This window comes from Ceratotherium simum, chromosome X, assembly GCF_057802395.1.
Source record: "Ceratotherium simum simum isolate JZ-2026a chromosome X, ASM5780239v1, whole genome shotgun sequence".
NCBI lineage: Eukaryota > Metazoa > Chordata > Mammalia > Perissodactyla > Rhinocerotidae > Ceratotherium > Ceratotherium simum.
The window spans coordinates 15,351,034-15,495,212 of record NC_141940.1 but is presented as its reverse complement, the minus strand read 5'-3'; the positions used below and the strand labels follow the sequence as shown (position 1 = coordinate 15,495,212).

The following is a 144,179-nucleotide window of genomic DNA, read 5'->3' as shown; positions in this document are numbered from 1 at the left end:
CTGTGTGACCTTGGAGAAGTCCCTCCATTCTCTCATCTGTAAAGTGGCTCATAAGGTCATTGTGACTATTAAATAAGATCATGTGTATAATATATGCTTCTTACAGTGTTTTATGCATAGCAAGTCTTAAATAGTCATTACTATTCTTGATACATGATATTATTTATATTATATAAAATATACAAAATATTAGATTTCTAAAAAGAAGTCAGAATGAGTTTCAAAGGTGGCTTTGAACAGGCAGCCCCTTCCCCTGGCAGCCAGCTTTGAGTTTGCAGCTCAGGTTTTTATTAAAAGATAGAATTGGAAAGCTTCCCAGATTGTACAGCTGGCCCGGTCCCTAGCCAGCCTGGTGATGGTGTAGGGTGACGAGCAAGGTGACTCACTTGTCCCAGTAGAGGCCTCATCTCCTGTGAAACAGCAGGGATGGAGGTGGAGGTGCTGAACAACGTATAAATAAGGCCCCCCGGAGCCATGCCCGTGCCAAATACCCAAGCGTTGTCCAGGTGGCTGGCTACAGGCCTGGCCTCAGGAAGAAGGCGCAGAGGCGTCAGGAATGACTTAGCTCCGCGTGGTCCGGGCTTCCTTCTTTGCCAGGGGAAGGCATAGCCCACAGCCCTCTGGATGTTGTCTAGGAGGCAGACTGGGTGGGCAGCAGGAATGTGTTGGGCCTAGAGGAGGCCAAGGACATGAAGAACAGAGTCAGCCCAGTGTTAGAGCACTTCTTTGACTCTAACCCATGAAGACATCTAAACTCAGGGAAAATGGCCCAAGTGAACAGCCATAATGACAGCCTTGAAAGGGAAAGAAAGGATGGGAGAATAGCTTGGGGTACCGAGTATCAGGACTTTTGAGTTTTGACGGGAAAGCCACATCATTTACCTGAGGTCACTCAGATGGTGGAAATCTCCAAACTCACGTTGCCTCTATAATGGCAATGGATAATGGCAATACTAGTAACAGTGACAACAGTAATAATAGTTAGCAGTTGCTGAACATCATGGCTTGGTCCTGCACTAAGTGCCTACACAGACTACCTTGTTTTATCCTCCAAACATCCCAGTGAAGTGGGAACCATTACCATCTTTATTTTACAGATGAGGAAACTGAGGTTCAGAGAGATGAAGTAGCTTAGCCCAAGTCAGGCAATGGAACCTGCATTTGAGCCAAGGTCTCTCTGACACTCAAGTTCCTAACCCCAAATCGGAACACATGGCCTAGCATTCCACAAACATGGGGTTCACCAGACGTCTCCAGGAGGAAAATCCAGGGCCTTTGGTTACCCTCCCCCTTCACAGACTGGGCCCTGAGCTCTGAGAGGTCCAGGTTTTTTACAGTTCTATCATTTACTATCATGTAACTTACTAGCTGTGCAACTGTGAGCAAAGACTTAGCACAGTACCTGGCACACAGCAAGCACTCCATAATGTTAGCTGATATTATTATTGTTATTAGCTTTCTTGAGCTTATTTCACCTGGATAAAATCAGGATACTAGGGCCCATACTATCTACCTCACAGGCTTATTGTGAGATCAAATGAGATGATGGATAGAAAGGACTTTGTGAACTGAGACTGTCAGTGTGAGTGTACTATGCTCTCATTAATGCATTCATTTGTTCCTTTAACAAACCTGTCCTAAATGCTTATTGTGTGTTAGGGTAGACACAAAGCTGAAATAGACAGAGGCTACCTTTGTACCTTCACATTCTCCCTGAAGATCTTAGTAATCATTTCTTTGAGTCCCACAGAGCAGAGATTTTCACTGCCATTTCACAGGTGAGGTTAAGTAATTTGTCCTAAATCATCTAGTAATACAGAATTAAAAATAATAGGTATCTGTGTGATCTTGGGCAAGTTACTTAACCTGTCTGTGATAGGCTGAATGGCCTCCAAAATATCTAGATCCTTGACTGGGGAAGGTATATGTTACCATGTATGGAAAAGGGACTTTGCCGATGTGAATAAATTAAGGATCTTGAGATGGCGACATTATCCTGAATTATCTAGGTTGACCCTAAATGCAATCACTTGTGTCCTTGTAAGATACAAGGCAGAACGAGATTAGAAACAGACAAAGGAGGAGAAGACAACGTGATTATGCAGTGATCACAGATTAGAGTGATATGGCCACCAGCCAAGGAATTCTGGCAGCCACCAAAGCTGGAAGTGGCAAGGAATGGATTGTCCCCTAGAGCCTTTCAAGGGAGCGTGGCTCTACTGACACTTTGATTTCCACCCAATAATACTGATTTTTGACTTGTGGCCTCCAGAATTATGCTGTGAGAGAATCATTTTCTCTTGTTTTAAGCCAACAAGGTTGTGGCAATTTGTTACAGCAGCTATAAGAAATGGCTAATACGCTCTCCATGCCTCAGTTTCCTCACTTGGAAAATAGGGCTAATCATAAGATCAACTTCATAAAGTTGTTGTAAGGCTTAATTGGGTTAATACACGCAAAGGACTTCCAACAGTGCCTGTCATGTTGTAATCACCATATAGCTATTAGCTGTTGTTGTCATTTCTATTATTATTGTTGTCATTCTTATCATTGACAGAGTATTTACTATATGCCAGGTCCTATACTTAGGTCTTTACATACATTTCTTCTTGCAAGTGAAAGTGCTGGACCTGTAGCTCAAGTTTGCTGGATCTAAACCAATGCATTTGTTTTTTACACTTAATTATAGTTATTATTATCACATAAAGGTCCTGTAAGAAATGTTTAGCTCCAGCCTTCACAACACCTCTATTCTACCCCTTGTCCTGAAGCTGCTATCCCAGAATTCAAGGCTTCTTGGGCAGGAACTCGACCTTAGGAGGGCAGCTGCTCCTTGGTGAGCAAGTCCAGCCCACCCTCAGCTGTGAGCTCCCTGCTGGAAATGCTGGAGGATGGGATGGAATGAAGCACTATTCCCTCCTGGGATTGAAATATCATCTCTTCCTGTTAGTAGGACCAAGGGCATCATCGCCTTTCTCGTTTCTCCTCTGAGCATCTGGCACATATTAGCATTCCATAAATATTTGGTGAATTATTGAATCTCTCTGGGATGTTTGGAAGACAAAATTCCATTACCCAAACAGAGACTTTGAGGCCCACAGATGTTACACGAGTGCCTTCATCATGGCACTGGCAGGAAAGAGATGGTGTACCTAAAGGGGTAACTTGAGGAGAGTCCAAGGAAGGGACTGCTTACAAAGTTGTTGGTTGGCTGTGTAAAGGGAGCTGGCAAGGGATGGTGAAAGACCGTGGGCCTAGCCACAGCAGGGAGCTGTTACCAATCCTAGCCTGAAGGAGCAAGGGGAGGGAGTACATGGGAACCCACTGAAAGCCGTAGCTGTGGGAGGGGGACTATGCAGCAGGAGATGTGGCTTTTGGTGAAGGAATACAGGCTCTGCCAACCTGGGGCCCAGTGTCTTAGTCTACTCAGGCTGCTGTAATAGACTGTCATAAACTAGGTGGCTTATAAATAAAGAAATTTATTCCCAACAGTTCTAGAGGCTGGGAAGCCCAAGATCAAGGCACCAACAGACTCAGTGTCTGGTGAGACCCTGCTTCCTGGTTCATAGATGGCAGTCTTTGCTGTGTCCTCACATGAGGGAAAAGGCAAGGGAGCTCTCTGGGGTCTCTTTTTTCAGCACACTAATCCTATTCGTGAGGGCTCCACTCTAATGATCTAATCACCTTCCAAAGGCCCCACCTCCAAATACCATTACATTGGGGATTAGATTTCAATTTATGAGTTTTGTTGGGGAGGACATAAACATTCATTCTATAGCACCCTGACATTAAGGGAGCCAGGGGAATAAATACTCCATTCTTTCTCTCCTTCCACCCTTCAGTCTTGTCTTCTGCCGGTGCTTCTCATTCATCAAACTCAACTGGAAGCCAGGGGACTAGGGAGCCCAGATGATTCAGTGCACACGGGTCTGCCTCTTGGGGCACAGGGCAGGGTGGAGAAGGGTGGTGAGCAGATCTGGAGGGACAAATGGAGAACATGTAGCATGGCCGTTGTTCCAAGGTCATCCAGCAAGACCAGTGCTACGTTGAAAATAGGCCTTTCAGTGAGTCTGGGCTCCTTCCCTGCGACTCCATGCTTCTAAGCGGCTTCACCTGGCGATGCAGTTAGTGGCTGGCCACGTGCTTCTTAGCTCGTTTGTTCTGAGAACCTCTGACAGAGTTTTTGTTTTCCATTGTCAATGGGTTTAAAAAGCAAAATCCCTCCAGCATTGTTCAATTCTTTTAATTGATTTTTTGTGACATCTCATTTTTAATTATACTTTCCACAGGCCATAAATGAGTTAATACAAAGAATAAATGAATAAAATCTCTGTAGTATTCCTACAGGCTGTACTTCTGTGCTTATGCAAAATTAGAACTAAACTCTATAGATTTTTCTAAAAGTTTTGCTTGATGATAAATTAGAATTAAAAATTAGAAATTTTTTCCCTGGGAGGCTGAACTTAATTTGCCTGGAGATATGTTGGCAAAGGACGGAAGAATCCCGACCTGTCTGCGACAGGTATTACAGGCATCAGACCCTTTATTCGCAGGGCTGGACAGGTCTGGCCACTCTGCGTCTGGGCCTTCAAGGTGGCTGCTCACCAATGTATTCTTACCACACAGAGGTCAGAAGGATTGGCTTCTGGAAGCCCGGGCTCTGGAGTCAGCCAGATCAGAGTTGGCTCCCAGCTTTGCTGCTCCCTTGCTATGTGGCCTTGGCCGAGTCATTTAATCTCTCTGAGCCTCAGTTTCCCCTCTGACAAAGTGGGGATATGATGTGCGGACCTTTCAGGGTTGCTGTGAGGGTGAAAGGAGGTCATGCTGTGAAGCCTTTAGTGTGCTGCCTGGAGGATGGGCAGCACTCCATCAATGACGCACCCGCCCGTGAGAGTGCTGGGCTCAGGAACCTCTCCCTTCCCGCACCCCCACTGGCTCCCAGCTAGCTTGCGTTACATCCCATCTCCTGGCCCTGCATCCCAACTTCCACACCCACCTCTGGCTCCCTTGCATGCAACAGCCCTTTGAACACAGTCCTGGCATTTTGGCTCTTAGCTCTCGTGCATACTTTTCAGCTTCGGTCCTTGTTTTGGCCTCAGTGCCCCTTTCCCCATTGTCTTGGGTCAGGACTCCCTGCCACAGCCTTGGCCCCCCAGAACCTCAGCTCCCAGCCAGGCCAGGGTTTGTGTCCCCAGCAACCAAGGGGAATGGATGGTGGGGTTCAGATAGGGTCTTCAGCAATCATGCGGTCCAACCCTGCCCCTTACAGACATGAAGGAGGCTTGGTGAAAAGCACAGGTACTCACATCAGTCAGACCTGGGTTTGAATCCCAGTTCTGCCACTTACTAGCTGTAGGACCTTCTGAAAGTCATTTAACATCTTTATGCCTTTATTTCCTCATCTGTAAAATGGGCTGAAGATAGAACCTCCCTTATGGGGTTGTTGGGAGGACCAAATGAGGCACTGTTTGGAGAGTGCTTAGAGCAGTATTTGATTATGATTATTTCACCTCTGACCCCACTCAACAGTCCAGCAATGGACCCTGGAGGTATAAGCGACAAAGCTCTAGCACCGCACCGGACAATCCTGCTGCAAAGCCCCCTCCGTCTTTTGCACCCACTTCCTCCACCCCACTGGCAGCTCTACATCCAGTCTGTCCGTCCCCACTTCCTACAATGGCAACAGTTCCAGAGCTATAAGCCTCAGGATCAGTTCCCAGCTGACTTTAATTCAATTTTCCACTCATTCCTTCTCCATTCATCTTCCTCATACTCATGTGAGTGGGTCCAAAGCAGGGCTTGTGGTTTCTAATTTTTTTTTTTTTTTTGGACAAGAAGACAGAACTTTTTTTCTCCTCAGCAGGGTCAGCCTGGCAGTCCAAAAGTTTGCAAATGGGTCTCCAGCATAAGAGGCTGCCCTGGCAATCTGGATTTTCATAGAATTATTCTCGTCTCCCATTAAAAGAAGCCCAGAGAGCAGAAGTGAGGTGACTTGCCCAAGGTCACCCAGCCACTCAGTTGCCCTAAAACTCTCAGGTGCTTCTCATTCTAGGAATCATTCATAACATGTGACAGCACTGAGTAGTTAGGAGTGGGGGCTCTGGCAAAGTGGGGTTCATATCCTGGAGCCACTTCTCATCACTTGGTTGATCTCGGACAGAGTCCCTGACCCCAGTGAATCTGATTTCTCTTCTGTAAACTGGGAGGAAGCGTAGCCTCTACCTCATAGGATGATGAGGATTCCAATTAGCCCGGGCCTGGGTCAGGGTTAGTTGTGGTTATATATGCAGCCTGAGAGATCTCAAGGCTCCCTACCCTATGGGTAGAAATGAGGCCCCAGAGCCACATTTCACTGGCCAGTTACCCTCACGAAATGACCACGGGCCTCTAGCCGCCACATCACCCTGCCCCAGATGGCCTGGAAAGTCTCTCCAAGGCCACTCACTTTCTCCCTGCCGGCCTCCTCAGTGAGGCTTGCACATGAGAGGGCATCAGTCCAGGTGCCAGCGCCCAGCTCAAAATGGCCATGACCTTCCTTTAGTCCTCATTGTACCCTTTCTGTTCTTCTCGGAAAGGAGGAGAATGACCCTGCCACGCATACACTTCTACCAGGGGCCTCAGATCTAGTCTGTGCATCCAGATTGGGTGGCTTCCTGCGGCCCTGCTAGTTTCTATTCCCTGCGACAGCCCTACCTTACTGAGGGACCCCTCAGTGCCAGGCCCTGTGCTGCGTGTTTCACACACATTACATCACTTAATCCTCGCAACAGTCCCCTCACTCCACCCTTACCAGTCATACTGGCTTCCTTGCTGTTCCCACACCTGCCAGCACGTACCCACCCCAGAGCCTTTGCACTTGCTGTGCCCTCTGCCTGGAATGCTCTTTTCCCAGGTACCCACATGGCTTGCTCCCTCACCTGCCTCAGATCATCTTTTCAATAAGCCCTTCCCTGGATGCCCTATTTAAAATGGCAACCCCCTCCACCGCAATACTCTCGCCCCTCTCATAAATGCATAGCATTTATCACTCTGTAGCATGGTGCATATCTATGTACATATCTTTTTATTTATCTGTCTCCATGAGGGCCAAGATTTTTATCTGCTGTGTTCTCTGCTGTATCCCCAGAACATAGCACCATGCCTGGTACATAGTAGGCACTCACTAAATATTTTACAGAATAAATGAAGGATCCCATGAGGTAGCTGCTATTTATGATCCCCACTTCCCTGTGCCATAGCCAGAGGCACAGGGAATTAATGTTAACTTGCCTTACGCCGCATAGCTGGGATCCAAATACAAGGCAGTCTGATTTTAGAGCTCTAATATGAAACCACTACACTGCACTTCCTTTAGAGACAGAGGGCTTCTTGGCAAGCCAAAAGTAAACCCTCAAACTGGACCCGGCTGTGGAACCGGAAGCTTCCTGACCATTCAGCTGGCCCCAACCCCCAACTCTGGGAAGCAAAGGAGGAATCATAGGCAGGGTATAAAAGCCAGGGAGCAGAGTGGTTCGGCTTCTGAGCTGGGGACATGTGGGTGGGTGACCCCAATCCTACCTATCGAGCACCTCCCAAGTCTTTCAGACAGACATTTCCCAAAGATAAGAGAAGGCTCAAGTCTGAATCCTACTTTCTTTGTCTCTCACTCTCACTGAAAAGAGCTAGTGCTTCTTTGATACTGAGATCTGATTAACCTTGTCCCCTGCCGCCTGACATTCTGGCCACCTTTGAAAGACTCTGGAGCTTGCACACTGCCTCCAGTCTCTAGGTCTTTGGCTTCTGGCTCATAGTCTTTCTGCAATTGTCCTTTGCCAGAATCCTTGGGGACTTCTGCGTGTCTTGTAAAGATCCTGCAAACACCTGAGTCTCTTGACCTTCTCACTTTCAATGACCTTCCCCTTCCCCTCACTTCAACCATGCCACCATGCCAAAGGCCTCAGCATCTCTTAGAACTGCTCCGACCACCCCCATGATCTCAAACTCTGAGATTCCTCCCTGATCATTCATGATCCTCTCGTGTCCTCCCACCTCTGCCAGGGAAGCGGCTCTTGGTTCACATCCTTTCCACTCCCCACTTTCCCTGATTCCCCCATGATCCTCCTCTTCTTCCAAACAATGGATCAAACCTCTCCTATCTTAAGCCATTTGACCCATGACTCCACCCAACAGCCAGTGCCTAACCTCCACTCTCCTTTTGATATTTACAAGCCAGGAAGAGAGTTCTCACCAGAAACCAAATTGGCCACCACCTTGATCTTGGATTCCCAGACTCTAGAACTCAGAAATAAATTTCTGTTGTTTAAGCCATCCAATCTATTGTATTTTGTTATGGCAGCCTGAGCCGACTAATACAATAGCTTGCCTTGAAAAATGGAGATATGCTTCAATCAACAAAGATGGCAAGTGGAATCTAAAAATGGCAAATGCATAGGAACAGAGAGTAAAATGATGGTTACCAAGGAGTTGGGGGTAGGAGGACAGGGCAGATGTTGTTTAAGGGTACAAACTTGCAACAAATAGTAAATAAGCCCTAGAGATCTAATGTGCAGTACAGTGAATATATACAACAATATTGTATTATAATCACCAAACTTACTAAGAGACTAGGACTTAATTATTCCAACTACTAAAAAGAAATGATAATTATGTAACATGACAGAGGTGCTAATTATCACTACAGTGACAATCATATTACAATATATAAATTTATCAAATTAACATGTTGTACACCTTAAATTCACACAATGTTATATGTCAAATATATTTCAATTGAAAAAGCAAAAGAAAAAACAAAGATGGCAGAACAGGCTTTCTAAGGAATGCGTAGAAATAGTCAACCTGTATCTCCAGCTAAAACACTGGTGAGTCAGAACGTTAAAACTTGGTGTGGACAACATCTGAGTGCCTAGGCTAAATTTACTACAAATTTTAATATAATTTTATATTTATTTTCATATATATGTATATGTGTACACACACAGAAAGCCTCAGAGTCAAATATTTGCAGAACTCCTGAAGCAATTGCTCTGATCCCTTAGGTTCATGGCCACCATTTGCAAACCATTGCACTGGAAAATAATAAGTAGATAGAAAGCCACATGCTTAAAATACATAGAAAGACTCTGGCTCCCACATATGACAGGGAAAGGAATTGTAGGCTAGTCTAATTCATAAGTGGATGTTTTCTCAATAAAGTCAAACAAAAAGCTTTCTGAGGATGAACTGCAGTGCAATCTTTTGAAGGGAGTATGAGCAAGTGAACAGAAAATGGGAAGGGTATTTTTGTAAAGGAGTACACTAGAATGGCATTCTGGAATTTCTCTCTCAGAATGATGCAGGTTGGTAGCAGCATCCCCGAACATCACTTTTCAAGGTCCATCAGTTGCTGGGATAACAAAACACACCTATTAAACCACTGAAATTTTATGTCCTCATATCAATTGAGAAAATAAACCCTGCAATCTATCCATATATCATGAAAGGAGTTCTCTTTTGTCAGCTGCTTTCCTTAAGTCAGTGAGCAAGTCCCTTCCACTTCATGATTTCTTTCTATTTTTCTCCCCTTATCCACTCTTGCCTCCTGAGAGTCCATTCTCCACACATCAGCCAGAAGAATGTTTTAAGAAGATGACCTTTGGACGTTTCAAAAAAATAACATGCCTTGGGAGCCCTTGACATGAAAAGCATATGCCCCTTCCCACCTGCACCGGCTCCAGTTGAGGACTACTACTTTATTCCTATACATTTTTTTCTCTATTTTTCCTTGAAAATATTTTCCTGAACAACTATGGCTATGTGTCTAGACCATCAGTTTCCTTTGCTCCCACCCCCAGAATTTTCAACAGATGCTACATATTGGTCATCACTTTTATGTGTGGTTCAGAGCCAACTTTGAAGGGGAGTGACATGGGGAGTCATGAGAGTCATTGAGAGTCAAGACATTTGAAGTCAGTGCAACTCAACAACTGTTTACCGACCTTCCATGGGCAAAGCACCACACATGGCCCAGTGGAGACTACGGAGAAGAAGAACATGCATTCTTTGAGCTCTCGATTTAGTTCTAACCCCAAATCTGCCCCTAACTTGCTCAATGACCCCAAGCAAGTCCATTGTTGTGCTTGTACCTCAGTCTCTTCATCTGTCAAATGTTGGGCCTCAGACACGTGGCCCCTCAGGTCCTTTGCAGTTCTCCCACTGAATGAGACAATGATCCTATTCTATTCCACTCTGCTTCTTCACCTTGCACCATGCTATTTCCCTGGCCTACTTGATGGCAGGAAAAAAGTCACACTGACAGCCACATGTCCTGACCAACAGCTATAAGTTAGGAAAATATCCGTGCTCAACTCCTTCCACTCTCTTCCTTCCTCCTAGGTTTGCTTCACAACTCCCTGGATTCTCTTGTGTCCATTCCAATCAGGACCTCCTCCGAGGAGCGAGTCCATAGATATGTGTGTGTGGAGGCTTCAGGATGAACCTACCCTTACCTGAGCATTCTTCTCTTAGGAAGGGCTACCCCAAAACAGTCCAGAAGAAAGTCACTCTTTTATATACCTGCAAGTGCCAAATGACTTTAAAATAGAAAATTGTCTCTTTCAGTTTCTCAGTCTAGATCAATTCTGATATTCTCTTCTCCCTATGGGACATTAGAGAATAATAGAATTAAGTGCTAATCTGTTATAGAAAGAGGAGAAATATTCCTAATGGTTATTCTCATCTTTTAAACATTCACTGTCATTGGGTTCCTCATTAGTATTAGAATTAGGTATTGTTGAATATGATTAATAATAATTATAATAACCTTTCTAGGCATTTTATTTCTTTTTCAACTGGGAATTACCTTTATGATGTATTATATTGTACATAAACTTTGCCCTGGGAATTTTGATAACATGAGTCACTCCATCTCTCAAGTATACATGCATTCCCTGAAATAATGAAAAAGCTGTTATTAGAAATACATGGGTGAGTGACTGTGCTGAACACAACCTCCTTTTCTGGTTTTTCCTTGGAAAGTTGGGAGGGAGTTGGCTGTGTCCATACTGTTTTAGCACCACCTAAACCCCCATCTTAGTGCCCCCCGTGATAAGATATGAAGAGGAAGGAAAGTATTTCATTTTACAAACTTGTTCCTCATGACTTTATTTAACAGTCTGATAAAAAGGGAGGTGATGAGGTCATGTGGAATATTGCAGGACACTTTGCTAAAGACCTTTTGGGAGGTAAGAGAAATCCTATTCAGGTCAAATTCGTAGCAGCCTTCCTACTCTGGTCCAGAAGAGGAAGCCCAAAACTGTACATGACTGTGAGAGTTCTGTCTGCTGTCTTCAAGGGAGAGTAGAAATGGGCAAGTTTTATGCCAAATTAGATCAATATAGACATAGAAATATGGGTAATTCTGCTTCTTGAGGTACATTTTTGGGTGACTGAATAACTGGATCCTTGAAGTAAATTCTACAATTAATTATCTGAATTATTAAGACTGCCTCTTGGCATTCATGGAATTAGCCAGATAATTGCCAACTCTTGTATCACTTTGTACCACGGAATTCACTACCTGAGCTGAACTTTCGTGGGGGTTGACCCACTCATCAAGCATTGCAGGCTAAGCTAAAAGAACATGCAGCAACTCTATGTAATTGGATATACCAGTTACAAGAACTGTGAGCATTTGGGTCAGGCCCTTACATTTGACTGGTATAAGCCAGGATGCATAATTGATAGAAAGTGTCATTGCTTTATCTGTTATGATAACATCCAGCTATGCATTGTACTGTGCAGAAGGACTTTGGAAATAATGATGGTGATATAATTTTGTTTTGGCTTTAGCCAAAAAAAACCACCGAAAATTGATCTGACTAAATTTGATTTTACTAACATTTATTTTTATAGTGGAAATTTACTGGGTTTGGCTCATGGACTGTGTCCTCTTCTAGAGTTTCTTTTTTTCTCCTTTGTTGTTATACTAACTGAGCACATAACACCAAAACATAGTTTATAACATGCTTATTCAAAAATTCTTTTTGTTAATTGAGATGTTCATCCACACTGCTCCCTTTGCACCATCCTGTGGGACAACCAAGTAATATAGGGCTGGGAAATACTCATGCACATAAGAGAAGAAAAATAAGGAAAAAGGGAAAGAATAGGTAGGAATAAGTAAAGGCCTAAGGGTTATTTTATTACTCTTCACCACAACACATATACACACACACACACACACACACACACACACACACACTAAAATAATAGCTTTTATTATGTAAACAAAAGGGATCTTATTATCTACCTTATTTATTTTAAATAAGATAAACTCATGACTCAGGAACAAAACACGTTTTTTAACATTCAGATTGTCTGACAGAAGCAAATGGCATATATCTCACACCTCACCTTCAAAGGGAGGATGTATTGTTTTTATATTTATCACTTAGCGTATTTTTTCCAAAAGCTTTTAGATCTTTTCTTTTTATTCTTCCCCAAACAGTTCCCTGGACTCAGTATAACCAACTCACCTTGGATTTCCAGGTCAAAGGGAGTAGCGGATGGGGGTCTGCATGATGGATCTTCCCAGAGACCTGGGAGGTCTCCAGTACCAGGATAGGCCTCTCCGCTCTTCCCTGCACTGGCCACTATTTATTGAGCACCTACTTTGTGCATACTACTATGTGAGCATTTCACATACTTTATTGAATTTAATCCTCTCAGCAACCTTGAAAGGTAGGTAGTATTTCTGTTAGCACTTGCGACTGTAACATCACGTCTTAAGTGTTTAATTTGCAATGAAAACACAGCTATTGGGAAGCTGGTGATAAAAACGGTGATTGTAATTGCAGCTCTAGAGATATTAAACAATTTGGGTGCTTCAGATAGAAACATGAAAATAATCAATTGGAAAAGTTGCTTTAACTTTGTGATAGGCAGAATTCTAAGACGGCCCCTGTAATTCCCACACTATAGTGTCCATACACTTATATAAGCCCCTCCCCTTGAATGTGGGTGGAGCCCAAAAGGTAGTGGGATTTTGCAGATGCAAGTAAGGTCTCTAATCAGTTAACTCTGAGTTAATCAAAAGGAAGATTTTATTAGGTGGACTTCACCTAATCAGGTGAGCCCTTTACAAGAGGTCCCATGCCTTCCCTGAAAGAAGAGACCTGGAGAAGACAGACTCTCTCTCCTGCTGGCCTTGAAAAGGAAGTTGCCATGAGTTCTACTGAAGCAAGGAAGTGAACTCGGCCAACAACCATGTGAGCTTGGAAGAGGGCCTTGAGCCTCAGATGAGATCCTGGCCCCAGCCAATGCCTTGATTGCAGCCTTGTGAACCCCTGAGCAGAGGACCTAGCTAAGCTGTCCTCAGATTCCGGACCCATGAAAACTGTGAGGTTGAGTACGTGGGTGTTGTTTTAAGCTACTAAGTTTGTGGTAATTTGTTACACAGCAATAGAAAACAATATAAAGTTCATGAGCCTTACTCATCTCCTCTAAAAAAAATGGGAATGCTGACTAGTCACACCTCCAGAAGAGGTTGAGAAGACTCTGTAGTAAATGCTTTAGCTGTTTCAGCATTGTCTGGGTAGTGGCTAAAAACTTGGGCTCTCGAGTGAGATAGACTTGGGTTCTATGGCCAGCCCTGACACTTACTAGCTGGTTGACTTTGGATAAGTCATTAGCTCTCTCTGAATCTCTGTTGTGCTGCCATTGATGCCATTTTCCATGGCTGTGTTTCTGTTGCCATTTAACAATTGAAGACATGCAATTACAAAGAGTTTGACTTGCTTACCCAAGCAAATAGGGTCTAATTGGGGTTAATCCACATACTGAATTCTCCAGGCCCGGGTTTCAATCAGGATAGGTTTTGTAAAATGAATGCCTGGGCCACTCTTGTTTTAGAGAAAGTAGCAATAATGAGGATTGAGATTTCTGTAAATGCATTTTAAGGCCTCTTTAGTTTCTTGGTTTTTAGGCTTCTGGAATCTAGCCTAGTGTTTGCTGGCTGTTCTTGCTGCCTCTTCTGTTGTCTTCTGAATCATCATGTGAGAGAGGGGAAGTCACAGACCACAGCTCCTTCAAAGTCACAGACCTTCCTAGCATCAGAATCAGGACCAGAACTCAAGTTCTCTGGCTTTCCATGCCCTGCTCCTTCAACTACATCATCCTGCTTCTCCTGGAATTTCTCCTGATCTGCTGTGAGGCCCCTAGAAAATAATTTCCACACTTGGATTCTTTCTTTGTTGTTTTGCCCAAAGCCGGCATCCTTTAACTTGATTACATCTTGTCTGGCTGATAGAAAGCAATTTCAGCAAGTGCTTGGCGCGAATGGTTGCCTCCCCAATGCAGACTGCCAGTGCCCACTCACAAATTCCACAGTGCAATTCATCCCCATGATTTTTCATATCCTATTTGCCCCAAGATGCATATGTGGCTCATGTACATTTTCAGTTAAAAGTAAAGGTAGAAAAAAAAGACATAGTGAAATACTCACGTGGAATTTAGAAAAAAAGTGAAGATAGAGCTTAGTGGATACCTGGAAGGACAGTGTTGTTCCTCCTGAAAAAATCCTACTCATCTTTCAAGACCTAGCTGAGGTGACACCTCATCTAGGACTCCTTCTCTGTCCCACCTCAGGCAGAGTTTATCTCTTTCTTCCTCCCGCCACTCCCCCGCCGTTTCCCATTGCATTTTGACTAGAACTTTTCTTTGGTATTTATCAAGCGTTGGCTTGTATTCAAGTTATTCTCCCCAGCATGGAGCCAGTACATTCTCAGAGAACACAGACCAATTTTTACTTATCTCTGCATCAGCCACCCCTAGTGCAGTACCTGGCACAGTGGAGGCACTCCATCACTGTTTGCTAAGTTGAATCTACAATCAATTTTTTTTTAACTTTGAAATTTGCTGCAGCATATTTTTGATCAAGTTCCTTTGGTGATTAATGAAACTGTTTACACTTCGGAGTTAAATCTGGGGGGGAAATGTGATACATAAGCATCTTCCAATTATAGCCTTTCATCAGCATCTCACATGCAAAAAACTGGGTTGATGAACGCACTTTTGTTTTTAGTCTCCTCTATTTTCCACTCCATATGGGGCAGTACACAGTTGGTATATCTGTCAGGGTTCAGGGCAAGAAACAGAAACCACTCAAGGTATACTAATCAGAAATTATTTAATACAGGGAATTCATACTAAAAAGGTGTTTGAAGGGCTGACAGAGTGGGCTCTATGCTGGACATCCAAAAATGACTCCCAAAACATGACAGAACTGACTTGTCTGAAGAACTACTATCTCTAAGGCCACCAATGGAAGCACCAAATTCAACAACGCACTGCTGTTGCTGTGATCCAGAAAGCTGCCGCTGCCACTATGTCTAGCCCAATTGCTTCTTGGCCCACAGAGAGGTGGTGACTGGGCACTGGAACATGGACTCTGGCCAGTGCCTCTGATGCAACTGCTTCTCAACATCCAGGAAGCTAGAGAATGGACCTGCGATCACCAGTACAGAAAAATCTTACACTTCTGAGAACTTGCTTGCCAGCAGAAAACAACTAAAAGGACCGACAGGTGGTTTACATTTCACTTCTGCCTTCAAAAAACCAAGCAAGTGCATCCAATTGGTGGAATCTATTTTGCATCCAGAACCCCAGCTGCAAGAAAGACTGGGAAATGTAGTTTCTAGATTTCCAACCTCTGCAGGATAAGAAGATACATCAGGAGAGTTGAACGGAGACTGAGTGAGCTAAAACACAATATCTCCACAAGCTGATTCTGGACTAGTCTGCTGGCCTTGGATGGCTATGGCACTTAGGAGCTTCCTGCTCTGTGGTCATATAGACCCATTGTCCTAAAGATGTCATTTTACTAAATATGTCAATTGTTGTCTGCCCTGCCCACAGCAGAAGCTTCAAGAGACACTTCCTGTCCCATAGCCTTGTTGAAGGGTCAATGGATTGTGTGACCCGGTCTCCTTGCTGTACCCTAGGTCACTGGAGTGGGAGATTGGCGCAATGAATGTTTCATATGTAGGCTGGCCAGGGACCTAAGTGGCTCAGATGACCTGGTTTGGAAAATGGAGCTGAGCCAATAGACTTCTGCCCTTAAGAATTTAGTATGGGAAACTGAGAAACTGTGCCAGGGCAGCTGAGCTGGAAAGTCATCAAGGAGACTCAGGGCCAGGGTGGCCATTGTAGGCTATGTACAGTAGAAATGTGATGAAATCAGATTGGTAAAAAGGTGAATGGAGCATATAGGCAGGGTGAAACAGGCACGCCCAAGAGAAGAGACAGCAGCCCTTCAGCGATCCCCAGAGAAAGTATCTGTCTCTGTTCTTTGCACCTTTTGAGGCCAATTTCAATCCAAAGGTGCACTTCTTGCAATACTCTCTCCATTTGCTTTGGGGGTAACTTGAGTGGATTTACCACGTAGCAAAAGATCCCTGACTAAAACCAGCCTGTAAGGGAAAGTGGATGAGAGACTCACTTCTTTTCCTAGACCATGTGGCAAAGACGAAGTTCACCACTCTATTTCCTCTTCCTTCCTCTTCCCAACAGGAAGAGTACATATCCCAGCCTCTCTTGGAGGGGTACTGTTAAGTTCTTACCCATGAGAATGTGAGCTGAAGTGATGTGTCATTTCCAGTCCATGGTAGTTTAAAATGGTGAGGTCCCTCCTCTTGCTTTCTTCCTTATCTGTGCAGTTGGAAGCTAAAACCTCTGAGATGGCAGCATTGCACTGTAGAAGTAGCAGGGATCTCTGAGTTACTTGTTGGAGGAAAGCTGCTAAGGAGATCTGCTTAACCTTCATTAGACTGTAACGTGACCTTTGTTGTGTTAAAACACTGATTAAGGGTAGGGGCAGGCAGAATGTGTCTATTGCAGCGGCTGGTATTGATTACCCCAATTAAGACAGGCTGGCATCCTGGACCACCAGCCCACAGTACTGCTCACTGTGCAGCACAAGAGAGGCTCATGTCATGTCTGCATTGCTCTAGGGATGCTGTTGTTCACATATGCTTGAGACCTGTATGTTCTCTGTCAGCTGCCAGGAGCATCCTTAGTCTGATTTGGATATGGGAAGAATTAATACCAGCAATGGAGAAGATCTGGGTTTTCAGGGCATACCCTAGAAGCATTCCCTTACACCTTTCTGAAAAATAAGTGAGGCACGAAGAACATGTAAAGCCCTCTGTATGCTCAAGGAATGTTTCTCCCTTTCAGCAGATGGATGCTGAATGTTTACTCTCTGATTTTTCTAGTCAGTCAACTTTCATCTATTGAGTGCTTTTCATTGTGTGAAGCCCTACATGAGGCACAGTGAGGGGCGTGGTGGTGTATAAGGTATGCTCCCTGTTCTCTGGGGACCATATTAAGCTGGGATTAGTTAGGGAAAGCTTCTCAGAAGAGGTGGTATGTAGTTTTCTATTACTGCATAACAAATTCCCATAAACATAGTGACTTAAAATCATGCCCATTTGTTACCTCGCAGTTCTGTAGGGCATGGCTCAACCGGCTTATCTGCTCAGGGTATCATGAGGCTGCAATCAAGGTGTTGGCTGGGCTGAGTTCTCTTCTGGAAAGTCCAGGAAAAATCTGCTTCCAAGCTCATTCAGATTGTTGGCTGAATTCAGTTCACTGAGATTGCAGGACTGAAGTCTGCGTTTCCTTGCTGAATGTCAGCCAGGGATCACATTCAGCTCCTAGGGCTGCCCACGTTCTTTGTCATGTGGTCCGCCTCCACGTTCAAAGTAGTAATCATGTGTCAAATCCTTCCCAAGCTTCAAATCTCTAACTCTATCCTTTGTAACCAGCTGTAGAAAACTCTCTGCTTTTAAAGGACTCACCTGATTAGATCAGACCCATCCAGGAGAATCTCCCCTTGCCATTTAATGTAACATAAACATGGGAATGACATCTCATTATATTCACAGGTTCTACTCACACTTAAGGGGATTATGCAGGGCATGTACACCAGGAGGCAAAAATCTTGAGGGCCATTTTAGGATCTTGCCTACTACAGGTGGATGTCAAGCTAGTCCTTGAGAATGGCAAATTGTACGTGCTATAGAACCATGGTGGAAAGATCTGGAAGGTGTGGTCCTATTCCCAGTATCCTATACCTGCTTCCTTTATTGTTTTCTGATGATGGCTCTCTCTTCTTTGGATTCTTGAATACCAAAGATGACCAATTGGACCAATTAGTGTCTATATCAGGCCTTTGGGAATGGTTTTCTGTATGACACATTTGAAGAGTGCTTCTCTCCGTAAATGCCTAGAGGGCAGGCACTGCATTTGCTTTCATCATTCCCACTCAGAAACCAAGCCAGAACAACCAACTTTCCCTGACTCTCATATTTCAGACACATTTCTCTCCCAAACTTTACAGCCAGGCTTGAGAAAGAGTCATCTGTGTTCCCTGTCCCTGTCTCCTTCCTTGCTTACACATGACTCCTCTGTCTACTGAAATCAAGCTGCTGCCCCCACCATTCCATTTGGTTTGGTCCAACAAAGTAGACTGACCTGGATTCAAATACTGGCTCAGTTACTAACCTGATGTATGACCTTGGGCAAATTACATAACTCTCTCGGCCTCAGTTTCCTCTTCCATAAAAAGGGAATGATATCCACACTGCAGTGTCATGGTGAAGATTAGTGATAATGCATGTAAAGCATGACACATGGGCACTATTACTCTTTCATGACTCTAAGCTTCTTGATAGCAGAAACCATATTTAAAGGGGCACAGGACATTCTGCTGCAGCTTTTTGGACACTGGCATTTTGAAAAAATAGCAACAAAATGCCCCCATGTCCAAATGTGTCTATGAACACATCCTTATTGAGAATTTCACATTCTTATCTTCCATATTCTTTTGTATAGTGCTTGACGCATAATAGGAGCTCCATCAATGTTTGTTAATGGAATAAATGATGAATTAATCAGTTTTCTTCATCTAAATTGTACTCTCCTTGAGGGCAGATAATTTTTTCTTGTTACTAAGATTCCATTTGGTTTATTCTTTCAAAAGGAAATATTAGTTTTATCATGACATTTTTCAAGAGATAAGCAGTATTTGGTGCTGGATAATTCCTTTATTCATCCAAATTCTCAGAGTATGGTGAAACCTGAGGGAAGGTGGAACTCAAGCATCTCAGTAAGAACATTAGCTCTTTAATGTTTAAGAATCATCAGGGAAAAAGAGACTCCACAACCTTCCCCAGTAACTTGATTCAGAGTTAGATTAGATGGAAGGAAGACAGTAAGGATTATTAAAATCCCTCATGCTCTACTTAAGTCTATTTCCAAATGCTAATGGGGTCCCCAGGAAGTCAGGCAACTTCCTTCCTCTTTCTTTTGTGTGTGTGTGTGTGTGTGTGTGTGTGTGTGTGTGTGTATAATGGACAGAAGAAGTGAGAATAAGTTGTTTACCCTGCCTGAAGTAGGGAAGGAAAATGTACAACCCCAGAGAATCTAAATCAAAGATTTCCTATAGCAGAGTGGTTAAAAAATAGAGCTTAGGCTTTCAAAAATAGCGATTCTTTTTCAAATTCAAGCTCCACTCTCTGATTTTGGGTAACAGGTTGTTTAACCCCTTTGAGCTTCAGTCTCCTCATCTGGAAAATGGGGATGATAATAGTACCTCCTCCAAGGATGGTCATTAAGATTAAATGAGAGAATTCACATAAAGCCCTTAGCACATGTTTAGTAGTAATAAATGCTGGCTGTTTATACCATAAGTAGAATTCTCTTTGAACAAGAGTATTTTAATGCCTAACTTGGTATCATGGTCATCATGAAGCTATTCCCACAGCTTGACAAACAATCTACATGACACTGCTTTACTGATGAGAATAAGCACCCTTTATTCCAAAGACCCTCTTTATTTAACAGTTATTGGGATATAACTATCATTCTGTGAAACCAAAGGTAGGTCTATGTTAGGACTGCGTTTGGACAAAGGCTCCACATTAAATATCATGTTAGTCATAACAAAATGTGATGCTTTTCCCAATGGGTTAGTGATATTTTGGTTGGGTAGACTGGGAAAAGAATTAGAAGAGTTGTTTTTGTTTTGTTTTGGGAATAAGTACATCCTTAGAGGACTGAAAGATGCTTGGTCCTGATGGAGTTTCTATTTTGGGGCCTAATCCTAGCAATAAAGTATCACCTTCCTTTGGGGGAAAGGCAAAATCCAGGGCTGACCACATGTTTAACTGTCTGAGTTATTCTAAATAACTTGAGCTTGGAACAGTGGTTTCTGATTCAGTAGGTCTGGGATGCAGCCTGAGAATTTGCATTTCTGATAACTTCCCAGGTGGTGCTGTTCAGGGAGACACTTGGAGAACCACTGCACTAGAATGAAGTGAGGAAATAATAGCGCTTCCAGCTGTGTAGTATTTTATACCTTTGCTAATCCTGTTTACATCCATTATCACACTGGAACCTCATTGATGTCAGGTTTACAGAAAAAGTATTGTGGATATCAATTGCTCGAGAAATAAGAGGTTAAGCAGGAACTCACAAACTTTGGATTCTGCAAATTATTATGATCCATATCTTATAAACTGATATTCTATCTGTGGGGGAAAAAAAACAGGCCGTGAAGGCAAGCTCTAAAATGGAGATGGGGGGTGTGGGTCACCTGGGCCTACACTTGCCCCCTGTATCCATGGAGACACTGCCAATCAGTCACAGCAGCCTCTTCCCATTGACCCTGGATTTGCTCTCAGAACCCACTGACCATGGTGCTCCAGGCAGCCACTACCAGCCAATCCGGGGTGACATATACTGCTATGTTCCATTCATTCTCCAAAGAAAAATGAAGATGAACTAAATAGAATGGAACTGACGGTGTGAATTACCAACTATAACTTAAACTGAAGAGGTAGTCACAAGATACAGTGATTCTAGTGACCTTCCAGGTGCTTCAGCAACCTATAAAGTCCTTTACAGGAAAACAAAGCTATTTTGGTAAACAAACTGCTCCAGCCCAGCAGGTTCCAAGAACTGGCCAATGTCAAGATATCATTCATTCATTCATTCATTCAATTATTATTTATTGAAGCCCACTCTAGTGCCAAGCGCTGTGCTACACACTTTAGGCTACAGAGATGGATTGGACACAGGTCCTGCATGGTCTAGGAGAGAAGATAAAAGATGTGCAAAACTAGTTATACCTTAGGGCAGAATGCAGTAAAGGGCTGCAAGAGGCACAGGTAAAGGGCGTGAGAGTTCAGAGAAGAGAGATGTCACTTTCAGAAGTGAACTTAGATCTGCCTGTGTCATACCCACTTCCATGCCTAAGTCACGAAGTGGCAGAGAACATTAGAAGTTCACTCTGTAAAACTTCTGCCCTTTGATGGTTGTTTTTGAAGCAGAGATGTAGCAATTGACAGGTGACCATTAGCTCAGTTCCTCTTTTAACATTTGCCAAGATTGAGACTAATGGCTCTTTGTCATGAGTTTCATGATTTAGCCGCAACCAGCTTGGTTTTTGGTAATGAGAAATCAGTCTTGACATTTCCACAATTCAAGTCTGAAACAGAATTTGCGTCGGCATGGGAGTTTTATGCAGGAATAGAGGAAAATGCAGCCTAGAAGTAAAAGAGGCTCTGGAAAAAAATTAACCATTCAGTATTTTTGAAGGCCACAGGTTAAAAATTTCTTGATGACAGTCTGGAAAATGGTTTCCTACAGTAATATTGTAGCACCAGGACACATAAAACAAATGGTGTAGGCTTCAGAAGTGTTGGCAACAGCTCAGTTATTGGTCAAGTCCAGCTTAAAACTCTCTGTCTCTCTCTCTGTATCTCTCTCTCTCATACACACACCACTATTGTTTGAATATACTCATATATTTCTACCTCTTTTTGTGTTTTATAATGGGGAGAGAGCCATAGAAACAGCATCTTTGGTTATATGTAACTATAAAAAGCAATTGGATTTTGAAAAACTGAACAGAAAAACCAACTAGAATTTTCTTATGAACTGTCTCACAACTATATTATTGATTTGTTGATTTGCACCTCATTCCTTAGTGATTGCTACATATATATATATATATATATATATATATATATCCTGAAATAAGCCTTTGTAGCTTTTCTTTGATTCTGAGATTTTGTTTTCTGTAAATTTTGTACATCTTTACATGTTAATAATCTCTTCCATGTATACAACAAAGTCTTTTTGTATCTGCTATCTCATTCTGTCCTCCTAACACCTTTGTGAGACAGGTAAAGCTACCAAGTTTCAGATAAGGAAATTGAGGCTCTGAAAAGTTAAGTGGCCTGTCCTAAGTCACACAGTCACCAGGTATTAGAGCCTGGACAATGATCTCTCTCCTCAGCCTCATGAAGCAGTGTTCTCCCCACTCTACCACCTGGGTGCATGTAGTATCCATATCTGTCCCATTGAGTAAGTGCGACTCCCCCACTGGCCATTCAGATCTATTCTGTGGGACCTATGCTTCATTCCTCCCCTGGATGAAAACCAGGGCTAGTCCTGTGACTTTTCTGGTCACTCTTGGATAACGAAAAGTTCTCTTACCACTTCAGGTCACAAAATTATCCTATTTTCAGTAAAGAGTCTAGTCCCACTTAAGAGTCAAAACTCCAACAACCTAAGTGTCTGTTGACGGATGAATGGATAAAGAAATTGTGGTATGTATATATACAATGAAATATTATTCAGCCATGAGAAAGAAGAAAATCCTGCCGTTAGCAATGACATGGATGGCCCTTAGGGCATTATGCTAGGTGAAATAAGTCAGACGGAGACAGACAAGTACTGTACGATCTCACTTATATGTGGAATCTGAAAAAAAAAAAAAAAAGAACCCATAGAAACAGAGAGTAGAATGGTGGTTGTCAGGGGTAGGGGTGGGGTGGGTGCAGCTGATGGTCAAAGGGTACTAACTCCCCGTTATAAGATGAAAAAGTTCTGAGGATCTAATGTACAGCATGGTGACTACAGTTAGCAATTTTGTATTGTATACTTGCTAAGAGAGTAAATCTTAGAATTTCTCACTAGAAAAAAAATGGTAACTAGGTGAGGTGAAAGATATGTTAACTAACCTTATTGTGGTAATCATTTCACAATACATATGTGTATCGAATCATCACATTGTACACCTTAAACTTATACAACATTATGTATCAATTATATCTCAACAAATCTGGAAAAATAAGATAAATTTAAACTTTTTTAAATTAAAAACCTGAAAAGTCAAAACCTCTATTTTCGTTTAAAGCTAAAGCTTCTCTATTTCCTCAAACTAGGGCCTTTAGTGGGAAAGGAGGGATGATGGTTACATTATTCTCAAGTTCCACACCTTGCACTTCTACTGCTGTCCCCCAGCAGGCTAACCATGGTTCCTGACTTTCGCAGGGGTCAAAGAGAAGAGAGGTAAGCGGTCAAGAAAGACCTTACTTAACTAGTGCTGCCATGATAATCCAACATCAGAGCTCTCTGTGCTTAGCAGGTGTTTAAAGCTGGCTCCTCCGTGGATTCCTCCTTTATACTCTCAGTGTTGGAGAGGGATTAATAATCAAAAGCCAATGTTTAAAACCTCCTTAGTCTTAGGGTCTCAGCTGCAACTGAGAGAAAAATAGTTGCATTGCAACATCCCATTATACGTAACCGATTTATTCCTTCCTAATGTTGCGGCTAGGGTCACAGGCTTTGGAGTCAAAGAAACCTGACTTTGAATCCGGGTTGTGCCACTCACTGGCTGTGTGATTTGAGGAAAGCTTCCTTACCCTCTCGAAGTCTCACTTTTTTAAATCTGTAAAATGGATATTGTAATACTTACTTCACAGATGTAGTAAGATTGAGATAATACATGTTAGGTGTCAATATATATTAAGTGGCATAATATAGCACTGAATAATTGGTGGTAGTAGTAGCTGTTTTTATTATATAGGCAAAGCTGACCCCAGTGAACATTTCAAGGCAGATCATGTTTGTCTTCATCATCTCCTACTTCCCCTCCTGCCTCCTGGTGCCCTAAAGCCTGCAGGGTTCTTCTCACTTTCTCACTGTGCTTGAAATCCTTCACTAGGTTATCCTGCCTAAACCTGCCAGCCCTGCAAAAGGGTTCCTTCCAGGTTGTAAGGATTAAATGAGATCATGCATTTAAAGTGATTATCCAGCATCTAGCACTAGTAAGTGCTCAAGAAGTGGGAGCCGCTATTATAATTGGTTTTAGTATTATTATTATGACCTTCCCATGTTCTTGCTTTAAAAAAATGTTCCTTTTACCTACAACCTCAGCTCCCTCATTCTCAACAAACTAACTCACTTTCTTCTCTAACAAGCTGCTTGAGACTCTTCAAAGTGACATAGTAGATTGGTTTAAGAACAGAGGTTCTGAAATCATACCAGCTTGACTTCGAGTCATAGTTCTATTCCTTACTAGCTATGTGACCTTGGATAAGTCAGTCAACCTCTTTGAACCTCAATTTTCTGACCTGTAAAATGGGGACAATAATGGTGTATACCTGGCAGGTTTATAGTGAGGATTAAATGAGATAATGTATGTACATAAGTCCTGGAGCACAGTAAGTACTCAGTAAATGTTATCTATGATTGCTTTTACTATTATTCATGCAACAATCACTTATTGACTATCCACCATGAGCTCTTCATTGTGCTAGAACTAAGGGCAGAGAGATGAAAGGCAAAGACCCAGTTCCTGCACTCAAGGAATTTACAATCTACAGCAGTGGTTCTCAAACCTGCACATTAGATTCACCTAAAGGGCTTTTGAAACTCTCAATGCTGCATTCATAACAATTGAGTCAGGAGTTCTGGGAGGGTGTGACCTGGGTATCAGGATATTTTCAAGTGGTTTGACTATGTAGCCAGAGTTGAGAACCACTGATCTAGAGCAGTCCTTTAGAAAGAGCCTTTGGAAAGGACCAGAGAGTAAATACTTTAGACTTTGTGGGCCATGTGCTCTCTGTTGCAACTACTGAACTCTGTGGCTAAAGTGCAAAAGTAGCTATAGATAGTACGTAAATGAATGGGCATGGCTGTGTTCCCATAAAACTTTATTTACAAAAACAGAAGACAGGCTATAGTTTGCTGTCTCCAGAATTAGCACATCAAAGTATATCAAACATTACCTTAAAGCATGGCAAGTGCCATGATAGGTCAAGAAGTGCATTCAGGAAGCAGTGGAGTTTGAGTTGAGTCTTGAAGAGTATGTACAAGCTAGTCAGGAGAGGCAGGGGTCGGGGAAGGTGGGAGAAAGACCTTCCAAGGAGGAAAAAAGCAAGCAATAGCTGTTAAGTAAGCATGGAGCGTTGGTGGACCTGAAAATAGTTGGTATGGTTTGAGTGTACAGTAGTTGTTAGGAGAGAGGTAGTACATTAACCTGGAAAATATGAACAAATATACAGGAGCCAGACCATGATGAACTTTACATGTTGGGTTAAGGAGTCTAAACTTTATCTTGAAGACCCTGGGGAGCAGTTGCATGATCAGAGTCACATTTTCTTTTTTTTTTTTTTTAAAGATTTTATTTATTTTATTTTTTCCCCCCAAAGCCCCAGTACATAGTTGTATGTCATAGCTGCACATCCTTCTAGTTGCTGTATGTGGGACTCGGCCTCAGGATGGACGGAGAAGTGGTGCCTCAATGCGCACCCGGGATCCGAACCCGGGCCACCAGCATTGCAGCGCGCGCACTTAACCACCAAGCCACAGGGCCGGCCCCAGAGTCACATTTTCAAATGAGCACTCTGGCAGGTGAGGATGAGGGAAGGGGGTGCAGCAGACTAGTAGCAGTTAGAGAACAGTTATAGTGATCATGTAAGAAGTAATGAGAGTGTGACCCAAAGTAGTGATGAGAAGTAGAGGAATCACATACACAAAGAAGTAGAATAGACAGTAGGAGGTACATTGATTGAATTGAGAGGGAGCAGTTAAGGAGAGGAGTGCATCAAGACTGGAGCCTAGGTTTCTGGCTTGTGAAGCTGAGAGCATTTGGTGCTATTCCCTGAGATAAGGGGCATTGGAAGAGAAGCACTGATGAAATGATGAAAGGAAGACCATGAGTGTTGTTTCAGACCTGTGGAGTTTGCAGTGTCAGTGGGACATTCATGTGGATATATCCAATAAAAAATCTTGAGCATAGGAGTGAGGCTGGGATGGGTAATACAGACGGGCAGTCAATAGCATATACATGTAGTTAAAGCAGTGGTTTTTGATAAGTTCACCCATGCAGTGTGGATAAAGGAAAGAAAAGATTAAAAAATCATGATCCCAGTAACATACATGAGAAGAGAAAGATGAAAAAATTATGAGGAGTGGCCAGAGTGTTCCAGGAAAACAGAGATAACAAAGTCACAGATATGGCTCTCATTTATAAAGTGCTTGCTGTGTGTCAGGAACTAGGGTAGGTAATATTACTACCTCCCTTTCAAACTTGAGGAAACTGAGGCTCAGAAAGACACAGAGGTGGGTCGACCCTATGTCTCTCTCACTCAAAAGGGCATGCTGTTAACTCTTATAATTTCCTGCCTTTCATAGGAAACCACGGTTGAAGAGAGTTTCCAGAAGGAGGGATTAGCCAATGTCAAATGCTTCAGAGATTAAGTAGAGTGAGGACAAAAATATGTGTCCTTTAGCTTTGTCAAGAGCCAGACTACAGTTGGTTAATGAGTGAATGGGAGGTGAGGAAGTAAGAAAATGCTTTCAAGGGTATATGACTCCATCAAGACCTTGTCTGGGAGGAAGAGGTGAGGGATAGTGGAGGGGGCCATGGAGTCATGAGACAAAGTGTTTTATTTTGTTTTGTTTGTTTGCTTTTAATATGGGAGAATATTTGAAATGCTAAACTGGAAGGAACCTGTGAAGAGAGAAAGCTTGAAGATGGAAGTAAGAGATGAGATAACTGATAGTTGGAGGTCTCAGGAAAGTCAAGACAAGTGATGACCAGAGCTTGAGACTGACTCCAGAGAGGACTAGGGTCACTACTTCCATTGGGATGGGAAAGAAAGAGGAAAGCCTGTAGATGGATTCAGGAGTGAATTGGAGAAAATGAGGGAAATCCTACCCAATGGTGTCTATTTTCTTTGAAATAGGAGGTCTACCCCTCCAGATGCACACTCCATACTTTTCTATCTTGCTCTGTAAGCAGGGACTGACCTATATGGCACTTCAGGTTGAGTTTGGCCAGTGGGAGGCACCAGCAGGAGATGGGAGAGTGTGAGGTGATTGAGGCTTGGGGATTTATTCTCCTAGTTCCTTCCTTACTGGGTTGCTTCAGGTCAACTATTTCTTTCTACCGAAGGCCATCATCCCTGTCAGACAGCCATCTCTACACAGTTGCCCTCTGCCAATTCTGATGGTGGCTTGCACTCCTAGCCCCTGAAAGCCTAGGGATTTAACACTCCCCACTGTTGCTAGCCCCAGGATCTGCACTATGTCATGTTGGTTTCCTGAAACTCTGCCCCCACCTTTGTAAATGGTCCCTTCATTAAACTCATTTTAATTATCCAGTTTGGATGTGACATCTGATTCCTTCCAGGACCCAGACTGATAGAGGAGGCAAAGTCATTTACTGTGAATGAGGAAGGTGATGTGAGGAGTAGTTTAAGAAGAGTGGAGAAGGTTTGAAATAACTTTCATGGAGAATGGAAGAGGGAGCTGGTAAGAGATATGCAGGATTGCTGGGCAGTGTTGAGACAAAGCCTCAGCTGATGCCGGAAGCTGCCCTTATATAGGATCAGCGAAAGCAGCTGGTTGGCTTGATCCGTGGTAAGGATTTTGCCAAAGGCCAAATGAGTTCAGAGTATTGGTGAAGAATAATTGAAAAGCAGGCTGACTTAGGAACAAGATTGGAGACAGAAGTCATAAAGCTAGCTGGTTGCTGGCAGACTGAGGAAAATGGATAATATAATGACTGCATTTCTCCCTACAAGTACACAATCAAATAGTCATTTGAAAACGGGTTGTTTAAAGTGTTCAAACCTCTTCACATCTCAGTCAACCTGGCAGGGCTGAGAGTAGGATGAGGCAAGCAAAGTGCCTAGGGCATAAAATTTAAGGAGGCACTGACTGTCAGGTACCAATCCTGCACTGGCATGACCCTGCGAGTGAGTGCCTCTTTAAATTTTGTACCCTTAGTGCCTCTCTTTCTCAACCTAGCCCCTAGCACACAGAGTCCTGATCCCAGAGACAACTATTAACATTTTGGCACATTTCCTTCCAGTCTGTCCTCCTAATTATGCATCTATTTTACTAAGTTGAGGTCATACTGCATATACAATTTTGTATCCAGCTTCATTTACTTGACATTATAATGAAATTGAATCTTCTTTAGAACTTATTTTATTATATCTCTGTTCACTGGTAATATGTATTCACTGCAGCAAAACTAGGCAATACAGATAAGCAAAAGGAAAAGAAAAATAATCATCTGTAATCTCGCCATCCAGAGACAATGACTGTCGTCACTTTGTTGCATACTAAGATTGATTCATGAGTCAACAAAGTATTTCTGCTGTAGAAATATACTGCCGGCTTGTGGAAGGCTGTACAGAGAATGTTTGCAGTTAATCAAGGTAAGAAAGTTGAGAGAAATGTTTTGGGAGGGAAGGGAAGGCGCCAGGGCCACAACCTTGAGTGGAAAACAAGCACACCCTGCCTACAGACCCCACATTTTACTCCCAGCATCAAAGAGCCTCTTCTCCCACCCAAAGTGAAAAGATTTAATCTATGGAGAGATTACATAGGAAAAAGTGAAAAAAAAAATCATGCTTGTTTGAATACTTTGTAATAATTACTTGTCAGGCTTCTTAACACTCTGTAAGCTTGTTTTTGGGGGCAGCTGTTGTCCTGTAGTCCTCCAAGTGAAAGATATGTCATATTCCCAGGTGAGAGGCAGGATGTCTGGTCGTGGCCATACTAAATGTGATTTTGATCATTCTTGGTGATATGTGATCACCAATTATAGAAGTATTTTAAATTCTAGTTTTCTGTTGGAAAAAATTGATAAATCTTGATGGCTCCTCATTACCTTGAGAAAAAAAAGAACCCTCCCCATTATGTGGCCCTAGGCTAGCTTTTTAACATTTTCTCTTTCTCCTAATTCCTTTAGGGCCATCACCACTGCCAGCATCACCACCACCACCTTCAGCTCTGCTACTCCTCTTCTCCTCCACCTGTAATTCTAGCAAATGGGATTACTCCCCCTGCCCAAAATTCATCCCTGCTCTCCAGCTCCCTTTCTTGTTCTTCTCAGATTGCCTCTAAAGTGTATTCTTTCCCCTAGTCTACCTGTTGAACTCTGCCTTCCCAAAGACCCAACTCAAATGACAATTCTAGTGTGAACTCTTCCCAGATCCAGTCACCCAGAAGTGATTTTGAATTGGATTGCTGATACTGTTCGGGTTCTTATTGAAATGAGGGACATAGTTTTGAATAGAGTCAATAAATACTTTCTTGTTAGGATATTTGATGTCAAGGTGCAGAGACAAATAGGAAACTCTAATCAATAAGATACAGCCTGTGGATATTCTGATAAAGGGTGATGTTGATAAATGCAACCTAACTAGGGTTTCACTTTGAAGGCTTGCTAGGTGCCGAGGAAGCAAAGATCATATTTCCCACAGGGGTTGGTGGTCTAGGACCAGTTAAATAAAAGATGAGAGTTGAGACTCAAATTTGAGAATGTAGGCTTTATCATTCGCTAGCTTTGTTCATTTCCGCAAGTCACTTCATGCTCTCCAAGTCTCAGATTCCTCACCTGTAAGACAGGACAATGATGGTTTTCCAAAGGGTTCCTGCAACACTCAGATGAAATAATGTATATAAAGGAGCTCCGTACACTCTGCTTGCATCACCACAGAAATGCCTGTTATTATTATCATAGGACAAGGTATAAGTGAAAGAGGACACTTTCTGTCATCACTTCATTCATTCTGTCAACAAATATTGCTCTGTTTGCCAAGCACTGGGGATGGAGAAGCTTCCTTCACCAAGTACAGTCTATGAATGCTAGGACCTAGCTGGGACTTGCCATTACAGGGGGCCTGGGCTCTTAGGGCATTCTTTGTAAGGTACAGTTAATACCTGGGAAACCTACTTAAGGGAATCTGCTTCCTTGAGGAGTCAAAGGGACCAAAAATATCAGGAGAGAGTGCAGCTGTCCCAACAGCCAAGACCAGAGCTTACTGAGATGAGTCTCCAGAGGGTCCAAAATATGACTTGTCTCCCTCCCACTGGATGAGGCTGGATCACGGACTTGCTTGTTTGATTGCCCATGTGACTTGCATGCTGATCACTCTCACATCTACAGTAGTGCATCTGTGCACCCAAGACTGATGTGCTTGTTCTTGAGGATGGGCTTGGATGTGAGAAAGATTACAACTCAGGGCTATTTTTCCCCAAGGTAGTTCTCTGCAAAAGGAAGTCCCCAATCCTTACCACTCTCAGTGAAAGTAAAGTAAACCTGGCTTTGATAAAAGCCAACACCTGGAATTTGCTCACAAATGGGGTGAGTGGGAAGTCTATTTCTGGTGGCACCTCTACTCCTACTGAGGTTTGGACCTCTGTTTCTAGGTGCAAGGGACCTCCTGGCTCCAGTACCATGGTTTCTCTCTCTCTCTCTCTTTATCAGTTTTGTTGACATTCAATAAACTGAACATATTTAAAATAGTACACTTTGATAACTATTGACATATTGAGATATATATATGGTATATATATATATATATACACACACACACAGGAAACCATCACCATAATCAGGATATGAACACATTATCACCCTAAAAGTTTCCTTCCCTTCCCTTTAATTCTTCCCTCTCCTTCCCTTCCTCAATCAGGCAACCACTTCTCTGTTTCTGTCACTAGAGATTAATTCGCATTCGATAAAATTTTATACAAATAGAATCGTATAGTACATACTCTTTGTTGCCTGGGTTCTTTCATTCAGCATAATTATTTTGAGTTTCATCCATGTTGTCACATGTATCAATAGTTCATTATTTTTGATTGCTTATTCTATAATTTGTTCATTTATATACCACAGTTTATCCATGCCCTCTTATTTATTTATTTATTTTTTTGTGAGGAAGATCAGCCCCGAGCTAACATCCATGCTAATCCTCCTCTTTTTGCTGAGGAAGACTGGCTCTGAGCTAACATCTATTGCCAATCCTCCTCCTTTTTTTCTCCAAAGCCCCAGTGGATAGTTGTATGTCATAGCTGTACATCCTTCTAGTTGCTGTATGTGGGATGCGGCCTCAGCATGGCCGGAGAAGCAGTGCGTTGGTGCGCGCCCGGGATCCGAACCCGGGCCGCCAGTAGCGGAGCGTGCACACTTAACTGCTAAGCCACGGGGCTGGCCCTATACCCTCTTGAGAGACATTGGGGCTGTTTCTGGTTTTGGCTGTTACAAATAAAGCTGCTATGAGCAATCATGTATCAGTCTTTGTATAAATGTATGCTTTCTTCTTAAAAATTTTTTTCCAGCTTGATTGAGATGTTATTGATATATAACATATGTCATTTTAAAGTGTACAAGGTGATGATTTGACACACATATATATTGTGAAATGATTACCACAGTAAGGTTAGTTAACACCTCCATCCCCTCATGTAATTACCATTTTTTGTGTGTAATTTACAATTTTTGTGTGGATTTGTGCTCTTAGCAACTTTCAAGTATATAAAACAGTATTGTTAATTATAGTCACCATGCTGTACTTTAGATCCCCAGAACTTATTCATCTTATAGCTGGAAGTTTGCACCCTTTGACCAACATCTCCCCATTTCCCCACCCCCAGCCCCTGACAACCACCTTTCTACTCTATTTCTTTGAGTTTGGCTTTTTTAGATTCCACATATGAGTGAGAACATACAGTATTTGCCTTTCTCTGTCTGACTTATTTCACTTAGCATAGTGCCCTCAAGGTCCATCCATGTTGTCACAAATGGCAGGATTTCCTTCTATTTATGGCTGAATAATATTCCATTGTGTATATATATATACATATACACCATATCTTCTTTATCCATTCATCCATTGATGGGCACGGTGTTTCCGTATCTTGGCTGTTGTGAATAATGCTGCAATGAACATGGGGGTGCAGATATCTCTTCTAGGTAGTGATTTCATTTCCTTCGGATATATCCCCAGAAGTGGGGTTGCTAGATCATGTAGTAGTTCTGTTTTTAATTTTTTTTGGTGAGGCAGTCTAGCCCTGGGCTAACATCTGTTGTCAATCCTCCTCTTTTTGCTGAGGAAGATTGGCCCTGAGCTAACACCTATGCCCATCTTCCTCTATTTTGTACATGGGACGCCACCACAGCATGGTTTAATAAGTGGTGCGTCGGTCTGCACCCGGGATTTGAACCTGCGAACCCCGGGCCGCCAATGCAGAGCGTGCGAAGGTAACCACTACGCCCCTGGGCCGTCCCCCTGTTTTTAATTTTTTGAGGACCCTCTATACTGTTTTCCATAGTGGCTGCATCAATTTACATTCCCACCAACAGTGCACAACGGTTCCCTTTTCTCTAAGTCCTTGCCAGCATTTGTTATCTCTTGTTGTTTTGATGTTAGCCATTCTAACAGGTGTGAGGTGATAACTCATTGTGGTTTTGATTTGCATCTCCCTGATGATTAGTGATGTTGAGCACCTTTCATGTACCTTTTGGCCATTTGTAGACAGAGGCTTTCTTTTATCTTGGGTAAATACCTAGGAATGAAATGGTTGGACCATATGGTAGGTGTGTGTTTAGATTTTTAAGACACTGCCAAGTAGTTTTACAAAATGATTGCATCATTTTTTCATTCTCGCCAGCAATATAAAAGGATTCCAGTTCCTCTTCATGCCGGCCAACACTTGAAATGGTCAGTCTTAAATTTTAGCTGTTCTAATAGGTGTGTAGTTGTATTTTAATGTGATTTTAATCTGCATTTCCCTAATGATCAATGATTTTGAGCACCTTTTCATGTACTTATTTGCCATCTGTATATCTTCTTTGGTGAAATGTCTGTTCAAATATTTTGTCCATTTTTAATGGATTTTTTTTATTATTGTGTTTTGAGAGTTAATTATGTATTCTGGATACAAGTCCTTTATCAAATAGATGCTTGGCAAAATTTACCCCCAGCTTGTGGCCTGCCTTTTTATTTTCCTATTAGTGTCTTTTGAAGAGTGGTAGTGTTTAGTTTTGATGCAGTGCAGTTTATCAATTATTTTCTTTGATCATGCTTTTGGTGTCATGTCTAAGAGATCTTCGCTTAACCGAAGATCACAAATATTTTTCTCCTTTCTTTTCATCTATAAGTTTTCATAGTTTTAGGTTTTACATTTAGGTCTATGATCCATTTTGAGTTAATTTTTGTATATGGTGCAAGATATGGATTGAAGTTTTATTTATTTATTTTTTTGTGTATGGATATCCAATTAGTCCAGCACCATTTGTTGAAAAGATTATCCTTTCTACATGAGTTTCATTTGTACCTTTGTCAAAAATCAGTTGTTCATATTTGTATGGATCTATTTCTGGGCTCTCTATTCTGTTGATTTGTCTATTTTGGTGCCGATACCACATTGACTTGATTACTGAAGTTTTATAATAAGTCTTGAAATCCCCCAATTTTGTTATTTTTCTTTTTATTATTATTATTATTATTTTTTGCTATTCTGGGTTTTTTGTACTTCCATATGAAATGTAGAATCTGATTGTCAATTTCAACAAAAGCCTACTGGGATTTTGACTGAAATTTTAATGAATCTATAAGTCTTTTTGGGAGAATTTACATCTTGACAATATTATGTCTTTCCACCAATGAACAAGATAAATATCTCCACTTATTTAGGTTTTCTTTAATTTCTTTCAGCAATGTTTTGTAGTTTTCAGTATGCAGGTCTTGCACTTCTTTTATAAAATGTGTTCCTAAGTATTTTATTCTTCTTGATGCTATTGAAAATCCAATTGTTTTTTAAATTCCATTTTTTGATTGTTCATTACAAGTGTATAGATGTGCAATTGACCTTTGTATATTGATCTTATATCCTGAAACCTTGCTGAACTTGTTTATTAGTTCTAATAGTTTCTAGTGGATTCTTTAAGATTTTCTATGTATAAGATCATGTCATGTATGAATAGAGATAGTTTTACTTCTTCCTTTCCAAACTGGATGCCTTTTTTTTTTTTTTTTTTACCTTCTTGCACTGGCTAGAACCTCCAGTACAATTTTCTGAGAGTAGATATCCTTGTATTTTTTCCTAAACTTTCAGGAAAGCATCCAAGCTTTCACTATTAAGTATACTGTTTGCTGTGGGGTTTTTGTAGATGGCCTTTATCAGGTGAGGAAATTGCCTTCCAGTCCTAGTTTGCTAGGACTTTGACCCATGCATTATTTAGGAGTATGGTATTTAATTTCCAAACATTTGGGAGTTTTCCAAATATCTTTCTGTTATTGGTTTCTAATTTAATTCCTTTGTCCTCAGAGAACATATTTTGTATGAACTAATGTCTTTTAAATTCATTGAGACTTGTTTCATTGCCCAAAATATGGTCTATTTTGGTAAATGTTTCATGTACACTTGAAAATATTATGTATTCTGCTGCCATTGAGTAATGTGTTCTATAAATGCCAATTAAATCCTGTTGGTTGATGAGGTTGTTGAATTCTTGTATATCACTGTTGATTTTCTGTCTAGTTGTTCTACCAATTGTTGAGAAAGAGGTATCAAAATCTCCAAATATTGTGGATTAATCTACTTCCTCCTGCAGTTCTACCTAGTTTTGCTTAGTGTATTTTGAAGCTCTGTTATTAGCTACATAAGTGTTTAAGATTTATATGTCATCTTTATGAGTTGACCCCTTTATTACTGAAAAATAAATAACATTTTCATCCCTGGTATTATTCTTTGCTTTGAAATATATTTTGTCTGAATTTAATATAGACATTCCAGTTTTCTTTTGACTAGTATCAACATGGTTTAGTTTTCCATCCTTTCATGTTTAACCTTTTGGTGTCTTTATTATCTAAAGTGTGTTCCCATAAGCAGGCTATAGTTGGGTCTTCTTTTATCTAATCTAAAAGTCACTGTGTTTTAATTGGGGTGTGTATTAGTTATCTATCATTGCATAACATGTTACCCCAAAACTTAGTGGCTGAAAGTGACAAATATTTATTGTTTCACAGTTTCTGTGGGCCAGGAATCTGGGTGCAGCTTAGCTGGATTTACTGATTCAGAGTCTTTCATAAGGCTGTAATCAAGATATTTGTTGGGCTGACTATCATCTCAAGGCTCCGTTGGAGGAGGATCTGCTTCCAACTCACTCATGTAGTTATTGGAAAGACCTGAAGTCTTCATAGGCTATTGGCTGGAGATATCAGTTCCTTGACACATAGGCTTCTTCATAGGACTGCTCAAAACATGGCAGCCGGCCTCCCTCTGAGTGAGCAAGAACGAGAGTGAGAGAGGGCCAGCAAGATCGAAGCCACAGTCTTTTTGTTATCTGATCTCAAAAGTGACATCCCATTCCTTTTGCCATATTCTATTCATTATAGGTGAGTTTTTAGTTCCATCCCACACTAAAGGGGAGGGAATTACATAAGGGTGTGAATACTAGGAGGCAGAGATCATTGGAAACCATCTTAGAGGCTGCCTACCACAGGGAGTTTAGACCATTTATATTTCATGGAATTATTGATATGGGTTTGTCTAAATCTATGATTTCGGTATTTGTTTTCTACTTAACTCATCTGTGGTCTTTGAGCTTTTCCTTCTTTTTCTGCCTCCTTTTGGATTAATTGAACATTTTTTATCAGTCCACTGTATCTCCATTGTTGGTTATAATCTTTGTTTTGTTATCTTAGTGCTTGTTTTAAGGTTTATGGTATACATTTTTAACTTATGACAGTCTACCTTCAAGTGATATTATATCACTTCATGTGTAGCATGAGAAACTTTTAATAGTAAACTTCCATTCCCTACCTCCTGTACTTGATGCCATATATTTTCTTTTACATATACTATAAATCCCACAATACAATGTAAAATTTTCATTGAAAATGCTCACTTATCTTTTCAAGAGATTTAAATAATAAGAAAAACATTTTATAGATTTACCCATGTAATTTCCATTTGTGGTGCTCTTCATTCATTTGTGTAGAGCCATACTTCCATCTGGTGTCATTTTACTACTGCCTGAAGGAGTATCTTTAACATTTTTTTTGTAGTACATATCTTTGGTGATGAGTTTTCCCAGCCTTTATATATCTTTAATAGCCTTTATTTTATCTTCATTTTTGAAAGATATTTTTACTGGATATAGAATTCTAGGTTCATATTCTTTTGTTTTTAATTTTAGTACTTTAAAAGTGTTCTTCCACTGTCTTTTCACTTTCACTCTTTCTGGCCAGAAATTTTCTGAAACTCTTATTTTTGTTGAATAATTTGATTATGATATTCCTTGATATAGTGTTTTTCATGTTTTGTGTACTTGGGGTTTGTTGAACATCTGAGATCTATGGGTTCATAGTTTTCATCAAATTTGGAAAATTCTCAGACCGTTCCCTCCATTGGGTACTCCAAACATGCATTAGGTTTCTTGATGTTGTCCCATAGTCCACTGATGCTCTTTTCATTGAGTTTTTTTTCTCTGTGTGTTTCCTTTGGATAGTTTCTACTGCTATGTCTTCAAGTTCACTAATCTTTTCTTTTGCAATGTCTAATCTGCCATTAATACCACTCAGTCTATTTTTCATCTCAGACATTGTAGTTTTATTTTCTAGAAATTCTATTTGGGTCTTTTTTGTACCTTCCATGTCTCTATTTTTTTCTGAGAGGTTGCATCATGAATGGGTGTGAGGGGTGACTTCATTACCACTGAGTGGTAGTGTCTCAGCTTCCCACTGGGCTTTCTCTAACACCACCACTCTGGGGGAGTTGAGCTACCTCATTACAGCCTGGTGTGGATGGAAGTCTAGGCTCCCCACTTGGCCTTTGCTCAGGTGGGAGTCTGCAGTTTTTTCTGGAGTATTTGGCTGGAGTGGAGTGGTTATTGTCTAAAAGTTTTCTGTCTTGCTAAGCTGCCCCTTTCCTGGTCCCTTGGCTAGAGAGAGCAGCCTTCTTGTGGGACCTTTTTTGTCTATGCCTATTGGTGTTTCTGGGTTGCTACCTTCTCCAACACCCAGTCCTAGATATATAAGGCAAAAAGAAAACCCAGGGACCATACTACTGTGTTGTTCCTTGGGTCCTGAGGTTTGAAATTGGTCTGACTTCTTCTGTCCACCTTTCAGAGTCTTCTTATTTTTTAACGTACAGTGTGCAAGGTTTTTGGCTATACTTGGCAGGAGAAATAGGGAAAAAAAAACATCAAAAAGGCTCAAGACCTCCAACTCTGGTCAACAAGGAATGAACCTATAGGTGTGGAGCTGCAAAGATTTTTATGCTCAAAAGAGTGACATGAAATTGGGATTTTAAAAAGGCTCTTCAACAGTAGGCTGCTTGATGACTTTGGAAGACAGAAGAGGCTGGAGGTAAAGGAGATGTTTTGGCAATAGTCCCAGCCATGAGGTGATAAGGGCATAAACAAAATTGGTGATAATATTAAGAACTGACATGAAGGCATGGATGTGAAAAATATTTGAATGAAGAATATTGTTTAGGAACAAGAAGTGGAAAAGTTAGCTTCAGGTGAAATTTTAGAGAACCTTGAATGCTTCCCTAAGGAGGTTTGACCTTGGGAAACTCACTAAGACCCTCCTTAGATTTTCTTACATCATACAATGAGGAATTATACGACTGATGCGCTTTATGGGCCTGTATTAGTTAGCTCATGTTGTCATAACAAAATGCCATCCATAGACTGGGTGGCTTAAACAACAGATATTAGTTTTTCCACAGTTCTTAAGTCTGATAGTCCAAGATCAGTGTGCCAGCAAGTTCAGTTTCTGGTAAGAGCTTTCTTCTTGGCTTGCAGGCAGCTAGCTGCCTTCTCACTGTATGCCCATATGGCCTTTCCTCTATGTGTGTGCATGGAAAGAGACCTCTGCCTTCTTCTTCTTATAAGGGCACCAGTCCTATTGGATTCGTGCCCCACTCTTATGAGCTCATTTAACCTTATTTAGTTCCCTAAAAGCCCTATCTCCAAATACAGTCACATTGGGAATTAGGGCTTCAACATACAAATTTTGCAGGGACACATTCAGTTCATAAAAGGGCAATTTCTAGAAATACTGCTAAAAAGATTGTGAAACAGTTTTATGGGCAAAGAATTATGTTTATGATAGATCATGATGATTATAATCACTATTAACATGGATCATTGTTATGCAGAAATCTCTTCTAGTTAGGGAGAGGCGTGATAAATAAAAATAATCTGTGTAGAAACTAAGGGAGTAGTTTAGCATAACTATCGTCTTTCAGCCCCTGAAACAGTAAACATAATAGAATCCATTGGTTGCCTTTCTTACTCATATTTTGTGTTTTTGACATACAAGAATTGTGCTTTATCAGTAATGTGTCATTGAAGCGGAGAAATCATCTGAATTACTTTTAAAATAAAAATTTTCACTGGTGTGGCTAATGCTGCAGGAATCAAATTCATTAGAAACAGACATTATCTGATGACTGTCCTCCTTAATGTATTAAATAGGTTTTACTTTACATTGCGACATCCTAGGCTTTTACTCGAGCTATTATTCTATAATATCAGCTTCATTGAGAATTAGTGCTTAATTGTGAGACAGTTGAGGCTGATACCACATATTGTGATTAACCAATGGATTCTTGGAGAAAGAAGACCAATGTGCATAATCTTCATACATACAGCGGTCATCTTTTCATTCATCTTAGCCACTTCATTTTTCCTCTAGCACTTTAAGAAGGCTGTTTCCCTGACTTTCTCCCAGAATCTCTCCTACTTGGCCTCACTAAGGTGCTCAAAATGCCCACTTTGGCTACTTCTTGGATTATACAGAGTCAACTGAAACCAGTTCCTCTTGAAGACCCTGAGCTAGTGACTTCAAAGTCATTCCCATTTGTTCTGCTCATTAAGTTGCTTCTTGTTAATTTCTGGTCCCAAGAGCACACTGAATCCAGTTCTCTCTCCCACCCCAGGCCTCAGTGCCAAGACAAGCCTAGGATAGACTGTCAAGTGCTGACTCCCTTGCTCACAGACCAGGGACTGGGAATGCAACTCCAGGCCCCACACCAGGTGGGTGCTTCCTGGATTATTTATTTATTTATTTTTTTAAAGATTTTATTTTTATTTATTTTTCCCCCAAAGCCCCAGTAGATAGTTGTCTGTCATAGCTGCACATCCTTCTAGGTGCTGTATGTGGGACGCAGCCTCAGCATGGCCGGCGGAGCGGTGCGTCGGTTCACACCCAGGATCCGAACCCGGGCCGCCGGCAGCCAGCGCACTCACTTAACCGTTAAGCCACAGGGCCGGCCCTGGATTATTTTTTATAGGTCCTCTTTGCGGCCTTGAGAAGAGGAAAGCCTGAAACAAAAGAAGAGTGGGAAGATAAGACAGCTACTGCTGCTGAGAGGATAGAGACAAGATTAGAATTGTAGTCAGCAGATAAATAAGGAATGACCATGCTGATTTGGTTAGGTACTGCTGTCATCACCTCCAGCAGCCTTCCTAAGACAATGGCAGACCCTATAAAGAGTGTTTGAGGGATAGGTGAGATCTAATGGCAAGGGCTTAAAGCTTGAGGGGTCTGGTCTTGTCTCTGCCTTTGATTTACTGAATGACCTTTGACTTTACCTTCCTGCTGCCTCCCCTTCCCCCCAGCATAAACCATTCCTTCATAATGTACTGAGGGCAGTATGCTCTGCTAGCTGGAACATGGGTTTCAGGGGTCTAAAATCCCATCATCTGCTGTGCATTTGGCCTACACTCAAAGGAAGTTACACTCAGAGGTCTCTGGGCCTCAGTGTTTCTCTCTGTATAATAGACATACACTACAAAAGGATCATTTGGGGCTAAGGGGTTTCTATTAATATAGTATATATATATATAAAAGTTTACATGTGTGTTGGTGCTCTTAAAGTTGAGTGAGACATTCTCCATCATAATTTTGATTGTTTATTGTTTTTGGTTTTGTTTTGTTTAAGTTGAATGAGGAAACTGGGAAATTTCCAGGCTTTGAATTTCCTGAGCGTGTCTTCATTATATGCAGGTCAGCTCATGTTACATGGTTAATGAACCAGGAAAATCAAAATACTGCTTCCACGTAAAGAAAGGAAGTGGAAAATAGGAGTGCACCTGAGGATATTCAGCCACAAGGAGAAAACTAGCATCTTTTTCAGCGCTTATTATATGCCTGGCACTCAACATACGTTATCTCATTTAGTCCCCTCACCAACTCTGGGAGGTAGGGGCTTGATATTTCCCCATTTTACCATGAGGAAACTGAAGCATGAGATAGTTAAATAATATGTTCCAAATCGTACAGCTAGTAAGGGTCCAAACCAGGACTAAGAGGTCTAGAAGACTCCAAAGCTATTAAACCATACAGCCTCCAGAAAACCTGATTTCTCTTTTTAACAACCTGTTACATTCTTCCGTGAACATCTTTGCTGCCTGAGAAAGCCATTTTGAATTTTGAGCCCTCTTCACACCTCTGATGTGACTGAGCTGAAGCTATCACAAGCTTAGAGCATCTGGGGAAGTCTTCCAGGTCTAGGCCAATGGGCAAGTTCGCAGAGACCCAGGCCATCTGAAATGGCATGGGTTAGCAGTTGTGAATGCCAGAGAGTGACTGGGTCTAATGGGGAGAGGGAAAGAGAGGCTGAGCCAGAGCAGCTGCCAGAGCAGGGCTCCAGACCCCAGGATAACCAGGCAGGGCAAGAGATTCCACAGGGTGAGTGGCAGCTAAGATGCAAGGATCCAAGAAGAGAAGTAGACAGGTGGGTGGAGTAAATACTACCCTCTACAGAGCTCTCTGATGCTGAAGTGGGGGTGTGCATGGGTGACAGAGAGTAAAACCAAGTTGGAGAAAAGGAGAAGGAGGCAGAGAGATACATAGGCAGAGAGAGACAGAGAGAATATATCCATGTAGCACTTTTACAGCCCAACCAGGGCAGCACAAATGTCACAGAGCACTTCAACCATCCCAGAAATGCCATGGTCCTCACTCTGAGTGCAGACACATATACTAGAGAGTTTCCAGATCACTCTAAACACTTAAGAAGATTCTTCTGACTTTCCTTCAGCCATCCCTAGCCAGAAAGCCCAAACAGCAGTGACAATGAGCTTCCAAATTACAGACGCTTAGATAAAACATGAAATTTTGTCTCACCACAAAAATGTCCTAGCTGAGCTCATCTTTACCCAACTATCTAATTTTGCCACCTTCCAAAATAGCTTCACAGAACACCTGGTGTGGAAGCATCTGCATGTGTGTGTGTTGGGGGGGAGTAGGGTAGGAGATGGGAAGAAGGCAGAGAGATGCACATTTTGTAGTTGAACCCCACCCCCTTTAGTGATTTCCCTGGATTGTCTGCACAAAGCCCTCACAGGCATCGTAGAGCAGAAGAGCATGCAGTTTACATGTTCGCATGTTTTTCTTCTCTGGATCTCAGCAAATCAGCAGGTATTCCTAGAGATGACATTAGCAGGAGGCAGGATGTTGCCAAAGAAGGAACCAGGCAGTGCCAAGCAGGAAAGGTAGCTAGTGTCAATATAAGGCAGTACTGCAGCTGGATCCCCTCCCTCGAAGAGCTGGCAAGGCAGAGCCTGCCCCTCTCCCAAGCTGCCGTCCACTTGGGCCTTTTCTGGACCCATTGGAAAACTTGAAAGAAGGACATCCTCTGCGTGCTCTTAAGTGACATACAGTTTTTCAAGTCATATTTCACATTTTATTCCTTTAAAACAAGACTCCAGCCATCAGTTGACAATGATATTAGAAGTGGATGATTGGGTTTCCCAAGTTTGGGAGCGAGGTCTTAAACTCTCTCCAAACCTGAGTCTTCAGGAAGTACAGCTTTTCCCCACCACCCATCGCGCTCTTAACCCTTCAGTAAGAGAATCTTAAACAGGTGTTGGTTTTTCTTGGTGGTCAAGTTCAGTGTTACTTTATAACCGATGTTTTGAGAAAACTTCCTCCACTCCCTAGGAGTCGGGAGGCTGGCCTCTGCCAACTCGTAAATGAATGCAAACCCTCCCAAAATTTCAAAATCCCAGAACTCAGCAAGGTTCTCTCCTTGTCAAAATGTATTCTCTTCTCTCTAAAAAAAGGCGTGAGGGCCTCAATGGACATTTTTGGATTCTGCTCCTCTGCCTACGATTACCTTTAATAATAATGGCGCTTGAATGGAAACATAATGTGTTAGCCTGGAACACTGGAGTGGGTGTTTAACTGGCCCTGCCATTCTCAAAATCTGAGATAAAAATAAGACTACTTAAGAAGGCTCTCTCCAGCTGGGCACTTTGGGAAGAAGTTAGTTGTGCCACTGATTCCCGAGCAGCATTATATGCCCCTCTGCCAATCCTTAAATTAGCCCATTCTGAGCCTGGGCAATCAGGCTGTTTGGCTTCCTGGACTGATTCAGTTCATGGAGGGCTATTCTTTTAAGCCAAGTCTATTTTCGTGGTGGTCTGGCAGCTCCGAAATGTTTTTCCTCCTGAAAAGGCCTGGCACTCTTTTGTTTTTCTTTGGCAGAAATGAGGCCCTAATGTAATGTTTGCAGGTAGCAAGGAGACTTTAGAACAGCATGTCTCAAAGTCTAGGTTCTCAAAGTGGGATTGGAGGAACCCTGGGGGTCCCTGAGACACTTCCCTCCTTTTGCCAACTACATCTCCATGTGCGACAGGTTTTTCTACATATACTGCATCTCAAACAACAGAGCTGCAGACTGAATGCAGAAGCAAATAAGAAAATCCAGCTGTCTTTCATTAAGCCAGACATTAAAGAAATTTGCAAACATGTAAATGAATGCCACTCGTCTCACTAAATTTTCTTTTATTTTGGAAAATATAGTTATTTTTCAGAGAAATATTTGTGATAGGCTTCTTATTCTTTGTGAATGAATAAATAGATATTTTTAAAGTTCTCAGTTTTAATTTCTAATATGATACATAGCAATAGGTATGACCCACAAATACCAAAACTCTTTGGAAGTTCTCAATAATTTTTAAGAGTGTAGAGGGATCCTGAGACAAAAATGTTTGAGAACCAAGGCTTTAGAGGGTTTAGAAGAACTGCTCAGAACAAGATCAAAGCACCTATGTGTTGAAGTTCTAACACTGAGGCGTGGCCCTTCAGCAAGGAAACGGGAGTCCCTCTGCTTCCTTGGCTCTTGCCTCTAGCCTTCTGGGCACTATACTTCTCTTGCTTCTGCTAGATATGCCTGGAGCACAGAAACGTTTGGAATAGGCATCAGAGAGACTACCAAAAAGGAATAAGCACCAACTGAAAGTAGTCACAGCATTTTTCAGCACAGCGGCTACAAGCTCAGATTTTGAAGTCAGACGGATTTTGGTCAAAATCTTATCTTTGCAATTTATTAGCTAAGTGACTTTGAACAAGTTACTTAATGTCTCTGAACCTAGTTATTTCTTTATCTGGAAAATCGAGATGCGTATTTCAAAGGGCTTTCATGAGAATTAAAGGAGATGATACATATGTAAAGTGCCAGCCACATAATAGATGCTCAACAAGTGGTAGCTCTTATCATTATCATTCAATACAGCAGCAACTGTATTGAATGATACATCAATTGAATACAATTCATTGATACATCGATGAATATATCGTTCAATACAGTATCAAGTAGGAGGGCACAGCAGTTTATGGAGACGTGTAAATACCCTTGTAACCATCCAGCCACTCATGGATCCCCAGTGCCTTTCCTCCAGGCTTTTCTTACTAACTACCATCCCCTACCTGCATGTGCACTTGTGTATTTGCACATGCATGTACACAGACTCTCAAATTCACTGGAGAAATATTTGCTGAGCACCTACTAGGGCCAGGGACTCTTGGGAGTGAGGATAAAGCAATAAACATGACAGACCTGGTCCCTCCTCTTGAGGAGCTCCCAGTCTAGCTGGAGAGCCAGAGATGTAAACCGGCAATTGCAACTGAGTACTAGGACAGAGGTAAGCCAGGTGACTGTGGGAAGCCAGAGAGGACGCTTCATTCTCAGATCTCAGCTCAACATCACTCCCTTATGGAAGTCTTCCTTCTCTGATCCCCTGGCTTCAGCTAGATATTATAAAGCCATGCATTCTTTCCCATTAGAGGACTCATCTCAGTGCATTATTACATGAATGGGATTGCTTGACTGAAATCTGTCTTTCCCCCAAGACTGTAAGCTCTATCAGGGCAGAAACAGTGTGTATTTTTGCTCACTGCTGCCTACTGCAGGGCCTTAGACATAATAGCTGCTCAGTAAATGTGAGTTGAGTGAGGCAGTGAGGGCACGAATGCTCCTACTTACCAGTTTATACTGTCAGCCAGCCTGCCTCCACTCTGCCCCCAGAGAAACCAGGCTCATAGCCACTGCTGCATTTCCTCTATCTTCCTCCCTGTCTGAAATCTGCTCCCCTCCCTCTGCCCAATAGCTTCACACTTGCAGGGCATGGTTCAGGAAACACCTGCATATTAAATGAATGAGCTAAATCATTGCCAACCTGCCAGGCCCAGGCTCTCCCTGACCAGCTCCTCTCTCTCTCCATTAAACTTACACGCTGCTGTGTATTATTAGAGATCATCTTTCCATAAACAGGTCTTGTTTCCTCTGAGAAGGGAAGGAGGCCTATTTCCTATATAGAGTGTAGTGGATAAGTATCTGACTTTGAACTTGGCCTGAGCTGGCCTCAAATCCTGGTTCTGCTACTTATTAGCTGTGCAACCTTGGGAGGTCACTTCCCCGCTGTGGCCCTCAGTCTCCTCATCTGCAATATGACGGGGTTGGACGACATGACCTCTTAGATCATTTCCCACTCTGAAGATTCTAGGAGCTCTATGAGATGCTAAAGAAATGGGTGCTACTTGGTTGCTGTGGAGTCTTGACACACTGCCCCATGAGAAGGGGAACGTGGAGAAAGACAGTGTCCAATGGACCACCAAAATCAAGGGAAAAACAAAGACTCTTTTAAAATCTGAGGAATGCAATTTCTCGATGGAATTACAGGTGACTTTTATGTTTTCTACATTTTCTGAGGTATTGGCTCTCCACTCAGTGGTTTCTAGCCACTCCTTCACACGCCTATTAATACCAGCTCCCAAACACAATAATATTGCCTATTTTAGATTCTGTATGCATTTTGGGTCTGCTTGTGGTCTAAGAAGGAGATATGTAAACAGCAATTCTCTGAGCTCCCACTGCAGGCCAGCCCCTGGGCTGGGCTTTGGAACAGTGGGAATTTGGGAAGGGTGGGCATGTGGGCACAGTGGGAGTGAGAGAGCAGTGGGTTTCCCTGGGGCAGAAATGACCGAATTGCTCCATTCAGGACAAAGGTTTTACATTTGTCCTGAAACAAGTGTCCAGAGGCTCATGCATGATTGCTGAATGAACATTTCTCCACACAGAACCAAGGCATTTGCCTTTTTTTCTTTATGGGAGTGGTTTTTCCCATTTCTGAATTTGGTCTGCCTTTCCTCTGATCTGCTTCCCTCTGTGATGGGCTTTCTTCTTTTCTCTTTTTTTTTTTCTTCCCCTCCTCCCTTTTTTAGCCCCAACGAATCAAAGAACAGCCAAAAGGAATGATTTTTCATTGGCTTTACAAATCTGGCCTAGCCTCAATAACGTTATTCCCCACCTCTGAGGAACTGGAAGCCTGAAGTGAACTTGAACTCATATTGTGCTACTCGCTTTCCAGGAAGTGTTATATGAATAAAAATAAACTGCTATTGTTGAGATGAACCAACTTCCACCATACCGTGGGTGCTCATTAAGTGTTAAATAATAATAATATATTTGGTGATGCAGTAAACTTGATTTATACTCATTATTATTATTTTTGCTTTCTTCCTAATCCGTGGAGTTGGATCCTGTGGGTGGGGCCACCCAATTGTTAGGGGAAATTAGCGAGGGAAATTAGTGACAGGCTGCACACATTTCTCTCTACCTAGCACACCATAATGACAATTTACCTGTCAGCCTTCCTGACACTAATCTTTGCCTGTGGCTCTTTCTGGTCTGACTTTCTAAATCCCCTTGTAGTTATTTAAATCTTTGAAGGCTGGTTCTTTAGGGAGATTGAGAAATGATGGTCATGGGCAATATATTATTTCTGGAGTGGAAAAAACAGCCTTTTCAGAGCTTTCTCTCACTTCCACCAGAGCTTGAACTATATTGTGCTTCTCCCAGGTATCAGCAAATATGTGGGTGGTTGCATGGAGGCTGCTTTATAGAGTGTGGGGAATTGCTTGGTTACGCCTATCAATCAGCAAGGGCTGTACTTGAATTTCTCTGATTAGCTACAGACATTTTGGGGGAATATTTGACTTGTGACCAAGTTTCCAAGACACGCACTTTCTCTTGCAGCTCATTTCTACATCTTAAAACATAGTAATTAGCACAGGACCCATATGATGGTTTTCATATGCTTAAATTGTGTAATTGGGGGACTAGAAGGAGAAGGCAAAAATCCCTATACCCTTACAAAAAGGCTTTTGAACAGACAAGTTGGATGACCCTGTGCTCTCTCTGGGCCACTGACTCCACAGTGCATCTGTTTCAAACTTCTTTCCCTCTGCCTTGTTCCTGCAGACTGTTACGTACAGCTATCCAGCGGTGCCAGAGACAGGCTTCTGCAGTCAATCCATTGGGCCTTTATTGAATCCAGATAAGACAGAACATGAGATTTTCCGCGACAAAGACTGCTCCTTGTGTTATCTCTTTCCTCTCTCCACACCACACCCCAGGCTGACTGCCCAGCTCATGAGGGAAGAAAAGCCTCAAGACTGGTAGACTGGATTTTCTGGATCCTAAATGAGGACACATCCGTCCAAGGGGCACAAGCGTGTGGGTGAGGACAAGGAGGTAGATGGTGTATAATGGGGATCAGCACGCAAGCTGTGAGCCCTTGGAGTCCCCATATGCTCAGAGAGTGATCTCCTAGCATGGCGATGCTCTGTTGTCTTGAGAGCTGATATGTACCTATCAAAGCAACACATATATAAACTTGTGGATTAGGAGGCAGAAAAGCCTGCCACATGAGCTTTGGGGTCAGCTAGACCCAGATTCACATCCTAGATCTGCTCCTTACTAAGTGGGTGACCCTGGACAGGTGACAACCTTGGTGCCTCTTAGCTGTAAAATGAGTCAGAACAGTCCCTACTTCAGAGAGTTCTTGTGGGGATTAAATGGAATGATGTGAACATGTAGAGCATGTAGAACAGTGCTGGCCATATAGTAGGGGCTAAGTAAACAGAAGCTATTATGCACATCATTTGATCTTATTGTCTGTTTTTTGTGTGTGTGTGTGAGGAAGATGGGCCCTGAGCTAACATCTGCCAATCCTCCTCTTTTTTTTTTTTTTTTTGCTGAAGAAGACTGGCCCTGGGCTAATATCCATGCCCATCTTCCTCCACTTTATACAAGACGCCGCCACAGCATGGCTTGCCAAGCAGTGCGTTCTGGGATCCGAACCGGCGAACTCCAGGCCACCGCAGCAGAGCGCATGCACTTCACCGCTTGCGCCACCGGGCCGGCCCCTTATTATCTTTTTTTAAAAAAAATCAAACAACTGTAACCACTCAAGCACTTGTAGTGGGAAAGGTGAAGAGAAGAGTGGAATAACCACAACCAAATCAAAAGCCGGCAGAGTCTCAGGAATCAAGGTCTCAGGTTGATGCACAAAGGAGTTACATTTTGAGACTGTGAAGGTACAGGCGTCTGTGTTTGGTCTCACTCCATTCTCTCTGGGTATTCCAGACCATTCTTATCCAGCCAAGACACTTGGGCTCTTCTGAATTTAATCTTGACGTGTTAGAGTAGAGAGGTGCTGGCCCACACTGACAATTACGTCACTTTTGTTGACACCATTCAGGGAAGTTAATTTTGGAACTGGTGGCCTCATGTACTGAAAATGCCTGCAAGTGAGGAGGATTTTCAGGGTATGATAATTATTAGTTTAGCCATAGGACAAACGTGATTAAATGACGATTCATTTTACAATTATTAAAGGAGATTATTTAACAATAGTTAATCTAATATTGTCACTAAATGAACACAGGACACGTTTTTGTTAATGCCATCTTAAGTCATCATATAAAACACAGGAAATGCAACAAAAGAAGGTACTTATAACAAAGCTCATGCCCATCCCAGGTAATTTTGGATTATTAGGCTATCAATGTCTTAAAGCCAAGAAAATTGACATCCTAATCTTAAATCTAAAATCAGGCTGTGATTCTGGGCTGAGAACTTTCACTTCTCTGTTCCCTATGCTTTCTGACACCCACTTGCATCTTTATCCTACCCTTATTTTAGCCTTGCCCTTTCATTTCCAGCCTCCAGATTTCTCAAAGCCAGTGTTTCCCATCTCTGAGCCTAGGACACCTCCAGCATAAAATGAGGTCACGTGGCTGGGAGGGTCCCTAGGGCCTCCTCAGTGCTAGCACTCAGACATGAAGCCTGCCGGGATTCACTCAAGGCTGTCTTTGGTTTGCTTGGCCTCCCTCCAGAGACAAAAGGGAAGAGGGGAAAGTTCCAGTATCCAAGCATCCTAGGATGATAGTTGGATGCTAAAGGTGTCCTTGAGGGAAAAATAAAACAAAATAAGAAGAAGTGTAAGTTCCACGGGCTTTGGGTCCTTCAGCTTCAGTGTTTGAGATGCCACTGCAGTTGTATTGGAGTGTGTTAGCTTTTCAAATGAGTCCCTAACCTTTTAGGGCTTTGTCATGAGAGCGTTTAATCCAAATTCGTATTTCAGTTGCATAACCAGAGTCCATTTCTCAGACATTCCTGGCCCAAGTCAGACACTCGCAGCACTATTTGAGAGTTTACGTTTGCTGGATGGCTGAATCGAAGGAGATCTTCATTAAAGTCAATGGAGAAGAAAATTAAGTCATTTAAATTGCTATTTCTGGAGTTGTGGAACTTGAAAGTGTCCAAACAAGAAATATTCCATTATATATGGTGGTGACTCGATTTGTGACCATTGAAGTGCTCAGCTAGCGTTCTTCCATCTTTCCCATAGAGTCTGCTGGTGGTAGAGCCGAGGAAGGGAAAGGTAGTACATAAAATAAACAGTGGCTCCGGGGCCTGATACTACTTCTTCTTAGTTAGTGCAAGGTGCAGAGATGTAAAGAGGTAAATGACAGATCGGGAGCTGAAATTCTCAAAGCATCTCTTGCCCAACAGGAAAGGAGACTTTTCTGGAGTTTCACTCTTCCTTTATTCCTCCTTATTAGAATAGCCTTTTGGACCCAGAAGGAATTCACTGGTGATAGTACGGTTCCTTTGGTGGAAACTATGGATTGTTTGGTAAGGAAATGGCACTGTTGCTTGGGATTGTTACGGCCCATGTACTGATAAGCAAGTTTAAGCAACTGCTTCCCATTCACTCAATACTGAGGTAATCACTGGACAACTATTTCATTATCTGTTGAGATCTGGAACTCCCAGCACGTCTGCATATCAATTCCAGTCTAGCCTATCTCCTTGGATAGCAGAGGCTATTAATCTGAGCTTAATGTGGTCCACAAACCCCTTGGAATTGCATGAAACATTTTGTGCGTAGGTGTACATCTGCTTCTCTCCTGGGAGAATACACAGCTTTCATTGGATTTCCAAAATGGTCTGTGGCCCCAAAGAGATTAACAGCAACTGCTATGTCTGAAGAAACCTGAACTAACCAGCCATGTTTCCTTTTTGTTTGGAAGTCATTGCATTAATCCAGAATGACTGCTACATACATCAGTTCTTCAGTTCTCACAGCCTCTTTGTTTCTGAGAGCTTCTCTCCTTCCATGTCCCCTGTCTGTATTCCTCTCCTAACAGAGGCCTTGATTAGTCTGCCTTGCTGCTTTGGATCACTGTTTAACGTTCTTCTCCTCATGCCTAGACCCCTCTGGTCCTCTCCTGCCATTCTAGGCTGCTGGGGTTGCAAACCCAAGGTCTGCTTCTGGCAGTTGGAGGTGACTCAGTTGGAGCTGCCGTGGATATGCAGAAGCAGTGAGCTTGACTTCCTGCCTCTGCCTGCATGCTTCTGCTGGCCAGTCTGCTCAAACTCCTGTCTGTCCTAAGTTCACTCTCTGCATAAGGGAAATGAATATGGCCTTTCTTCCTTTCCAGTTACTTGCCCTTGTATATTGCACCTGCTGCCAAGACCAACTGTCTGATGCCTGCTACAGCCACTCTGTTTCCCAATAGCTGCCTCGGGCATGGGAGAGTGGGTGGCTCTCCTAGGGAGGATAAGTGATGTGTAATGACAATTTTTAAAAATGACTACAAGTAATAGCTACCATTCATTGAGTGCTTACTATGTGACAGGCCCTGTGTTGAGTGCTTTATATACATTATCTAATGGAATCCCCACAACCACCCTGTGAGATGGGAACTGCTTTCACAACCAGGACAGCTGAAGTTCATAGTTAACAAGTACGAGAGCTGAAATTCGAACCCAGTTTCCAAAACCGGTGCTTATATTCTCCGCACGCCTCATGTTGTCCTTCCAGCGAAACCAAGGTCTGAGTGTGCTTCCAGAGGTAAAATGGCTGCTGCTCCTTGTTACAGGCTACTTATTACTGCTACTGGCTAAAATCAGTGTCTAATGCTCCTCTGCTAATGGATTTGCTGCCATCAGCCTCCACTTTCTGAGCTGATGCTGAAGTCTTATCAGTGGTTACTTTGTTCATTTCCATTTAAATTCCTTTTCCGGAGTCAATACTGATAGTCACAAAGCTTTCCTCAACTACTAGATCTCGAGTGAGCGACTCATCCAAACACAATTATTATGCCATCCTATTTGCCCATCATAATTAGCTATCCATTTTAAACCTCCAAAATGTCTGTTTCAGTGGTTAATAGCAATGGAAAAATAAATTAAGGCATATATGCCAGTGTGTATGTATGGTCATTACCGCGTTATTATGTGCATCAGCTCTATTGTCCACCTCAGAGCTGTAATCGCAGACGAGCTTCTCCTTCTCCCCAGCACACTCCAGCAGCCGCCTGCTCCTGCTGTTCAGCCGGTATGTGCTTAGTGAATGCAAATTAATATTAATATCAATCAGCCTAAGCCAAATCAGCCTCTCCTAAGTAGGGAAGTGAATCTGCATAAAAATCAAACGAGATAATATATGTGATAGTACTCTGAAAATTATAAAGCACTATACAAATCAAGGTATTTTTATAATAAAATCATAACATATTACAAAACCAAATATAAATTATTTTTTAAAATAGTCTGCTGTTTTAGATTAGCTGCACCATTAGCAAATGCTCAATAAATATTTGTTCAATTGTATTGTTGAATTGAGATAATCAAGAGTTGACTGTACATGAAAACAAAGAATTCCATGAAAGATTTATATAATTACTAATCTTGAATGTTATCTTATTAATATAATAAGATAGAGAGTATGTAATAAATGATGTTTAAAAGAAGACAGATGACTTCTAATACAAAAGAATGTAATTTATCTTTTCATTCAAGGACAGAAGACTCTTGAAATCTCTTCCTTTTAAAGACCAGGTGATTACAGCTTACCTTGTAAAAATCTTTTACAAGTTACTATACAACAAGATTGTCACTGGATTTAAGTTTAAAGCAAACAGTGCAATCCTAATTAAACAATTTTTACTACTACTCAAGATGAACAAGATGTCAGCTCATGTCAAAATACTTCAGTGGTGGAAGTCGGGTTTGTGATGAAGCTTTGTGATATCTCATCAATTTCTTTTCATCCTCCATCATTTACTAGTTTATTACTCATTTTGAAACATGCTTAAGGAGAATTCTGGTTTATCTCAAGACATATTGTATATAACAATGATAATTTTTATTTATTTAAATAAAACTTATTACTTTCAGAGCTAAAATAGTGTCCACGAGAAATGAAGTATAAGCACATTAGTGATTAAGGCACAAATTTTCTTTGTCTTCTGGTGTGTTTATCCACCTTTTAGAAGGAAAACAGAAGATACCTGGATAATGGACTGAAATTTGTCAGTGAGTTAACAGAACCTTGTGATTGGCATTTGGAAAAGTTGAATAGCTTGGTCTCTGGATGAGTCTTAAGAATTTGATTCCATACACGAATTCTGAAATTTTTGTAGATCTTATCACTTGGAAGCTGTAAATGAAAACTGCCAACATTTGGAACATTTAAGTTAGGCTTAAAGAACGGAGCTAGGCAGTCTAGTGGAAAATGGTAACAACAGAAATAGATGAAACTTGCAAAACCCTTCCTGTGGCTTTATTTGTTAAGCGGATAAACCAGTAACTTGCTAAACTTACGACAGAGGAAATCCCAAGGGCAATTTCGTGAGTTTCTGGAAATACATTTTCTAAGAGCACTTTTAAGAGGAATTTTGGGAAATAATAAAGATTGGTAAATTAATAGTATAGATTTTTTTAGATTAAGGATGCGTTTTCTATACATTTCTTTAATGTCAATGCACAACTGGTGTCAAACAGAAAAACTGACACTGGGCTAAGATAAGGATCCTATTCTTTCCCAGCACAGCTAGACAATCACATTAACATATGAGTATAATCAGAGGCTTTAAATAACTATATGTCTCCAGTATAGCATTGTTTTAAATTAGTGATTAAAAAAAAAGTTTTAAATCATAGTGCTACCTTGGTTTAGACCATTTTTATTTACTTTGGAATATTGAAAGAATTAATGTAACTCAGCCATGGATTTTAGATATAGATTATAATATAATATAATATAATATAATATAATATATATCATTTGAGTCCCATATTTATACATTAATATCAAATATAATGTTGGTTTCAAAGTCAGTTTCATATCAAGTCACAATGAAAAGAAATATGAAAAGTTTAAAAGCTTGTTACTTATCTTCTCTCCCAATTCCCCCAAGGTCTGATATTACCTGGTATAAAGAAGACATTTTATTTCTCTTTCCTATGAGAAAATACATTGCTTCAACCTTGGTAGGGCTACTAGAATTATGATTGCAACCAGATGATGCTGTTTCCTAAAGAACATGACACTTGGTTTACGTGTGACAGACTGTGGCCTGCCTGCCATATGAAAACCTGTAACCCAGGAGGAGCAAACAGGTCAACAGAGGCTGTCATAGAGCCCTTGTTTGGGTCTCATGGTCTCTCTATTGCTTGACAAGTGGGTGGAGACCACTTTTCTACATTAGGCTTCTACAAGCTTTTGATTATCCACACCTCTTTCTCCTTAAAACACTCTCTCCTCTTGCCTTTGAAGACATACTCCTGCTTCTCTGTCTCTTTTTTCTCCTCCTGTTTTGAACTTGTGGATGGTCCCTGAGCTTCCCTCCTTGAACATCTGCTCACCCCTCTACTGTCTGCTTCAAAGTTCTCACCCACTCTTTTGGTTCCAACTGTCACCTATTTAAAGGGGACTCCCTAGGGCCGGCCCCGTGGCTTAGCGGTTAAGTGCGCACGCTTCGCTGCTGGCGTCCCGGGTTTGGATCCCCGGCGCGCACCAACACACCGCTTCTCCCGCCATGCTGAGGCCACGTCCCACATACAGCAACTAGAAGGATGTGCAGCTATGACATACAACTATCTACTGGGGCTTTGGGGAAAAAATAAAAATAAAAAAATAAAGGGGACTCCCTTAAACTCTGTCTCCAGCCCTGACTTCTGCTGTGAACTTCACTTCCCCATCTTCAGATGCCTCGTACATGCTGCAACTCAAATGTCCAACCATTACCTCTACTTCACTTGCCTAAAACTAGACACATCTTTTCCCCTGCCTACTCTGTTCCCCAAATCTCGGCTCAACTTCCCCGTTTCTGTCAAGGTTAGCACTGTTCTCCTGTTTACCACTCATCGAGACTACTGATCTTGACAACAGCTTTGACTCAAACCCTTGAGAAGGAATCCTATTATTTATTAAGAACTTACTATGTGCCAGAAACTATATGTGATCTCACTGAATCTTCACAACAGTTCTAGGAGGTAGGTATTAGGATTATTTTACAGATGAGGACACTGAGGTTCAGAGAAGATAAGGTGCTCCAGGGATAAATCCAGGTCCAACTGAAGCCAAAGCCTGAGCGCTTAACCCCACTGCGGAGGTCAAATACTCAACTGCTTACAAGGCACCAGGCAAATAGTGTAAATAAGCAAAGTGGACCAGCCTCAAGAAAAAAGTAACAGTGCAATCTGTCCCTGTTGGGGAAACAACAGGAGTGATGGGTCCTGTAGTGTACAACTGAATTCCAGCCACGGAAAAAAACAATCTTGCTAGATCTTCCAAATTTTTAAGAGTAGACAGATATCTAGAATTTTATGGAAAATCTTCCAATTTTTAAATGTTGGAAACCTGTCAATTTTTTTCTCTGTTTTATTTCTACCATTTAATTATGAAAAATTTTAAACATATAAAGGAAAACTGAAAGACTTTTACATTGAACATTCATATATACCCATCACTTGATTCTACCAGTAACGTTTTACTATACTTGCTTTATCACATATCTATCCCCCAATCCATCTTTTCAATGCATTTCAAAGTCAGTTGCAGACATCAGGACACTTTCCTCTACATAACTCACACTGGGTATCATTTGAGTTCAGAATTTGTTCACAGTATTTTGTACTTGTTATTGAGGCAAATTTTACAAACACTAAAATGCACAAATATTAAGTTTACTGTTTGATGCATTTTGACAGATAAATATGCCTATATGAACCAAGTGCCTATCAAGATATAAAACGTTTCCATCACCTCAGAAAGTTCCTTTATGCCTCTTCCCAGTCAAATCCTACCTCTCCCCACCCAAGGTAACAATTAATCTTATTTTTTCCACCATAGATTAGTTTTCATGTTCTAGGACTTCATATACACAGAACCACACAGTACGTACTCTCTTGTACTCAGAATAATGCTGTTGAGAGCCATTCGTGTTGTTGGGCAACCTACCAACTTTTAAAAATCTTTGTGTAGAACAAAAAATAAAACCCACATTCGCAATCCATGGGATGTCAGGCTGCAACCTCTGCACTGTACTTGAATGTCTCTCCTCTCTTCTCGTACCCAAGTGCCATCAAACTCATCCTCCTTTGAAACATCTTATCTCTCTTCTTTTCCTTTCTCATTGCTAACAGTTTGCAAGCATTCTGTGGTAGTTTGAGTCCAGCAGGGCATTCGACAAAGTCTCATATGACATCCTGGAGAACAAGATGGTGATATAAGGGTTGGATGATGGTTTCGTTATCTATATCTACAACTGGATGGGTAACTGTGGCCAGAGTGTAGATCACTGGATTGAGGACAACTTGGAGGGAGCTCTCTGTTAGAGTGCCACAGAGCTCTCTTATTGATTTTGCGCTGTTCAACTTTTTCTTCAAGACTTAGATGAAAATAGTCATGTTTATCATGTTTGTAAATGACACAAAGATAGGGGAGAGAGTAACATAGTGGATGGCAGAACTAAGTTTTAAAATCTTGATATGCTATAAGGATAGGTGAAAACCAAGAAGATGAAATTTACCAAGGGTAAAGTGAAAGAACTACATTTAGGTTTTAAAAAGTCAATTGCCAAAGTACATCATGAGGAATATTTGTCCTGACAGCACTCCAAGTGAAAAATATCTCAAGTACAGTGTGAGTCACCAGTATTTTGATAAGAACGAAAACAAATAGACCAAAAAAAAAAACCCTAATAATGCAGTCACAGACTGCATTAATAGAGGTGTACAAGGAAATAGCTCTAATTCAATACAGTGGTTAAAAGCATGAGTCTTAGAGTAAGAAAATACTGTTTTTGCCAGGTTAATTTAAATATGCCTATTAGAGATCCAAACCGAGGAATGGGGTAGGTAGCTGGCTATAAGAAATGGGCAGGCTAGAGATATAAATTTGGGACTTGTCAGTAAAGAAATGGTACTTAGAGCCTTGAAACTAGATGAAATCAGAAAGATGGTAAGTATAGACACTGAAAAGAGAGAAGAGAAGATGTCTGTATCAGTTTGCTAGGGCTGCCATAACAAAATGCCACAGACTGGGTGCTTAAACAACAGAAATTTATTTTCTGACAGCTCTGGAGGTTAGAAGTACAAAATCAAGTGTCTGCAGAGTTGCTTTCTCCTGAGGTCTCTCCTTGGCTTGCAGCTGGCCACTTTCTCACTGTGTCCTCACATGGTCTTTCCTCTGCGTGTGTGCCCTTGGTGTCTCTGGGTGTCCAAATTTCTTTCTTCTAATAAGGACAGTAGTCATGTTGGATTAGGCCCACCCTAATGCCTCGTTTTAACTTAATCACCCCTGTCTCCAAGTGCAGTCACATTATGAGGTACTGGAGGTTAGGTCTTCAACATATGAATTTGGAGGGACACAATTCAGCCCATAATAAGGTCCAAGAATTGAACCTTGATCCTCCAATATTTAGAAGTTAGGCAAAGAAGAAAGAGGAGCCAGCAGAGAATATTGGGAAGCAGTAGCCAAATAAGAGAAAAACCAGGAGAACACAAATTTCTGGAGGTTTAGAGAAGAAAGGGGTTTCAGAAGGGAGGAATAATCAGCTGTGTCAAATATACGAGAGATGAAGAAAGATGAGAGCGGAGTATGACCGTTGGATTTGGCAAAGATATGGGTCATCATTGGCCTTGATAATAGCCATTTCAGTTGTGGTCAAATTGGGAGCCTGAGAAAAGAGGAAGGGGAGTGAAGAAGTAAAGGTAGCAACTAGAGACAACCAACTATTCTGAAAAGTTTTTCTGTGAATAGGGAGAAATTGATGAAAAGTGAGAAATAAGAAAATTGCAGGTGCAAAGCCCTCAAAAAGGTGAGATGGGTTGGACTCTAGTCTTTGGTTTTGGATAAAAGAAACGGCATATTACCTATTGCTACAAGAAGGAAGGCAGAGTGGGTGAGTCGGGTTGATAAAATTGGTGGTGAGAAGATGAGGTAGTTCTGCACTGATGGTTGATTTTGCCACATCTGTATCTCTTTTCCTACTGAAACACCTGCCTCATACTCTCTGTCCCTAAAAATCTTCTCTACCCATCCAGGCTCAGCCTCTTTGCTTTGGAAAGAGCACTACACGTGGAACCAGAAAACCTGGATTCAAGTCCCAGCTCTTCTCATTATAAGCTGTATGATTTCAGACAAGTCACTTACCTTCTCTGAGCTCATTTCTTCATCTGTACACTTAGAACAAAATCTCTCCTGATACAACACATCTTTGAAATGAACAGATGAAAATGAGATATCTTCTAGTATATCCTACCTTCTCTAAGATGCTTCCATGACCACTTTAGTCTTTTTGGAACCTCTTTGGGTCTTTACCACTCATCTGCTGTCTGGCACTGTTACCTAATTGTTCTCAAGTGTATTATTGTTGATTTGATCACTAGATTATACATGTCTGAAGAGCAGGAACTGAGTTTTCTATGTATTGTGTTGGGGAAATAGGTGGGAAGAGGAAGGGACTAATTCGTTGAGTATCTGCTACTTGCCAGGGTATTTAGGTATGTTATCTAATTTAGTTCTTACAACAATCTAGAGATATGGACATTATTTTAAAGATGAGGAAACTGAGTCCGGGAGAGATTAAGCAGCATCCCCAAAGCCACACAGCTAATAAGTGATGGGGCTATAATTTGAACTCCAAACTCCAACACTATGCTCTTTCTACTAGTCCAACCCACACACTCTGATGTCAGGCAATTTTGGCTGCATTTGGATTTCTTGCCGAGGCTTTAATTACCGAGAGGAAATGACATTTTGATTAGCACATGTTTTTGCAGTTATGATGCCAAACAAACAGCTTCTGCTTTTCTCTAGAAATTTATGATAGTGCTGGTTCTCATCCAGCTCTCTGGAAATTGGTAATCTTGCTACAAATAAAACTATTTTTATTTCATTTGTTTTTCTTGTGCCATCATCGTAAGGAAGTCAGAAATGATGATGAATCATAAAATGTTGACACTCGAAAGGACCTCAGAAAGTGTCTATCCCAACATCCTTCCTTTTATAGATGAGGAAATTGGGGCCCAGAGAGGGCAGTTCACCTGCTGAAGGGCACACAGTGGAAAGTGGCAGAGCCAAGACTGGTTCTGTTTCTCCCCAGTCTCACACTCTTTCCTCCAGTCTACTCACCCCATCTTATAAGCTGGCCCTTTATCCCTAAAGTAGTAGCCCCAAGGACCCAGGGATTTTCTTCATTCCTGTATGGAGTTTAAAGAGCAAAGCCTCAAAGCATGCCTTGCTGGGTTAATGTCTGCAGAGGCTGGGGGAGGAGTGCCAGGAAAGCCAGGGAAGTACATACTTCTGATATTTACTAGTTTTTTTAAAAAGGATTATTTCATTGCTTTTAAGCAATAAAATTCAAGGTATTAATGTGTGGACTCTTTGGAAGCAAGTTAACATTTAGTTGTTTTAAGGTCTCATCAATGACCATTTCTTCTCAAAAGAGACCTGAGAAATGGGCAGCTGCAGGTAGATTTTAAGGTTATTTTAAATCCAGCTCCCCTCCCTGGAATATTGGAACAACTCCTCTGATCAGTTGCCTCCCTTTCAAATTGATAAATGACATGCAGGAAATGTCTTTATGGAAGACTGAACCAACGGGACAGCTAGGTGAAGAATCAATGATGCCAAAGGGCTCAGTGGCTGTTTCCATCTGTCTCAGGAGATGAGCTTCTCCTGACCACTTTCTGCCCTTGAATGAAGACAGATTAACATTGGCTGGAAGAGGCTTCCTTCCTTAGTTAGGGGTTCCTACGGCCCTGCTGGCTGTACAGCTGGGGGGGGGTGGGAGGGGCGAGAACTTCTATATCATTGCGAACTTGGCAAAGTGCACACCACAGTTTTTCCAACACCATGTTGTGACATAGGGTTCATTGTCGCACACGTTGTAGTTGAAATCGCAGGATTTCATGTCTGGAGCCAAGGACAGAGTGTTATCCACAGATCTGCTTGGAGCTGCAAATACCCAGTGTGTGGAGGGAAAAAAACAACAGCAAATAATACTTGCAAACCTTCTTCTGTTTCATTCAAGGAGCCTCATAGAAGAGCAGATAGCTCCTTTATGTCCAGTTCTATGTTTCTTAAGTCCTTGTAAAAGGCAGGGTCCAGCCCTTCGAACCTTGTTAATGTAAGCCAAACCCACCCATCATCAGTCATTGAATCAGTAAACAATTATGAAACACATTCTATATGCTATGATCTGTGCTTGGTGCCAAGAGACTGCAAAGCAGGGGCAAGGGACAAACAGGATGATGAATGTGAGACAATGTGTGACCACTAGATATTCAATCTGAAACCCAGTTCATTGATTTTCGTTCGTGACCCGCAGCAACCTTGGATAAATCCAGCAACTAAGTGTTGCCTTCAGGCTTGTACGAAACACGTATTCAAATCCATTCCCAAGAACCTCACTCTGCCTTACTTAAATATCGACCAGCATCCAAGCATCAAGAACAGCTTGAAAACATATTTTTTTTTATTTTTTTATATTTTTCTTATTTTTAATAGATAATTTTTTTTTCTTGGTTTATTGAGAATTATTTTCAAAACTGCTCTTAGCTGTTCCCTAGTAATGGATGTACCACGTAACCAGTGCCTAAAGCAGCCAGTGAACTCGAGTCTATTGAATCATTTTCTGTGCGAAGATGGCTGTTCTGCGTCCCACTATCGACCCGCTTCCATTTGCCTGAGTATGCCCCTTATGGAGCAGCATACTGAGAAAGTGCTGTTTTAAGGGACAGAAGATTTTCTTTTTTCCTTTTAATGAATAAGCTTTGCAAGACAAAACCAAGGTGACTTCCTGCTCAGATTTTGCTTTTATGTCTTGTTGAAAAAAGAATATTGATTCAACTGTCTGGAACATGTTCCATCTCCCTGAAGACCTTAGAGGCTGGAAGCTATAGAAAGGGCACTGGATTAGGAGTCTGGAAGCCAGGATTATAGCCCTGACTCCGCCACTAGGTAGCTGTACAACCCGGAAAAAACAGCTGATCATCTCTGGGCCTCAGTTTCCCTTTCTCTAGAATTAAGGAGACAGGACAAGACAGAAGTTAAGAGGCAGTTCTTCCACTTAGCAGTCGTGTGGATTTGAGAAAGCCACTTAACCTCTCTGGGCCTCAGTTTCCTTACCTGAGAAATGGACATAGTAACAGCATCTACCTCATAGTGTTTCATGAGGATTAAATAAGTAAATATTTGTAAATGATTAGTACAGTGCCCAGCAGATAGTGATCAGGAAATGCAAACAATTCTTAGTCTTCTGGGTTAAATTAAATCGTGATAGCCTCTTCTGGCTCTAAGCTTCTGTGAACCCTCAAGATCAGTAAATTTTTTAGTATCATTTTAAATGAAAATTTTTCTTCATTTTCTGACTATTGTAACACTTATTAACGTAGCCATAGCATGCTAAACGATTGCTACAAGTTGATTAATAAGAAACCTCACCAACAGTCACTCCTTTTCATTATTTCGTAGAATTATTTCTGAAAAAGATTCTACTCCCTGAAACTCCAAGAATAAGAAAGCAAATATTTAATACTTCCTGTGTACAGAAGAAATACCAGAAGACAGAGACCACTGATGCTCACATCAGATTGTGCTTTAGCCCATAAGAAAGTAAAGGATAAAGGATTTACTGCGTTTGTCAGGAATCCAAAGACTTTTCTCTGCAATCTTTGTAAATGTAAGATTGTCGAAATTCACTTTGAACTGTGGCTATGTTTTATCAGTACTCAGTGAGCAGTATGTGGTTTGGGCGACGTTCATCTTCTTACATGTGTGGGAGAAGAGGTTGACTGAGGCAAGCCTATGGACCTTCCTAAAATTAAAAAAATCATCAAAATCCTTAGCACAAACCCAGTATTATCATTCTAAAATGCTGAGCCCATGGGTGTGTGTGTGTGTGAGAGAGATTATTGAATTCAGGCTAATGTTTACTATATAGACCTTTAATAGTCCACATGCGTAGAATATAAAATAGAACTTGGAGGGGGCCGGCCCCATGGCTTAGTGGTTAAGTGCGCGCGCTACACTACTGGCGGCCCGGGTTCAGATCCCGGGCGCGCACCGACGCACCGCTTCTCCGGCCATGCTGAGGCCGCGTCCCACATACAGCAACTAGAAGGGTGTGCAGCTATGACATACAACTATCTACTGGGGCTTTGGGGGAAAAATAAATAAATAAAACAAAATAGAACTTGGAGAGTTATTTTTGACCCAGGTAACTAATTAGAAGTGCTTTACGACAAGACAGGAGGAGTCTGTGTCTTACTCTGCATGGGGTTTTCATGTTTTTTCCTTGTCGACAAAGTTGGATCCAAAGTGGCCATGTGAGATTGTGGAAGAGCTTGACGTGAAAAGATGAGATCTGGGGCTGGTGCCAGATCTCATTTTGCCCACCTAGATGGGTATTATTTAATCTGTGTCTCCTGAAAGAGCAAGCTGTAGGATAATTGTCTTTTAATCTGTTGCTGAAGAGCCTCTTGCTCATGTTGATGTTTGCGAGGACAGGATGGGCAGATCCAGTTTAGATACAGCTGTTTTTTGGCTTTCCTCTGACCTTAGCAGCACTATCACATTATTTACCAGTGCACTCTGGCAAAACTGACTGAAGCAATCATTTTGTATGTCCATGTGTGGAGGTGCAAGGTGGGGTTGTCTCTTTAGACTGAATCTGCACGTAACAACATTGCTAAAAGCTTTGCCTCTTTATCCCATCTACATCGTCTATTATATATACTGAGCTACTTGTCACTAGCTCAGTTGTCACTAGTTCAGAAAGTAATTGTCAGCTTGCCTGGAAGACCCAATCTGTGCATTAAGATAATGCTGTCCTGATCTCTTAGCACCAGTTTGTTTATCTTTTCCTTTGTGAAACATTTTTGTTCACCAGACCATAAACCCATACTCACCATATTGAGCTTTATATTAAGGACAGATCACTCTCTAGATATGAAAGAAAAAGTAGAAACTCCCTTTAAGGGCAGTAGGAACTCCAGAAATGTGAGTGGTAGGAGGGATGGGGAAGATGGCCTCGTGTGACATTAGCTTCTCAAGCTAATAGTGTATATATGCAGTAAATAGTAACTCTACTGGACATGAGTCAGAACACTTCTGGAACATCATGTCCAAATGTAGATATCGCATTTTAGGAGCGACATTGGGAGACTATGCCTAGGAAGATGACCAGGCTGAGGAGAGGTCTAAAAATCATGACAGACAAGAAAGGGTTGAAGCAACTGTAGGTTTAGCTCAGAGAGAAGAAGACTAAACTAACCATGCTGACTCTTACAAGATTCGACAATGGAAGAGGTGGTACACTTGTATTGTGTTGCTTCAGAGGCAAACTCTAGGATAAATAGATGGAAATGACAAGAAAGCACATTTCAGATAAACACCACAAACAAAAACTTAAAAAAATGAAAACTATCCAAAAATAGAATCCATTTACTCAGAAACTACAGACTTCTTCCTGGAAATGTTCAAGCTGGCTGAGCCTCTGGTAGGGATGCTCTAGAAAGGATGCTTGCATGAGTGGGAGACAGGTCAGACAATCTCCAAAGTTATCCCTTTCATATTTGAAATTCTTTTTTTTCTATGATGTCAGTCAAAACATAGGAAAATAGGGGCTGGCCCCGTGCCATAGTGGTTAAGTTCGGCGCATTGCGCTGCGGCGGCCCAAGTTTACGGTTTCGCATCCCGGGCACGGACTTACACCACTCATCTGCCACACTGTGGCGGCATCCCATATATAAAGTAGAGGAAGATTGGCACGGATATTATCTCAGGGCTAATCTTCCTCAAGCAAAAAATGAGGAAGATTGGCAACAGATGTTTGCTCGGGGCTAATGTTCCTCAACGAAAAGAAAAAAAGGAAAATAAAATCATATACATTCATTCATCCAAGCATCCATTTATTGATTCATTTAACACACACCTATTGGCCGACTATTATGTTCCAGGTACTGTGTTAAGCACAAGAAATACAAGACACAGAAATGTAGGATACAGAAATGCAAACAGATAATTTCAGTATAGGACGATGCATGCAAAGACATGTATGTACAAATAACAGAGAGAGTCATGGAGATGTTATGGGGAAGTGGAATCTAGGAAGATCTGACGGAGGAGAAAGTTATGCCTGAGTAGAATTCTAAGAGAAGAATTGGAGTTTGCCGTGAAGATAAGGTGGTTAAGGTGGGAAGATCATTCTAAGTGAGGGGGAAAATATGTTCACAGACAGATATGGAGGTGTGACTCCGTCCAGCAAGTTTGTAAAATATAGGTAACTCATCATTGCTGGAACATAATGTCTATCAGGAGAAGGGGAGAGGAGATGAGATGAGGTAGAAAGTATGAAACTGAGCTAGGTCATGAGGGGCCACTCCAAGGAGCCTGAACCTTTATGGAAACCAGGAAGCTGGGCAACTGATGTGCTTTCCTTCTATACTTACCCTTGGTTTTGCCAATCCTTGCATCTAAGTTGGAAGCCATTCATAGCAAAACAAAATGAAAATAGAAGTCAGTTATTTTCTGCTGCCACAAAGCCAGCTTAATTTCCAGAATCTCATTCTCTGACTTCTCTGAATCTGTTATCATTTTGATCCGAATGTAACGAAAAAATCAAACATAAAAGTTTTTTCATTTACCACAAATTGAACAATATTATGTAAATTTTCTAAGCTATTTCAAATGTCTGTGGACAGGAAATGAAATAATATCTGTAGCTGTTCCTTCATAGAAGGCCTGTCTCCTAGTTGATACGATATGTTCTTTTTACAGTAAAAATAAATGGAATCATCTTAACAACAACAATATAAAACCTTGAGGATTTTAGCATTTATTTTGTTCTGATTTGTAAAGAAAAATCTCTTGTCTCTTTAGAGTCATACAATTCAAATGAGCTTTAATTTTTGTAAAACCCCCATAATTGGCCCTATTAATTATAAGGTCAATCAGATTTGGAGAGAACTCAGACTTATGGACTTAAAAAAAAGTAACCTGCAATGTTATTACTTTCAAGTATTGTACTTGAGAATCCTGTAAGTGCTTAAAAAAATCATACATTCTTATTTGAATGCAAATGATGCTGTGATGACAGTTCTTGAAAACAATTGGTCTGTGTTGGGTTTTTAATATTCATATTTATTAATTTTATTCCGAATGCACACATGGAGTATTCTGGATCTCATTAAGAGTATTCTCTTAAATGATAAAAGACAGCTTATCATTATTTGGTTAAAAAGCAAATAATGACCTCAGTTCTCTATACCCTGATTCTTATCCCTAGGGTGACACGATGAAAGCCAGGTCCAATCTCTTACACATGCAAGATCTGTATCACAGATGAGGAACAGAGAAAAACGGATTTGCTCTTCTTTAAATAGAGCAGAAAGAGGTGGATACCGCCTCCTTCCCTTTCGAAGGGAGGGAGTGAAACCTTTGCTCTTTGGAGACAAAATGAAAAGGATCCTGGGTTCTTATTCCAATCTTTTTGAATATAAATGCATCGTTCTAAGGACTAGATATGTCTCCAACTTTTATGACCTAGAAATGTCTCCAAGGTCTCTGGCCTCATTTTTCCTTGAAATGTAAACGTATACCTCCAGAGTTAGATAAATCTCCCTAGAGTTCTATCACTATCTATATATAGTTGTAAATTACCTTCCCAAGGCTCACCCTTAACCCATGATCCCAAGTTTTCAACAACATTTATTTATAAGGCCCCAAGCTCTGCAGATACACACAAATATTTCCTCTCTACCCCATAGTCAGCCTACACTATCAATGAGACTAACAATTCTTTGTGTTAAGGATGCATGCTTGTTTAGCAAATCTTTTCCCCCATGCTCAATAAAAGATAAACTTCAGCCCAGTATGTTCTCATCATAATAAGTTTTAGTATAATTCATTCAACAAATACTGACTGAGTACCTACTGTGTGCCAGGCCCTATTTTAATGAGGTATTTCACTATAAGCAGACTTCTTCCAGAGTTGAAATTTTACTGTTGCCTATATACCTTCTTCTTCAATTAGAATGACTCTTCTCCAGTTAGATCAATTCTTATTCTATTTGGTATTCCAAAAGCCCTAAATGATCATGGTACCAAAAAAAAATGCAGTCGGAAAAATTTTGAGCAAGGTTTGGAACATTGTTCTTTGGGGACTCTTAAATTCAATCATTTTTTCTTTGTACTTTGCCATCCTTCCTTATCACTTATAATCCTAACTGCTAATCTTCAAGACATTCACATATCTTCCTTCACTAAACTCAAGCACATTAATTTGCATGCTAGACTAACTCAAATGACTTCTCAGCTTTAAGCCAAAGAAAGTTTCTCTCCAAAATATTTCCAACCATCACACAGTTTTGTTTGCCAAATTTTAAATTCCTCTTTTATGACTAAGCCCATGGTAGCTTAAACGCATATGGGTTTTTCATAACCTGCTTCAGTTTTAATAAAACAAAATCAAAGAATTTATATTGACAGCATCATAGTTACTCAAAATCAAAGTAACCCTTCGTTAACATATTTCTGGATCATTTCTTAGGATTATGTTAGAAAATATAACAGTTTAATGAGCAAAAATTAAAAAATACACACCAAAAATATAGGTTAGTACAGTTAAAGGACTAAACTTTGAATTCTAAGCACAGAAAACTATGATGAATTATTTCCCCTAAAGCACTGAATCTAGTGCAAAAATAGGTTGGAACAATGAGAAGTCAGTTATAGCATAGCTTTTGTTACATTCCAGTTAATAAAACACATGAGGAATCTAATATGATATCTTAATGTTTTGGACATTAATTTAATCCATTTATACCTTTTCATTATAGTTCAGAGCACGTAAATAACCTATGCCAGAAACAAAACAATAATAGCATGTGTAATATGATTATTTTCTCCACTGAAGAGTGACTATGATTTTGAGCCCAGGCAGAGCCAGTTTATCCACACCTGGCTGAGTGTTGAAGACATGCCTCAACACACACTGAGCCCTTTGACAAGACTGGGAGACATATCGGTTCTAGGAATTTAAGGTAAACTCTGTCCAATTATTAGCTGACCACTAAGCTAACCAAGCAGTGACTTCAGTGACCACATACAACAAAGAATATAGACTTTACATAATTTATTCATAAATGTCTCTAAACAAACAAACAACAACAATGACACACAGCAACAAAAAACCCTGAGGAGGGGGGAATCTGATTTCTAGATTTGCCACATTATATTATGTAAAATGTCCAGTTTTTAATAAAAATTATGAGGCATACAAAAAAAAACCCCAAGAAAGTATGGCCCTTACAGAGGGAGCAAAAAGGCAATTAATAAAAATTGTCTGTGAAGGAGCCAAGACTTTGGACTTACTAGACAAAGACTAAATCATCTATTTTAAACATATTAACAGAACTAAATAAAAGCAGCTCTAAAGAACTAAAGAAAGCATGAGAATGATGTCTCACCAAATAGAAAATATCAGTAAAAAGATAGACATTATAAAAAGGAATGAAATAGAAATTCTGGATTTGAAAAGTACAATAACTGAAATGAAAAATCCACATTGAGGAGCCCAACAGCAGACTTGAGCAGGCAGAAGAAAGCCTCAGTGGACTTGAAGATAGGACAATTGAGATTTTCCAGTTTGAGGAACAGAAAGAAAAAAGCATAAAGAAAAATGAATAGAGCCTCAGAGACCTGTGGGACACCATCAAGCATATCACCATATGGGAATCCCAGAAGGAGAGGAAGAGAGAAGGGGAAGAAAGAATATTTGAAGAAATAATGGCTTAAAAACTGCCCAAATTTGAAGAAATATATTAATTTACATATCCAAGCAGCTCAATAAACTCAAAGTATTTCATATGTAGACACATGATAATCAAAATGTCAAAAGAAAGAGATGAAGAGAGAATCTTGGAAGCAGCAAGAGAGAAATGACTTATCATGTAAAAGAGATCCATAATAATTTTAAAAGCTGATTTTTCATCAGAAACCATGGAGGCCAGAAGGTGGTGGGATGACATAGTCAAAGTTATAAAAGTGCTAAGAGAATTCTACATCCAGAAAAGCTATCCTTTGAAAATAAAAGAGAAATTAAGACAATCATAGGTAAACAAAAATTGAGAAAATTCAATTGTAGCAAACCTGACCTACAAGAAATAATTACAGGAGATCTTCAGGCTGAAACGAAAGGACAGTAATTCAAATCCACATGAAAAAGTAAAGAGCAATGGTAAAGGTAATTACATAATTAAATATAAAATTTAGTACATATATATTTTTTGTTTGTAACTTTTCCTCCTACTTGATTTAAAAGACAACTGCATAAAGCAACAATTATACATCTGTGTTGATGATTACACAGTGTATAAATCTGCAATTTGTCTGATGATAACAGCATAAAGGTATGGGGAGAGAATGGAGTTAGATAGGAGCAAATATTTTGTATACTATTGAAATTAAGTTCGTGTCAATTAGAACAAGATTGCTATAAATTAAGATATTAATTGTAATTCCCAGGTAAACCACTAAAAAAATAACTCAAAAACATAGGAGAAAGAAAATGAAATAAAAGGTATCAAGATTAAAAGGAAGAAGTAAAACTCTCTCTATTTGCAAATGACATGATCTTGTATATAGAAAATTGTAAATGATCCACTAAAAAAGTATTAGTGTAATGAGTTCAGCACAGTTGCAGGATACAAGATCAATATACAAAAATTAATTTCTATATACTGGCAATGAACAATCTAAAAACAAAATTAAGAAAACAATTCTATTTACAATAGCATCAAAGTAATTTTTTTTTAATTAGGAATATATTTAACAAAAGAATTGTAAAAATTCTACCCTGAAAACTAGTAAAGATTGTTGAAAGAAATTAAACAATATCTAAATAATGAAAAGCTATCCCATGTTCATTGATTGGAAGACTTAATATTGTTAATATGGCAACATTCTCCAAATTGATGTACAGATTAAAAGTAATCCCTATCAGAATCCCAGTTGGTTTCTTTGTAGAAATTGGCAAACTGATCTTAAAATTCAGGTGGATATTCAAGGGACCCAGAATAGTCAAAGCAATCCTGAAAAAGAAGCACAAAGTTGGAAGAGTCACACTTCCCAATTTCTACACTTACTACAAAGCAACAATAATCATGACAGTGTGGCACAGGCATAAGGATAGACATATCGATAAATGGAATAGAATTGACAGTCCAGAAATAAGCCCATGTGTACATGATCAATTGATTTTTGACAAGGGTTCCAAGACCCTTTAATGAGGAAAGAATAGTTTTTTCAACAAATGATGCTGGTACAACTGAATAGCCACATGCAAAAAGGTGAAGTTGTACCTTTACTTTCACATCATATGCTAAAATTAACTGAAAATGGATCAAAGGCCTATGTATTCTTAACCTATATAAAACTCCTCAGAAGAAAACAGGGGTAAGTCTTTGTGACCTCGGATTTGGCAATGGAGTCTTGCAAATGACAACAAAAACACAAGCAATAAAAGAAAAAGAGATAAATTGGACTTCATCGAAATTAAAAACTTTTGGGCATCAAAGGACACTATTAAGTGAAAAGTCAACACACATTTGGTAGAAAATATTTGCAAATTATGTATTTATTAAAGGACTTGTATCCAGAATATAAAGAACTCTTATAACTCAATAAGAAGAAGACAAATTAACTAAAAAACAAGCAAAAGATCTGAATAGACATTTCTACAAAGAAGATATACAAGTGGCACATAAAAAGATGGTGGACATCATTAGCCATCAGGGAAATGCAAATCAAAACCACAATGAGAGAGAGAGGAAGTCAAGATGGCGGCATAGGCAGACTCTGAACTCACCTCCTCCCGTGGACACAGCCAATTTACAACTACTCGTGGAAAAATTACCCCTGAGACAGAACTGAAAACTGGATAAGAGGAACTCCTGCAACGACGGACAATCCTAACTGAGGTAGAAGAGGCAGAAACTCCCTTCTGGAGAGGAAAAATGCTGCCTTCACAAGCCGCAGTGCCTCACAGCCGCCGGGAAGCAGCCTACAGGTACGCAGCCCTCCCTGGAGGCATGGGGCCCCGAGCCGGGGGGCGCCCCCGCTGTGGGCATTTTGTGGACCCAGCACAATCGAGACGAGTGGCATAATATGTGACTTTGCCTGCTACTAAAACATTGGGGCATACCCCCAGAAAAGCTGGTTCACAAAGAAATTAAAACCGGCTCTTAAAGGGACCACACGCAAACTCACCCGTTTCAGAAAGCAACCTAAAATCACCAGAAAGAAAGGTGTACAGTGCTTTGGTGAAAAGAGACTCACCAAATAGGCCCTGAGTGCATCTCGGTGAGAGGTGAGACCTCTCCAGGGACTGGGACATTGGAGGCGGCCATTGTTGTGGCCTGGTGTGGGCGTGCTGACACAGATGCCATTGGAGTTCTCCCTGGGGCCTGCTAGCCCAGGTCTGCCCCACCCACTAGAGCACCGATTTAATCCAGCTCAGCCAGGGCAGGCAGCCCACCCTAGAGACTGGCCCCACCCAACAACAAGCCCTCAGGCAACTTGTGGGCCTGCATAGATTGGTGACTGGATTCTCTGCAGCCTGGCAACTGAGCTGACTTCAGTGGGGCAGGGCATGCACAAGGAGCGGGTGGAGAGTGTGGGGCAGTGGTGGAGTGTGTGGGGCTCCCGCCGTGGAGAGACTGGGTCCACTTTGGGAGGTCGGGGCGAGCAAACGGGTCAGGACTGTGTTGACTGTCTGTGTGGACCTGTGGCCGGCAGGGCTTATCAGCTGCAGAAGACTTGTGCTTCGCAAAGACCCACATAGGGGGTTTGCCACACCTTCCAAAGCCTGAAACAATTGGGTGCTCCCGTGCCTGAGGCCAGCCCCACCCAGCTGCAATCCTCAGAGAGCTGACAAGAGACCTAAAGGCTGGAGGCTTATAGCAATTGTAAGGCCCTGAGCCTAACAACCTGCCACGCTGGGGGCCTACTCACTTAAAAGAAATACTGCAACACAAACGTGCTATTAGAACTTGCAGCCAACTGTGCTGGGGCTCCCCACACCTGATAAAGAGATTGAAGGGCCCACAACAACTACAAGCAGCTGAGCATTACAACAGATGGCCAGGAGCATAACTCGGCCTCCCTGGGTGCCTACAGGGAGAGCAAACAGGCCACAACAGAAGGACACACGTAGCCCACATAGGGGTCACCCCTGGAACATTGAGAACTGAGGGAAGCACACTGGAAGCCTACTAAGGCATCACTTACATAAGGTCACCTATCCAAGAGCAGGAGACGTAGCTGACCTACCTAATACGTAGACACAAGCACAGGGAAAGAGGCAAAATGAGGAGGCAAAAGAATACATTCCAAGTAAGGGAACAGGACAAAACCCCAGAAAAGGAACTAAGCGAAACAGAAATGAGCAACCTACCTGACAGAGAGTTCAAACAAAGAGTGTTGAGGATGCTCACTGATCTGGGGAGAAGAATAGATGAACTCAGTGAGAAGGTCAACAAAGAAATGGAAGATATAAAAAAGAACCAATCAGAGATGAAGAATACAATACTGGAAATGAAAAATTCACTAGAGGGACTCAAAAGCAGAGTAGAGGATACAGAAGAATGGATCTGTGAGCTGGACGAAAGACTAGAAGAAATTACCCAAGCTGAACAGGTAAAAGAGAAAAGAATTAAAAAGAGTGAGGACAGTCTAAGGGACCTCTGGGACAACATCAAGCGCAATAACATCCGTGTTATAGGTGTCCCGGAAGGAGAAGAGTGAGACAAAGGGGCAGAGAATCTATTTCAAGAAATAATAGATGAAAACTTCCCTAACCTAAGGAAGCAAACAGACATCCAGGTACAGGAAGCACAGAGAGCCCAGAACAAGATAAACACAAAGAGGCCCACATCAAGACACATCATAATCAAAATGTGCAGTATTAAAGATAAAGAGAGAATCCTAAAAGCCGCAAGAGAAAGTCAAGTTACATACAAAGGAAACCCCATAAGGCTATCAGCTGACTTCTCAGCAGAAACTTTACAGGCTAGAAGAGAATGGCATGATATATTTAAAGTGCTAAAAGGAAAAAACTTACAGCCAAGAATACTCTATCCAGCAAGGTTATCATTCAAAATGGAAGGAGGGATCAAAAATTTCCCAGACAAGCAAAAATTAAAGGAGTTTGTCACCAAGAAACCAGTGCTACAAGAAATGTTAAAGGGACTGATTTAAGGGGAAAAGAGAAGACCACAAATAGGAAAAATTATCTATTTCCATGATAAGAACGTAATGGATACAAATGCACAAAAAAGAGGTTAGATATGATATCAAAAACATAAAAAGAGGGAGGAGGGGAGTTAAAGAGTAGAGCTTTCAGACAAAGTTCAAACTAAAGAGACCATCAATTCTGTATAGAAGAAGGAAGGAACAGAGAAGGACTACTAAAACACTGAGAAAAAAAAGTTAATAAATGGCAGTAAGTACATACTTATCAATAGCTACTTTAAACGTCAATGGAGGGCCGGCCCTGTGGCTTGGTGGTTAAGTGCGCGCGCTGCAATGCTGGCGGCCCGGGGTTCGGATCCCGGGTGCGCATCGAGGCGCCACTTCTCCGTCCATCCTGAGGCCGAGTCCCACATGCCGCAACTAGAAGGATGTGCAGCTATGACATACAACTATCTGCTGGGGCTTTGGGGGGAAAAAAATAAAATAAATAAAAATCTTTAAAAAAAAAAAAAAAAGTCAATGGACTAAATGCTCCAATTAAAAGGCATAGGGTGGCTCATTGGATAAAAAAACAAGACCCATATATATGCTGCATACAAGAGACACACTTCAGACCTAAAGACACTCACAAAGTGAAAGTGAAGGGATGGAAAAAGATACTCCATGCAAATGGCAATGAAAAGAAAGCTGGGGTAGCAGTACTCATATCAGACAAAATAGACTTTAAAACAAAAACTGTAAAAAGAGACAAAGAAGGGCATTACATAATGATCAAGGGAACAATCCAACAAGAGGATACAACACTTGTAAATATCTACGCACCCAATGTAGTTGCATCTAAATATATAAAGCAATTACTAACAGACATAAAAACAGAAATCGACAGTAACACAATAATATTAGGGGACTTTAACACTCCACTTACACCAACGGATAGATCATCCAAACAGAAGATCAATAAGGAAACATTGGCCTTAAATGATAGACTAGAACAGATGGACCTAGTAGATATATACAGAGCGTTCCATCCAAAAACCGAAGAATACACATTCTTTTCAAATGCACATGGAACATTCTCCAGGATTGATCACATATTAGGCCACACAACAAGTCTCCATAAATTTAAGAAGACTGAAATAATACCAAGCATCTTTTCTGACCACAACGGTATGAAACTAGAAATCAACTGTAGGAAGAAAATCAGAAAAGCCACAAATACGTGGAGATTAAACAAAATGCTACTGAACAACGACTGGGTCAACGAAGAAATCAAAGATGAAATCAAAAAATACCTGGAGACAAATGAAAATGAAAATACGACATGCCAGAATTTATGGGATACAGCAAAAGCGGTTCTAAGAGGGAAGTTTATAGCAATACAGGCCTATTTAAACAAACAAGAAAAATCTCAAATAAACAATCTAACAACGCACCTAAAGGAACTGGAAAAAGCAGAACAAACAAAGCCCAAAATCAGTAGAAGAAGGGAAATAATAAGAATCAGAGCAGAAATAAATGAAATAGAGACTAAAAAAACAATAGAAAAAATAATAAAACCAAGAGCTGGTTCTTTGAAAAGATGAACAAAATTGACAAACCTTTAGCTAGACTCACCAAGGAAAAAAGAGAGAAGGGACAAATAAGTAAAATCAGAAATGAAAGAGGAGAAATTACAACAGACACCTCAGAAATACAAAAGATTATAAGAGAATACTATGAAAAGCTATATGCCAACCAATTCAACAATCTGGAAGAAATGGATAAATTCTTAGAATCATACAACCTAACAAAACTGGATCATGAAGAAGTAGAGAATTTGAACAGGCCAATCACCAGTAAGGAGATCAAAAGAGTAATCAAAAACCTCCCCAAAAATAAAAGTCCAGGACCAGACGGCTTCCCTGGTGAATTCTACCAAACATTCAAAGAAGACTTAATACCTATCCTTCTCAAACTCTTCCAAAAAATTGAGGAGGCGGGGAAGCTCCCTAACTCATTCTATGACACCGACATTACCCTGATACCAAAACCAGACAAGGACAACACAAAAAAAGCAAATTACAGGCCAATATCACTGATGAACATTGATGCAAAAATCCTCAACAAAATACTAGAAAATCGCATACAACAATACATTAAAAAGATTATACACCATGATCAAGTGGGATTTATTCCAGGTATGCAGGGATGGTTTAACATTCGCAAATCAATCAACGTGATACACCACATTAATAAAATGAAGAATAAAAATCACATGATCATCTCAATAGATGCAGAGAAAGCATTTGACAAGATACAGCATCCATTTATGATAAAAACTCTGAATAAAATGGGTATAGAAGGAAAGTACCTCAACATAATAAAGACTATATATGAGAATCCCACAGCTAATATTCTCAATGGTGAAAAACTGAAAGCTATCCCTCTAAGAACAGGAACCAGACAAGGATGCCCACTGTCACCACTCCTATTTAACATAGTACTGGAAGTCCTAGCCAGAGCAATCAGGCAAGAGAAAGAAATAAAAGGGATCCAAATTGGAAAGGAAGAAGTGAAACTGTCACTATTTGCAGATGACATGATTTTATATATAGAAAACCCTAAAGAATCCACCAGAAAACTTTTAGAAGTAATAAATGAATATGGTAAAGTTGCAGGATACAAAATCAACATACAAAAATCAGTTGCATTTCTATACACTAACAACGAAGTAGCAGAAAGAGAAATTAAGAATACCTCCCATTTACAATTGCAACAAAAAGAATTAAATACCTAGGAATAAACTTAACCAAAGAGGTGAAAGATCTGTACACGGAAAACTATAAAACATTGCTGAAAGAAATTGAAGAAGACACAAAGAAATGGAAAGATATTCCGTGCTCTTGGACTGGAAGAATTAACATAGTTAAGATGTCCATACTTCCTAAAGCCATCCATAGATTCAATGCAATCCCTATCAAAGTTCCAACAACATTTTTCACAGAAATAAAACAAAGAATCCTAAAATGAACAACAAAAGACCCCAAATAGGTAAAGGAATCCTGAGAAAAAAGAACAAAGCTGGACGTATCACACTCCCTGATTTCAAAATATGCTACAAAGCTATAGTAACCAAAACAGCATGGTACTGGCACAAAAACAGACACACAGATCAATGGAATAGAATCGAAAGCCCAGAAATAAACCCACACATCTATGGACATCTAATCTTTGACAAAGGAGCCAAGAACATACAATGGAGAAAAGAAAGTCTCTTCAACAAATGGTGTTGGGAAAACTGGACAGCCACATGCAAAAAAATGAAAGTAGACCATTACCTTACACCATACGCAAAAATTAACTCCAAATGGATTAAAGACTTGAATGTAAGACCTGAAACTATGAAACTTCTTGAAGAAAACATAGGCAGTACGCTCTTCGACATTGGTCTTAGCAACATATTTTCAAGCACCATGTCTGACCAGGCAAGAGAAACAATAGAAAAAATAAACAAATGGGACTACATCAAACTAAAAAGCTTCTGCACAGCAAAGGAAACCATCAACAAAACGAAAAGACAACCCAACAATTGGGAGAAGATATTTGCAAACCATACATCTGATAAGGGCTTAATCGCCAAAATATATAAAGAACTCCTGCATCTCAACAACAAAATAACTACCAACCCAATTAAAAAATGGGCAAAAGACATGAACATACAAACATCTCCAAAGAAGATAGACAGATAGCCAACAGACACATGAAAAGATGTTCAAAATCATTAACTATCAGGGAAATGCAAATCAAAACTACAATGAGATATCACCTGACGCCCGTCAGAATGGCTATAATTAACAAGACAGGAAACAACATGTGTTGGAGAGGATGTGGAGAGAAGGGAACTCGCATACACTTCTGGTGGGAGTGTAAACTGGTGCTTCCACTATGGAAAACAGTATGGAGATTCCTCAATAAATCAAGGATAGAACTACCATATGATCCAGCTATTCCACTGTTGGGTATTTATCCAAAGAACTTGAAAACACAAGTGCATAAAGATACATGCACCCCTGTGTTCATTGCAGCATTATTCACAATAGCCAAGACTTGGAAGCAACCTAAGTGCCCATCAAGGGACGAATTGATAAAGAAGATGTGGTATATATACACAATGGAATACTACTCAGCCATAAGAAACCATGAAACCCAGCCATTTGTGACAACATGGATGGACATTGAGGGTATTATGCAAAGTGAAATAAGTCAGAGGGCGAAGGTCAAATACCGTATGATTTCCTTCATTAGTAGTAGATAATAACAACAATAAACAAACACATAGAGACAGAGATTGGATTGGTGGTTACCAGAGGGGAAGTGGGGAGGGAGGAGGGCGAAAGGGATAATTCGGCACGTGTGTGGTGATGGGTTGTAATTAGTATTTGGGTGGTGAACATGATGTAATCTATGCAGAAATAGAAGTATAATGATGTACACCTGATATTTATACAATGTTATAAACCAATGTTACTGCAATAAACAAAAAATTAAAAAAAATAAAAAAACAAAACCACAATGAGATATCACTTCATACTCACTAGGTTGGATATAATCAAAAGATGAGATAAATATCGGAGAAATCGGAACCCTCAGCCACTGCTGGTAGGAATGTAAAATGGAGCAACCACTTTGGAAAACAGTCTGCAGTTCCTCAAAAAGTTAAGCATAGAAAAATGAAAATACATGTCCACATAGAAACCTGTACACAAATATTCACAGCAGCATTATTTAGAATAGCTAAAAAGTAGAAATAACCCAAATATCCAGCAACAGATGAATGGATAAACAAATACATAGTATGTTCATACAATAGAATATTATTTGGCTGTAAAAATGAATGAATTACTGATACATGCTACAACTTGGATAAACGTTGAAAACCTTATGCTAAGTGAAATAAGCCAGATACAAAAGGCCACATATTGTATGATTCCATTTATGTGAAATGTCCAGAAAAGGTAAATCCATAGAGACAGAAAGTACATTAGTGGTTTCCAGGGCCTAGTGTATGGGGGTGGGGGAATTGGTACTGACTGCTAAAGAATACAGGATTTCTTACTGGGGCTATGAAAATATTCTGGAATTAGAGAGTGATGATTGCACAACCTGTGAATATACTAAAAATGACTGAATTGTATACCTTTTAAAAGGTGAGTTTTATGATATCTGAATTATATCTCAATAAAAAATAAGTTAAAGGGGGAATGAGGAGAATGAAGTTGTGTTGTGTTACCATTTGTTGGAGTCAAAAGTTTTACCAAAAAAATATAAACTCTAGTTACATCACAGTGTGACTTCTGTTACTAGAAGGAACAATATGTTGCAGGTAGGTGGCACAAGCAGTAAGGTGGTATGAAATAACGTTTATCAAAAATTGAGTTTAACTACCACCTAGATCACAGGTAAGATCATAGCTTTGTGTAGAGATGCAGTTGTAAGGTACAAGGTTCTGAGAGATCTGCCTAGGCAAGTAAAAGTCGATGATGAATAGAGTGACTAACTGTCCTAGTCCACCTGGGACTGAGGGGTTTTCTGGGACACAGTATTGTCAGTGCCAAACCTGGGAATATCTCTGGCAAACCAGGATGATAAGTCACCCCAGACAACAGAATGTACACAGTTGGGCCTAATGCCATGAATCTAGACTACTCACAGACTGGTGTTTGCCTGAATCTGTCCAAAAAGCTCCTAGAGATTTTCAAAGCGTCAGAGATAACAATTGGGCATTCTTGGGTTCCAGTAATCAAGAAGTCTCTTATATCACCCCCCACACAGGAAGAATGACAAGGAGGGAGGACATAAATGATTTCATAGGATGGACTATTACTGTAGGTGACATTCCGCCTCCTTGCTGTCATTTTTATGCCTTCTAAATTCAAAAATGGCTAATGATAAGAATGAAAGGGCAAGTGCTTGTACACAAAAATGTGCACACATCTCTTTTGAGGAAGAGCTTCATTCAAAATGAAAAAAAATGTAATGGCATAGTCACCATATGCCAAGCCTTGTTCTAAGCACTACAAATATAAATTTGCTATATCCTCTTATAACGCCGTGAAGTCCACACTATTACTCTCATCATTTTTATCATCCCCATTTTATGTATGAGGACACTAATACACAGGTTAAGTGGCTTACTCAAGGTTATATAGCTAATAAATATTAAAGTCAAGGACTTGAACCCTGGCAGTCCAGCACCAGAGTTCAAAGTCTTAGCCACTATGCTAAGCTGCATCCTCAAATGAGACAAAGAGGTGCAGACCCAAACGGACAAGGCAAGTGAGGAAGGGCTTGGGCCTGAAGAAAGCAATTCTAATAAATCAGGGACATTACCTTTTTTGTCCTTTATTGCTAATCAGCCCATAACTTGTAGTCACACTGCACCTGAGGCAGAGCTTAGAAAATTTTTGTGTGGATCATCTCCCCATATCTCTAATTCAAGATGTCCACACTTTGGGCCTCTATTAAAAAGGGAAAGATATAATTTCCAAAGAAATAAATTTGAACGCTTGAGTATAAATATTCGGTGTTTTTCAGAGCGATTGACATCTTAAATTCATGGTTTGACGGGAGTGCAGTAAGTCAAAGCACAGTTTCTGAAAATGGCATGGACAGGAGCGACAAAGGTGGCGCTTGGATAGTGGAGTGCAGTGGGCATCAAACAGGAAGCATACTAAAGGGAAACATTAGGGTGTTTCTAGCGGAAATTCTCTGAAACTCTATAGGAAATTAATACAAGTGACTGGCGTAATGTCACCTAATAAAACCAGGAGCAGGTGTCTGGTAGTTCTATAGTCAAAACAACTTAATAAGATCAGTCTATAGTGCAGAGAGAGCTGAGGGATTCCATGGCTTAGGATAAGTAGGATTCAGTTTTCATTAGACATGGGTAAATGGAAGACATTCTGTTACGACTGAAAGTCCCTCATTCAACAAGCATCTGCCTTGAGTGCCTACTATGTGCCAAGGTCTGTACCAAGTGTTAAAGATTCAGAAATGAAAGAGACAGACACAATCCCTGCCTTCATGGTCTCAAGTAAAATAGACATTTTTTTTAACATCACAAATAAATGTATAGTTACAAACTCTGATGTCATTGAAGGAAAAGAGCAGAATTTTATTGAAAAGACTAACTACGGAGGCTCATTTAGATAGCAGCCTCAGAGTTGGCTCCTCTGAGTCAGTGAAACTTAACTGAAACCTGAAGCATGAGTAGGAGTTGGACAAAGATTTGGAGGTGGGGTTGGAAGTGGAGTTCCAGGTAGAGAGGCTTGAGGTGGGAGAGAGCTTGGCAACATTCTATAAATTGAGAAGGCCAGTATGTCTGCAGAGAAATGAGCAATGGGCAGAGTGGTTCAAGGTGAGAATGGACAGGTGGGAACAGGCAAGATCATATAGATCCTTGTAAACCATGGACAGGGGTCTGGATTTTATTCTCAGTACAATGGGAAGTCACTATAGAGGGCTTTAATAAGGGGAGGGGTGGAGTGACACTAACCAATATATGGTTTAAACATCTGCAAACTGTATATAATTAAGTCCTACATTAAGAAGTACATATTGTTTCCTGGCAGAGTCAGTGTGAACTGCAGCCAGGAAAGGCATTTTATTAATGATGCTGGTGGGTGGGGTGTGGTCTTCAGCTGAGCCTGGAAGGGAATGTATAAGGCAAAGCCACTCTGAGCTGGAATGGTGCCAATATGACTAAATAGAGGAAGAAAATGCTACAGGAAATGACAAAAGCTTGGAGACTATCTGGACACTGGAGAAGGATATGGAGCAGTCATTGAAATCTCCAAGGTTTGGAGCCATTGGACCTGGAAAAAATGTCATGACCATTCAGATAAATGGGGTAAGCGGGATGAGGAAGTGGGTTGCTAAGGAAAATTATCAGTTACATTTGAGAAATATTGATTGTAAATGTAAGAGGAGCAAAAGTATAGATGTCATACTAATGATAGAAGAGATTAAGCTGGAAATTTATTTGGGAATACTGGAAAGAAGTGAAACCTGAGATTGAAGGAAGGCAGCTTTGAGGGAAAGGTAGCAGTATACCTCAGGGTGGAAGGATAAAGTGGAGCCCCGGAAAGAAAAGAACTCAGAACATCGTCACAGATAGAGTCAAACACAGCCAAGTGAAATTACTGTGAGTGAAGACCGAGGAAAGAACACTGAATCTACCTGCCTTACGGAAATATCTATAGAGTGATAAGGACAAGATATTAAGGAAAAAAATAATGTACTAGACAACATTGAATCAGATTCCCAAATTGTTAAGTCTGAGGAGTCACTAAGAACAGTGTGATGTCATGTTGTTTATTCTTATGTCAACGTCATATATCAGGGATGGAAATTAATTTTTGTTTTACTTTTGACAATTCCTGAGTAATTACTTCTAAAGGTCTGCTTCCTGCTCCATGAAGTGAGACCTACTTTAATTAGTTCGAACGTCTTTCTTGTAAACATCAAGTATGCTCTTCTGCCCAACATTTTGGAATTCAGCAAATAGTTTTGTCAGGAAAGAACCCAAACCTCATAGAAGATGGCAAGAAGTAACAAGATTCCAAAAGAGATTACTAAAGAAGTAGATTAGCTTGTCACAGATGCCGGAAGTAGACAATAAGAATCAAGGGATCAGAGCAAGACAGTTTAGTACTCACAACACAGCAAACATCAGGAGCATTAGCATGGTAGCACTGACTCCTCTAAATCCAAGTCCCATGGGGCAATGTGATGGGCTCAGATGTCAGCTATGTGTGCAATGGGTTATGCTACATCTGAGGAATCCAGGGTTAAAGGCTCTGCTCCCTGGTAGCAAGCAGTAACAAACCAGTCCCCCACCCCCGAGGAGTGAGTAGTCCTATAGTATTCACACTGTGCTCTCCTTGACCTATTTAATTGCCTACATGACCAGCTATAGAAACTGCTCAGAGTCAGAGTGCAGTTAGGCCTTGAAGAATGTCGCTAACAGCAAGAATGTGCAGGGACACTCAGAACCCATAGAAGGCTGAGTCTCCCAACAAATTGGAAATCACTTTGTTAAGTATTCATAAATCATATAGATTTTGGTTATCAAAAGTCTCTTTGGTCTTCACTCTTTCCAGAACTAAAACTTCTAATCTTAGAAGTCTGTCTTCCTATAGCTATTAGCACTCTCCATTCACCCAGCACCCAGAACTCCCAAGCATTTTAGTCATATTTGTTCCCTCCTGTGGAATTTTTCTATTTTTTTCCCCAATCCTCTCTTTCTTTCCTGTGGAATAATGACTGAATTTTTTCCCAGACTTCCACATCTAGATGCACCATGGTTTAGAGCATGATCCAGAAAACAGTTTCTCTAAAGGGCCTGATAGTAAATATTTTATGTTTTGTAGGTCATACGGTCTCTATCACAACTACTCTAATTTACCTTTGCAGCATGAAAGCAACATAGACTATAATACATAAATGAATGAATGTGACTGTGTTCTAGTAAGACTTTATTTACAAAAACAGACTGTAGGTCAGATTTAGCCCACAGGCCGTAGTTCTCTGACCCTGCCTTAGAACAATAATAGGATGTTTTGTATTTGTTACAAGAAAAGAATTACAGACTAATATGCCTGATAAATATAGAGGCAAACACTCTTTCAAATACTAGCAACTGAATCCAGCAACATGTATAAAAGATTGTACACCATGACCAAGTACGGTTTATCCCAAGAATGCAAGATTGGTTTAACATTGAAATCAATCAACATAATTCTCCATATTAACAGAATAAAGGAGAAAAACATATAATCATCTCAACAGATGTAGGCATTTGACAAAATTCAATGTCCATTCATGATAAAAATTCTCAGAAAACCATGAATAGAAGGACACTTCCTCAATCTAATAAAAGGCATTTATGTAAAATCTAAAGCAAATATTATATTTACTGGTAAAAAGACTGAATGCTTTTCCTTTAAGATCAGAAACAAGGCAAAGATCGGCTCCCACCACTTCTATTCAACACTGTATTAGACACACCAGTCATTGCAAAGCAAGAGAAGGAGATAGAAGGTATACAGATTGAAAAGAAAGAAGTAAAACTGGCTTTATTGGCACATGACATGATTGTGTACATTTTTAAAAATTTTAAAGTATCTCCAAAAATACTACTAGAACTAAATGAATTTAGAAAGATAACGATACAAACAGTATAAAAACAACTGTATTTCAATGTACTAGGAATGAAAAATTGGAAATTGAAATAAAAAATACAATTTACAATAGCACCCAAAAAGATGGCATGCTTAGGAATAAATTTAACAAAATATGAGCAAGACCTGTACACTGAAGATATTGTCAAAAGAACTTAAAGAAAACATATAAATTGAGAGACACCACGTTCATGGATTAGAAGGTGAAAAATTGATATGATATTAATTCTCCCAAAATGGATTTATAGATTCAATATAATCCTAATAAAAATTCCAGCATGGTTTTTTTGTAGAAATTGAAATATATAATATATATGGAAATGGAAATGATCTAGAAAGGCCAAAGCAATTTAAGAAATAAGCAAATAAACAAAATAGAACAAAGTTGAAAACAAGCTACCAAATTTCAAGACTTACTATAAGCCTACATTAATCAAAGATAGGCATATGGATCAACGGATTAGGATAGAGAGTCCAGAAATAAACCCGCACATATAAAGTCAATTGATTTTCAATGAGACTGCCTTAGAAATTCAATTGAAGAAAGGACAATCTTTTCTACAAGTTGTGCTGAAACTATTGGATATCCATACAGGGAAAGAATAAACACCAATCTTTGTCTCACACTATAGACAAAAATTAACTTAAAATAAATCATATCTACATATAAAAGCTAAAACTACAAAATTCCTAGATGAAAAGATAGGAAGAATTTTTACCTTAAATTAAGCAAAGATTTCTTATATAGGATACAAAATGTATGAACCCTAAAAGAAAAAATTGATAAAATAGACTTTATAAAAATTTAAAGTTTCTACTGTTTGAAAGACACAAATAAGAAAATGAAAAGGCAACCCATAGACTGGGAGAAAATATTAGCAATTCATATATCTGATATAGGACTTGTATCAAGAATATATAAAGAAGTCTTACAGCTCAATAATAAGACAAATAACCCCCTCCAAAATGGTCAAAAAGCATGAATAAAAAGTAAAAAAAGAAGATATAAGAATAGCCAACAAGTACATGAAAAAATGCTCAACATTATTCATCTCCATAGAAAGGCAAATTAAAACCTCATGAGATACCACTACAGAACCGTTAGAATGGCTAAAATTAAAAAGACTGACCATACCAAGTACTGGTGGAGCAAATGGAACTTTCATACATTGCTTGCAGAAATGTAAAATGGTACAACCACTTTGGAAAACTCCTTGGCAGTTTCTTATAAAATTAAACATTCACTAACCATATGACCCAGAAATCCTACTGCTAGGTATTTACCCAAGAGAAACGAAAACGTATGTCTACAAAAGAGTTCTACACAAATATTCATTGCATCCTTATTCATAATAGCCAATGGAGTACTGGTAAAACTGGCTCCCTGGGGGAAAAAAGTCCTGATTTATCAATTTCCTTGGCATAAATGCTCCCACCATGGTTGATTTCAAGCTGCCAACCTAGCCTCACTGAACATGGAGCTGAGAAGAGACATGCACCATCAGCTCCTGCAAGCCAGTATGAGTTATCTTTAGCACACCACTAATTATTAGCTCAAAATTGGAGACAACCCAAACGTTCATCAACAGGTGAGAGGATAAACAACTTGTGGTATATTCAATGTAATGGAATGCCATTCAACAATTAAAAGGAATAAACTACTGATGCATACTACAACATGAATGAATCTGAAATTATGCTGAATGAAAGAAGCCAGACACAAAAAAGTACCTACTATATGATTCCATTTATACGAAATTCTAGAAAAGGCCACCTAAAACTAGATGACAGAAAGATCAATGGTTCTCTGAATCTCAGAGTAGGGTGAGGGTGAAGGTGATTTTGATGGTGGCTACTCAGGTGAATATACTTATCAAAACTCATCTAACTATACCCTTTAAATTGGCACAGTTTATTGTATATAAATTATACCTCAATAAAGTTCATTTAAACAGCTTTTTTTTCTAGTTTTTGCCCTCTAACTAGTAAGCTCTTCCTCTAGTTTATGTCCATTAATTTGACTTTTCACTACTGGAAGAACTTAGTGTTATTTGCAAAAACAGATATTTAAATATGTACTCTTACTTCCAGAGCATTCATAAAAACATTAAACAATAGTTGGTCTAGCACCCTGGGAAAGCCCATTGTTAATATCTCTCTAACTGAAAAAGTATCCTTTAATCTTTACCCATTCTATACTGTCTCTAAATTGGTTTCCTATTTGTCTCTCCTCCCCTACCTCCCAATCTCCATACCCAGGGCTGGTCCTCATGTGGTGTATACAGAGTAGACATATGTTCTTCACGTAACAACCGAGAAGAGGGTATTACTTTCACACAGTAATAATATCACTAACCTAAAATAAAATCTCCATGATTTGAATACCCTAGCAGCAAACTAATTATTTAACCCCAGAAAGCTAGTAAAATAATTCATATAGCAAACACGTACATGGCACTTACTATGTGTCAGGCACTGTTCTACAAGTTTCATATTAAATTAATCCATTTGATCCTCACAACAACTCTCTGAAGTAGGTATACCATCATTATCCCCATTTTACTAATGAGGAGACGGAGGCACAGAGTGGTTAAGTATCTTGTCCAAGGTCACACAGTCACACAGCTAGTAAATGTGAGAGTTGGGCTTCAATCACCTTTGCTTACAAGGAACTTTGTTCTTCAAAGTATAGAACTTTCATAATAAATACAAAAGTAAGTCAGTTCTGTGGCAAAGACAAAATGGAAGGAAACATCGTTCTTTTCATTTGAGGCATAAAAACCAAGAATGTGAGCAGTATGTATAACACAACTCCAATTTTGTTACTGCATAGTACACACACAAATGGATAGATAGATAAAAATCCATTGAAATGTCTTGAAAGATGAAAAGCAAAATAATAAGAAAAATTATCTCTGGGTGGCGAAATTATATATGATCTTTTTTCCTTTTTCATGCTTTTGATTTTTTTCTGTATTTTCCAAATGTTATACAATAAATATGCATTACATTTATAATTGGAAAAAGTCAATGTCTTTTCAACAATGTGCGGATTTTAAATATTTCCTGGCATTCTAAGGTATTGAAGAATCTATGCAGTAAGTCAAAAGTTATCTTCCCACAAACTATACATCACAGTAAAGAGCAAGGGACATTCAAGTTATACCTGTTTTATACAATAATTTCATATACTATTTTATACTACTCGTAATGGTTTGGTCTTGTGAATTTTAACAAGGATGGCTTTTAAGCAAATCCTGCAAACAACATTATGACAATCAACTTGTTTTGCCATACACTTTGGAAGAGATGGATTAATTGAAAATTTATATGCACTAGCATGGGAGTAATTATATGTGCTAAGACAAATTTACTTATGATAATAGACATAATTGGAAAATTCTTTAATGTACAATTTTAATAAGGGCATTAAAGAAATTGGGAAATTTGAAGAACATCTAATCATTTCTGAATTATAATTGTAAATGAGTGCAGATGACCTAATCTGCTTACGTAAATGATAATTATTAATTTAGCAATTGTACAAATGAGCTCAAAACATGAACTACAATAATTACAATACAATCCAATAACTTCCTTGTCTGCCATCTGTACAAATTATTAAATTATAAGAAGAATGTTTTCTCTATGCTTTAAAAGCTAATGTAAATTTAAGAACCCAGGGAAATTATTAGTGTAATTAAAACTAACAGGTATACTCAAATATGGAAAACAAACAGCTGGATTTGTAAAGCTTGAAGAAAGAACATTTCATTCTACTTTAAATCCTAATATCACGCAGCTTTCATTGTAACTGTAATGAATAATGAATCACTGGAAAAATAATAGCGCTTCCTGTAGTAGGTTACCATCTATGGTACTGGTTTTTAAAAGCATTTTGCACTTAAGGCTTTCCCCCAGAACAATGTCTTCGCATTCCCATCTCACTACAAATAATTTTACATTTTGAAAATAACGCTATGGATTGTCAGTTAACCAAGAGCACTGAGTGGAAACCCAAAGTAATTTGCACAGAGTCTTTAAATGCCAAATACTATTCATTATATTGTGATTCACGTTGAGAGAATTTGTGCAGGAAAAAATTGGGGGGAAAATATCAGAAAATTGCAGCATTTAGGTCTATTTATCGTTGGGGGGAGGGGGGATGGGATAAAGCACCAAATCTCCGTCAATTAAGAAGTAGCAGAGCTCAGGACTGGAAACAGCGAGCCCGAAGCCGGCGCGCAACGCCCAGGCTCTGGGAGGGCCGAGCCAGCTCCTCTGCGAGAGGAGCCCCCAGCAGCTCACGGCCCACGCCTTTCTCCGCGCACTCAACGTCCCTGTGCCAGCACAGCCCGAGTTTCCTTCTGAAAATCGCCCCAGTTCCGCCACGGCGCGACCCGCCCGTCCTGGGTGGGCGCGCGCTGTGAAGGGCTCCGGAGTTCGGGTGACACGGACGCAAGAGAGTCCAAGACTTTTATTGCCTTCTCGGGAGTGTGTTCTTCCAACCCAGGCGGGGTGCGGAGTAGGGAGGGCTCGCTGACAGGCCGGCTGTAACCGCAACACTGGCCCCATCGCGTCTTGCCGCCAGATGAGGGCTGTAGGCCTGGCCTACAGAGAAGGGAAACGCAAGGTGCGGCCTTGGGGACCGGTCTGGCGGCGGCACGTCCGAGGGCAGCCGGCGGGGGGCGCTCCCCGGGGCGCCACCGCGGCTCCAGCGGCCCGCGCCCTCCCTGCCCGGGGCAGCCACCCACAGTCCTCCTTCCAGTTGCAGAAACCCGGCAATTCACAAATCTTCATGCGGGGCTTCGGAATTCGGGTTTTGGAGATTAACAGAGGCTTCTCCAATCCCAGATATGCCACCTGACCTCTCTGCATCTCAGTTTCTTTATTTGTAAAACGAGAACAATTACAGAGCCTACTTTGAGGTTGCTTTAGGATTTAGTGAAGTAATATGCGTATGTGTCTGGCACATAGATGCTCACTATTAGCATTATTATTATTATATATTATGTTATAAGTATATATAACAGGAGCTATAGCAGAGACAGACAACTGTTCCGTTGACAGCCTGGTGGAACCCGAATTAAACTAGAACCATATTTTTTAAATTATGAGATGTATCACGCCTTCAGAGAAAGTGCATAAAACATATGTGAAGTTCACAGCAGGCTCCTCAAACTTTAATATGCACAGGAATCACCTGGAGATCTGTTAAAATGGAAGTCTGAGTGCAGCCTGACATTCTGCATTTCTAACAAGCTTCCAGGTGATGCCAGTGCTTCTGGTAGCAAGGGTTGCAACAAACAATATAAATCAAATGCCCATGTAGTCACCATCCACATCAAGAAACAGAACATTGCCAGCATGCCAGAACCCCATCAATCCATTCCCCGTTACTTTCAGAGTTAACCATTCTCCTGATTGTTGTGGTAATCACTACCTTGCTTTTCTTTATATTTTTGAACCTATGTATGCATCCCTAAACAATGCGGTTTATGCTTGCCTATGTTTGAAATTTATGCAAACAAAATCATAATATGCATGCATCTTTGTAACTTGCCTCTCTCAATAATATGCTTGTGAGATTCATCCATGTGGATGAGTATAGCTGCCATTCATTCATTTTCACTATTGTATGGTATTCTATTGCATAATTATACCTGATTTTGGTTTTGTTTTTTTGGTGAGGAAGATTAGCCCTGAGCTAACATCTGTTGCCAATCCTCCTCTTTTTGCTGAGGAAGATTGGCCCTGGGCTAACATCTGTGCCCATCTTGCTCTACTTCATATGTGGGACGCCTGCCACAGCATGACTTGATAAGTGGTGTGTAAGTCTGTCCCCAGGATCCGAACCTGCAAACTGGACCGCTGAAGCAGAGGGCGCGAACTTAAACACTATGCCACCAGGCCAGCCCCAATTATACCTCATTTTTTTTTTTTTTGTGAGGGAGATCAGCCCTGAGCTAACATCCGTGCTAATCCTCCTCTTTTTGCTGAGGAAGACTGGCTCTGAGCTAACATCTATTGCCAATCCTCCTCCTTTTTTTCCCCCTTTTTCTCCCCAAAGCCCCAGTAGATAGTTGTATGTCATAGTTGCACATCCTTCTAGTTGCTGTATGTGGGACGCGGCCTCAGCATGGCTGGAGAAGCCATGTGTCGGTGCGCGCCAGGGATCCGAACCTGGGCCGCCAGTAGCAGAGCACCCGCACTTAAGCGCTAAGCCACCGGGCTGGCCCTATACCTCATTTTTAATTTGATTATATATATCATAAAATTTGCCATTTTAACCATTTTTAAGTATACAATTCAGTGGCATTGACTACATTCACAATGTTGTACAACCATTACCACTGTCAGTTTCCAAAACTTTCTTATATCCCCAAACAGAAGTTCTGTAACCATTAAGCGATAGTTCCCGTTCTCCCCTTCCTCCAGCCACTGCTGACCTCTAATCTACTTACTGTCTCTATGACTTTACCTGTTCTAGATATTTCATATAAGTGGAATCATACAATATTTGGCCTTATGTGTCTGGCTTATTTCAAACAGCATAATGTTTGCAAAGTTCATCCATGTTGTAGCATGTATCAGAACTTCATTCCTTTTTATGGCTGAATAATAGTCCACTGTGTGTATCTGCCACATTTTGTTTATCCATTCGTCTGTTCATGGATATTTGGGTTCTTCCTATCTTTCGGCTACTGTGAATAGTGCTGCAATGAATATTGGTGTACAAGTATCTGTTTGAGTCCCTGTTTTCAATTCTATTGGGTATATACATAGGAGTGGGATTGCTAAGTCATATGGTAAGTCCATGTTTAGCTTTTCTTTTTTTGTCAGGAAGAGCAACTCTGAGCTAACATCTGTGCTAATACTACTCTTTCTGCTGAGGAAGACCGGCTCTGAGCTAACATCTATTGCCAATCCTCCTCCTTTTTTTTTCCCCCAAAGCCCCAGTAGATAGTTGCATGTCATAGTTGCACATCCTTCTAGTTGCTGTATGTGGGACGCGGCCTCAGCATGGACGGACAAGCAGTGCGTCGGTGCATGCCCGGGATCCGAACCCGGGCCGCCAGTAGCGGAGCGTGCGCACTTAACCGCTAAGCCATGGGGCTGGCCCCCTATATTTAGCATTTTGAGCAACTGCCAAACTGTTTTCCACAGTGGCTGCACCATTTTACATTTCTACTACCATTGTAGAGGGTTCCCATTTCTCCACATCCTTGCCAACACTTATTTTCTGATTTGTTTGTAATAGCATCTTAATAGGTGTGACACATGGTATCTCATTTTTGTTTTTATTTGCGTTTCTCTAACGACTAATGATATTGAGCATATTTTCATTGCTTATTGGCCATTTGTATATCTTCTTTGGAAAAATGTCTATTCATGTCCTTTGCCCATTTGGGGTTAAGTTTTTGGTTAAGTTTTAGGAGTTCTTTATATATTCTTTTTTTCCCCAGTTTTATTGAGGTATAACTGACAAATTGAAATTGTATACATTTATGATGTGCAACTTGATGTTTGATATACATTGTGAAAAAATTAAAAATAGAACTACCATGTCATCTTTATATATTTTTGATACTGCACACTTATCAGATATATGATTTGAAAATATTTTCTCCCATTCTGTCGGTTGTCTTTTCACTTTCTTGCTAATGCCTTTTGATGCACAGAAGTTTTTAATTTTGATAAAGTCCAATTTAACTTTTTTTCTTTTGTTGCTCATGCTTTTGGTGTTATATCTAAGAATCCATTGCCAAATCCAAGGCCGTGAATATTTACCCCTATATTTTCTTCTAATAGTTTAGCTCTTACCTTTAGGTGGTTGATTCATTTTGAGTTAATTTTGTGTAGGTTGTAAGGTAGGGGGTCAAACTTCATTCTTTTGCTTGTGGAAATCCAGTTGTCCCAGAACCATATGCAGAAAAGGTTGCTCTTTCCCTGTTGAATGAATTTGGCACCCTTGTTGAAAGTCTATTGGTCACAAATGTATGGGCTTATTTCTGGACTCTCCATTCTACTTCACTTGTCTATATGTCTATCCTTATGCCAGTCCCATGCTTTTCAAAATTTCTTTAGGTTTGCAGTAAGTTTTGAAATCAGGAAGTGTGGAACCTCCAACTTTGTTCTTTTATGAGCTTGTCTTGCCTATTTGACTCCCTTGTCATTCCATATGAATTTGACGATTGGCTTTTCCATTTCTGGAAAAAAAATGCTGTTGGGATTTTTACAGGTCTTTCATTGAATCTGTAGACTACTTTGGGTAGTATTAACATCTTGACAATATTAAGTCTTCCTACCCATGGACATCAAATGTCTTTCCATTTATTTAGGTCTTCTTTAATTTCTTTCAGCAATGTCTTCTAGTTACCAGTGTACAAGTATTTCACCTCCTTTGCTAAATCTATTCATAGGTATTTCATTCAGTTACATGCTATTCTTTTTTTTTTTTTTTTTTTTTTTTTTTTAAGATTTTATTTATTTTATTTTTTCCCCCCAAAGCCCCAGTAGATAGTTGTATGTCATAGCTGCACATCCTTCTAGTTGCTGTATGTGGGACTCGGCCTCAGGATGGACGGAGAAGTGGTGCCTCGATGCGCACCCGGGATCCGAACCCGGGCCACCAGCATTGCAGCGCGCGCACTTAACCACCAAGCCACAGGGCCGGCCCAGTTACATGCTATTCTAAATGGAATTGCTTTCTTAATTTCCTGCTCAGATTGTTCATTGCTGGTGTATAAAAACACAAGTGATTTTTCTGTGTTGATCTTGCACCCTGCAATTTTGTTGAATCTGTTTATTAGCTTTAGTAGCTATCTTGTGAATTCTTCGGGGTTTTCAATATATATGGGATCAGGTCATATTCAAATAGAGATAGTTTTACTTCTTCCTTTCCAATTTGGATGCCTCTTATTATTTATTTTTCTTGTTTAATTGCTTTGGCTAGAACTTTCAGTAAAATGTTGAATAGCCATGGTGAAAATGGGCATCCTTGTAATGTTCCTGAGCTTAGGGAGAAAGCTTTCAGTCTTTGACCATTGAGTATGATGTTACCTGTGTGTTTTTTAATAAATGCCCTTAATCGTCTTGAGGAAGTTCCCTTCTACACATAGTTTTCTGAATGTTTTTGTCAAGAAACGGTGTGCAACTTTTGTCAAATGCCTTTTATGCATCAATTGAGATGATAATGTAGTTTTTTTCCTTCATTGTATTAGTGTGGTGTATTACATTCATTTATTTTCTTATGTTGAACCACTCTCGCATTCGTAGGATAAATCCCACTTAGTCAGGGTGTATAATTCTTTCAATATGCTGTTGGATTCATTTTGCTAGTATTGTGTTGAGGATTTTTGCATCTCTACTCATACGGGGTATTAGTCTGTAATTTTTCTTTCTGGAGATCTCTTTATCTGGCTTTGGTATCAGTGTAAAGCTGACTTCATAGAATGAGGTAGGAAGTGTTCCCTCCTCTTCTATTTTTTGGAAGATTTTGATAGAGATCGGTGTTAATTATTTTTTAAATGTTTGGTGGAATTCACCAGTGAACCCATCTTTTTTTTCTTTTTTCATTTTCTTTTTTGGAAGGTTTTTGATTACTGAGTCAATCTCTTGTTATAGGTCTGTTGAGATTTTCCATTTCTTCTAGTGTCAGTTTAGGTAATTTGTATGATCCTAGGAATGTATCCATTTCACCTAGGTTATCTAATTTGTTGGTGTACAATTGTTCATAGTATTCTCTTTTAACCTTTTTATTTCTGTAAGGTCAGCAGTAACGTCCCCACTTTCATTTCTGATTTTAGTTATTTGTGTATTCTTTTTTCTTTGTCTGAATGTTTTTCTAAAGTTTTGCCAATTGTATTGGTCTTGTGAAAATTAATAAAGAGAAACTTAATTTAAAATGGAGTCAGGAGGCCAGAAGGGGGAGCTGCCATGCAGTACCACTTGATGTCAATTACAGGAAAGATAGTCAATTACAGACCCCAACAGAAGTCCTCAACAGGAAAGAATCATTAATTATAGGAAGAAATGTACATTGCATCCCAAACAAAAATTGACTACCCCAGCAACTCAGCCAATGAGAAACCATCACCACTCTGAACTCTTGCTTTTCTCCAATGAACTTTCTTTCAAAACAACCCCTTCCCAACTTCCTCCTTTTTCTCTATAAAATAATGTTCCTCTCCCTTGTTTGTTGGATTTGCCTATGGTCTGCCATAGCATGCACATCCCAAATTGCAATTCTTTGGCTATTCCTGAATAAACTCATTTTGCTGGTAAAATAACTGGCTGTTTTATTTTTAAGGTTGACAGTCTTTTCATAGAACCAATTTTTGTTTTCGTTGATTCTCCCTATTGTTTTTCTATTCCCTATTCTATTTATCTCCATTCTAATCTTTATCATTCCTTTCCTACTGCCAGCTTTGGGTTTAGTTTACTCCTGTTTTTTTAGTTCCTCAACGACTAAAGTTTATTGATGTGAGATCTTTCTTTTTTTAATGTAGGGGTGTATTGCTGTAAATTTCCCTCTGAGCACTGCCTTCACTGCATCACACAAGTTTTGATATGTTGTGTTTTCATTTTCATTTGTCTCTATTTTCTAATTTCCTTTGTGATTTCTTCTTTGACCATTTGGGTTTTAAGAGTATATTGTTTAGGGGCTGGCCTGGTGGTGTAGTGGTTAAGTTCATGCACTCCGCTTTGGTGGCCCAGGGTTTGCCAGTTCGGATCCTGGGCGTGGACCTACACACCACTCATCAAGCCATGCTGAGGTGGCGTTCCACATAGGGGAACTAGAAGGACTTACACCTAGGATATACAACTATGTACTGGGGCTTTGGGGGGAAAAAAAGAGTACATTGTTTAATTTCCACATTTGTGAGTATTCTAGTTTTTATTCTCTTATTGATTTATAGCTTCATTCCACTGTAGTTGGAAAAAATACTTTGCATGATCTCAATCTTTTAAATTTGTTGAGACTTGTTTTGTGGTCTATCCTGGATAATATTCCATACGTACTTGAGAAGAATGTTTATTCTGCTGTTGTTGAGTGGATTGTCCTATATATGTTTGATAGGTCTCATTGCTATATATGTCCGATACATCTTATTGTTCAAGTCCTCTATCTCATTTCCTATACTACATTTTATTTATCCATTATAGCACTGCTGGGAAATTGCATTGGTTGTACTTTCTTGCTATTATAAACAAAGATCTAGAAAAATATCACCTGGTGCACAAGTTTCTCATAATCTATACCGAGGAGTGGAATTGCTACATGTAGGTTATGCACATGTTCAACTTCACTAGACAGTGTCTATTTCCCAAAATGGCTGTACCAATTTACACTCCCATCCCAATGTAGAAGAGTTCCCAGTACTCTGCAACCTGGCTACAGTTAGTATTGTCAGACTTTAGTTTTTGTCAATCTGATAGGTGTATTATGGCATCTTATTATGGATTAAATTTTCATCTCCCTGACTACAATGAATTAAATTTGCCACTTTGTCCTTTTTTTCTCTCTTTTAGTTTGTCTCATATTCCAATTCTTTCCCTCCACTCATGTCATGATCTTCCCCCTCCCATATGATTCAGAGAGTCAATACAGTGGTTAAAAGTGCACGTTTGGAACCAAAGTTGGGTTCTAGTCCTGCACTACAACTTTCTAACTGCGTTATGTCTGGCAAGTAAATTAACAGAACTTGGCCTAAACACTCAGTAGCTGCTCACTGTTATTATACAGCTTAACTTTAGAATTGGCTTTGTTCCCAACATTTTATTTGTTTAACAAACTTTTAAAAAACTTTTTACTCTTAAATAATTGTAGATTCACAGGAAGTTGCAAAAAATGTACAGGGAGGTCCTGTGTACTTTTCATCCAGTTTTCCACTGCAATCAAATATCTCTCTCATGCTCTTACAATCACACACACAGCACCCCTCCCACCATCCCTAGCCTCTGGCAACCACTAATCTGTTTCCCATCTTTATAATTTTGTTATTTCAAGAATGTTATGTGAACTGAATCATACAGTATGCACCCTTTTGAGATCGGCTTTTTTCACTCAGCATAAATCCCTGGAAATACATCCAGATTGTTGCTTGTATCAATTGTTTATTCCTTTTTATTGCTGAGTGGTATTCTATGCTATGGATGTACCACAATTTAACTATATACCCACTGAAGAATATCTTGGCTACCTCAACTTGAGGCTAATATGAATAAAACTCTATGAACTTTTGTGTAAAGGTTTTTTTGTGAACATAAGTTTTCATTAGGAATAAATGCCTGAGAGTACAATATCTGGGTAATATCGCAAGCTCATATTTAGTTTTGAAGGGAACAGCCAAACTATTAGCCAGAGTGGCTGTACCATTTTACATTCCCAACAATAAGTATGAGTGATCCAGTTTCTTCATATCCTCATCAGCATTTGGTGTTGCTGCTTTCTTAATTTTAGCCCTTCTGAGTGATGTTTAGTGATAGCGCATTGTGATTTTAATTTCCCTAATGGCTAATGATGTTGAACATCTTTCCATGTGCTTATTTGCCATCTGCATATCTTCTTTAGTGAGGTGTCCAGATCTTTAGCCCGTTTTTAAATTGGGATGTTTGTTTTCTTATTGTTGAGTTTTAAGAGTTCTTTGTATATTCTAGATACTAGTCCTTTGCTAGTATGAGGCTTGCAAATATTTTCTCCCACTCTGTAGCTTGTCTTTTTATCTTCTTAATAGAGTATTTCACATAGCAAAAGTTTTTGATTTTTATGAGGTCAAAAATATCAATTTTTCTTTTTGTGTACCATAATTTTGGTGTCAAGTCTAAAAACTCTTCACTTAGCCCTAGGTCCTAATGATTTTCTCCTGTTTTCTTAAAAGTTTTTTATTGTTTTACATTTAAGTCTATAATCCATTTCAAGTTGATTTTGAAATATAGTGTATTAGTCATTGTTCCTCTTTTTGCCAATGGGTATCCAATTGCTTCAGCACCATTCGTTGAAAAGGCTTTCCTAACTTCATTGAGTTGCTTTTGTATCTTTGTCGAAAATAAGTTGGGCATATTTGTGTGGGTCTATTGCTGGGTTACCTATTCTGTCCCATTAATCTATATGTCTGTCTCTCCACCAATGCCACTCAGTCTTGATTATTGTAGCTATATAGAAAACCTTAATATTGAGTAGAATATTTTTTACACTTTTTTTATTTTTCAAAATTGTTTTAGCTATTCTAGTTTCTTTGCCTTTCTTTATAAATTTTATTTTTTCCAGCTTTATAGAGATATAATTGACATATAAAACTGTGTAAGTTTAAGGTGTACAACTTGTTGATTTGATACACATATATTGCAAAATTATGACAACCATAGTGTTAGTTAACACCTCCATCATGTCACATAATTACCATTTCTTTTTTGTGGTAAGAACATTTGAGATCTACTCTCCTAGCAACTTTCAAGTACATAATACAGTATTATTAATTATACCCACCATGCTGTACATAAGATCTTCAGAACTTATTCATCTTATAGGTGGGAATTTGTACCCTTTGACCAACATTTTTCCATCCTCCACCCCAAGCCAGCCCCTGGCAACCACTATTCTCCTCTGTTTCTATGAGTTTGGCATTTTTAGATTCCATATGTAAGTGATATCATATAGTATTTGTCTCTCTCTGTCTGACTTATCTCACTTAGCATAATACCCTCAAGGTCCTTCCATGTTGTCTCAAGTGGCAGGTTTTCCTTCTTCCATTCCATAATATTCCATTGTGTATATATACTACCTCTTCTTTATCTATTCATCCATTGATGGACACTTAGGTTGTTTCCATATCTTGGCTATTCTGAATAATGCTGCAATAAACATAGGTGTGCAGATATCTCTTTGAGATAGTGTTTTTATTTCCTTGAGATATATACCCAGAAGTAGGATTGCTGGATCATATGGTAGTTCTATTTTTATTTTTTTTAGGAACTTGCATACCGTTTTCCACAGTGGCTGTACCAATTTATATTCCCACCAACAGTGCACAAGGGTTCCCTTTTTACCACATCCTCACCAACACATATCTCTTGTCTTTTTGATGATAGCCATTCCAACAGATGTGAGGTGATAGCTGATTGTAATTTTGAATTGCATTTCCCCGATGATTAGTGATGTCAAGCACCTTTTCATGTACTTGTTGGCCATTTGTATGTCTTCTTTGGAAAAATGTCTATTCAGTTCCTCTGCCCATTTTTAAATCAGATTATTTGCTTTTTTTGCTATTAAGTTGTATGAGTTCTTTATATATTTTGGATATTAACCCCTTATCAGATATACAATTTGCAAGTATTTTATCTCATTCCTTAGATTACCTTTTCATTTTGTTGATTGTTACTATAAATTTTAGAATTTTATTGTCTATTTCTACAAAAACTCTTACTGGGAGTTTTATAGGAATTGCATTCAACTTGTAGATCAATTTGGGGGAGAACTGACATCTTTACTCTTTTGAATCTTCCATTCCATGAAAATAATATGCGTCTCTGTTTATTTAGACCTTCTTTGATTTATTTCATCAGCACTGTGTCGTTTTCATCATATAAATCCTATATATGTTTTGTTAGATCTACACCTAAGTATTTTCCTTTTTTAGTGATTGTAAATTGTACTGCAATTTTTAATTTCCATGTCCACATGTTCATTGCTAGTATAGTCATGCACCACATAATGATGTTTTAGTCAACAATGGACCATATATACGACAGTGGTCCCATAAGTCTAGTACCATATAGCCTAGGTGCATAGTAGGCCATATCATCTAGGTTTGTGTAAGTACACTCTATGATGTTTGCACAATGACAAAATCACCTAACGACGCATTTCTCAGAACATATCCCCGTCGTTAAGCCACGCACGACTCTATATAGAAATCCAATTGATTTTTCTATGTTGATCTTGTATTCTGCAACCTTGCTAAACCCACCTATTAGTTCTAGGAGTTTTTTGTGTGTTCCTTGAGAATTTTCTACATAGACAATCATGTCATCTGCAAATAGGGACAGTTTTATTTGTTCCTTTCTTATTTGCATACTTTTTATTCACTTTGCTTGCCTTATTACAGTGGTTTGGTCTTTTAGTACTGTGTTGAATAAGAGTGGTGAGAGCAGACATCCTTGCCTAGTTCCCCATCTTAGAAGGAAAGCATTCAGTCTTTCACCATTAAATATGATGTTAGCTGTAGGTTTTTTATAGATGTTCTTTATCAAGTTGGGAGACTCCCCCTCCATTCCTACTTTTCTGAGAGTTTGAATGGGTGTTGAATTAGAAACATTTTTATGATGCTTACTACATGCCATGCACAGTTTACACTTAACTCTTAATTAACTCATTTAATCCTTACAACAATCTTAAGAGGTAGGTACTATCAATATCATCTTCTTTTCGAAGATGAGAAAACTGAGGCACAGGAAGGGCAAATTAATTACACAAGTTAAAATAGCTAGTAAGTAGCAAAGTCAGAAGTTAAACCATGCTGTCTAATTTCAAGAAGCCATGTACTCAATCAGCACCGTATGCTAACTTTGAGCAATTTACATTAGCTTTGGGGACTTCATTTCTTCATTTGTGAAATGGAAATGATGAATCCTAACTCATTGAGAAGATTAAGTGAAATAATGCATGTGCTTGGCACATGTTAAAAGTGCTCAATGAATATCAGCTATATTAGTTACTGTAGCCTTACTGTTAACTCTCGGGGCTGGAGAGGTCAGTAGAATCTGTGGCACATGGTTTTGGTCTACAGATGTTTGGAAATAGAGTGAGACTTTCCAGCAAAGCTGGAAAATGGATCAACTCATTCTAATGGAAATGGATCACTTCATTCTAATTTAAGACTGTAGAGCATAAATGCTTAGAGACAGAGGAAATTAGAGATCCGCCCCCCCACTCCCACAGGGAAGCTTTATATTTATACCCAGTATAGAATCTCCAGGACTGGAAAGCACCTTAAAGATCCTAGGACATCAAAGAAAAGATGTATAAAGTACTTAAGGAGAAGTGTAATATCATAGGCATTTATTAAGCTCTCTTTTTGTGCAGGGCAGGGTCTAGAAGAAAAAAATATTTAGATCTTCCCTTTCTTAATCTTCATACAAGTAGTTGTTATTTTGGTAGAAATTGGAAGAGGTGCTGAACAGGCTGCATTTGTCTGTTACCTTTTTTCCCCAATTTATTTTCAGATGTGGATCAATTATTGCCTTTTTTTAACTCAAGAAACAAAGTGACTGAGGAAAAAAAACTTTCAATGCTTTTAGCAAATCCCAGGTGTATGTTCAGTGTTCCTGGAGGGGATTAACAGGCCTGCTGAGTGAGCAGAGTATTTCAATCAAAATATACAACCGAGCACTCAGAGTACAGCAGGAAAAAAGGGAAAAGCATAATGTGAGTAGAAATCCTTTTATTCGGGTGGTGGCAACTCAGATAGCAGCTTATACACCTGGCTTCCTGTGATACTCTTTCCATCACAGCTGTGAACAGCTTTTTGGACCTTTTGGCTGCCGTCCTTTTTCAGCTGAGAAGCTTCTCTTCTGTTTTATGCTACCACCACCTGCTGTCCTATTCCTACCATACAGAAACTCTTCTCCCTTTTTCCAAACAGAACTAATCTGACTGCAAGCCCATGATAGGAACATCTTTACGTGAGTTTAAGCAATGAGACAACAACTTTTTAAGGCTTCATTTTAAAATCAAACTTTTAAAAATAGAAATGTCTTGTTTTAAATGCCTCTAAATAAAGTACCTTTCTTTCTAGGCATGTGATGATGAATCTGAACATATTATTTTCACCATGGCAAGAGGAAACAATTGTATAGACAAATCTTTCATTTGTTTTTATTTAACAAACACTTATACACCATTTACTATGTTCCAGGCACTATTTTAAGTGCTCTACCAGTATAAATCTTATAATCCTCCTAACAACCCTGTGGAGTAGGTTCTATTATTATTCTCATTTTAGAGATGAGAGAAGCAAGACACAAAAAGGTCAAATAACATGTTCAAGGTCACTGTACTGGATTATATTAGTATTTAAAATATTAGGTGCTCCTCCTTGTTACTATCAGCCTTGGCCAAGTTACTTGTGGTGCCTCTTCCCCTCTCCATTTACATCCAACTTGGCCATGGAACTTGCTTTGTCCTATGACATGCGAACAGAAGTAAAATGTTCTGAACAAAAACCTTCAAGTTAGCTCAGCGTTCACCGTGTTCTTTTCTCTCTCATCCATGAGACCAACAGTGTTTGAGAGAGTTGCCGTTCCTTCATACTGGATCCGAGAATGAAGACAGATGGAGCAGAACTGAAGCTGACCCAGATAGTACACATTACATGACTAAGAATTAAACCTTTGCGATTATAAGCCACCAAAATCCTTGGGTTATTTGTTCATGCATTTGTCATCTTTGGCAGTGTAACAAACAGCCAACAGATCTCAGTGGCATTTAGTAATAAGCATTTATTTTGTACTTTCAAGTTGGCAGGTCAATGGGGCAGCCTTGCTCCATGTATCTCTTTCTAGGGCCTAGGATGGAAGGCCATCAGGTATCGGTGGCATGTTCTTCTCATGCAGTGGTAGAATCACAAGAGAGCAAGTCCGACTGTCTAAGCATATTCTAAACTGTTCTACTGGCATCATGTCTTCTAAAATCCTGTTGGATAAAGCAAGTCACATGACCAAGCTCAAAGTCAAGATGTAGGAAAGTATAATCTTCCCACCATAATGCAATGGCAAGTGCATGGGTGTATAATACCATTATTGATGTAATGAAAAATTGGAACCAATTATTTAATCTACCATGGTTACTAATTCATAACCTAACTAAGGTGAATGATATTGTCAACAACTGAAATTCAAATCCGAGCAGTCTGGCTTTACACATTTGTATCTGAAAAAATTTTTGAGATATAATTCACATACCATAAAATTCACCCTTTCACAGTGTACAATTCAGTGGTTTTTAGTATATTCACAGAGTTCTGCAACTATCACCACTGTCTGATTCTAGAACATTTTAATCACCCCCAAAAGAAACACCAAACCTTTAGCAGTCACTCTCCATTGCCTCCTACTTCCAGCCCCTTGAAACCACTTATCTCCGTTCTGTCTCTATGGATTTGCCTTTTCTAGAGAGTTCATATAAATAAAATCATACAACATGTGGCCTTTTGTGTCTGGCTTCTTTCACTCAGCATAACATTTTCAAGGTACAACCATGTTGTAGAATGTATCAGTACTTTATTTCTTTTTATGGCTGAATAATATTCCACTATATGTATATACCACATTTTGTTTATCTGTTCATCAGTTAGGTGGACTTTTGGGTTGTTTCCATTTCTGTTTCAATTCTCTTGAGTATATAACTAGGAGTGAAATTGCTGGGTCGTATGGTAGGTTATCTAATGAGTTGGCATACAACTATTCATAGTATTCCCTTATAATCCTTTTTATTTTGTAAAGCAGTAGTAATATATCCTCTTTCATTCCTGATTTTAGGAATTTGTCTCTTCTCACTTTTCTTCTTTGTCAGTATAGCTAAAGATTTGTCAACTTTGTTTATTTTTTTCAAAGAACCAACTTTCAGTGTTGTTGCTTTTCTCTATTGTTTTTCTGTTCTTAAATTCATTTACCGTAATCTTTATTATTGCGTTCCTTTTGCTTGCTTTGAGTTTGGTTTGCTCATCTTTTATAATTTCTTAAGGTGGAAGTTTAGGTTATTGATTTGAGAGTTTTTAAAAATATATATGTGCTACAACTATAAATTTCCCTCTTAGCACTACTACTGCTCCATCCCGTAAATTTTCGTATATTGTGTTTCATTTTCATTCGTCTGAAAGTATTTTCTAATCTCTCTTGCAATTTTTTCTCTGACCTATTGGTTATTTAGAAGTGTGTTCTTTAATTTCTACATACTTGTTATTGATTTTTAATTTTATTCCATCGTGGTCACAGTACATTTTATGATTTAAATCTTTTTAAATTTATTGTTTTATGGCCTAACCTATGGTATATTCTACAGAATCTTTCATGTGCACTTGAAAAGGATATATGTTCTGTCATTGTCACATGGAGTGTTCTATAGATTTACGTCAGTTCTAGTTTGTGTATAATGTTGCTCAAGTCTTCTATTTCCTTGTTGATCTCCTGTCTAGTTGTTCTATCCATGATTGAATGTGGGTATTGAAGTCTCCAAACATTATTATTGAATTGTATTTTTTGTTTGTAACATTTTTTTCTCCTATCTGATTTAAAGACAACTGCATAAAGTAATAATTATAAGTATATATTGATAGACACACAATGGATAAACTTATAATTTGTATGACAGTAACATCACAAAGGAGGAGGGAGGGAAAGATGATATGTACCATCAAAGTTTTTATGCACTATTGAAATTGAGTGGGTATTAATCTGAACTAGATTGTTATAGTAAAATTTTAATTACAATTCCCAGGGCAATCACTAAGAAAATAACTCAAAAAATGCCATAAAGTAAATGACATAGGTATTAAAATAGTAGATGAGGGCCAGCCCTGATGGCCTAGTGGCTAAAGTTTGGTGCGCTCCACTTCGGTGGCCCAGGTTCGGTTCCTGGGCACGGAACCACACCACTCATCTGTCAGTGGCCATGCTGTGGTGGCAGCTCATGTAAAAAAAAAAAAGAGGAAGATTGGCAAAAGATGTTAGCTCAGGGCAAATCTTCCCCAGCAAAATAAAATAAAATAACATAGTAGATGAGAAAATATCTATTTAACATAAAAGAAAACACTAATGGAGGAATAAATGAACAAAATAAAAGTAAAACATATAGAAAACAAATAGAAAAATGGCAGATGTATATCCCACCTTATTATACTAAATGTAAATCAATTAAACTAAATTATAGTTTATAATTATACTAATTGTACTAAATGTAAATCAAACACTCCAATTAAAAGGCAGAGGTTTGCAGAATCAATACAAAATGCATGATACAACTATATGCTGTTTATAAAAGACATATTTTAGATTCAAAGACACAAGTAAGTTGAAAGTAAAATGATAGAAAAAGATATACCATGAAAACAGTAAGCAGAAGAGAGCTGGAGTGGCTATACTAACACAACACAAAATAGAATTCAAGAGAAAAATCACTTCTACAAACAAAAATGACATTTTATAATGATAAAAGTGTCAATCATTCAAGAAAATATAACACTGATAAACATATATGCACTTAACAAGAGAGATAGAAAATACATGGGCAATTTTATTTTTTTAATAGACTATCTTTTGGGCCGGCCTCATGGCTTGGAGGTTAAGAGCGCGCGCTCTGCTGCTGGCGGCCCAGGTTCGGATTTCGGGCATGCACCGACGCACTGCTTCTCCAGCCATGCTGAGGCTGCGTCCCACATACAGCAACTAGAAGGACGTGCAACTATGACATACAACTATCTACTGGGGCTTTGGGGGAAAAATAAATAAATAAATATAATTATAAAAAAAATAGACTATCTTTGAAGCAGTTTTAGGTTCACAGCAAAATTGAGCAGAAAATATAGAGATTTCCCATAGAGCCTCTCCCCCTCCCACCCTCCACATGCACAACCTCCCCACTATCAACATCCCCCACCAGGGTGGTACATTTCTCACAATCAGTGAACTTACACTGATACATAGTCATCCAAAGTCCATAGTTTGTTGGGGTACGCTCATACATTCTATGGGTTTTGACAAATGTATAATGACATGTATCCACAATTATAGTATCATACAGAATATTTTCACTGCCCTAAAAATCCTCTGTGCTTTACCCATTTATCCCTTGCTCTGTCCCACCTAACCCCTGGCAACCATTGATCTTTTAACTGTCTCCGTAGTTTTGCCTTTTCCAGGATGTCATATACTTGAAATCATACAGTATGCAGCATTTTCAGATTGGTTTCTTTCACTTAGTAATATGCATTTAAGGTTCTTCCATGTCTTTTCGTGGCTTGAAAGCTCATTTCTTTTTAGCACTAAATAATATTCCACTGTATGGATGTACCACAGTTTATTTAATTATTCACTTCCTGAAGGACATCTTGGTTGCTTCCAAGTTTTGGCAATGATGAATAAAGCTGCTTTAAACATGCATGTGCAAGTTTTTATGTAGACATAAGTTTTCAACTCCTTTAGGTAAATGCTGAGCAGTGTGATTGCTATATCATATTGTAAAAGAATGTTTAGTTTTGTAGGAAACAACCAAACTGCCTTCCAAAATCGTTGTACCAGTTTACATTCCCACCAGCACTGAATGAACGTTCATGTTGCTCCACATCCTTGTCAGCATTTAGTGTTGTCAGTGTTCTGAATTTTGGCCATTCTGGTAGTTATGTAATGGTATCTCATTGTTGTTTTAATTTGCAATTCCCTAATGACCTAATTCTCTAATGTTGAGCATCTTTCCAGATGCTTATTTGCCATCTGGGTATCTTCTTTGGTGAGGTGTCTATTCAGATATTTTACCTATATTTTTAATTGGATTGTTCATTTTCTTATTGTTGAGTTTTAAGAGTTATTTGTAGCTCTGTTCATTTTTCTTCATTCTTTTTTCTTTCTGTTCCTCAGACTGGATAATCTGAAATGACTTAAGTTCCCTGGTTCTTCTGCCTAATCAAATGTGCTGATAAGCTCCTCTAGTGAATTTTTCATTACACTTATTCTTGTTTTTTTTTTTTTTTTTTTTTTTAAAGATTTTATTTATTTATTTTTCCCCAAAGCCCCAGTAGATAGTTGTGTGTCATAGCTGCACATCCTTCTAGTTGCTGTATGTGGGACGCGGCCTCAGCATGGCCGGAGAAGCAGCGCGTCGGTGCGAGCCCGGGATCCGAACCCGGGTCGCCAGCAGTGGAGCACGCTCACTTAACCACCAAGCCACGGGGCCGGCCCTATTCTTGCTTTTGATCTCTAGAATTTCCATTCAGTTCATTTTTTGTGTGTGTGTGAGGAAGATCAGCCCTGAGTTAACATTCATGCTAATCCTCCTCTTTTTGCTGAGGAAGACCGGCTCTGAGCTAACATCTATTGCCAATCCTCCTCCTTTTTTTTCTCCTCAAAGCCCCAGTAGATAGTTGTATGTCATAGTTGCACATCCTTCTAGTTGCTGTATGTGGCACGCGGCCTCAGCATGGCCGGAGAAGTGGTGTGTCGGTGCGCACCCGGGATCTGCACCCGGGCCGCCAGTAGCAGAGCGCATGCACTTAACCGCTAAGCCATGGGGCCGGCCCGGTTCATTTTTTATAATTTGTCCCTTTATTGATATTTAGTGAGACATCTTTCTCATACTTTAATTTTTTAGCCAGTTTCCTTTAGTTCTTACATAGATTTAAAATAGCTGATTTTAAGTCATTGTCTAGTAAATCCTATATCCAAACTTCCTCAAAGACAGTTTCTATTAATTATGTTTTTTCCTATGTATGGACCATAATTTCTTGTTTTTTAGATGCCGCATAATTTTTTGTTGCGAACTGGGCATTTTAAACAATATAATGTGACAACTCTGGAAATCTGATTCTCTCCCCTCCCAGAGTTTCTTGTTGTTCCTATTTGTTGTTGTAACATGTTTGTTTAGTGACCTTTCTGAATAAATTCTCTAAAGTCTATGTTCTTTTTTGTGTGTGGTCTCTGAAGTCTCTGCATCACTCAGGAGGGGTCTTATTGAAATGCTCCCTCTATAACCCCAAGTCCTACCACTAAATTTAGCCCATACAATTCAGCCTGATTTGTATTTAAGGGGGAGATTAGTAATGCATAGTGGTTAAGAAGAAGGGCTTGAAAGCCAGGCTGCCTGGGTTTAAAGTCTTGCTCTGGCATTTACTAACTGGTATCTGCCTCATAGAGTTACTGTGTCTATTAATAATGATATAATAAAAGTTAGGTACTTGAAATAGTGCCTGGCACAATACAAATGACACAGTCAACAAACATTAGCTATTATTGTTAGAAGTACTTTTTGTGTGTGTGTGTGAGGAAGTTCAGCCCTGTGCTAACATCTGCCAATTCTCCTCTTTTTTTTGCTGAGGAAGACTGGCCCTGGGCTAACATCCATGCCCATCTTCCTCCACTTTATATGGGACACCGCCACATCATGGCTTGCCAAGCGGTGCGTCAGTGTGCGCCTGGGATCTGACCAGGTGAACCCCGGCTGCCGCAGCAGAGCGTGCGCACTTAACTGCTTGTGCCACCAGGCCGGCCCCCTGTTAGAAGTATTTTTTTTTTTTGGTGACGAAGATTGGCCCTAGCTAACATCTGTTGCCAATCTTCCTCTTTTTTATATGTGGTACGTTGCCACAGTGTGTCTTGACGAGCAGTGTATCGGTTCGTGCCCGGGGTTCAAGCCTGTGAACCTCAGGCCGCTGAAGCGGAGCACGCAAACTTAACTGCTATACCACAGGGCCGGCCCTTATTATTAGAAGTATTGACATTGTTATATTTCCTCAGCAGGTCCTTTGTGCTTGATGTACTCTCTGCCTGCACTTTTCTTTTCCTAGGATTTCTTGTGGCTGGCTTCTTCTTGTCATTTGAGTCTCTGCTCAAATTTTACCTCCTCAGAGAGGCTCTCCTGACCACTCAATCTAATGAAACCTTCCTCCATCATTCTCCATTGCATTACTCGGTTTTGTTTTCTTCAGAGCATGTGTCACTCTTTGAAATTATTCTATCTGTTACTTCTTTATTGTGTGCTTGTTCAGTGCACCCCCAAATACAATGCTCTAGGAGGACAGGGATCATGTCTGCTTTTGGTTACTTTTCAGTGGATCCTTAGGGCCTAGAAAAGTTCCTGATGCATAATGGGGACTCCGTATGGATTTGGTGAATGGATTTCCTTTGCTCAGCCTTTACATAAAAAATAATAAAAGTTATAAAAAAGCGAGTTGAAGACCTAAATAAATGGAGCAAAATACTGTATTCAAGGATAAGAAGATATAATATCATAAAGATAAGAATTCCTTCTCCTAAATAATCTATAATTTAAATGGATTCCAAACATGGGTTTTTCATAGAACTCAACAAGCTAATCTAAAATCCATATTTAAGAATAACACACCAAGAATATTCACGATAATTTTGAAAAAGAGTGTGAAGGAGAAAATTGGAGAAGGATAGAACTGCAAGGAGAAATAGAGAAAGCCACAATTATGGTTAGAGATTTCAATAACCTTCTCTCAATAATTGATGTAATAAGTAAACAGTAAATCAGCAAGGATACAGTAGTTTGGAAATACACTATTAACTACCTTGACCAAATTGACATTTATATTATACTCTACCCAACAACAGCAGAATACGCACTCTTTTCATGTGTACATGGAACATTTACCAAGATATACCACATTCTAGGCCATAAAACAGATGTCAATAAATTTAGAAGGAGTGAAATAATACAAAGTCTGTTCTCTGACTCAATGGAATTGAAATGGAAACTATGTTACAGAAAGTTAACTGGAAAACCCCCAAATAGTTGGAAACCAAAAAAAAAAAAAAGAAAACAAAACAAAAAATCACTTCTAGATAACCAATACATCAAAGAAAATAATCCAAAAAATTACATAGTATTTTACACTGAATAAAAATGAAAATACAACATATCAGAATTTATGGGTTGTCCCTTAAAGCAACACTTAGAGGGAAATGTATAGTACTGAACACCTATATTAGAAAAGGAAGAAAGGTCTGAAATCGATGACCTCAATTTGCACCTTAAGAAACTAGAAAAAGTGCAAAGAAAACCCAAAGCAAGCAGAAGAAAGGAAAAAAAAACATCAGAGCAGAAATCAATGAAATAGAGAATAGAAAAACAATAGAGAAAATCAATGAAACCAAAAGCTGATTCATTGATAAGATCAATAAAATTGATGTCTTTATATAGATTGATCAGGAAAAAAGAACAAAGATATAAATTATCAATGTTAAGAATGAAAGAGGGGACATCATTACAAGTGGTATCCTGGAAGCCAAGTAGGAAGTGTGTCAAGGTAGGAAGAAGTGATCACCTGTGCCAAATGCTACTGCTAGGTCAAGAAACAGGATTCAAAAGTACCATTGGTGGAATTCACTTGTGAGCTTGATATAAGCAGTGTTGGCAGAGTAGTGGGGACAAAAGCCTGAGTGAATCAAGGTGAAAACAGAATGAAAGGAGAATTTGAGTCCCTTTGAGAAATTTTACTGCAGAAAAGAGTAGGGAAGTGGGAGTAGTATCTAGAAGAGGAAGTAGGGTCAAGAAAGAGTATACTTTTTAAGATGGGAGAAATAACAACATGACTGTACGCTAATGGGAATGACCCACTAGAGAGAGAAAATTTGATGATGCAGGAGGGAGAGGCGAGATTTGTTACACCCATGTGTTTGAGTATGCAAGGAAAGAAGAATCTGTTGTGTATGAGGAGACATTGTCCTTAGCCAGTAGCACAAATGGTTCATCCATTATAACTGGAGACAAGACCAAGTACAGGGGTATAGAAGCTGCAGGTAGGTGTGTATATAGAGTACTTGGAACTTGTAGATGATCGCTTCTGATTACTTCTATTTCCTCAAGGAAATAGGAAACAAGGTCATTAGGTGAGAATGAGGATGCGAGAAGAGGTATTAGAGGTTTGAGGAGAAAAGGGAAGACGTCTAAAGTCCCTTGCAGTTCTGACACTCTGTGATCTTCAATCACAGGATAAAATATAGAGAAGCCTTCACTTTTTTCCCCCCTGGAGGGAAAAGCATGTTCTTTCTATGCAAGAACATTAGTAAAAAACTGCATGGGATTATTTGTGATATCAAAAAAAATTAGAAATAACCTAAATATTCATTAGCTGCTAGAAAGGCTAAATAAATTATGACCTATCCACATTATATAGTATGCAGCAGATTAATAGAATAAGTAGATCTACACATGTCGACATGGAAAGATCTCCAAGGCTTGTAAGGAGATGGAGTAGATGTCCTCTTTACCTCTCATTGTTATTCTCTCCATTCCTCCCTTAAAGAATCCCTCAGCTTTGAATCTTGTAATCACACTAAACCCTCAGCGCCCCTCTTGTTGCTGTTGTTCCTGGACCCCCATGTTTTGCTGACATAAAGGGAGCGTCATTCTATGGTTGAATGCAAACACCAGAGAGCAGGTATTAGATCACTGTGTTTTCTTGGCAACCAAAAAGGCCCCAGAGCAGTGAAAAGAGGCAGGCTGATGAAAGAAATAATATTCTGTGATAATTGTTGCTAATACACAAAAGTCATACCTCTCAACCCATATTTCTGAGTATTTTAAAGTGCAGTATCCTCATAAAACAGAGTTAAGGCAGGGACACAGGAGAGTAAGTGATGGGGACCATAAAGGAAGCATTCTTTTCACACAGGAAGTTCTCTACTATGAGATTTTTACAGATGTCTTAACGTCTTATTGGATCAATTTACCTAAAGTAATAAAACACTATTTAATGGAAAAAGCATTGGTCATGTGAAGCTAATGTTGTTTTTATTGTTTTCTTTAAAAATGTTTCTAATATTCCTAGGTCAGTTATAGTTTGTGCTTCTGTCCTTCTTACCATTTAAAAGCATAAAAATGGTAAATAACTTTAAGAATCAAGAACTGTTTGCAAGCACTTAAAAAATATGAATGAAAATGTGATGAGGTGAACAATGAAGAAAAAGGAGGAGGGAAATGGAGGAGAAGGAGGAAGCAGAGAAAGAGACAGACAAAGAGGATGAAGAGGCAATGATAGGAATCTCTCCTTTAGAGAAAGAAGTCAACAGCAGAATCAGGGCTGGTAATATTACAACGTGGACTTCTGGAGTAATTTGCTTGCTTTCTTTTATAAGTTTATACTTTCTGTTTACACTGTGAAGGCTTTTTGAAGAATATGATTCTACTTCTAGCTTGTAAATTCCTTGAGAGCACAGGCCGTGTCTTATAGATCTTTGTATCTCACAGAGCATCTAGACAATTACTAGCCACAGTGGAGGTGCTCAATGAATATCTGGGGAAGCAAAGACTGCAGAGCTGAGGGATATTAAGTATTTTTAAAAGGAGCAAAAAATGTAGTTTAGTAAAATTCTTAAAAATGCATTTTTTCAAATATTATTTTAGGTTAATTTTGAATCCATACATTTCAAAGTAAATTTAATCTATATTTTTCCAAATCATTTATATTTTATTTATTTATATACTAACTTTTAAATTATTTTAATATGCACTGAAATTTTTATGGCTCATTAAAATTTTTACTTTTATGTTTCCCTAACTTTTCCTTTTGAAAATTTTAAAACTACAAAAAATTTTAAAGAATATAACCTTCAACCAAATTTATCAGTTGTTAATACTTTGCTAAATTTATTTTCTAGAACTATTAAATGGCAAAAAGTTTCTTTTGGAGCCACTTCAATAATACAAAGAATGCTGAAACATTTTTGTAGAAAGCAGAAAGGGTATTTCCCTAACTCTGATGATGAAGTCGAACCTCAAACATTTAAGACTTTGATGAAGGAGATGGCCAGACATTTTAGTTCACAACTTTAAATCAACCTGCGACAACCATAATTAAAACAGTTCTTCTTTAACATTCACGTAAAGCATGGATATATTTTTTAATTAAAACATGGATTTTTTGTTATAAATCTATGAATAATTTTCATTAATAGGTGTAACATATATATTTGTCTTTTAATTGGTGGTATATATTTAGTTTGTTTTTTTTAAGATAAATATATGATTTAGCACAGAACCTGGCACAAAAGCATTCCATGTTCTTTTTATTTTATCTATGTTATAGAGGAGAGTTAACTTTGTAAATCTAGAATTAAGTATGACATTTGTACTCTGCATGTCAAGGTTGAATTCTAGGCTAGGTAATAAACATTTGAAACCACAGTATATATGTCCTGGGAATTAACCAAACATTTGAGCTAGTTTCCTGCAATGTGGTTGCATTGCTAGTTTTTCTTTCAATAACATAAGATTAAAATTTAGAACTTCACAATTTGTCTCAGTTCAATTTTGGTGCCCCAATTTTTCATATGCAAATAAGGATAGAATCATTATCTATCGTATATATCAGTTTTAAGGAATACAAACATTTACTTAGCTCTTCCACAGTTCACAAAGTATTTCCACTAACATTACCTCATTTGTTCTTCACAATATTCTTATGAATAAGCTACGGGATTGTAGAGGGATATGTAGAGGGATCTGGAAATGTTTCACCCTGTGAACAAATCAAAGAATCAGACCTTTTTCAGAAGGGTAGATTCAGAAAGATGGAAATTCTTCACATATGCTAAATGCTGCCTTGAAGAAGAGGATGCATATTTATTATATTGCTTCCAGGACAGGACTAAAACTAGTAGGTGAAAAATCATAGTAATAATAACAAAGACAAATTTCAATATATATGATGTGCTGGGTACTTATAATTAGCACTTTATATACATTCTTTCATTTAACAATGGAAAAGATATTATACCCATTTTACAGACGAGGACACTGAAGCTTTGAGAGGTTAGGTAACTTGCCTAAGGGCATACAAATGATCGGTGGTGGTGCAGGAGTTTGAATATGTATCTGACTCCAGAGCCAATGACCTCATCCTCCATGCTATGCTTTCTTTTCATCCTCCATGCTATACTTATACTTATCTGCCTATACATGGGAAATGGAGTTACCTGAAGGAGTCATTGCAGAATACTTTAGGGGTGAACTTAGAACTCTTGAAGGTGTTAACTAGCAATGTTTGCCATGAAAACTAATTCTGAACTAGGTGTTGGCTCCAATTGAACACTAGAACTGAGTGGGGAGAACGTGGGGCATTCTGAGCATTCTGGAAAAAAGCATTGACATTTGTCATGGAAAAGAACAAGAGGTAGTGGCTGAACAGTTCCTAGAGAACAGGAAGGCAAGATGGCACCCAAAATCCACATGGGTAAAGAGCAAAGAGAAGCTAAGTACCACCATCCATCTAGTTGCTCAAACCCAAACCTATCAGTTATCTTTGATTTGTTCCTCTTTTTGCACTTAACCTCCTTCAATCTGGTTCACCAGGAGGTCCCATCAACTCTACCTCCAACATATTTACTAAATCCCTCCATTTCTCTCCATCACCACCATCCTAGTCTAGGTCCTCCTCATCTCCCACCTGAATGACTGCAGTAGCCTCTAGCTGGTCTTGCTGACTCCAACCTTTACTCCTACAGTCTACTCTCAACAAGAAGCCAGAGTGATCTTGTGAAAATGAAAACCAGATCACGTCACTCCTCTGCTCAAAATATTTCAGGGGTTCCTCACCGGTCTTAGGATAAAGACAAATTCCTTCCCAAGACCTATGAAGTCCCCACCTGGATTGGCCCCCATCTGCCTCCCCAGCCTCCTTTCACCCCACACTCACCTTTGCTCTCTCCATGCTCCAGGCAATGTAGAGTAGTGGTTAGGAGCATGGACTCGAGTCACACTGCCTGGACTTGGATTCTGGAGCGACCACTTAGTAACTCTTGACCTTGGGCAACTTCAGGTTTCTGTTCCTCAATTTCTCACATCTGTAAAATGGAAATAATAATAGTACCTAGCTCATAGATACTAACTGGCCTAATTGAGAGAATTAAGTGAGTTTGCATATGAAAAGTTCTTCAAATAGTTCCTGGAACATAGTGAGCATTATTATTATAATGCACAGCTCAGAGTTGCCTCAAGGCATTTGCTCTTGCTGTTCTTCCTGCCTGGAATGTTCTTATCCCAGGTCTTCACTAGGCAAGCACCTTCTCTTCCTTAAGACTTCAGCACAAATACCATCGCAAAAAGCACCTCTGACTTCCTCCACCCCAGCCCAGTCAACTTGATTACAATACCTGGTTTTGTGGCCTTCATGGCACTCATCACAATTTGTTAAATGAATGAATAAATGTACCTGTCTTCTTAGGGACTATATCAGAATGTAGTTACAAGGGGAATTGGAGCCTTGTAAGGTTCTTTGCAACCTTTACTGGGATTAAAGGATCAGAAACCTCTGTTTTAGAAATCTATTTTATGCTGCTTGTTTATTCTATAATTGTTTCCTTTTTATTTCCCCTTAGTGATTAGTAAAGTTTTCTTGGAAAATGTCAGCTTTCCCAGCTGTGCTAAGGGCAAACACAGAAGGCATTTTTGTACCTAACTGGACCCAAGTCAGGGGGACTAGGAAGGAGGAGCATGAGAGTGGCAAGGGGAATCCAAGGGCGAGACCCCCAGGATAGTGAGGAAGAAGCAGGGAAGAACTGAGGGCACAGCTACAGCCTAGTGATGCTTCCTGGGGGAACTGTCACTTTGCAGGTGGTTGTTTTAATAAGGAAGGCTGAGCCCTTACCACCCCCATCTGTCACAGCTGTGGAACAGGAGTCCTGCAACGAAGGGAGATCTTCACACATTGCTTAGTGCACAGTAGGCATGCAGTAACTGATCAGAGCTCACACTTATTACTTGCCTACTGTGTGCCAGGCACTGTGATAAGCTCTGAGCATGCATTATCTTATTTAATCCTCACATGGATCTTTTGAGGGTCATTTTATAAAGGAGGAAACTGAGGTTCAGGGAAGTTAAATGACTTCCCCAAGGTCACATAACTAGTATATAGGATTTAAACTCAAGTCTACACTCTTAATAGCCTCCCTATTTAATGAATAATGAATCTAATGTCCTTGCTGACTATAAGATTGTATGTTTTACAAAGCTCAACCAAAAAAGAAAACAATTTGTCTCAAAATCAAACATGACACTGTAGAATAGCGGTTCTAAACCACGGACGATTTTGGCCCCAAGGGGACATTTGGCAATTTCCGGAGACATTTTTCACTGTCACAACTTGGGTGTGGGGGCTGCTACTGGTATCTAGTGGATAGAGGCCAAGGATGCTGCTAAACATCCTGGAATGTACAGGACAGCTTTCCACAACCGAGAACTATACAGTCCAAAATGTCAATAGTGATAAGGTTGAAAAACCCTGCTGTAGAAAGAATGTTTAAGACAAAAAAGGAAATACGTTTCATTGGAAGAATGTATTAGGAAGAATGGAACAGTTCTAAGTGTCACTTTTTGTTTTCCTTTCATGATGGACTAGTCCAAAAATTAAACATAAAGTATGCCTTTTGCAGTTTATCAATGCAGGTCAAAATCAGCTAGCTCCTCTGAAAGTTATTCTCCAATTAGAATGAAGCAAAATGTTGAATTACAGAACTGACCACCCATGATTTTGTCCACCAACACATTCTTTGCTCCTTTAATTCACATTAATCCAGGGTGGCACATAGGGTTCAAAAATCTGAGCGCATGGCTCTGGGCCAGTCCTGACCTCTCGCTGCCATCTTACAGAGATAGCTTCTCCAATAGCCCTCGGACACTGTGGTCCTAGTTACATGAATGGTAGCTTCAATTTTGATTAAAATTCTTCAGCCACGGTCATATTTCCTTTCGTCTTTGTGGTGATCCCGTGTGAAATAAATGAATGCGTCAGCACACACAAGAGCGAGGAGATGGGACTCTGACAATTCTAAGCTATTCACAAAGTTTTTCCATAATTGTGAATTCAGGGCACAGTTTCGATGCCCAGAAACAAATGGTTTGCAGAAACTCATCTTAGCACTCTTTTTTTCCAAAAGGTTGACGATAACTATTGCTTTGTTAAACTTTATGAATTACATTTCAAAAGAGAAAATACCACTCTAATCCACTTTCTATTGATGACAGCAAGATTAACTGTTGCCTCAAACTCATGTCCCTCCCACAATGACTAACAAAGTATTTGTGTGTGCTGCCCAGGGATCCACCCGCTCATTAAAAAGACCCATGTTGCAAATACCAATCTGGAAACCTTCTATTGGCTTCTAGAACAAATACAAATAAGCAGATTATGTCGTTTATCCCCTGTCTCTTTGTATCTGTAGTTAGATGTGTGGAATAGAATGTGATGAAATAGATTTTAAGGAAATAGTAACATAGAGAAATTTTGCTGCTGAGTAAAATACTTGTTTTAAAAGCACCAATAAAAAGATCTGCCAGGGGCTGGGAGAAATAGGGAGTAATGATTTACTGGGTACAGGGTTTTATTTTGGGTTGATGAACATATTTTTTTGTTTGGTTTGGTTTGAGTTTGGGTTTTTTTAGTAGGTGTTTTAGTATGATTGAATTAGGATTGGATTTAGTAATGAGAATAAGTTAAGTTTTTAAAAAAAACTTACTATCTTAAAGTGTACAGTTCAGTGGTATTAAGTACATTCATATTATTGTGCGACCATCATCACCATCCTTGATGAACATATTTTGTAACTAGATGGTGGTGGTTGCACAACACTGTAAATGTACTAAATACCACTGAACTCTTCATTTTAAAATGGTTAATTTTATGTTATGTAAATTGCATCTCAATTTTTTAAAATGTACATATGTGGCTATTGAAATATGTGGTTCCATAATGTACATGCAACATGGTGTTCACAGGGTTAACCCGCATCTCCATCATCACAAAACGCCTCCTGCATGTTTGCATACTTAAGGTGCTTATCCATACTATAATTTCCTCCCCCTTTCTGATATAACAGGATTTAAGCTAATAAAGGTAACGAAATTACCAAGAAATATAATCCAAGAATATTAAAAATATGTCACTGAATTTTCAATTATTGGTGAACCTAACTACTGAGAATGCAAGATGTGTCCTGAATGTTTAAGTCAATTCCAGCGCTTCAGCTCTGTAATGAACAGCAGTAGGTCTTTCACTCACTGAGACCAGTATGATTTTTTTTCCTTCCTTGCATGTCTATTTCGGCTGAAAGAGAAAGAGAAAAACAATACTCTATGAACCAAGAGGCCTTTCTATTTATTGTCGATCACTTCTGAGTTGCTTCAGACAACTGGCTTTTTGTCCAGGTGTCTTGTTTATCTCTCCCCGTGTTATGGCGATAACCCAACCATTGTGAAATCCCCATCTGCAAAGCCGGGTGGGAAACTAACACACCATTACCACATTCCTCTAGGGTCCCTTTTTAAAGACTTCAGCAGAAATAGATAAATCCCCCCACCCTTTCCAAGGCCAACATAACTCAAGGCAGCGAGTTTAGACAAAAATTTCATTTACGGTCGGTTCCCTGAACCCTTTCCCCTTCCCCCAAAGGCCAATTTATCTCCTAGGGTGTTTGGTATTTCCAGACATGTCTCTAAGTTGAGAGATAGAAATAAATTGTTTTATATACACATAACACAGAGTCAGAAAAGTAGAAAGTAACTCAGTGGGCCAGTGCTAAAATCTTGGCGAGAGAGATGCAGACGTGCACGCGTGCGCACACACACGAGCGCGTGCAGCTAATCTATAAAGCCTGGTGCCTTCCCTCAGGCTGGTTGTTTCTACTCTCTCTTTTCTGCCTGGTTACACGTGTTGGGGGAGGGGACCAGAGGCAAAGTTCGCAGTGCTTTCTTTCTTTCCTCAGCAACCCCGGCAAGGAGCTCCGGACTTCCCCTCCCCTCTCCTCCCTTCATCCCAGGAATGCCCCCCTGCATTTTCCCTCAGCTAAATCCTCCATCCTCCCCTAAATCTGATTGACGCCACCATCGAGTTAGTTCCTTGGAAGAAGTCATCTTGCTATTAAGTGTGAGCCAGTCCACACCGGGGCGGGGGGGAGCGGGGGCTGTAATGACACCTCACACCAAACAAAAACGACGATTATTAGATTGTATTTAATTTTTAATGAATTATCTAGAGAAATAAGGCTATTTTCGTTTCCATTGGACCCCTTTCCTTTCCGTGGGCATCTCTTGCCCGCGCGGACCGTCCTCACCTCCCCGGAGCCTCGCAGCTCTAAGGCGAGCAAGGAGTCCCCAGATAACTATTTAGTATAAACAAACTGTGCGGCTTTAATGGAATTACCTCAGCCTGCCAGTAAATAATTTATAGTAGGCAGTAAATAAAATATGGTTCTATGTCTTTAAAAGAGTTGTCAAGTGGAAAACACCCACCAGAGGGACGTAAACCCCGAAGATTGCCACGCTTAAAGACGCCGGTTGGGATCTAGAGCTGGGTAAAAGACAACATGTTTTCATACCCTTGAAGGAAGGCGTTGGTGCTGCCAGAGCCAGAGCCTGCGGTTCTCAGGGAAGGTTCCCGCGGGGAGAAGGGAAGAGACACGACGCCTTTTTCACTTAGCTGAGGGGCAAGTGATTAAGATGCAAAGGAAGGGGGCTGCAATTTCAGAATAATACCTTCCATTTCGTTATCACACCTAATCCTCGACACCACCCTTCCAGAAAGACCAGGCCGGGACCATGATTCCCATTTTACTGATGGGTAAAAAAAAGACTTTGAGCCTAAGGGACAGCCTCCATGTATGCCTGCTGGGGACTAGTAAGTGGACGCAGGAGTCCAGGTCTTTGCAACTCTCGCCGGACAGTTGTTCCTCCCCAGGGCGCCCCCAGGAGTAGCTGGTGTCCCCCACCACACACTCACACTGTCCAGCCCAGCACACTTGCCCAGTTGTACAACACTTTGGCATCTCTTCTGTTTTCGGTGACCTGAGGACCCTCTAAATAAATTTTCTGCCCCCCTCTTCTCTGATCACCATCCCCCCCCCCAAGGCACATCCCCAGTTGGGAGAGGAGGACAGATTTATGAGCGTCTCCTCAAGGTTACCCCCAAGACAACCTTGACCATGAAACCAGAATCTTGAACACTTGACCTAAATTTCCAAGGGCATCTGTTTCCGTCTGTAATTGTCACCAGGCTTCATTTGAAATTCGATCCTGTGTCACTAATGGTATTAACAGGAGCTGAGGTCCAACCTTCCAACGGGAGACTGTTGCATATGATTTTACTTCCAAACGAAAGTAAATCAGTTTCTATAAACCCGCAGCAACCCCCTCCCCGAGTACAATAAAACTGTTGTCGCAATCAATAAATCTCTGGTTTGGGGCAATGAAAATTAGATAACTGTTCTCTCTCGGTCTCTTCTCCCCCCCTCCCCATAAGACAAAGCCACTATTCAAAGAACGGGGCGTCTTGTTAACCATTTCTGAAGTCCCTCGCTGTACCCGGCGCCTTTCAGACATGCACCCCTCAGTCATCGGAGAAAACCAGACGTTTAATTACGGTGACTTTTGTTCGATCATTACGGGTAATAAAGGCAACCTTTTCGCTAGATACAATTATAACGCAAGCTGCTCCAACACCTGCACGGATCCCATTTGTCTCCAGCGTGGTTTCTCTCTCCTCCTCTAAACTGCCTTTGAATTTCTCCTTCTCTTCTGACCAGAAGATTTAATATGTTGCAAGAGATAGATTTCACGAAAACGCGTTGTCCCTTCTGTAGCTACATCTGCTCCGACCTATTAAGAAAAGTAAGACATTTTGATACTAATTGCAAATAAATTGTGATGTGTTCACCGAGTAATTGATTTAATGAAGTTCATATGAAACTCCTGAGATTGGCCAAGTGAAAGGCCCCCTGGTGTGTCCATTGTGGAGGGAAAGGAAGGTTGGTTTTTCGTTTCTTTCTTTCTTAAAAAAAAAAAAATAGAGGTGGCGTGGCGGGTGGAGGGGGGGTGAGGAGGGGGGGTCGGCACAGATGTTACCTCCGCAGCCGGCGCGGTGGCGGGAAGGAGCCACTAGGATCACGCCTCCCGCCCGCCCGCCGCGAGCCCCGAGTCCCGCCAAACGAAGCGCAGGCGGCCGCGCCCCGACCTGGCCCCGGCAGCCCGATACGCGCAGTTCAGTGGCCGACACCGACCAGAGAGGACGAGTGCGCGGGCCGCCAGAGTCCTCGGAGTTGCCGAGGTTGCACAGGGCGCTGCCGCTGGCTTCTGTTCCCCCACTTCCCGAAGTGCTCGACGCCGGCCTCGAAACCACTTTCTCAGCCCAAAGGCCAGAGGCCAGAAGGCTGAGAGAGAAGGAGGGGCCCCAGGCGGCTCTCCCCTCAATCCCACCCCCCAGGCCGCAGCCGGGGGAGAGCCGCGGTGGCTAGTACACGCTGCCCTGCGTGCGGGCCGGGGGTTTTAGGGTGTGGGGGCCCGGGCCCACCCCACAGCCAAGATTCCGAACAATGAAGCCGCTTTCGGCGCTCACGTGGGTTTTCCTTTTCAACCTTTCTGACCAGACAAATCGGCAAGTGAAGGGGCTGGGGCTTGCGGGCTGCAGAAAGGGAATAAGAATTTTCTGAACACCTGCTGTGTGCCACTGTGCTTCACAATTAGTTCCCTCTCTCCAAGCAAAGGGTGTTATTGCTCCCCCTTAACAGATGCAGAAACTGAGGCTAGAAGGACCCTTGGCAGCAACTTGCCAATAATATCCTGGCTCTTCTGGGACAGCCGCCAAGCCCGGCGCTTCGGGAAGGAGGCAAGTTCTTGCTGAACCTTCCCCAATTTGCCCCCAGAGCCCTCCAAATATTCTCCTGGGTAACTTAGGCTGGAGGGCGTGGGGGACAGGGCAGAACCGGCCGCAGGGCCCGCCCCATATCTCCGAGTTGGCGGCGCACAGTCCGCGGCTTGAGTTTGGAATTTTTGTTTCGTTTTGTTTTAAAGAAAGAAGGGCTCGTTTGCATAATCAGAGCCCGAGCTGAGCTAGCGGCTGACTCCAAGTTCCTTGGAGTTGCCCTGTTGATGAACTTTCCCTGAGTTGGTTCCTCCCGGGTCCGGGAGCCGCAATTCTGGGTCCCAAAGCGCTCGCAGGCCACAGCGTGTCTGCGGGAGGAGCTGACTCTGCCCCACCGTCGGATGCTGCCAGGACCCGCGAGCCCGGGTAGAGAGACAAGGGTGGCCCTCCCAGCCCCTTCCTCCCACTTCGGGGCAGCCGCGCCCGCTCTGCGCGTGGAAGAGACCGCCCGCGTTGCGCAGCCGGTTCTCACCCTCAGATGTGGTGAAGAGTTTAAAACCCAGGCGAACGCAAATGGTCAACGCTGGGGTCCGACCGCGGCCACGTTCTCCACCCGAGCGGCAAGACCCGGCGCGAAACAAGGCGAAGAAAGCAGCCCCTTGCTTTCTCCTTCGACATTTCCGACAGGGTAGCGCTCCACGCCTGGCCCGGAGCGCCCGAGAAGCAAGTGAGACCCGCCTGGGTCGGGCCACCAGAAGTGCCACCTTGTTCCCGGGCGGCCCTGGGCACCGAATGCCCAGCTTGCTCCTTCCGGGAAAGCCCTGCTCACCACGCTTCTGTCGGGGCCAGCCCGGCGCAGGCCTGCCCTTGCAGGGGCTCTCGGCCGGCCGCATTCGTTGTTCGGGCCGAAGCACCTCTCCTTTAGCCTTGGTGGGGCCATTTCCTCCGTTTTTCAAGATGCAGAAGGATGGAGAGCTAGCCCACCTCGTCCCTGTGTGGGAGAACCCAGCTAGCCGCCCCTGCCGCAGGCTCAGCGTTTCTGGGACCCAGAAGGGACTGTCTGGACGTCTGGAGCCCCCTCCCCCACCTCTGAGCCTCGGAGTGGGTGAACTGAGAGCAACTTTCTCCGGCCCAAGGTCACAAGTACACTTTCTTGGGCCGCGAATCCCAGACCCCAGCCCCCAACCGCTTCGGGACAAACGCCGCAAACTCCAGCCGGGAGGGCCCGGGGTGTCGAGGAAGGGGTGGGCTACGGCGCCGCGGGGCTGGGAGAACTGGGGGCCTGGGCCGCAAGGGTCTTCGGGATTGTTGAGGGAGGCGCCGGTTGGGAGAGAAAAGTTAGGATTTGAGCGGCTTGGCCGGCTGGGATTGTTTCGGGATCACCTTGTCTCCCCAATAAGTGGGCACCAGCAGCTGATAATCGAGGGCGAGGGGCATGCAGCTTTTGTGAACATTTTTCACATTCCCGGGGCCAGGGGAAGATTGACAGGGGCCTTGGAAGGTATGGGAGTCGTGGTATCCCGCTTAGTTTGAAGTTGCAGCCTTTGCGCCCCAGAACTTCCCCCTCCCGGGCGCAGTGGACCCCAGGACGCAGCTGCACCCCGGGTCCAGGCGGCCCGCTCCCCCTGCTGCAGCGCCCCCTACGGCCGGGAGGTGGGACCCGACGGGCTGGGAGCGCCGGGGGTGGGGGTGGGGGTGGGGGTGGGGTTCTGGGTGGGGGGCGGGAAGCTGGGTGCGCGCCGGCCCTGCCTGAGAAGCGGTCACCCGCGGGGGCTTGGCATCTGAAAGTGCGATTTGGGTAGCTGGGAGTAGAGATTTACGATCCTGGAGGACAGAGCGTGAAAGGGGTATCATCATCAGTTTTGACTGAAAGAAAGAAAACATATCTTTAACAAAAAGAAGGGCCCTTGCCATTCACCCGCGTTGTTAGGACAACGTGAACTATCCTTGAAATGATTAGTTCCACTTCAAAGGAATTTACATTCAACAGTGAAAACTCAGCCTCTTTTTATTTATTCGAAAAGACTTTTCACTACGGAGAGTCATATGTTCGGTCCTTCTATTTATTTTTCCGCATTCATGGTACACTTGTATTAAATCAACAGAGAGAGCTGCACAACGCACTCATTATGTGGACTAGCCCGGGGTTTCGGGAACCCAGAGCTACAGGTAGACAGGGCGGGGGAGAGGGTGCTGGGGTTGAGGCCTGGGACCGTGCAGCCGCCCACCAGGCCCGGAGGATGCGGTGGAAAGAGGAGAGAAAGTCTGCGGAGTGGGAAGCAGGCAACCGAAAAAACCTGACCCAAGCCCAATCCAAGCGCAGTAACAGGAGATCTTGAGCGTTTGGTACAGCGCCTGGTACACTTCATATTTCTTGTGAAGAAAATGGATATGAAGTTCCCAGTGACACCCCAGGAACATGTGTTAAAAACTGATTGGTTTAGCACAATTTTGCTGGGTATAATTCAAGCCGGTCTCCACAAATTGAGAAGACAAATCCCATCCCTTAGTAGCTTGGATTGTTTGCTTGCACACACACTCCCAGGGCCCACACGTCCACACCCCACCACCCCCCATCCCCCGGGTCGCCAATTGTCACCACATCCAGGAAACCTCTAACCAAAAGAACAAAAGTACTAAGATTATGGGTGGTGCATCTTGGGGAGGGGGGTGCTATCTCTGTCTCCGGAGCCCCTCTGGGCTGCGGCAGGGATAAGGTTCCGCCCCCTCTGGAGACTGAGCAGCAGCCACCAACTCTCACGTTCCCTTCACACACACCCCCCAATCGCCTACCCTACCCCCAACTCCAGACTGCTCTTTGCTTCAACCAAGGGCTAAGTTTTTCTCACCAAGAATGATGATGCTAAACCTTTTCCTGACGATCTTTTCCAGCTTCTAATTAAATAGGAAAGAGAATCTGTTAGGGTTGTATTCGAGAGTTTGTCTACCATTTCCTAACATATCTTGGTTCACCGCCCCCAGACACACACACACAAAACTGAACCTGTGCTTTGAATAATTGTCGACATGAATTCTAACTGTTGTCCTTTCTAACCAGATTTTTGGATCTCCCTCACCAGATTCAGAAGCAGTGACCACAGCTGCTTGGCTAGGAGTTAAAGGTGGCTGACATTTGCCAACTGGTAGCAAATGTGTGAGTTGGGGTAGTGACTCGAGAAGGCTCTCATTTTCCTGTCCTTGCGCAAGATCTTTTGGTTTGAACGAGAACTCAGGTTTTGTTCTGCATTCTGGAGCTACTCTCATGTTCCTCCTTCCTCCTGGATCCTTCTGGATTTATCTAACCTTCTTGGTCTGATGGTTTCCTTTGTTTCTTCTCCTGCCCAAATCTGAAGCTTATCCTGAGGTATCCCCTGCCCCCCTCCACTCCTGACCTTGCTCTAAGGCTCTCTGGGACAGCTTTCGTGTCCTCTCATCTCCTGACCCTTTGTGGAAAATCAAATGACAGTTGAGTCAGAACCCCAAGCAGAACTGTGGATGTTTCAACCCCCCCGGGGGGTTTAAGAGAATATGCAGACAATCATGAGATTCCAACCCCCACGTCACCCTACCCCCGACTAGATCTGTGCCTTAGTGCTAACGTTGAACTCTTGGAGGCTTCCAAACGGGTTGGAGTTTGTTCCTCAATGTGATGCAGGTGGCAAACACATTCCCGTGTCCATCCCCGTGGGGTTGTATGTAGCCTTGAAGGTGCCTCCGTTGATCTTAGGCAGGAAAGAATGGAAGGAAGGAAGGAAAGAAGAAGGGAGGAAGGAAGAAATGGAGGAAGGAAGGAAGAAAGAACAGAAATAAGGAAAGGAAGGGAAAGAAAGAAAAGAAAAGAAAAAGAAAAAGAAAGAGTGGGAAAGGAGAGGCCCCAGTAGAAAGTAATACTGGGAGAGCGCTGGGAGGCCTCCAGCTGAAAAGGCTTGAGAATGAGAGGCTCACAGCTCCCAAGGCAACTCTGGTGGGGGGAGGGCAGGAGGAGGCGTGTGAGAAAAGTGACACATCCTAAAGCACACCCCAGGAGAGCTGAGGATCTAGGGAGGACTCGAAATGTATTTCTAATTACTTTTCATGCTCCCAGGAAAGGGGATCCTTTTAAGTTCTATTTTAAAAGCTTGTTATTGTACTGAGTTATAGTCCACATTTGGAAAGCTCTGTTTATACATTTTAACTTTTTGTGGAGGGTGGGAGGATGGTAAATACTATAAATGCATTTTTCTGGCAAAATCTGTAGAAAATCAGAACTTGGAAACTTCTCTAATAATAGTTTTCTCATTATAAGAACTGAGTATCAAAGAGTATCAAAGACAATGATTTGCCAAAAAATTTATAGATTCTTTATAGGGAATAAGGAAACACTCATTCATGTCTTGTTTCTGTTTAATATCTCTCAGGTAGCGAGGCTCCAAATATGCACGTGTAAATTACACAGACCCGATGCAGGGCAGACATCCAGTCAGCAGAGGGCACACTCGCCACTATCAAACCTTATTTCCAGATTTGGAGGCGACAATGGGAGGTAGGGGCAGGAACGGTGGGCATAATCTCACTGGAATGGGGCTCCAATGGAGATCTAGAAAATGAGAATAAATGTCTGTTTCTGGAGGGTAAACACAAAGAGCAAGAGAGGATATGTTGGTAAGTTTTACACCCATAGAGTTTTCAAAAAGTAAAAGTATCTCAGGACTGGAAAAACAGGCTTTAAAATCTTGATTTGACCAATATGAGGTGGAGGTCGGCGTATCTACTGAATAAAGACCTGATGTTTGCTCTCTGTCCGTGATACCTAGAAACACTTAAGCTTTCTCAAAACCAGCAGGCAGCTGGAAACGCTGTAAAGAGCGCAAGATGTGACATTGAAAGCCCTTGGTTCTAGTACCTTCCAGTGAGTTCTTAGGCAAGTCACTTCCCCTCTCTGAGTTTCAGTTTCTTCATCTGTAATATAAAAGAGTGGAAATAAAACTAAATCATCTCTAAGATCCCTTCCTGCTCTAACGGTATGTGATTCTGGGAACAAAACGAAATCTGAGCCCACTTAGAATTTAATCCTTATATTCTAGAATCCATAAACTATGGTTTCTAAAGAGTAACATGCAGTCAGGGATGAAGGTAGCAAGCAATGCTGACCACTTTGTGATGCTAACTTTTTGCATTATCCAGCCTGAGAGATGTTCTGAGAACAACACTTGATCTTGTGTGTTGGAAATGGTAGAAGCCGAGACGCTCTCAGGCTGGACCCAGGCAGCAAGTAAGTTGTAAGTAGGAATTCTTAAGGAGAAAAAGACAGAAACCAAGGCACTGTTCACAATGGGGAGGCTGAGGTCCTGGGAACAGGCCAGAATACAAAAGTTAGGGTAGACTCTTATTCTCCAGGAATCGATCGAGAGACCTTCGGGAACCTTCAGATTCAAGAATGCCACTGTCATTTCCGTTGGCGGATTTGTGTTCCCCAGGCCTTTTCAACCTACAATGAAGTTTTGGTTTTCCTCTGATGAGCAATTTTGACACTGATTTGAACACCTGAGGCAGTTGCTTGAATTGGGCTTTCTTGTTTCTGTCTAGAGTGCACAGTAGACTTGTCTACCACAGAGAGTAGAACCTCTGCTGGTTTTGTTATTCCACTTTTAATTGACACGAAACTTCTAAAATTGACAACAATAAAGCCATGTGCAGGTGTGGATGTGTACTTGTGCACTGGCTGAGTGGCTTAGGACATGTCATGAATAGGTGAAATCATGAAATCCTCGAAGGCCTAAGGTCTACTATGTGCTGGAACCTGTCGCCTCACCTCACTTCCCAGCCTTGTGTGGCCAGGCTGTGAGCTCATAGATTATGAAGCTGCAGATACACTAGCCTGGCATTCAGCAAAGTTAGGTGTTTAGGAGCAAGTGTTGTCATTCCCCTTAGGCCTGCACTGTCCAGTCCAGTGGTCACTAGCCACATGGGGCTATTGAGCACTTGAAATGTGGCTAGTCCAAACTGAGGTGTGGTGTAAGTTGAAAATGCACACCAGATTTTAAAGACTTGGTACAAAAAAAGAATGCTATCTCACTAATAATTTTCATGTTTTACATATGGAAATGATACTGGGTTAAATACAATATATTATTAAAATTAATTTCAGCTGTTTCTTTTTACTTTTTTTAATAGGGCTGCCAGAAAATAAAAGTTGCAGAGTTAGTTCACAATTGTGCCTCAAATTCTGTTTCAATTGGGCGACACTCCCTAGACAGTTGGTCAAGAGCTCCTAAACACCTACTCTGGGCCCAGCACTAGAACAGACCACGTTTTCTTGCTCTTTACATCTCCAGATTCCATTACAGTATCTGACATGTAGTAGGTGCCTACTCTTCAACGAATGAATGAATGAATGCCCCCTCCAACACTCTAACCCTAGGAAACATTGACTTTGGAAGAGACAGCCAGGATGAAATGCTTTCCCCAAGCAGCTCAGCCCTTTGGATGCATGGTTGTGAGCGAAAAGAGCTTGGGAAACTGCAGGAGACCTTAGGTCAAGATTCGGCTCAGCAAGTCAGTAACTTGCTGTGTGACCTTGAGCAGGTCACTTCTCTCCTAACTTCCTTTCCTTCCTTGGTATAGGAAGAAGATTGGGCCAGTTAGTTACTCTAGGCCCCTTCCAGTGCTGACATTCTGAGTCTACGACCAGGAAGAGGCAGAGAAACCTTTAAGAAGAGCCAATATCTTATCCAGAATCCCCACGCCTCTCACAGGTTCTCTTTTGGCTCCCTCTCGCCCACTGTATTTTTCCTCCTTTCCTCTTCACCTTTGTCCATTACACTCTGTGCTCTTGATTATGTCTCTCCTCCCCGTCCTTCAGGCAAGGCCAGTGCTGTCTTTCTCCCACTTTTGTATTGCTCTGCTTCTCCAGTTGCTGGGGATGGAAACTGAGGAGGGAAAAAAAAACTTTCCTATCCCTAAAGTGACCATAGAGAGGGCTTTGGCTGGAGTGGGGCTCTTGTCCCCCGTTACTTGGAGCGCTCTGGAAGTGGTAAGAAACAGCACTGGCAAATGAGAGGCCCAAGTTGTAGAGCAGTGAGGAGTTAGGGCAAGATTCCAGCCCAGACATTTCAAGGCCGCCAGCACAATTTCAGCTTCTCTTGCTAGCCTTTGCTAACCTGCTGGCATTCTTAAAATTGCCTCTCAAGTTGGGGGTTCTGTAGTGCCACTTTGTTTTTTTTTTTAATTATTTATTTATTTTTTTCCCCCAAAGCCCCAGTAGATAGTTGTATGTCATAGATGCACATCCTTCCATCCGCTGTACGTGGGACTCGGCCTCGGCATGGCCAGAGAAGTGGCGCGTCGGTGCGCGCCTGGGATCCGAACCCGGGCCGCCAGCAGCAGAGCGCGCGCACCCAACCGCCAAGCCACGGGGCCTGCCCCATGTAGTGCCACGTTGGAGCATTTGCTCACCTAGCTGTTGAATGGGAACAAAAAGTCACTAGATCAGAAGTCACAAATCCAAATGCCTTCTCAGGGGTCAGGGAGGGAAGATCAATGGGTAGGGTAGGTGGGTGTAAGACAATAAGGAATGGTGGGAGCTGCGGCAAACCAGAGTGCTTGTTCTGGCTAATAGCATTCCAAATCTTCTTCAAATTTTTTTTTTTAATGTTGTGGTGACCAAACAAAAGACAGTGCCAAGGCTGAATTTGGCTCATATCCAAAGGGCCTCAAAGCTTGCCATTCTTGTCTGGCTTATCTATTATCTAGGTTCTGGCTAAATTCTTCCTAAATTCTAGATTGTCTTTCATGATGGTGGACATCATACTAAGACAAATAACTTTAGAACTAGTAGTGTGTATTTAAAGTCTAAGTTCCAATCAATATATGCAAATCTTCCCTTCCTCTCGCTACTCTCTATGCCTAGAAATACCCTCATCTCCACCCCGGGGGCCTCTGTTTCTTTCAAGGGTTGCTTTTTCAAGCATTAGGTATGTTTGAACTTCAAACCAAAGCAAAGAGTCTTCATGAGATTTGCATCCTTTGAAGTCTGCTTATAAATTTTCTTCAGATTTTTCCAAAAAATTACATACTAGTACTTATACACACGTCAGCTGAGCTTCTTGATAATTTGGCATTTATTCTAGTGGGAAGAATTGCTCTGAATGTGTCCAGGCTGCAATGGTGTTGGAAAGGTCTCAGAGGACATCTTGCCAAGCCATATCTGCCTCTCTAATGCATCCTTCAACCCTCTGAGGGGAAAATATACCTTCACATCCAAATGACCTCAGTACACAGAGTCATGACTCCTCTGTCATCCAGTCTTGTCATCCCCGGGAGACAATGACTACCCTGAAGACAGGGCCTGTGTCTTAGCCATCCCTGTAGCCCCCACACCCAGTGCCAGGTCTGGCACTCAGAGTTTATTGAAATGAACTATTTTTCTGGACACTCATGGAACTGATCTGGCTTCTTCCCTACATACTCTTTTTTTTTTTCTCATTCATTTATTTATTTAGCACACATCTGTTGCAAGTATGTTTTCTGCTATGAAAATAGAAGGGGAAAAATGTTGAAGCAGATCCTTTTCCTTGCAACCTTTTCAAAGAAAGGCTTACATACTGACTGAGTATCATTTGCTGAGTGCCTCCTATATGCCAGGCACACTACTAAGTACTGAGGACACACTGGTGAAGTGACAGACAGTCCTTGCTCGCACAGAGCTCGTGACTGACAATGGCAAAGGCTGGGCTTTAGTGGAGCTCAGACATCACTTCTTGGAGGAAGCCTTCCATGGCTCCGCATCCTCCTCACTTGCCCCTCTTGTGCAATTTGTGCACCCCTGGCCACAGCCTTGTCACACCACATCTTAGTCACCTGTCTACTAGAAGGGCTCCAAATCTGGCCTCTGAGCAACTCACAGGCCGAGACTTGGGCTTCATCATTGCTGCACCCTCAGAGCATAACATGATTCCTGCCACAAAAGTAGCACACGGTACAAGTGGATGAAGAATTGACAATTCTATATAAAGTTTGAAAATGACCAATGAGATTCAAGGGTATTGGAGTCAGAATAATTTGTAGTTTCATTCGCTGAGGTAGGACACAGAGCAGTGGGTTACTAGAAGACAGAAGAAAGAGTGTCTTAGCTCTGGGGTGACATAGAATCCATGCTAGAATCTGCTCTCACTGCATTCATTTGAGCATTCCATTTTACAGTGACACGAAACACAATAACATTGTAGTTTGGTGGAAACCACTCGATTTTGGAGGAGGTGTTAATTTGAAGCAGAAGTTTAAGAATATCCTTGGAGTATATTTTTTTCACCATTCCTGCTAGATATTTAGAGACAGAATCTAAGTCTATATATCCATATCCATATCTATTTTTCTGTCTTCAATATTCTTTTGCTCTTCAGATTTAAAAAATGCTAGTGAACCTAAATGTGGGGTAAGTAAACCATATGAGGTTAGTTCATGGGAGTGATTGTCCACAAAACAGGTACTTTTTGTTTTCTGGGTTTGAGCTTTTTTTTTTGGTTTGGGGTTTTAAAAAAATAGTGTGTAGCTTTTTTATCTAAAGGTAATTGTTAGAGAATTGAGCATTATTTTTCCAGTTGTACTGATGTTAAATATCAAGTCATTTAGATTCCTATGGGTGTTGCAATTCCTTTTTCTATAGCTTCTGTGACTTCTTTCCCATCTCTTTTTCTGCCCATTGCACATCTGCATTTTCCAGAATGGCACTCTCCTAACCTCAAATACAAAACACCAACAGAGGCATTTTGGAGAGCATCTTATACTGAGACAGTGTTTGAAGCATGTCCTTTCTTTACTAACATTTCTTGGGGAATTGTTTTCAACTAAATGCATCCTAGTGTTAAAGCCTTTCGTATCTTTGTTCTTTGCTTGTTATCGTTCATTTAATAAGCTTCCAAAAATTGATGATTTCACCTGGGCAATGCAAAGTGTCCTGTAAAATACTTCCTTTTTTTTTTCTTCCCTACATGTATCCCTTTAATTCTGTGTTTTTCCAAAGCCTTTAGCTTTGGGCTTAGGCAGATTGCAGTCACATCTGCACCTCCTAAAATGCTCCAGTGTCTGCGTTATGCAGTTTTGGTGCCTGGTAATCATGACACCCATTGTCCCCACCTGTCTCCCTGCATGTCTCTTCCACACAAGCATAGAGCCCCCACTGGCTTCCAGTCAGAGCACCGTAGGAAAAAAAGGAGCCCTTTGAGTTGAGGGTTGGGGCCTTTGTGGGGAAGCTCCCTCTTCAGCGATCACAACGCACCTCATTAAGCATTCTTTTCTGCCCCATTTTCTCCAGAAAGGAGGCTTGGGGTCTGTCGTGTTGGAGGGCTGCTGAGAATGGTATAGCTTCCGTCTGGGCCTGCCCCATGATTCTCCTAGACATTTCAACCCAGCCGTGTGTTTGTTCCCAGTTGACTGAGTTCCTGTCATCTGAGGAATAAGTTTAAAGTAGTTCAAGTCTGAAGTTTAGTGGTTGGCTTGACCCCGGCTGACAGGGCTGCTCCTGTTATCAGCAATTGAAAGTGCTTCCGGCCATTCATCTGTCTCCTTCTCTCTTTTCCTTTCCTTATAACCTTTTTGGCTAGGGGAAATAGACAGACAGTGTAATCACTTTTCCTGTCTGACCTCAACCAGGGAAGAGCTAAAAGGGGATCAGTTATTTCTAGGAGATATGAGAGGGGTGTGTGTGTATGTGGTAGGCTGGGGGCAGGGAGGAAGCAATACAAAAAATCTAAGACTTTCTGCCCTGATATTTTCATTTAAATATTTGAAAGGAAAAATCTGAAGAATCAGTCATCTAATCGCCAACTTTGTCTTCCTTCTGGAGTTCTATAGTCAAGGCAAAAACTACTCTGTGTCCAACTCTGTGTCTGATATGGAAGGCGACTTGGAAACAAAATCTTTGCCCTCAGGTTATGGCCCATCTTTCTTTGGCTCTTTGAGGCCATAGAAGAGCAGTCTGTACTTGAAGCTTATACTTCTTGCCTTCAACCCGTGTCTCAGGGTGGGTTCTCTGGGAAGCAAATTCTGAGACAGAGTTAGAATGCAGGATATTTATCAATGAGTTCTCTTGGGATTACCATCTGTGGAAGAGAGGGATAGGAAGCAAGATTAGGCAGAGGGAGAAGATGAGCTGTGATGCAGGCCCAGTGATTGCTCAGCCAACCTCACAAAGCTCTCCAGATGGAGATGGCCCTTCAGAGTTGCCCTGAGTGGGCTGAGATAGCTAGACCTTTATGCTCCCACATAGATCAGTCATCAGACGTGTGCCACCCTGAAAAGGAGCATGACCTCTCCGAAGCTGAGGCAATCTCTGATGGGGCTTGCTGCTGAAGATCACGTGTAGATAGTACTGCCAGGAGCCGAGCAACAAATCTTTCATTGAAAGGAGATCTGAGTGGTACCTCGTAGTGGCTAACACAGCCCATAGCAAGTTGGCTTTTCAGAAGCCAACAAAATCCCTTTGCAAAGGTTAGCAATGAATCCCTAATTAGAAAGCTTAATAACCTTGTCTTGATCCTTTTGTTACATGAATTTTGCAAGCATTTCACACTGTTGATCAACTTCTCTGGTTTCAAAACCTTCCTTAACTTCTCTCGTAGTTCACTTTTACCTTTCTAACAACTCCTTCAAGGTCATTGCTATCTTCCTCATTGTACATTCAATTATAGGTGCTATCCCCATCCCTCTTACATCCTAGCCCCCCTTCTCTTTTATCTCCGGGTTCTCTTTGTCTCTGGATGATCTATCTCATCCACCTCCAAATGCCAATCAGATGACTCCCCCAGCCACATCTGTCTTCCGAGCTCCACGTGTATTTTCAACTGCCCACTAGATAAGCCACAACATAAATGTCCTGCTGTCACAAACTCAACCTGTCTGTATTAGTCAGCTCAGGTTGCCATAGCAGAATACCACAGTCTGGGTGACTTAAACACAGCAATTTATTTCCTCACGGTTCTGGAGACTGGAGGTGCAAGATCAAGGTGCCAGCAGGGTGGTGCCTGATGAGAGCTTTCTCCTTGGCTCACAGACAGCCACCTTCTTGCTGTGTCCTCACATGGCCTGTTTTCTGTGCACGCATGGAGAGAGAGAGAGAGGTCTCTGGTGTCTCTTCCTCTTCGTATGAGGACACCAGTCCCATCAGAATAGAGTCCCACCCATATGACCTCGTTTAACCTTAATGACCTCCCTAAAGGTCCCATCCCCAAATACAGTCACATTGGGGGTTAGAGCTTCAATATATAAATTTTGAGGAGGGCACAATTCAGTCCAAAACAACTGTCCTAAAATGAACTCTTTATCTTACTTCTTCTATCACTGTCCTTCATACTTTCCCTTCCTCCTCTCTTCTCTTCTCAATAAAGCACACCAGCCAGTGGCTCAAGCCAGAGGCTTGGGAGTTATCTTTGCCTTATTCTTTTCCCTCACCTTCTACATCTAAGGTGTAGTATTTATCTATAGCTAATAAATTATCTCCAAACTTAACATCTTAATGTAATAAACACTTATTATCTTGCTCAGTTTCTGTGGGTGCTGAATCCAGGAATGACTTGACCGGGTGGTTCTGGCTCAGAGTTTCTCATGAAGTTGTAGTCAAAATGTTAGCTGAGGGGCCTGCCCGGTGGCGCAAGTGGTTAAGTGCACACGCTCCACTTTGGCAGCCCGGGGTTCTCAGGTTCAGATCCCGTGCACGCACCAACGCACTGCTTGTCAAGCCATGCTGTGGCGGCATCCCATATAAAGTAGAGGAAGATGGGCACGGATGTTAGCCCAGGACTAATCTTCCTCAGCTAAAAAGATGAGGATCTGCATTGGATGTTAGCTCAGAGTTGATCTTCCTCACACACGCAAAAAAAATGTTAGCTGAGGATGTAATCATCTGAAGGCTTGATTGGAGCTGCAGGATCAGCATTCAAAATTGCTTACTTACACGGCCATTGGCAGGAGATCTCAGTTCCTCTTGGCTATTGGTAAGAGGTGTTAATTCCTTGATAGATGGGCCTCTCCATAGGGCTGCTTGAGTGCCCTCGTGTTATGACAACTAGCTTTCCCCAGAGTGAGTGGTCCCAGAGAGAGCTAGGAGGAGGCCACATGCCTTTTATGACCTAGTCTCAGAAGTTACACACCTTCACTTCTGCCACATTCTGTTCAATAGAGAGGAATTACTGAATACAGCCCATGCTCAAAGAGAAGACAATTAATCTCTTGAAAGGAGGAGTATCAGATAATTTGTGGACATATCTTAAAATCTCCCAAATGTCTCTCATATCCACCCAGCTTCCATACATTCTTAGACTATTACACTAGCCTCCTAAATTGTCTCCTTGTTTTTAATATTTCTAAAAACCAGATATGATCGTATGAATCCAAGTTGGCTCCCTGAAACCTGCAGAGTAATGCCTACATTCCTTATCATGACATTCAAGCCTCTTCATAATTTTGCTAGAAACTTTTAAAAATTTAACTTTAATTTAATTTTTACCCTTATTACCTCCCTCTAAACAGTCCATATACATTTATACCTCCATGCTTTTGATCATCTCTTTGATCTTGGTGCCTGGAACTTCTGTGATTATTCCAAATTGTTCACCTTCCCTGTGTTCACACCCTTTGCCATGTAACTTTGCAGTTCCATTAGAGGCAGAATATACTTCTCCATCCTTCAACATTGGACTCGGCTTTGTGACTTACTTTCGCCAATAGGATGTTAACAGATGCGATGCAAGCAGAGGCTTCAATGTGCTTGAGTAGTTGGACTTGCTTTCTTGCACTTCTGCCACGGCCATGCAAAGATCTTTCCTTGGGCAGCTGCTACTCTTTCAGCCTGGGCTCCCAAAGGAACACACACACACACGCACACGCACAAAACCCCTGGATGTTGGAGCCATGCTGCAGTGGAGTCCAACCTAGATCAGCTGATATCCAGACAATCTACAGTTGTATGAGTAAGAATAAGTGATTGTTGTTTAAAGCCACTTAGTTTTGGAGTGGTTTGCTACACAGCGTGACTGTGGCAATAGCTAACTAATCTACTCTTCTTCCTCACTTGCTTTGCTTGCAAAAATTCCACTCATCCTTCCAACTTCAGCTCAAATGACGCCTCCTCTACGAAACCGTCCTCAGTCTTTACAGTGAAAATTAATTGCTCCCTCCTCTGAAGCCTTATGTTTTATGTGAATTTTATTACAGTAACTTTTTTTTGCTTTGTACTTTAAATTTCCTAATCGATTTGTAATCTTAATGAAAGCAGGTGGCATATTTTGTCCTTATGTGATCCTCTGAGCATCGGGCAAATAGTAGGCACCCAATAAATTTTCAATGACTGGAGGAATGAATGAAAATAATAGATAATTTACTACTAGATTGGGGAATACAAGCAATAAGCATCATAAGTTTTCAGAGTCAATCACAATGGACCAGGATGCTCCAGAATTAGTAAGGTATTTATTATGTAGTATCTTCTCAATAAAGACTTTATTTTAGTCATGAGTCACTGTTTGCAAGGAACAGACACTCACCCAACCCCGCTCAAATAAAAGAGAGTTTATTGAAAAGAAATGACACAGGGGATTGTCACAGAACCCAAGGAGAGTAAATAAAGTAAGCCAGGCCTCACAGGGTCTGGAAAGCCATCAGGAATTGACACTACATGGGATCACACAGTCTCTCTCCCATGGCTTCTCTGATCTACTCTTCTCGCTCACTGCCAGATCTGCTTTCTCAATTCACTCAACTGCTTGCACATGCAGCATCATGACCATCCTCAAATGGCTGTTTCCTGTAACTAAATGACTCAGTTTCCTGGGGCCTCAACTCCATATTCTCAGAAAGAGGATTGGGTCGGTACAGGTTGAATTAGGTGGGTTCAATCAGCTGACGGCAGGATGGGTGGGTTCACTCGGGTAGCTTAGCCTCCTCTCTTCAGCAGGGACTATAGGTGGGAAGCAGTTTTCAGAGAAAGAGTGTGTGAGTAGTCAGGCACCTCAAACTTGCCTACTAAATGTTGAGTGCATGAAAGAGTCATAGACATGTCTTAGAGGACGGGAATTAATAGCTTTTTGTTTTATGAGCATACTCAGTAGCCTTAAAGTCCAAGATAATAAGAACTTGTATGGACGGTAGGATAATCTCATTGGCCTGTGACTATCACTCTTGCATGACACTCACAATAGGCTGGCCTTTGGAACGAGCTTAGCACAGCGCCTGGCATATAATAAGCACTCAATAAACGTTAACTATTGTTATTTGTCGATGTCGCAACAAAGCTGCATTACTAAAGATTTGGATCTGTAGGCTCCTAGACGTGAAGATCTTCCCACACAATCTTCAGGCCCTAAGAACTCAGGATAGAACAGGAGGTTGAAAGGAAACATCAATCTCTGAGGGTCCTTTGTGAAGTGACTGTCTTGTAGTTCTCATTGTTTAAAGAGCTAACTTTATTTACCAAATTTTTGGAAGAATGGACATTCTCATACGCCACTGGTTAAACAGATGAAAAACCCAGGGATCAGGTATGTAAATCAGGTTGTGTACTGTACATATTACTTTTTAAGAGATATTTGGGGCAAAGAGCCCTTCTCTGGGGTGATCATAGTGATCTCAGCTCTCAGCTGGCTAATGGGAACCAGAGGGGTGGGGATGAAACTGCTCAGGAGTCATGCTGTTGAGCCATGAGGATTTTTGAAAGAAGAGGAAGTGTTATAGAGGTGAGAGCCTTCACGTGACTATCTGAGGAATGGTGACCCAACATGGGACATGGAAGCCCCTAACCCAAGCAATTAAAAAGTTGAGAGCTTTTAGGGCACCCCAAAGGCAAGGGGAATGTAGGTCTGGATAGAGGGGGAATGTTTGCTATTTGAGCAAGGTGCTCTGGGCCTAGAAAAGAAATTGTGTTGGGCTGGCACTCTAAGTTCCATCAAAGCTGGCCTTGGATCTGTGATGTTCACCAGTATATTCTGAGGGCCTAGCACAGTACCTGGTCCACAGTACTGATTCAAGACTTCGCTTGAGCTAGCTAGCATTCATTCATTGATTCATTTACATTATCATTAATTCACTAATTCATTTGTCCGTTCCTTCAAGAATGCATGCTTTACAGATTTTCTCAACTTTAGCACTATTGATATGTTGAGCCACATAATTGTTTGTTGTGGGAGACTGTCCTGTAAATTGTAGGAAGTTTAGAGGATTCCCTGGCCTCTACCCTGTAGATGTTGGTAGCAGACCTTTCCCAGTTGTGACAAAGTGTCTCCAGATATTACCAAATGTCCCCTGGGGGACAAAGCGGTGCCTGATTGAGAGCCACTTATACCAGAATCCAGGAGTTTTACCGAGATTCTCTGATAATGGTGGTTTCAATCTGAAATCAAGAGGTGCGCCTGGTGTGCAACTTTTCCATGGATAGAGGGAGCTGAGAAAAACAACTCAATCTTGGACTGGGAGTGTAGAGTGTGTAACTGAGGAGAAATTGGAAAGAAAGGACTGAAAGCAAGGATGTTCAAACTTTTTTGCCCTTTGCCCTTCTAAAATAATTTTGAAAAAATAAGCATCCCTCATGCATATTTCATTTTTATTTATTTTTTTAGGCTATTTAGGTACGATACACAATGTTCTTTTTTTAAAAAAATTTTCTCCAGCTTTATTGTGATATTATTGGCATAAAACATATATAAGTTTAATATGTATGATGTGATTTGATACATGTATATATTGTAAAATGATTACCACAGTAATGTTAATTAATACCTCCATCCCCTCACATAATTATTTTTATGGTGATAACATTTAAGATTTACTTTTTTAACAACTTTCAAGTGTACAGTACAGTATTGCTAGTTATAGTCACTATGCTGTACATTAGATCTCCAGAACTTATTCATCTTATAGGTGGAAGTTTGTACACTTTCACCAACATCTCCCCATTTCCCCATCTCCCCCCCCCCGCTGCCAGAAACTACTACCATTCTCTATTTCTATGAATTCAGCTGTTTTAGATTCTGCATATACATGAGATCGTACAATACTTGTCTTTCTCTGTCTGACTTATTTCAATTTGCATAACGCCCTCAAGGTCCATCCATGTTGTCACACAAGTTGGATTTCCTTCTTTTGTACGGGTGAATAATATTCCATTGTATATATACACCACATCTTTATTCATTCATCCCTCAACGAACACTTAGATTTTTCCATATCTTGGCTATTGTGAATAATGCCTCAATGAACATGGGGGAGGTGCAGATATCTCTTCAAGATACTGGTTTTATTTCCTTCAGATATATACCCAAAAGTGGGATTGCTAGATCATATGGTAGTTCTATTTTTAATTTTTGGGGGAAACTTCATACTGTTTTCCGTAGTGGCTGCACCAATTTACATTCCCACCAACAGTGCACAAGGGTTTCCTTTTTTCCACAGCCTTGCCAACAATTCTTGATGAGGTTTTTCCACCCAATTAGTTCATGTACCTGAGATAACTATTACTTATTGATAGAATGACACAGGATTCAGCACTGATTTTATTTCTATTTTTCATTTTTATAGATGCAAGTTCAAAGAAACCTTATTCACATAAATAAATATATTAGACTAGAAGGAGGAGTGGAGTTTTGTTAGAGAAATGTCACCTGGTTTTTTAAAACTCTCTTTGTATTACATGCCTCCCAAATCACATAATGATTATCACTGAGAATTTTTTTTTGTAGTAAAATATACATCACAAAATTTACTGTTTTAACCATTTTAAGTGTACAGTTCAGTGGCATTAAGTACATTCACATTGTTGTGCAGCTATCACCACCATCCATCTTGGGAAATTTTCCATCTTCCAAAACTGAAGCTCTGTACCCACTAAACATTAACTCCCCAATTCCTCCTGCCCCTGTCAACCACCATTTTACTTTCTGTCTCCACAAATTTAAGTACTGTAGTTACCTCAGATAAGTGGGACCATACAATATTTGTCCTTTTGTGTTTGGCTTATTTCACTTAGCATAATGTCTTCAAGGTTCATCCATGTTGTAGCATGTGTCAGAACTTCTTTCCTTTTTTGAGGTGGAATAATATTCCACCATAATGGTAGACTACATTTTGCTTATCCAGTCATCCATTGATGGACACTTGAGTTGCTCCACTTTTGGCTATTGTGTGAATAATGGGTGTACAAATATCTGAGTCCTTACTTTCAGTTCTTTTGAGTTTATATCCATAAGTGGAATTGTTGGATCACATGGTAATTCTATTTTTAATTTTTTGAGGAACTGTCATACTGTCTTCCGTAGTGGCTGCACCATTTTACATTCCCACCAGCAATGCACAAGAGTTCCATTGAAAAATATTTTTAATGATCAATCAGCTGACAATGCAACTAGGCCTTCCTTCAATTTTCTTGAAAACGAAGAATTTAATACCACCTACTTGCAAAGAGTTTTCTTACCCAGTCTTGATTAGAGTCAGACACTTTTTTTTTTTACACTAACAGAGTATTTCAAATTACCTCTGTTTTCCCAGAGGTGTTTACATTCCTGGGGCAATGCACCATAGTGAGAGTTAGGATGGGTGAAAGTTAGCCTTTCTTTGGTAAAGTGCAAGAAAATTTGTGGTGGAAGAAGAGGTAGAAAAGTAAAACTGGCTTTCTGCCTCCACCATGGACACTTTCTCAAGCAGATAAGTTTTAGGAAAAAGTACGTGTTGAAATTGAGGATCTGGAATTTGGTTTTCTTAAAACTTCATGGAAAGTCTTCATGTACTCCCAGGAAAATACAGACTCCAGTTTGAAGATCGATGGGATCTCTTTACAGAAGGAGCAAGTCAAACTGGAAGAACTTGGAGATATTGAGTAATATCCTAAATCAGTGCTTAAACTGTAATGTGCACCAGAATCACCTGGGTGTGGGGCTTGTCAAAATACAGATTGTTGGGCCCCACCCATAGAGTTTCCAATTCAGTATGTCTAGGGTGGGGTCCAAGAATTTGCATCACTCATCTGCTCCCAGGTGATGATGCTGCTGGTCCAGGCACCATGCTGAGAACCACTGCTCTAAGGTGAATCAAGTGAACCATAGGAGTCCATGAGAAACTGTGAGATAATAAACGTATGTTGTCTTAAGTCACTAAATTTTCGTACTTTGTTATGCAGCAAGAGATACCTAACACACTGCACTTTGAGTAGAGTAGTGAGGGCAGGAGCCAAATCACAAGGGATTAAGGAGTACGGATGAAGAAATGCAGGCAAGGAATGTAAACAACTCTTCTAAGAAGTGTGATGGTGAAAGGAAGGATGAAAGCAATATTTACTACCCCAAGCTGATTTTCAAATGGATATAATAAATTAAAATATTATTCAGAGCTATTAAGATTACACAGACTTCCAGTAAATTTTACCAAACATTCAAAGAAGATTTAATACCCATCCTTCTCAAACTATTCCAAAAAATAGAGGAAGATGGAACACTTCCTAACTCATTCTATGACACCAACATCACCTTGATACCAAAGCCAAAGACAATACAAAGAAGGAAAATTACAGGCCAATATCGCTGATGAACATAGATGCAAAAATCCTCAACAAAATATTGGCAAACCAAATACAGCAATACATTAAAAAGATCATACACCATGATCAAGTGGGATTTATACCAGGGACGCAGGGATGGTTCAACATCCGCAAACCAATCAACGTGATACACCACATCAGCAAAACAAAGAATCAAAACCACATGGTCATCTCAATAGATGCAGAGAAGGCATTTGACAAGATACAACATCCATTTATGATAAAAACTCTTAACAAAATGGATATAGAAGGAAAGTACCTCAACATAATAAAGGCCATATATGACAAACCCACAGCCAACATCATAATCAACAGGGAAAGGCTAAAAGCCATTCCTCTGAGAACAGGAATGAGACAAGGCTGCCCACTCTCACCATTCTTATTCAACATAGTACTGTGGGTTTTGGCCAGAGCAATTAGGCAGGAAAAAGGAATAAAAGGAATCCAAATAGGCAACAAAGAAGTGAAACTCCCACTATTTGCAGACGACATGATTTTATATATAGAAAACCCTAAAGAAGCTGTTGGAAAACTATTAGAAACAATCAACAACTACAGCAAAGTCACAGGGTACAAAATCAATCTACAAAAATCAGTTGCATTTCTATATGCTAATAATGAACTGACAGAAAGCGGGCTCAAAAAGATAATACCATTTACAATTGCATCAAAAAGAATAAAATACCTAGGAATAAATCTTACAAAGGAGGTGAAAGACCTATACAATGAAAACTACAAGACATTATTGAAAGAAATCGATGATGACATAAATAAATGGAAAGACATCCCATGCACGTGGATTGGAAGAAAAAACATAGTTAAAATGTCTATATTACCTAAAACAATCTACAGATTCAATGCAATACCAATCAGAATCCCAATGACATTCTTCACGGAAATAGAAAAAATAATACTAAAATTCATATGGAGCAACAAAAGACCCCGAATAGCTAAAGCAATCCTAAGAAAAAAGAACAAAGCTGGAGGCATCACAATCCCTGACTTCAAAACATACTACAAAGCAATAGTAATCAAAACAACATGGTACTGGTACAAAAACAGACACACAGATCAATGGAACAGAATTGAAAGCCCAGAAATAAAACCACACATATACGGACAGCTAATTTTCGACAATGGAGCTAAGAACATACAATGGAGAAAGGAAAGTCTCTTCAATAAATGGTGTTGGGAAAACTGGACAGCCACTTGCAAAAGAATGAAAGTGGACCATCTGCTATTGCCATTCACAAAAATTAACTCAAAATGGATCAAAGACTTGAAGGTGAGACCTGAAACTATAAAACTCATAGAAGAAAACATAGGCAACACACTATTTGACACTGGTCATAAAGGAATATTTTCGGATGCCATGCCTACTCAGACTAGGGAAACTAAAGAAAAAAATAAGCAAGAGGTACTTTATCAGATTAAAGAGCTTGTACAAGACAAATGAAACCAGAATCAAAATGAACAGACAACCCACCAGCTGGGAGAACATATTTGCAAAACATATATCTGACAAGGGGTTAACCTCCATAATATATAAAGAACTCACACAACTGAACAACAAAAAAACAAACAACCCAGTCAAAAAATGGGCAGAGGAAATGAACAGACACTTCTCCAAAGATATACAGATGGCCAATAGGCACATGAAAAGATGTTCAACATCACTAACCATCAGGGAAATGCAAATCAAAACAACACTAAGATATCACCTCACGCCTGTTAGAATGGCTATAATGACCAAGACAAAAAACAACAAATGTTGGAGAGGATGTGGAGAAACAGGAACCCTCATACACAGCTGGTGGGAATGCAAACTGGTGCAGCCTCTATGGAAAACGGTATGGAGATTCCTCAAAAAATTAAAAATAGAAATACACTATGATCCAGCTATCTCACTATTGGGAATCTAGCCAATGAGCCTGAAATCAACAATCTAAAGAGGCTTATGCACCCCTATGTTCACTGCAGCATTATTCACCATAGCCAAGAAGTGGAAGCAACCCAAGTGTCCCTCGACTGATGATTGGATCAAGAAGATGTGGTATATATATACAATGGAATACTACTCAGCTATAGAAAAAGACAAAATCGTCCCATTTGCAACAACGTGGATGGACCCGGAGGGTATTACGTTAAGTGAAATAAGCCAGAAAGAGAAAGACAAACATCATATGATCTCACTCATATGTGGAATATAAACCAACACATGGACAGAGAAAACTGGATTGTGGTTACCAGGGACAATGGGGGTAGGGGGTGGGCACAAGGGGTGAAGGGAGACATGTATATGGTGATGGACAAACAAAAATTTACAACCAAAAATTTCACAATGTTATAACCTATTGAAACATCAATAAAAAAAAAGATTACACAGATTTACTGTAACCTCAGGACTATTTAAAGTGACATTACTTAAACATTCAGAGATTTATGAGTCTTTATTGGGTTAGTTCTTGCTGAGAATCTACTAAATAATAATAATCACAACCTTTCATACTTAGATATCAATGTACACCTGGCACCAGCCTTCTCATGCATTATCCTGTGAATGCTCACTCCCTGTGAAGTAGGCATGGCAGGCACTAAAGAATCAAGACCCACTGGCACTACCATCTTTCTATCTTTGTAATTTGGTGAACTTGGTTCCTGTGACACAACATTTCCTGTTGGCACAATAAAAACAGAGCTAGAGGGATGTGACCATAAAGTACAAGGCTGGTTCCACAAACCTTGCATAGCAAAGGTGCGTGGACTCCGTGTCGGGGCGTGTAGTTGTGGCGGAGAGAAGGGTGTCCCAGTGCAGTGTGAACACATCTTCACAAACAAATGTACTGAGAGCTGCATATTTTCATGCTCATGAGAGTTAAGCTCTGCTTGATTATACAATTCACCCCCTTCTGCCAGCGCAGAGTCCCCAGCTGTTGCTCTTAGCAAAGGACTGACATTAACTGATGCTTTATCATTTTTATGGGCGGAACACTTGATACCAGCGATATCTCTGCCAGCTTTGAAAAGAAAACTCTCTCAAGATCTCTGCGTTTGGGTGACATCTGCAAAGGGCTACAACGGAGCTTACCCATTTGTGGGCACACTTTAGCATGTGCCTTTGAGGCTTGACTTTCAGAGTCTTCCTAATTGCCCCAGTCAATTACTTGGCGTGTAATTTCTCAGGCAACCGAGTGTTCCAGAAAAGCTGTGCAGAAGCTGCCGGTCAGCTCATCCATCCCAACCCTTCCTGCTGTGCTTCAGACGGTGACTTCTAACCTGAATCAATTTGGGAGGGCAAAAAACTAAATTTGGGGCCATGTCCAGTGGCCCCAGAAGGCCAACGCCATGCTCATGAATGTGCTGGAATTCACAGCATCTTGACTTAGTTGGGTCATCCTAGGAGTATATAAGCAAATGAAACAGGTGTTTTTTCATGCCATGCCAACTACTGGAAAACATTTTTCTTCTTCATAAAGGTGATGATGGTGGTAAAAATACATTTAGTGCTTTTATTTATTTTTCCATTCCTTTCATTTTAATCTTTTCACAGTTAAAAAACAAATGCTTTTCTCTACTCAGTACTAGGGTTTCTAAAATGCTGCTTGCAAAGAGGTAAAAATGAGTCAATTAGTCACCAAAACCTATTTGCACAGATAAGTCTTCACTTATAACCAATAATAGCAGCAATAAAGATATGTTTCCCCATTAAATTTGGCTTTTTGAGATCCATAATATGTAACTAATAATTTACTTGAAAACAATTTCTGTCTTCTTGGCAATGAGAGGGGTTTTATTCCCCCCACCCGCACCCCCAGACTATGCACAGAGGGGGGAAAAGATAGTAAAGACGTCTGAGGTTTCATTTATAGGGTATTACTAATTTATCACTATTACATTTGTTTACATGGATAGTTCCTCCCATCTTCTGTTTCAATATTAAGTATTGTCATCATTTATCTATTTACTACTTAACGGACACTTATATAGCACATACTCTGTACCAGTCACTGTTCTAAGCACTTTACAAATACTAACTCATTTACTCTTCCTAACAACCCCATGAGGCAGGTATCATTATTGCCATTATCCCTATTTCAGAGGTGAAGAAACTGGGGCACAGAGAGGTTAAGGAATTTGCCCAAGGTTACACAGCTAGGAATGGTGGAGCTGAGATTTGTTCCTAAGCAGTCTGTGCTCATGACTGCTGCACTCTGCTGTCTCTGTGAGTCACTTTGTTAGTTTCGCTTCTAAAGGTTTTCAAAGTGCTATTTTAAGTCACATCAAACTGCCAACCACAGAGTGTGCCAGAGCACTGAGTAAATAGAAATGATGACAGCACAATCTGTTCTTGGTAAATGACTTTCAGCTGAACGTTGGGCCCCCAGGGGCTGGGGAGAAGTTGCCTGTGAAACTCTGGCTCCCTAGGCACTCTTTGAGGGGTATTCCATCCAGTGAACTTTTACTCATCCTTCAGGACTTAGTTCAACTGTCCCCTTCTTTGAGACACAGACCCTGAAAGCCAGGCAAGCAAGACAAATTTAAGGTGGATGTGCCAGAGGGCAATCTAGAAGAAGACTCCGAGGGGAATTTTGCACAAGGCTGGGCTTTAACAAGCTCCCAGTATTCTGGGAATAGTTGCAAACATTTCTAGAATGCTTACTATTATATACGCTAGCTTAATCCTCACAACAACCCTGTGATATAGGTATTCTTATTATCTTTATTTTACACAAGAGGAAACTGAGAGTCAGAGGTTAAGTAGCTTGTCGCAGATCATACATCTGGTAGGTGATAGAGCCATGATTCAAACAAACATGGGCAGTTTGGCTCAAGTTACTAGGCAATTAACCAGCACATGATACTCCCTGTGTGGGAAAGCCAGCTCCATCTAAAGAGCTAAGGCAAATATTAGAAGGAGGGCTCAAGAACCAACCATGGTGTAGGCCTCAGGGCAGAACCACCTGTCCTCTTTGCAGAGCTTTCTGCAGTTTCCCATAGGGTGATCCCATGGCCAGGTTTGTCTGGGATTACAAGTGTGGTCTCCTGGAGGGGAAAAAAAATGTTGAGGCTATTTTGGGGGAAAAAGCAAATAATTGGGGCTGGCCTGGTGGCATAGTGGTTAAGTTCGTGTGTTCCACTTCGGCAGCCCGGGCTCGTGGGTTTGGATCCCGGGTGCAGACCTACACCACCCATCAAGCCGTGCTGTGGCGGCGACCTGCATACAAAATAGAGGAAGATGGGCACAGATGTTAGCTCAGAGACAATCTTCTTCAAGCAAAAAAGAAGAGGATTGGCAGCAGATTGGCTCAGGACCAATTTTCCTCACCCCCCACCCCCCAAAAAAGCAAATAATTTACCTGAGTATTTATTTTTTTCCTAAAAGTTTAGAACAACATTCATTCATTCAACAACCCTTCATGGAGTGCCTACCACATGCTAAGCACTCTTCTAGCCCTGAAGACACAGTAGCAAATAAAAGTGAGCAAAACTCCTGCTCTTGTCTTTTTGCTCTGGATTTTTCTGTTTTATTCCAACTACTCTCATCTCTAAATGAACCAAAACTTTACACATATATATCATTCACATGTGTATATTTTTAATGAGATGCAGTTTGGTGTGAGCGGTGTAGTATTGGCCTGTGGGTTCCATTTCAGCTCTAACTGTAAGAACATGGCAAGTCCTGTGAGCTCCTGGATGAGTTTGCTCCTCCATAAAAGAATAGGGTGGAAGCTTCTAACTCTATCATTATCTTTCATTCTGTGGGTTTTACCTAGCTATACAATGGGGATAATAATGCCTTGGCCCCTTTTTCTGCCCCCGGCTTTCTCCTAATTCCTGAGGCAGGTGGGAGCCTCCTTTGAGTGGGTGTGGGGATCTCAGTGTCTGTGTCCAGGTACACTATGCCTCTTTTCCTAGAAGCTGCCCTACCTACTCCCTCCAATACATAGACCCAATGTCTGTAACACCACCTCCCAGGCAATTGTAAATACAGTGTACATGTCAATAAGATTATTTGAAATGCAAAAATATGTATTTCCAAAAATTTCAAACTCACAGAAAGGTTGTTAGAATAGTATTAGTATGTTTCTTCCCTGAATCATTTGATAGTAAGCTGTCAACCAGATGCCCCATCACCCCTGAATACTTTGGTGTGTATTTTCTGCAAAGGACCTTCTCCTACACAACCACAAGACAACCATTAAAACCAGGATGTTAACACTGACACATCACTACCATCGAATACTCAAACTCCATTCAAGTTTCTCCAAGTACCCCCATAACGTCCTCTATAGCAAAACGATTCAATCCAGGATCACAGGTAGCATTTACTTTTCTTGTCTCTCTAGTCTCCTTCAGTCTGGAACAGTTCCTATGTCTTTCCTTGTTATTCATGATCTTGACAGTTTTGAAGAGCACAGGCCATTTCTTTTGTAGAATGTCCCTTAATTTAGGTTTGTCTGATGTTTCCTCATGATTAGGTTCAAGTTATGCATCTTTTGCAGGAATAGGACAGAAGTGATGCTGTGTTCTCATTGCATCCTATCAGGTGGCCCATGATTTCAATTTGTCCCATTACTAATGATGTTCACTTTGATCACTTCATTAAGGTGGCAGTATCAGCCAGCCTTCTCCACTGTCAAGTTATTCCCTTTGTAATTAATAAGTATTCTGTGGGGAGGGGAGGTACTCTGAGACTATGT

General features: G+C 40.7%; 1 long non-coding RNA gene across 2 annotated transcripts; it reads right to left on the bottom strand.

The window, feature by feature from the left end:
• Positions 1–39,230: 39,230 nt before the first annotated feature.
• Positions 39,231–111,142, bottom strand: LOC147911751 (uncharacterized). 2 transcript variants are annotated; one of them, XR_015550389.1, is made up of 4 exons: positions 110,994–111,142; positions 109,736–109,817; positions 51,026–51,217; positions 39,231–39,481 (listed from the first exon to the last, which is right to left on the bottom strand). It is a non-coding gene; the product is annotated as an uncharacterized LOC147911751 (long non-coding RNA). The 2 variants fall into 2 exon arrangements; XR_015550388.1 differs by lacking the exon at positions 51,026–51,217.
• Positions 111,143–144,179: the final 33,037 nt, after the last annotated feature.